Genomic DNA, 144,179 nt, shown 5'->3' on the forward strand with positions numbered 1-144,179 from the left:
ATTATTATGATACAATATTTTTGAGGATCTGTCTTCTAAAAATGTTACGATGCTTGACGGGTAGAACTCGAAATCCGGAGAGAATCCATAAGAGTCAAAAAGCTGGATTGACCATTCTCATCCAATGTCAGAGCTAGCCAGTGTTCTCCAGGCATGTGTGAAGGATGTGTGTTCACAATAAAGTAGGCCGGCCCTGGGAATTTGTCAGCTAGCAGCGGCAGCTGGTCGCATGGCCACACACCGCAAAACGAATCTCCCAGCAGATGACGCATCAGGCTCTCAATTTCATGATTATTCATGCCTGATTAGATTAATAATAATCCACCAGCACACGCCTCTTTGAATCAATCTCTAAAATAGAATCATAAAAAGCGTAGATGATCAGCGTGGTGGTATGAGGCAACGGGTTTCTGAAGCGCATTTCCAATCTTAAATTCCCACTGGAAACTGGAGATAGAGCATCTGTGTCCTCACCCGGGTTAAGATTAAATGTGAATAGAGAGTATCCTTGATTAAATTCCTGACGTGTTATACTCAGTGGAAGATCTTTTAGATGTCGTCCTTTAGCTGTAAACAAGTTGTAATACTCTCTCACTGAATGACCTTGGTTAAAATTTGGCTGGAAGGCTTTAGCAGGAATTTGTCTGCCATCCTTACACAAAGCTAAATATTCCATATCAAAATGATTAAAGTCAAACGGATTGAGATTGCGTGTTCCTGTAAAAGCGTCATGATCCAGTAACGCAATCACCACATACTTGGGAAAGACGCCTAAGAAAAGATTCTCTTGGTTGCATACCCTTGAATTTTCAGGGATGGAATATGTTTTTACATTCACACGTGAAAGTGGATACAGAGCATTTGCTTTCATTAAAGCTGAAGCGTGCCCCAGTCGTACAGCTGGAGAGACAGTAACTTTTTTGATAAAAAGAGATGCTCCTAATATCCTGAGTTTGTAAGTGGAGTCTCTTGCGGCCATGAGACAAAAGGCATCGTTGGCTCTTGTAAGTTTAATTTTAAGGTCAACAGAGTTTAAAAGAAGTCTCTCGCAGAAAAATATGTCTGCATGCAGGGGGCCTAGGAGATGTACCTCCCTGGAATTTGCCGTAAAGCCTGCTCTGCTGTTAAGACCTTGGTTAGGGCCGTTAGTTGTAACAATAGAGTTCAGAGCACCTGCAGTGTCTTTATAAAAAGACCAGAGCTAAACTGGGTTTTTAAAGAATCCTCAGAAAAGTTTAACAATGTCTCAATCATGGCTCTATATGGATGTGTAGCGCTGGATTGTGAAATCATTCGATCTCCGAGAGTGACGTCACACTGACTGAAGATGGTGTTTAACGGGTAGTTGATGAGCCCTACAGGTGCATCATCTGGCAGGTTTGTTCCATTCTCGTTAGTAATTTTCACTCTGAGATGCAACAGCGTATCGGTGAGATCCAGATACTTTTCTCCGTCTCCCGGAATGAAAAACTCGATCGGCCCTCCATCAGTGATTGCTGATAAAGGCTGGATCTCGGTGTAAATTTTATCTTCGATCGATAGCTGTGTCATCGGGGCAGAAAATAAGTCCAACTCTGCCAGCGTGCACTCTGATGATTTGTTATGTAAAAGAGCCATTATTTAAATATATCAAAACTTGCGGATGACTTCCTTCCTCTTCGTTTGTCAGCTGCGACTGATCTCCTTTTTCGCGTTTGTCGTTGTTTTTTAACCGTCCTTAAACGATCACCAGGGGGTCTTGTTCTGGGTCTTTTGGATAAAACCATAATTCCTGAACCTTCTTGACCGTCGGTGTGTGTAGAACCACTCATTTTACTCACGGCTCTACCGATGACATCCGAAGCGATATTTGATGCAGCCGTTTTAAGATGGGGTTTTGCAATTGCAAATCCTTTTTTAACCAGAGGGGATACGAAGCGGAATAATTTTGAAAAGAATGATCCAATTCCGCATCCGTACATGACCGGGGCCCCATAAAACCCTGGCAGATTACCGCCTGATTGACTTACATAGTAATTTACAAAGCGATTTGGATCACGTCTCAGACTTAGCTGTGCCATGTTCTCTCTTGCCTGCTTGATGCAGTGTTGAATGACCAGCGTAATATGAATGATAACCAATCAATCTTAGAGGTTATATACATATCTCTGGAATAGTTTATACAAATAAAATTTATCTCAGGCTACGTTGTGATATCACCGGTCTGAAGTGTAGTCTTATGACGGTCTTTCCATAGACGAAATTTACAGGAACGTTTTGGTCCGATTTAATTTCTATATTGATATTTTCAATATGTCTTCTGGAGACTAGAAGGTAGTGGGCGGGGTTAAACGTCTGAGTAATCATATCACTGAATGTGCCTTGTACTTTGACGGTCCGCAGTAAAGGTGCAAAAGTGTCGCCTACTATTTGAGGGCTGACCACGTCGCTGTAACAGTATAGGTGATAGAAACCAGCCTTTATATCTGCCGGAAAAGGAGCCAGTTTTGGTTCAAAAACATGAATCCATTCCCCTGGTTTCACGCCCATCATATAAGCTAGAGTGTTGAAGAAGCGTATTTCATACGGACTGTTTGCTTGAAATGCAAATCTCTTTTGAACTTTGCTGAATTGAATGCGTAAACCCGATTTCAATTTCTTGAAAAACATTTCCATCTCTGTCTCGAGTTGAATAACGCTGTTATAGTAGCCACTTCTGATCCTTTGCGTATTGATCTCCACATCACCAACCTTCCTCCATTCAAAGTAGGCATCATAATCCGGTAAATTATGCCATGTATGAGGATATGAAATCTCGGCTAATGCAACCATCCATTGGCCTTCTAAATCAATATGTTGAGCTAAATTTACACGGAAACTTGAACTGGTATTATTTTTAAACACTTCCATGCTAGCATTAGATGGAAGAGTAACGTAAAAGCCATCATCCTCTACCTGACGGTTCATGATGCTGTGTCAACTGTGAGGTTTAGTGCAAACCTTTTTTATACGTTTCGAAGTTCATCAAACTTGATCCAACTGTTGAATTTCTCAGGCCAGTTTTTCCAGCTTACAAAAACCTGTTTGACTCCCTTGACCGTGCGTCGTTTTAATATTTTTTCCACTTGATACATCTTGTCGTTAAATAATTTTACTTTTTGAAGTTCCTCAGCGTAAAAGGAACCCTCGATAGGTTCTCCATCCAAATCTTTGAGTTTGTATACAGGAGGAGAACGGGGTATCCGGTCATACACTGTAAACACTTCATCCGTAAAACTCTGTTCGTATTTTTTGTCAAACACTCCACGGACCTTGGATATTCTGACAAGATCCCCTTGTTTAAACGTTGTCACTGAGTCCTTGCAATATCTGTTGGACTTGACATCATACAGATTCTGAAACACTTGAAAGGCATTTTCTGGGGTCACTTCCATAGGGCTCATTTTAATGCTGGAGTGGTAGGAATGGTTGTAGCTTCTAGCTAGGTTTTGCAGTACATCGACGTACCGCCGGGTATTGTTAGCTGTAAAATATCTCCACATCCTTGTTTTTAATGTGCGGTTAAATCTCTCGACCACTGAAGCTTTTGCTTCACTCGCTGTGGCAAAATGTTCAATACCTTGTTTCTCCATTAAAACCTTAAATTTCTTGTTAAAAAATTCTTTACCGGCATCAGTCTGAAGTTTTTTGGGGATCTAACTTTCTGTAAAAACTGATTCAAATGCCTTTACCACCTCAGCGGCTGTTTTCCTCTTCAAAACTCGTACATACGCCTTTTTTGAAAAGATGTCAATGACCGTTAATAAATAATTATAACCATCATTTTCCATGGCCAGAGCTTGCATGTCACAGAGATCAGCCTGGAACTGCCTCAATGGTCTGGTGACAAAAACTCTGTTTCTCGGGAACTTTATTCTTGCAGGTTTATGTAGAGTATAGGTATCTTCTCCTGATAAAAAATCTTTAACTTTTTCAACCGCAACCTTCTTTCCCGTTTCATCTTGCATAACCCTCCTCAGCCTATCTACACCCCCCAAACTTCCCGGATTTGAAGGGCTATAATATACTTTCTTCATCAGCCGTCTTCCTGCCATCTCTGCCTTATGCTCACTCTGCCGATTACTTGTTAAATAATGAGAAAAAACACACAGGAGGGTAGATTTATCCTTATTTTTTTATTTATTTTTGTATTTAATATAAACAAAAAACAACCAGAAAACAAAATCAGATAAAATGCAGATGAATTCAAACACTACTAGCTTTTAAACAACACTTTTGGGAAAGGTTACTATGTTCCTACTTTAATTGTATTTAATAGTAAAAAGAAAAAAGAAGAAAAATCATATAATGCAGATTAACTAAAGTACTGGAATACTAAAAAAAAAAAAAAATGATACAACAAGTCATCAAACATGTGAGATCAGTTTGTCAGTCCATAGCACTCTGAAACAGAGTTAAGTTGTTTGAGATGTTTCTCATCTACCATGCGATCATAAACGTGCGCTATTGCACTGTGGATGCCTTGTACCAATTTCAGTTCATATAAAACCGTCTTGGCAATCGTCTTCACTCTGAAGTCATCCGCTTGTATGCTTCGAAGTACCAGAAGATTCTGAATAGCAGGAATGAGTTTGGGGGTTACGAGTCGTCGTACGATGCGTTGAAAGTTGACGTGGTAATAATCCTCCCCCAGTACCTCCAGGCAATGGTGTTGACGCTGGCTTGGGTGGTTCGTTATACATCCATAGCAGGTTTCTCTGAGATAGTTCAAAGAGGTTATGTTGAATAAATGAAGTATCGCTGTTTTCACCGTATTGATGAGGGTGGTTGAGAACCAACCGTCAATTTCGTCCTCCTGGTTACTCTCATCCTCTGCTGAAGGCTGAGGGTCCTCCATCGGTCCCAGGGTTTGTGTAGGGGCTTCGGTAGAGGGTGAGTAGCCGGTGGCTACCTCCTCCTCCACGACCACCTTCATGTCTTCAGGCAGGACATTCGCGTCTACAGACTCAGCCATGAATAGCGGTGATGGTGAGCAGAGGTCTGGAGAAAGCGGTAGATATTTCATGTTGTATCCTGTAGGTGATGCAGGACTGAAGTGGTTCTCTGAGAATGAGGATGTTGAGGTGGATGGTGAGAAGAGGTCAGGGGAAGGCGGATGATATGGTCCAATGTTGAAGCTTTCATCGTGCTCAGGAGAGAAGTGGATCTCTGCTCGGTGGTTGTAGAGATCCCTGTATGGTGTCGGTCCACTCATTCTCATGATACGATTCTCAGTGTCTGTGAGCTTGCAGTTATCCCCCCGTATATATATCATAGGAAGGGGCGTGTCCTCAGAAGAGGGTTCGTTCTAAACGTAAAACAGGAAACGTCAGCGTTTTTTTCACTGACATGACATCGATCCAACTTCGTGACTTTTGGAAAAGGTCGGAAAGACGATGTCCAATTTCACTCATCTTCTCTGCCCAAGCTTCAAACGGCAGAGCCAGCATTGTCTTGAATACGCCGCAGTCTTGATTGAAAGCCTCCAACACAAACAGATCTGAGGGACTCGTCCGGTTGTTCCTGCGTCTGCTTGCCCGAAAAGACCAGCGGCCATTTGCTGTGGTTTTTGACCCCCACACTGCGCTAAAGAGAGGTTCTCTCTCAGCTATTTCAACATCGGATGGTATATGAAACATTCTCGCCCGTTTTACAGGTCGAGGAGACAGTTCATTTTCTTCTTCTTCTTCTTCCTCCCTCTCCTGCCTTGAGACTGTTTCAGGGCTATCATTAAGGTGCGGGATTGCAAGCTTTAACACAGGCCAGTCGCTGTGGGTGAGTGTACACAGAGCCAGTGATCCATTAAATACCTCATCTTGATCCAATTGATACAGGCAAAGCTCTCCTATTTCATACATGAAAATATAACCCCAGCTGCCAACCAGGCCATATGGCTCCAAAGACCATTCTTCCTGCAGAGTGTCGAACGGGGGTCTTTGTACCCTGCAGATGTAGTATGTTGATTTCTTAGGAGCATTCAATTCACGGGATGAATACTGGTAGACGGTCACTGGGGTTTCGCACAGAACTGACATACCTCTTGGCCGAACCGAGGTCTGATTTTCAACCATGGTTGTTGAAGTTGATGTTGGATCCTCATCATCGGTAGAGTATGTCAAGACGGGAATTCCGATAGGTATCTCCGTTGAGGAAGTATATGATGCAGTTGCTTGTTCATCATCAATAGGTATCTCCGTTGAGGAAGTATATGATGCAGTTGCTTGTTCATCATCATCATCTTGGCACGCGTTGCGTTTCTCCTCCGCTTGACGATAAACTCTCTTAACTCTAGCCTTTGTTGAATGGGTGTTCTTTTTTTCCAACGAATGCTGCATGTAAAGTGCAGAGTTTTATCTCTGTATTTAAAGTAAACACTAAGGCACACCCTATTGTTTTCATTGGGTTATTCAAGGTTTAACGATGCTTACAAACACACCCCCTCTATTTTTAATTGGTGCTGATGCCAAACAGTTTCCGATAATACCATATTTGTCTTGTTCTATTTATAACAAACACACCCCTGTGTTTTAATTGACTCATTTAAGGTATTGCTCCTAATGACGACAACCAATCAGCAACCACGGTTACGCCCCCTTGGACACACCACCTGCTTGACCACGTGACCTCCTGCCCACATGGCAACCACATGGCGCCCACATGGCGCCCACCGGAAATCCCGCCCTCACCGGAAGTCCCACCCACCTGTCAAAAAGTTTGATGAAAGGGTGTACTTAAATTCTCTGATACACTCACCACACAAATGGATGCTTCGTGTATAATGGACATAAGCCACTGATGCATTTTCTGAAAAGGCACAAGGAGAGCCAAAAATACATACTGACCTGTGTGGGAACTAATAACCAGACAGTTCTCTTGATTTAAATATCTCTAAAAATACACCTATACCTTTTCTGTTGTACAGCCAATTATACGTTACCAGCGGATAATGGTTGTAACAAACATTTTTAATGGGAGCTGGCTTGAAACAAGTTTAAATTTGCTACAGTGTAGTGTGAATGATACATCCAGCTAATGGCAAGATGCACATTTCATGAGGCAAGATGAGATTTAAGCATTATTTTGCGTAAAAACTAAGAATTCTCATTTTTTCCCCACAAAGAATGATTTCACAAATAATAAATTGTGTTTTAAACAATCTAATCCACATAGAATAATTCAGTCTAGTTTAACTGGCCCATAGATTGAAGTTCTTACATAGTGCCTTGCAAAAAAATTACCACTCCGTGAACCCTTTCATATTTTGTAACATAATCACAAACCCGTGTATTTTATTTGGATTTCATTTGACAGAACAATGCAAAGTAGGGCATATTTGTGAACTGAAAGGTAAGTGATACATAGTTTCTGCCTCCTTTAGTCTAATACCCCTAAAAAGTCCCTTGCAACCAACTGCCACCAGAATTTAATCTTATCAGGAAAGTATAAATCCAACTGTTCCATGATGGCCAGCATCATGAAGACTGAGGAACACAGTCGGCAGGTCCACTGTTCCATCCATCATCTAAAATAGAAAAAACATGGCATATATAGAACCAAATGCATTATGTATTGTATGAAACAGAGGCATCTGAGGCCATTTTTAGGCTGGCTTAAACTGACTGGTTGGGCAAGGGAAGCAATAATCACAGAAGTAGCCAAGAGGCCCAGGGAAACTTTGGACCTCAGCTCAGGTTGTAAAAGTCAGAACATGGCCTTTCTGGAAGTGGCCTACTGGCAAAAGGTTATTTTTTTTAAATAGTCACAAGTGACTATCTTAAAAAGTTTTCAAATAATATTCTGCATATTTTTTCTGTGCTTCATCCATGGGAGTCTATAAAGTTCCAACCTACAGCAAATACAATGTGAGTTTTGAGAGGACGGCCCTGGCAGGTTAAACGCAATCCAGCAATTGGAAGCAACACAGGAGCACCATATTCACACTTTAACTGAAATGAATCAGTCAGCACAAGAAGCTGAGAGGACAATTAACACTATAATTTTAAATATTACGTCAGGTTCATTTTTAAGGCATTACATGCAAGATTGAAAAATACATTAAATCAATAAAACTATCATGTGAATAGCCAGAATGAGATAGACTCATGCATAATTGGTCACAAATCCAGGAGGAGCTGACTGGATCAGTTGGGAACAGGATTAAAGGAACAATATCTTTAGAAGTTACACTGTAGGAGAGCATTAGCAATAAACACAGTTATATAAACCTATTATTATATAAAGGCTGCTACCAAATGGACAAGCATTAAGTAATTGTGTTCCTTCTCTTTACATAGTGCTGGCGCTTTACTTTTTGGAGGAGGCCTGTCACTTTATTTCAGTGGCTACATGTGATGTGACACTCTAACCACACATGCACATGCATTACTGTGTTAAAATCTCTATGTGCTGGTGTGTGTGTTCAAGCTCAAGCTCTTTTCTATGTGTCTGCATATACCACCGATTATATTATACAGAGGCATCTGAGGCCATTTCTTAGGCTGAGTGTAGAGGTACGGCCTTGTTTCTATGCATGTGTGGGAATGGCCTCATCCGTATTCTCCAGGCGGTGGCACTGGAATCACTCAGCTCACTGACTTCATGTAGCATCATAAAACCTCTGCAGCCAGCATTGTCCTTCACTAAATTGCTCCCATTACAACTCTTGGCAAGGGGCAACTGATCAAGAATATTAACTGTGTACCTATGGTTGGAAGAGGGTTGTTTGCAGCCTCTCAAAAATGTTGGCGCCATAAGGTGAAGAAACGGTGCATGACGTGTTCCTTATCCCTCTCTGCTAAATCACAGAAAGAGCTTTGTAAAATCTTCCACAGATGAAACACAGAGCATGAGCATTTTTCTACCTTTCCAACTTTTAGACTATGCACGTACTGTATGCTAAACTGTTTCATAATACTGCAGCTATATTACAAAACCTACAGTGATGTGCAAGTCTGAAAAAGATGCAAACCATAAATGCCATGTGGAATGTTTAGATGATCAGAAATGTCATAAATCACTAAACTCAACTCTTGATCCCTGTTGTGGGTTTACTGTCAGTGATTTTATGCCAGCTGCACCATAGATAACCAGTGAGCCAAGTGAGTCGTGTTTTGAGCAACCAGTGTGTAAAATTCTCAGCCTCTTTTCACTTGCTGACCTGAATTACAAGCTCATTCTTTTGATGATCTAAAAAATCTGGCTTTTCTGTTACAATATAATTGTTTTTTATTCTTATTAAAGATGTTCAGAGTAAAGGCGAGACTGTATTGGTTGCTGCAGGTGCACTGCTTAATGCAAAGGGGTTTGATGAAAGTATATGAACCAAGAGACCACATTTTTTCCAGGTTTTCCCACATGCAATAGACTTGAGACAAACTGAAATATGTTACAACCCAAATTATCAAGAAGTAATATCGTAAAAAAAAGAGTACACATGCTATCTTTAGCCTAGCACTTCAGTTAACTACTAACCATAAAAATATTGTCCGCAGGAGAAAAATATATGTTTATTGGAAACTGCAGTTGTATGTGCCAAATTAACTTTAGAAAAAAAAGTCATATATATGCACTTTTCAGGTGACATGCAGTCGGATAGTTATTGCGGTTTTCCTGACCTTACTGAGCCAAAGAAAAAACAGTGTATCTGCAGAAACTATGGTTTACATAAAATATCCGCTGCAGCATCTACAGCCTAAAGCAGGGCACAATCATAATAATAATGCAGACCATGGATATCTGAGGAAACTAATCACCATTTTACTTTATTTATGCACTTTAAAGCTGCTTAGGTTTCAAGCAATTACATGGCATTGATTTTATTCACCTGCTGTTGAAAATGGCCTTGTGAAAAGCATAATCTTCACTGAATTGGTATAGGTGACAAAAAAACTTGATTAGACAATTATTATTAGAAAGCCATGTACATTCCAGTTGAATTTTATCACAAGTCATGTAACGGTAAACATTTCAAAAGATATGCTCTGGTCAGAAGAAGGCAAAACTGAAATTTATGGCTTACATGCAAAATGCTTTCTGTTGGAAAAAGATGACACATCATCCCCGCAATGATACATGATGATGGCAGCATCATGCTATGGGGATGCTTTCCTTCAGGAGGAACAGGGAAGCTGTTCAGAGTTGATGGACAGATGGAATAAAACTTGTTAGAAGCTACAAAATACTTAAGCAATAAAGACTTTCAGGTTTTAAAATGGCCTAGTCAAGGTACAAACTTGAATCTAACTGAGAGACTGTGACAAGACTTGGAGATTGCTCTTTATAGTTGTTCTGCACACAGTCTGACTGAGCTTGAGCTATTTTGACACAACGTCAGTTCCTAGATGTGCAAATTGTGCAGAGCACTGCTTCACTTTTATTTTTGCTTCACTCACACTTTGCACTTAAATTCCACTAAATAAACATTGTTGTTTGTGGTTGCAACATGACGAAACGTGTAAAACAAAAATGCATAATTTTGCATGTACTGTACTGTGCACTGTACCTTCATTCTCTCAGTCCTTCAAATTCATGCAGCTGCTCCCACCCTTTCTTCCTTTGTCTTCTTAGATGGGATCCTCCTTGTGCTTCATATAGCATGGATCTCTTGTTGCTGTACCCACCCACCAAGTCTAACAGTGATTGATGCTGCAGAAGACGCACTTTCCAACCGACCGTGCACACATTCATGACTTCATGGGGATGAGGGTATGCTGACCTTCAAATGCTCCTGTATCTCAATCTGCACCACCACCTCCCACCCTTCTTGTTTTTGTCTCAGTATGTTTTGACCAATATCCGATTAACACGGGCAAGTACTTCGAAGGCCACCTGGGAAAAAACCAGGCTATGTTGTGGGGAAGTGGGTGAGGGGCAATAGGTTGCCCTGCAAGCACTGTTAATTTGCTGCTATGGTGCTTGGCAGAAAGGGGAGGAACAAAGTATGGATTGATGTGGAGGTGGGAGGGGATTTTATAAAGTAGTAAACAACACATCAAACAGAGTGACTTAGTGGGATGTGATGGTTGGATGAAACGATGAGGAGATGGTGAGGAGCTCTGCACTGAGGAGGAACAGAGGGAGCAGATGGCTTAGAAAAAAGCAGCTGACATGAGGGTGACAAAGGAACAGAAAACTAAATCGCTGCATCCAGCTGCTGTCTTCTCTTGGAGAGAAACAATCTGTTATCTTTTTTATGTTTTTAAGTACTTTTTTTCTCTTTTAATCATCCTCCCATCAGTTTAAATAGCCGGACAGCACTCTTTGTGGTACTTCTCCAAACACTTTGAGATGCCACTAATTATTTTTCCCTCCACTCTTTTGTTATTAACTAATCATGTTGCCCATCAGTTTTTCATCTTGCCTCTCCCTCCTCCTCCTCCTTCAGCAATATTTGTCTCGAACCCCTTCTATGCTCCCCCAAGGCAGTGATTTGTAGATCTGTCATGCTCCTGCAGCTGGATCCTCTGTCTGTCTCCCTTAGAGAGGGAGGAGAAGAAGACAGAGATAGGCAGGGAGAGTGGGCATGAGAGCACGTAATGGTCTGGCTCTGAATAATTACACATCCCCTCTGTCCATATGCTGTCATCTTTTAGGGAGTGTGAAATGTAGGCCGCCATACTAAAAATATTACAGACCACTGACAAGGTTTGCTCTTACTTTTTGTCTGTATGACTTCCCCATTTTTAAAATTTTCAAGTGTTCATATGTTTAAAAGCACTGCTGTCACAGTTTTGGATTTCACTGTGCAAATATAACCATTACCACGTTGTGGGTTTGATGCCTTGCAAAGTATTCATACGACTTGAATTTTTTAATATTTTGTCATGTTACAACCAGAAAACTGACTGTATCTTTTCGTTCGTTCGTCGTCTTCCGCTTATCCAGGACCGGGTCGCGGGGGCAGCAGACTCAGCAGAGACGCCCAGACGTCCCTCTCTCCAGACACCTCCTCCAGCTCCTCCAGGGGGAGCCCAAGGCGTTCCCAGGCCAGCCGAGAGACATAGTCCCTCCAGCGTGTCCTGGGCCGTCCCCTGGGCCTCCTCCCGGTGGGACGTGCCTGGAACACCTCCCGAGGAAGGCGTCCAGGAGGCATCCGGTATAGATGCCCGAGCCACCTCAACTGGCTCCTCTCGATGTGGAGGAGCAGCGGCTCTACTCCGAGCTCCTCCCGGATGGCCGAGCTCCTCACCCTATCTCTAAGGGAGTGCCCGGCCACCCTACGGAGGAAGCTCATTTCAGCCGCTTGTATCCGTGATCTCGTTCTTTCCGCAAAAAGAAGAGACGAAATCCACTGGTCCCCAAACCAGACCCCCTCCGGCCCTTGGCTGCGTCTAGAAATCCTGTCCATAAAAGTTATGAACAGGACCGGCGACAAAGGGCAGCCCTGCCGGAGTCCAACATGCACTGGGAACAGGTCTGACTTAGTGCCGGCAATGCGGACCAAACTCCTGCTCCGCTCGTACAGGGACCGGATGGCCCCTAATAAAGGGCCCCCGATTCCATACTCCTGGAGCACCCCCCACAGGGCATCACGAGGGACACAGTCGAATGCCTTCTCCAGGTCCACAAAACACATGTGAACCGGTTGGGCAAACTCCCATGAACCCTCGAGCACCCTGTAGAGGGTATAGAGCTGGTCCAGTGTTCCACGGCTGGGACGAATACCACACTGTTCCTCCTGAAGCCGAGGTTCGACTATCGGTCGGACTCTCCTCTCCAATACCCTGGCGTAGGCCTTACCAGGGAGGCTGTATCTTTTATTTAATAAATTAACAGAGAATAATGCATATATCTGAAGTGTACAGAAAATAAAATAAGATTTACAATTTGTTTGTTTTACAAATAAAAATCTTAAAAGTCACCTTGATGGAAAAGTGGGAACAAGAATAAATCTGCTTTTGGGGGACACAGCAAACGTCTGCAATAAGGTGCTCTGGTCAGATGAAACTTGAATGAACTTTTTCTTTGCAGTAAAACATGGTGATGGCAGCATCATGCTGTGGGCATTTGTTATAGCAGGGAGAGGTAAGCTGATCAGACAAGACTAACTGCTATTAACAATAAAAGCTAATAATTTCACTTCATAATGTGTTTTCAAAAACTGGAAGATAATTTTTTGTACTGGGATTTGGAAGAAAATATCTATAAATGAATTTATTTGCACAGTTGGCAGCAATGTTGCCTTGCAGCAAGAAGGTCCTGGGTTCATGCAACTTGCATGCATGGGTTCTCACAGTCCAAAAACATGACTGTTAGGTTAATTGACCTCTTTCTAAATTGGCCTTAGGCATGGTTAGAAAATCTTATGCATTGTTGTTTATCCTGTGTGTCTCTGTGTTGCTCTGTGATGGACTGTCGACAGTCCAGGGTGTACCCCGCCTCTCACCCATAGACTAGTGGCGATAGGCACCAGCTCCCACGCAACCCTATACGGAAGAAACAGGTATAGAAAATGGATGGATAGTTGAAGTATATTTTAATCCAGTTGTATTAGTATTTTTCAATATAAAGTGCCTTGCAAAAAATGTCACACCTTGAACACACACACACAAGCTGGTGTGACCATGGTGGGGAAATACTGGAAAGCAAAGAACGTGGTGAGGAAAATATGAATTAATTGTAATCAATGTCATGTTAAACACTCAATAATATTGTTATTTCATGTTTTTTTTATATAATGCAACCCTTGCCTTTACACATGAATATACTTTGAACTAGTGGTTCTTAAACTTAGACAGTGACATCACAAACAAGTAACATACCTGGTCAGAACACAGTGAAAACCACATCAGTGATACCAGTATAAAAACATACAGAACCAAAGGGTCTGAAAAGAAACACACACCCTAATAAAATCCATTCCTTTAAAACACCAGGATACATGAACCCATGATGATGTACTATAGCAAATAAATTCATTTATAGATAGATAAAATAAGATAAAAAGTATTATGTATAATTTAAGTTCATTGCATATTAACATCTGAAGACCTTGTTTCACACCCTATATCTGTATTTTAGTTCTGAACCCTGTTTTTTCCATTTGACACTTGAGATTATGGCAATAATCACAGCTTTTTCATGCCTGTGGCAGACGGCTCCATTTATCAGGCAAAAGAGTCAGGTACAAAAGGACCAAAACTAATAGGGACACAAAATGGGGTGAAATGACCATGTATTCTAGGATTGCATGATATATTTTATACGTAGTATAAATGCAGTTCTACAGTCCTAATTGGATGGATGGATGGATGGATGGATGGATGGATGGATGGAATGAACAGTGACCTAATACCACCCAAGTCAAATTAATCAGTATTGCGACCTCTTGTTTCCCATTTCTACTAGGCACTCTTGAAAATAGGAAAGACAAGACAGAATATCATTTAACTAAGGCAGGTCTTCTACTAACCTTTAAAGGTCAAGAAATGAATGCAGCAAAACAGGTACCTCATAAACAGGCCAACGTTTACAGTCAGTGCACTGGTACAAAAAATGTAACTTTGACAAACAAGCGAGGATGAGGGCACATGGGTTCGCCAGCACACACAGATGGTAAGGCAGGAAAAACAACCTCAAAGCTTGCAGGCAACTGCAGCAAAAAAAAAAAAAAAACACAACAAAAACTGCAAATTTGGGTGAATAAAATCTTATTAACTAGTATTAGACAATATCTACATGCCAACTCATTCATGTTGTCTGCTACCATTACAACTGTAAATTTGTTGATTTTGCAAAAATGTTACATTGACTTCAACTTGAATTGTGTTCTTTGCTCAAAGGTGTGGATTTTCTCACCTTAAAATTAAGGAATTTGTGGTTCATGCTTACTGTGTAGTACAGATCCATGATGCTGTGGGCCTGTTTCTCATTTTAAAGGCCTGGGGAACCTTGTTCCATTGCATGGCACTATTGTGAACACTTTGAAACAGAACATTTTAAATAAAAATGTATTGGGTTCTGGCAGAATATTGAGGGATACATGGAAATGCTTCACAGGACAAAGAATTGAAGATTTCTGAATGCCATCTGAGTCCCAAGACTTAAATCCTATAGAAAACCTGTAGATAAATTGTAAAAGTGTAATTTATATTTATTTATCTACCTCACATTTATTCATTCAAAGACATTTCATGACGAAAGGAGAAGTGTAATAAAAAACCCTTGCGATGACAGTTGTCCAGCTTAGTCCCACAGTAAATTTCATTGATGCACACCTGAGAAAAACCTCTAGATCAAGGACATTTAAATTACAAACGAAGGAACACGCTTTGCGAATGACACACACTGACCATTGCTGACACTGTTTAAGGCTTCCTTTACTTTTAGTCATCAAGGTCTGTGTACATTTTGTCTATTTACTCTCATTACAATAACTCCTCTGTTATGCAGACAGTTTCTCAGCAAGGTTAAGTGATTGGACAAAAAAAAAAGATCAATGGCTCTTCATTACCTTATGTAAAAACCATTCAGTTTTTTTGTGGAAAGACAGCAGCATCATCCACAGCTTCCTAAACAACTACATGTCCAAAAAGCAGTGTCGTGACTGTACAAACCAAATTTGGGTTTTTGATATTTCCAGCATGGGATCCAGTGTATTACTGATAGAGATGGAGTGAGTAAAGTGTACCACCTCTGGGTGTTATAAAATGCACTCACATAGTCTGGGCTAAGCTCAAACAAACACTAACTGATCTAAAGATCACCACGGTGCAAAAAATACTTTGTATTCCAAACAGAGGAGGCTGGTCAGGGCATCAGTGTGCGCTCACACATAACACGTTGGTGTTGCAAAATAGGGCAGCTATAATCCCCTCAGACCTTCACACTTTACCTTCATTAGTGAGCCGTGTTAGTGGTGGACCAGCTCCAACATTCTGCCTCACCCCTGTCACACAACACAGAAGAGCAACAAAGGTGAACCTGCTCTGAAACTGTGAAATAGGCTTGATATAGGTTGCTTATAACAGGGCTATAAAAATTTCATGGAGTCATTTACCTATGAAATCCCCAAAGCAAACTCTGGGAATTGATTATTTATTCATATCACATCACCAAACACTGTTGGGTTTTCACTGACATTCACTGGTGCCCATATTGCGCGTAATGCTTAAATGCATATAATGCTTCATTCATTATATAAGTAATTCATTATATGAGTCAGTTATATAATGAATGAAGACAGAGGACAAAGACCAAAAAATAAAGGAAAACCTCAAGGTGTCATAAACTTGGTTTATAAGCAGCAAAAGAGACGTGTACACAACCAAGGGTTCTCAAACCTTAAGCTCAAAGGCTCATTTTGTGGGTTATTTTAGATTAGGTCAAAGATTTTGAAATAGCCAGTTATGAGCAAATCCCTTTGAATAAATTTGCATAAAAATTACAACCAAAATAAATTACACTTTTACCTACAAGTATTTGTTTTGCGACCCTAAGCTGCTCTAATTTTCTTACAGTAAAGCAAAATGAGTGGACTAATCTTATAAAACCTTAGTCTTCATCAACTTTTATTACTTTTTATGGCTGACTGTGAAGGGTACACTAATAAATGGATTAGATTATTGTTTGATCAAATCTTAATGACCAAATCCTAGGATATACCACATAAATATAAGCCCAGTTTTAGGATTTGATCAACCTTTTCTGCATCCCAAAAACTAATAGAGCCTTAAAAGTAAGGTGTTGACTGGGTCAAGACTGACTTGTAGTCAGTGGCAGTTCATGAATGAATGGCACCCTGGGAAAGCCCTTCCTTCAGCCACCTCATTAACCAATTAAAATAAGAAAAATGGCATTCTGTGTTGGGATAAAATGCCTCATAGTCCCACATGAAGCTAGTCACCCAATTCTCATCAGCAAGCGGTAACATCTACTTAACACTCAGGGAAGCCAGCTCCCCATTGACTGCTCATTCATAAAAGCAATAGAAAACTTTTTCAGAGCACAACTGACAGGTAAGAAAGGGTGGCTATGGCACCCTGGGCAACTGCTCATATGGCCCATATCAAAAATCACCACTGCTTGTAGTGAATTGCTGATGTAGATCAGAGTCTGGACAGACACAGCAGTTATTGTAAATTTAAGCAGAGGGGGATAAAAAAAGGATGATTGAGAACATCTGCTTTTGCACACACATATAGGATTATTCAATTAATTTTGAGATTATTTGATTAGAGCATTTAATTACTGGAATATTTGGAAGGTGCAGCAAGGCACAGGCTTACATGAGATTCTCAGTACGATACCTCAGATTAAAATATAAGCATCACATTAATACAATATTTACAGAAAGGTTCCAAAACAATGTTAACCAGCATTTAATTACATTTATTTTACCAGCAGAAATAACTGCTGATGCAAAAAAAAAGATAAAACATCAATCTTTGGATGATTTCCAGGATTTAAAAGGATGTTGCCTTAAACAAAGCAAAAACAAACACTTGCTTAATTTAATAGTACTTTTTGTGGAGCATATTATACTTGATTCATAGAGTAGCACATAGGAAGCAAATTTATAAGCTGGTTAATTAGTCAGTCTATCTGCTCCGATAGCCAGTCTGTAGACAACAGCTGAAGAGAAGCTTTTTAAATTTAGTTTTAGGTCAACTGTGCCTTAATAGGTGTGGTGTTTGGTATTCCTTTAGTTTCAACATCTCGACCATTGTTGCAACAGGAAATATCTCCAACATTCAAATTTGTAATAGTTGAATGCAAACAAAAAGTCTAATAGCCATCTTTCACATTTCTTTTATACTGACAGGCAGTGCTCAGCAACAAGTAGGGGAGGGACGGCCCTGCATTACAGTGTGCTCTGTACAGCAGGAGTTTTAGGCATCTCATTACAACGAGTTTACTAGTTAAACTAAAAATTGTATTAAATTGTTTTGAAATCTTGCCATACCAAGCAGCTCCTGGCTATTATATGAATTATTTCAGACTAGTTTAACATTACAATTCAGATCTAAATGTAACAACATATTTCCCCCTATATTCCTTCCCCATTGTTTATTCTGGTTTCTTCCTAATACTGCTGTTGCTTCAAGCTGACAGCAAATAATAGATAGCTTTTTTGGAGATCCAGATAAATGGTATGTGTCTTTGTAATGATTTATAATTTCACACATGCAAAATATAATGTGCCATTCCTTGGATGCTACCACTGTGTGTCTTCTGCACTGACAAACACAAGCTGCTTAATAGAGCTCACACACGTAGTTAAGTACGTCAGCGGTTTTACCATGGTTGACATTTCTCTTAGTCTGCAGCCGGCACATGTAAGCTGTCCAGTGACATTTGACACACTGACTGCTGGGTTGGAGAGAGACACGGACAAAACAAAAACAGCCCACACTGAGCGAGAATAGAGAGCTTTTATTAGCATGTGTGTTTAAATGCAGACATCCTAATTCTGGTTAGAATGCTCTCCAGCCTGCAAACCCACCTCATTTTCCTCCCCTCTTCTACCTCTTTGCATGCAGCCTCATTCCCCGATCCCATCTTGTTTCCAACCTCATCGTCACCCTATTGCCTCCATCTGTCACACACATATGCTTTGTGCACTCTCAGACACACATCTGAAATATTTTGGTTCTTCCCTGCTCCAATTTTTCCTTTTTCCCTCTTATGTTTTTCATCCACACCTCCATCTCCTCCACCTCCACCCCTCCCTTTATCCTGTCCAGCTACACTTCGAGATGGTGAAGGATTGAGACAGAACTCTGAAAGACACCGTGTGACTGATGATGTGGTTTAGCAGAAAGCATGTTCCTCTCCTCTCTTTCCCTCTTGTTTCTTCTCCTCCTTTGTTTTCGCCCACCTCCCTCGGGTATCGGCTCATGCACAGTGTCCAAGGCTGGCCTCTGTTTGATCCCCCACCATAATGCATTGTGATGGCTGTGTTAACACTCAGTCTGATCTCAGAGGAGTTCTCTCCATGCAACAAGCTGGGATCAATTGAGCTGCATCACCAGGGAAATGTTCTCTCAATTGGTCCATTCATTCTGTCTGATAAGCTATTTCTCTTACTATTTATGATGTGCTTTCTTTTCTCTACCTGTGATCTTTGACACCTTTTAACAGCTTTTTAACTTTTTAACTAATGTTGCATTTATTTTCACTTTTTACATTACTTTTTTAATCTATGTAATTTATGTAATTCAAATTTTACATGCTTAGAATTATGATTTTGTGTTAGGAAGCTAATATTTCATTTTTGAACTTAGTATTTCATGGATAGCAGTGTTTACTGTCTGAATTTATTTTTCTTTTGTTTTAGTTTAGTTTATTGCAATGAAAGTCAGGAATAACTGCAATTGAATATGATCCATAATAATAATAATAATAATAATTGTTATTATTATTATAGATCTTTGCGTCAACAGTAAAACTCGGCTTCAATTAAACATTTTCTATCACAACACAATAATTCATTTACTACTTTTCAGGTGTACCAAATAGGGAACAAGCAAAGGATCTTTTTTTTGTGCATGAATATTTAAAGCTGGCATGTCCAAAGTGCAGCCTGGGTGGTGTTTGCGGCCCTTGGAGTGATTTTGCATGGCTCAGTGCCACAATTTCAAAAATGGGACAAATCTGAGCTGCCAGCACAGGGGTTTGATAAAGATCGACACTTTTCAAGAACGTTTTTAGAGTGAAATCTTTACTCATGCGAGGCCTTTCAATAAAGATGTAGACCAATTATTATCTTTATTCAAATGTATAATGTTAGGTACAATAAGATAAGATAAGATAAAATAAGATAAGATAAGATAAGATAAGATAAGATAAGATAAGATAAGATAAGATAAGAAAGTGTTGGTCTTTCGTTAAGCAGGTTGTTTGCTTTCATGTGACATCCAGCGACTTATTGTTAATAACAATTACTTTCAAACTGAAGATTTCGGTTTTTGCACACCACTGGTTTAAAGAATTCATAGTTTTTGCAGCGTTACCAACTTCAAGGTTTAATAGACACATTTTTGTAATTCATATTAAACTTTTGTATTTTGTTGAGATTGCTGAAGAACTTTTGTTTGTAATTCAAGCCTTTCTGTTTCCCTGGGGTTTAACGATTCAAAATGGGAAAGACAGGAGAAAACCCCTTTCAAATAGGGCAAATGGGTGTCCAGCACCTGGAACTGGGACTAACAAGGCTTGATGAGTAGTCGAGTGTATTGTGCAACCACACATACTGAGGACAAGGGTCAGTGAGGTAAAAACTGCAACACAGAGTGGCTTTTGGGGTGACCAAGTCTCCTTAGCAACCATTTATTTGAAATAGTTTGAATACATCGTCCTTACCAAGGGTGCCAGTAACTGTGGATGATACATTATAGTTGTTATATAGTGTAAGTACCATTTTTATAAAATATAGGCTACAGTTGTGTACGTAGATGATTGAGTGCTGGATCTTTACTATAAAGATCTAAAAGCTGCAGCAGAGGAAGTGAAAAATGACTGTTGGTGTGTTGGTTTGAAGAGTTTTTACCTAATCCTCACAAACAAATGCTGCAGTTAATGTCTGAACGTATGTTTGTGACACTGACAGAGAGCAAGAGAGAGGGAATATCTCCACTTCTGCAGGTGGTGGATAAGTAATATCTGTCACGGCATCCTGGCTTTGCTTTATGGCTTCGCTTTTTTATAATGTGTCACCTTGTCTGGCTTGCACAGATGTACATGTGTGCTGTGAAGCTTCGTTTCTGCTGGGTCCACTGATTGATGGAAACATCGTCGCATCTGTTGCACAACTAAACCCAGAGAGGTGATCCTGCTTCACAGAGACAAAGAGGAGTCGATGCAAAAAGCAGCAAAGATGAGGAAAAAACTGGTTTTAATGTTTCTCAGATATTCAGTAAAGCAATGATTTAAAGCATTTTTATGATTTTTTTATTATAAAAGTGCTTTTTTTAGGTATTCATAAATATAGCTTCCAAAATGACTTCCAACCCAACAATTAGTTTTGATTCAGTCATCATTTTAGATTGCGCATGCTACCATCATCAATATAAAATCCCTAAAAACCTACTGCTCTCCGTGTGCTATGAAGCAGCAGCAGTTACTGTAGAGACAGGTGGATTCTGGGAGGAATAAAGCTAGAAATACAAAAATCTAAACTGCCTTTTCAGAGCCACTATATCTGTTCAGGAAGGGTAATATACCATTTATTTTAAAATGCATGCTGATGTAGAATAAAAAAATATGATTTATATTTTTAATTATATAATTGAGATTACAGATCAACAGTTGTTTCTAGTCAGTAGTTTAGAAGGTATAATTTAGTTCACCAGCTGATGTGAGCACATGTGTCAACATCAAACAGGGTTCATTTGGATCACAATTCATCTACTTTTAATATATAAAGAGCTGTGATTCAGATGTTTTTTTTAAAGTGGGGTTCTGTTGTAAGGGTTTGAGCAGTAAATAGAGTACCTTGGATTTTCTCACATCACAGCTAAAAGCCAATCCATTCTAGCTCTGGCAGTGTTTAGGGTTGTTTCAGAATGGGAACCTCCACCACAGTAACAAGTGTTTTGCAACCTCTAGCAGATTTTCTTCCAGGATTGTATTCATCCTGTATTCATCTTCCCTCTGACCAGCTTCCCTGTCCCTGTCCCTGTCCCTGCTGAAGGAATTGAATATAAATATGTGCAACACTAAACTGAATTGTTGTGTAAAACATTAAAATGAGCATTTTTTTAATTGCAAATATTTTACATTGTTTTATGGAAAATTTAGCTAAATCATTTGCTCTTTATTACATTTTGATGTTTTCTTACATTTTACAGTTTTATGCAGTTGTAATATGATTTAAAATGTTTATTTTAATAGTAAACAGTAATAGTAAAATGTTTATTTTTCTAATAACATATATGTATGTTATTAAAAAATATGCATCAGTATATAAAAGGCATTAGTTGATGGATTTCTAATTTGTTTTAGAAATAAAAGTCTGAAAACTGTGGTGTACAATTCTGACCTGATTCTTTGTCTCTGTGAAGAAAAGCATCCCCACAGCATGGTGCTGCTAACACTATGTTTCACTATGGGAATGGTGTGTAAAATAAAATGACAAAATCATATATGCTTTTCTTTCCACTTTACAAATATTCACTACATTGTGTTGGTCTATTATATAAAATCTCAATATAATACATTGAAGTTAGAGGTTGTAATGTAATGAAATGTAAAACATTGCAAGTAGTATGAGTATTGTTCCTAACCTGGTATTCCCATTGTTAGTTCATTATGTTCAAGATGTTCCGCTGGTCTAATTCTGGTAAAATAAAAACTTTCTTTAAAGACTTGACCTGATGTAAAATAGAGGGTAAATATGACATTACCTGAAGCCCTTGATTTGTGCATCGCCTCTGGTTCTGCGCTGCCTGCTGTAGATGTGTTTCCTGCTCTATATTTTTTGTAGAAAGGCTGAATAACTGAATGGACTCAGTGATCATGTTTGATTTCAGCTTTTATGTTACTGTGGGAATCCATCTTGCAGTATTAATAGCCAAGACCTAATGCAGACTCATTCAGACAGCCATCTTACCATTGTTACCTGCCCACAGGTATACAATGAATCACAAAGCATTTCCCTGAGACTTTTTATGGTACGAATTTGATCCGACAGAACTGCGGCTGCCGTTATGTGTGTCTCCTCTGCTGGTCAGCGATACTGAAACAAACCGTGCAATTAGTCACTTGTTGGATTTGGTTGGTCATCTTCTCTCTATATGTCTGTCTGCATGTCACCCCACTCCGGTTGTTGTCATGCGGATGTGAAGTGACAATGGTCTGTGTGTGCACTGAAAGCAGACTGCTGGTCGGTGCTCTCTGAACCCCTTGGCCGTCACAAAGCCCATCAGCTGTCATAACAGACCTGACTCCCCCTCTGAGGATCAGCATGGTTGAGTGTGATTAGGTTAAACATGCTCTCAAACTTTGACTTGATGCGATGTGGCACAGTGCGTTTGTGTTAGTGTGTGTGTGTGTGTTGCACCTTAAGGAGAGAATATTAGTCATTCAAGTGTGTTGTCATTTTTACGTGCACTTCTCATGTGTGCCATGAAGACTTTGTGTTCTCTGAAGGTGTGTGTTGCTCTCTCTGTTTTCTCTTTCCTCTGTGTGTCCCAGACGTCCCCTGCTGCTTTCTAAGAGCTCAGGCTTTTTGTTGTGAGGAGGATTTTAATCAGATACGTTACACCATTGTTTTGCTTTGCTTGGACCTACGCTCACTCACACACAGCTGGCTCTGCCACTGTGTCTTTAGTGATAACTGCATCAATTTAAGCTCTCTGTGGGAGCAACCTTTAGAGACAGGAGCCATTTTTATCAAAGCTTATCCTTCCCTATTATGTGTTATTTGCATAGTCCTGTTAATATGATTCAGTCATATTACAATATGTCTCACATATTAATTCTCCACATACTTTTTTTTTCACTTAAAATGCGCCACAGTTATAAAACCGCGACAAAGGGTGTGCAGTTAGGTCTAAAACGTCCTCTCATCTAATGCCAACAGAAGTGGTATTCTAAATGTTTCAAAAATAAAAACCTGAAAACTTTACATTTGCATTCATCCCTTAAGTCAATACATTGTAGAACCACCTTTCTTTGAGGTATGTCTCTACCAGTTTTACTCTGAAAGTTTTGCCCATTCTTCTTGCAAATTGTCTCAAGTTCATTCAGAATTGACAGAGAGTGTTTGAGAGACTTGCCATTGATTCTCATTTGGATTTCTGTTGAGGCTTTTATTCAGTCTCATCTGACCTGATCATCTTGCTTGGTTTGTATAGATTTTAAAAACAATGTATCAGTTTCCTTCCAATTCACATTTTATATGAAGTTTGTGGCTGTCACATTACAAAACGTGAAAGACTTATTTTGAAATGAAAGCTTTTGAAAGGCACTGCATTATTTTGAAACATTGAGACTGAGTCTGTGGAAGGTGGTTGGCTGATTATGGAGGATTTCCCTGTTTGACAGTAAACACAGCAGAGCACATGTATGGACTCTTTCTGAAAGGCAGAGCAAGCAAATTGATCCCTGTGATAACACATGATCTGTCTGAAAGAATCAAAGTAAAAAAAACATACCAGAAAACTATTATTCCACAAACCTCTGCTATCTCCATATCTCCACAGTGCTGCATATGCTCTTTTGGAGCATATGCAGAACTGTGAAATTATGTCTTGATTCATCTTGCATTTGTTTATAATTCTTGTCCTGCGATGGACTGGCGACCCAGGGTGTACCCTGCCTCTCGCCCGTAGACTGCTGGAGACAGGCACCAGCTTCCCTACAACCCACTGTGGAACAAGCGGTGTAGAAAATGGCTGACTAAATGAATTGCTTATAATTTGCTTAAATGTGCCAGAATTAACTGTAATCTTTTAAATAAGTCTTCAATATCAATATTTCATCAAGTTTATTGAACGGTCCAAGTTTTACAAAACACCTCTGAATAAGTTTTAGTTCAGTACCAGAAAATTTACAAAGGGATGTTCTTTTATCTGTTAAGCCTCTTAACTCTGACCCATGAATCAGTCATACATAAAACTCAAAAATTAATTTTGCTACCAGCATGATTCTGCATACGCACAAGTTGATCCTATTTTTTAAATGAAGCTCCTTGAAAAACACACAAACACACAGTAAGCCCGATGTAAATCAGAATTTTTACACCAAGGAGGTGATTTTCCACAGCATTGTTAGTTGAAACCCTGACATATAGTAGATAGTGGTTACATTTTCTCTGTGAACATGATGAAATTTGTGCTTAGCCCAATTGTTTTGAAAGTAATTTTTACAGCTACTGTGTAATTAGGATTCCATAAATCGTTTTATATGTATTTAAGAAATAAATGTTGCTTTTGTTTTAACTAATCACTCCCCAGGCCCTTTTGGTGGATTTAATTTGAGTTGTTGCCATTATATTGAATGTACCATGTATATTGGGATGAAGAGTGTGAAATCTACAGTTCGCTACTTCAGAGAATCAGAGGTGGGGTTTTTTTATTTCTTTTTACATACTAAGTGATTGCCTGACTGTTTTGGACATTGAAGTTTAATGCTCAGTCTATTTGTAAACATAATTGTTAGCTGCATTAATCAGAAAATAGGTCCAACTTCCCTACATCCTGTGGTGAATTAATCTTCATTAGTGCAGATAGAGTCCCTACATAGGTTTGTATGAGATTAAGTAATTTGTGATTCATGGGTGTTAGGTTATCAGAATCAGAATCAGAATCAGAATCAGAAAAGCTTTATTGCCAAGTACGTTTTTGGACATACAAGGAATTTGTTTTGGCGTAGTCGGTGCAATACAGTACAAATTAAACAGTACAAACATATCTACAATATAATATAAATATAAGTGCACAGTTTTAAGTGAGTGAGAGTAAATGTAGAGCAGTATAAGATGCAAGAGCAATACAACAGTGCAGGTGATCATTGTGCAAGTAAAGCAGTGCAAGTAAGCAGGAGTCCAAGCTGAGCGTTAATGTAACGCATAGAGTTACAGGTTACAGGTGTCCTGTCAGCAAAAAAAGGGGGGGTGTGGGGGAAAGGGAGAGTGTCAGGGTGGTTTCCGGGCTTTGTTAACCAGGCTGGTGGCAGATGGGAAAAAACTGTTCTTGTGGCGTGAGGTTTTGGTCCGGATGGACCGCAGCCTCCTGCCAGAGGGGAGAGTCTCAAAGAGTCTGTGACCGGGGTGGGAGGGATCAGCCAGAATCTTCCCTGCCCGCTTCAGGGTCCTGGAGGTGTACAGTTCCTGGAGCGACAGTAGACTGCAGCCAATCACCTTCTCAGCAGACCGAATGACACGCTGCAGCCTGCCCTTATCCTTGGCTGTAGCAGCGGCGTACCAGATGGTGATGGAGGAGGTGAGGATGGACTCAATGATGGCTGTGTAGAAGTGCACCATCATAGTCTTTGGCAGGTTGAATTTCTTCAGCTGCCGCAGGAAGAACATCCTCTGCTGGGCTTTCTTGATGAGGGAGCTGATGTTTGGCTCCCACTTGAGATCCTGGGAGATGATGGTTCCCAGGAAGCGGAAAGATTCCACAGTGTCAATTGTGGAGTCACAGAGGGTGATGGGGGCAGGTGGGGCTGGGTTCTGCCTGAAGTTCACAACCATCTCCACTGTCTTTAGAGCGTTGAGCTCAAGGTTGTTCTGGCTGCACCAGTCCAACAGATGGTCCACTTCCCATCTGTACGCGGACTCGTCACCATCAGAGATGAGTCCGATCAGGGTGGTGTCGTCCGCAAACTTCAGAAGCTTGACAGACTGGTGACTGGAGGTGCAGCTGTTGGTGTACAGGGAGAAGAGCAGAGGAGAGAGAACACAGCCTTGGGGGGAACCGGTGCTGATGGTCAGGGAGTCAGAGACGTGCTTCCCCAGCCTCACGCGCTGCTTCCTGTCAGACAGGAAGTCAGTGATCCACCTGCAGGTGGAGTCGGGCACACTCAGCTGGGAGAGCTTCTCCTGGAGCAGAGCTGGGACGATGGTGTTGAAGGCAGAGCTGAAATCCACAAACAGGATCCTGGCATAGGTTCCTGTGGAGTCCAGGTGCCGGAGGATGAAGTGAAGGGCTAGGTTGACTGCATCATCTACAGACCTGTTGGCTCTGTAGGCAAACTGCAGGGGGTCCAGGAGGGGGTCGGTGATGGTTTTCATTTCTTTTTGTTTTCATCATTTCCATGTTGTTCATTATGTTCTTTACTTTAGCCATATTAGGTATTCCTTAGTTCTTAATTCATACTTTATTTTCATTGTACTTTTAGTATTTATTGTGTTACATCTCTATTTATTTCTTCCCTTGATTGATCATTTGTTTGTGTCCAAGCTGAGCTCTATTCATGTTATTCATTAGTTTATTTCCCTCAGTCTCTTTGTGCTCCTCCTTCAGCAACTTAATGATGTAGAATTTACTTAAAGTCATGTATCTTCATATTCTTTTGAAATGCAAGAAAGATACTCAATGTGAGGGTGCACATTTCACCTTTTAAAGAATAAGTGAGAAGTTAACTGTTTGCTGATTGTAAAAAACAAAAAAATATTTAGAAGCTGATGAATTTTTTTTAATCATACTGTAAAAATATAATAGAATTATTGAATTATTGAAAATAAAATAAAATTGACTTCCTTCAAAGTCAGAAGTTTACTATGCCTTTTAATAAGGTCTGCAAAGCCAAGATGTTGATGTCATGGCCTTTCAAGCTTCTAATTGGTTAATATGCAACGTTTGATTTATTCACACTCACACATTTGAATGTATTTAAAAGCAACAGCTCAGAGAAACTGCTTTCTTGTGTGACAACATAAAAATGCAACAAACTCCACCACAATGATGAAGAGAATTATGGACCTTCACATGTCTTGGTTTACCCGCATTCATCAGTTAAAACAGTTACATGAATGGTAAAACACCAAGGGAATGTCCAGCCATTATACTGTTCAGGAAGGAGAAGGTTTTTGTGTCCCAGACATGAACGTGTTTTGGTGTTAAATGTATGAAGATGCTGGCCAAGGCAGGTAAGACAATTTCATTATTCACAGTCAAACGACTCCTGTACCAACGTGGGCTCAAAAGCTCCTCAGTGAGTACACTTCTAGCAATCATTCATAGAATATAATGTCTTGCTAACTTATTTTCTGTGTCTGTTACCATGCTGGCAGTCAACTCCAGTGCTACCTTTTGTTATGATTCTGGCACATCTGCTCTACCCTGTCTCCCTGGCTGCAATCAGCAGATTAGATGCACATGGTGGCTGCTGCAGTGTAGTGTAATCTGTGGAATGCCAAGCACCTGTGTCTTCCCTGATTTATACTGACTCTGACAAGCAGAAGGTGCCAGATTTTTGAAAGCCATCGTGTGAGTAGATATCCAGCGTTCCTTCCTGTCTGATCATTGTTCTTGACCTTGCCTTGCCTTTTGGATTTATGCCTCTGCCTGCTCCCTGTCGGACTATTTGGATTTTGGTTGTCGACCTTGTTTCCTGCATCTGGTTTATGCCTCTGCCTGCCCCTTGCCCCTTGCCCCTTGCCTGACGCCTCTTGTTCCGATCGTTGACCCTGTTTCTCTCCTTGGATTATTGAGCCAGCCTAGCCCTCGGATTATTCAGCCTGGAGTCACTTCTTACCTGTGCTGTGGAAATCACCGCCTGCCGCCCACTGAGGTTTCCCCTCTGGGTTTCAAGTTCCACTCAAGACAAAAGCAGGTTAGTGACTTTTCTGATCCCTGCAAAATCTGGAGAGACAACAAGTCACTAATCCCTCTTTCTGCCTCAGTGATTCCTGGAAGCTGTGAGGAGTGTTACCTGTGTGACGTTTTCCTGTGGCTGAATAAACCTTTTAAACTTTCAGTACTGTGTCTGGCTGAATCTTGGGTCCGCCTTTTTCTGATTTATAGCAGAAAAATCTGGCCAAAAATGGACCCATCGCCAGCACAACAGTGGCGTACCCACGTTGATGAGACCCTTTCCTGGTTGGGTTCCGGCATGGAGGAAATAATTTCCACATTACGTTCTGGCAATCTTGTCTTCGAGCCGCCACCGTCACAAAGAAACCACGCCCAAGTAACATGGACAACCTCCCCTGAACATCTCCGCCTGAGATGTTCAGGGGAGACTCAGACCAATGTCAAGCTTTTCTAACTCAGTGTGAAATTCATTTTGAGCTTCAGCCGTCATCCTTTCCTACTGAACATTCCAAGATGGCGTTTGTTATATCTCTGCTGGCAGGAAAGGCAAGACATTGGGGGAACTGCTGAATGGCATAACAGGTCTGCATCTTGTAATCTTTATGAAACTTTTTCCAAGGAACTCATTCGAGTTTTTGACCCGGTCATTCCAAGTCGTGAGGCCGCAAGAGGATTATTGTCCCTCAAACAGGGTGATCAGCCTGTCTCGACCTATATAATTGACTTTCATTTGTTGGCTGCAGAGAGCCGTTGGAATGACGCAGCACAAATGGATGCATTCATGAAAGGATTAAATGAAGACATCAAGGATGAGCTAGCGACCCGTGACTATCCTTCTTCCCTGAAACAACTCGAGGATTTGGCTGCTCGCATTGATATTCGGCTGGCAGAGACAAAGAAGGAGAAGCGCCATGAGAAGGGTTGCTCATCATTAACTCAGGTTTCTGCACACCGGTATGAGAGAAGGAGTCGGTCACCTCTCACTGAGGAAAATGATAATTGTGAGCCCATGCAATTAGGCAGAACCAAGATTACCCCTGAGGAGAAAGATCGTCAGAGAAGATTCAAGCTCTGTTTTCATTGTGGAGAGAAGGGACATTTTGCACTCAGGTGTCCACTAAAAGGACAGGCTCAGCAGAGGAAGGGAGGTCTCTACTGAGCCGAAGTCAACTATCTGCCTCCTCCTTCTTGTTTCCGGCCCATTTTCAAACCTCTTCTTTGTCTCTCCAGGGGGCCATGTTTATTGATTCAGGAGCAGATACTGAATTCATGGACGAAACATTTGCAAATAAGAATGGCATAAAACTTATTCCGTCAGCTGACACAAGAAACGTGCTAGCTTTGGATGGTCACAGCATGAACAATTCACATCTCAGGACGGAGGAGATTACCTTAACAGTTGGAGGTAATCATCAAGAAAAAGTAACTTTTATGATCATTAATTCACCTGAACTTCCTGTAGTCCTAGGAGCCTCCTGGTTGCAGAAACACAACCCTCACATCGACTGGAAGAAAAAATAAGTTTTGGGTTGGTCTGAGTCATGTTCCGCTGACTGTCTTTTGTCTGCTGCTACGGAGGTCAGTGTGGAGAATGAGGTTGAGGAGACCTATCCGGATTTATCCAAGTTACCGCAAGAATACCATGATTTAAAGGAGGTTTTTAATAAAATCAAGGCCACAGCTCTGCCACCCCATAGACTTTATGATTGTGCTATTGATTTGCTTCCTGGCACATCACCCCCTAAAGGCAGAACCTATTCATTGTCTGGTCCAGAGCACAGGGCCATGAAGAGTTATGTTGATGAGGCATTGAAGGCAGGGCACATTCAACCCTCTTCCTCTCCTGCAGGTGCTGGTTTCTTTTTTGTTGGGAAGAAGGATGGTTCATTGAGACCATGCATTGATTATAGAGGCCTTAATGAGATAACAGTTAAAAATAGATATCCCTTACCACTCATGAACACAGCTTTTGATCAGATCCAGGGAGCCAAGATATTTTCTAAGCTGGATCTAAGGAATGCATATCATCTGGTCCGAATCAGAGAAGGAGATGAGTGGAAAACGGCTTTCAACACGCCTACGGGCCATTATGAATACAAGGTCATGCCATTTCGACTTACTAACGCTCCTGCAGTTTTTCAGTCATTGGTCAATGACGTCCTAAGAGACGTGGTGGGTCAATTCGTATTTGTTTATCTTGATGACATACTGATTTATTCTCAAGATCTGGAAACCCACAGAAAACATGTCAGAGCTGTTCTCCTGCGTCTTCTCCAAAACCAGTTGTTCGTCAAGGCAGAGAAATGTGAGTTCCACATAACTACCACTTCCTTTTTGGGGTTCATCATTTCCCCAGATCAAGTGCTTGTCGACCCCTCCAAAGTTAAGGCCGTATTGGAATGGCCTGTTCCAACTGATCGCAAGCAGCTTCAAAGATTTCTGGGCTTCGCTAACTTCTATAGGAGGTTTATTAGAAATTACAGCCTGGTTGCTACTCCCCTAAACGCTCTTACCTCTTCCAAGGTGAAATTTGTGTGGAATAAGGATGCAGAGAAGGCCTTCAATAGGTTAAAGGAACTTTTCACGTCAGCTCCAGTGTTACGGTCTCCTGACCCAGAGAGAGTTTATTGTGGAGGTGGATGCCTCAAGTACTGGGGTCGTAGCTGTATTAAGCCAAAGAGGTGAGGATGATCATGTTCACCCATGTGCCTTCTTTTCTAGGACTCTGTCACAGGCTGAGCGGAATTACGACGTGGGAGACAGAGAGTTATTGGCTGTCAAGTTGGCATTGACAGAGTGGAGACATTGGCTGGAGGGGACTAAGGAGCCGTTTATGGTGTGGACTGACCATAAGAACTTGGAGTACCTGAAATCAGCAAAATGGCTAAACCCCAGACAGGCTAGATGGGCTCTGTTTTTCGGTCGTTTTAATTTCTCCCTATCTTACAGGCCAGGGAGTAAAAATGGCAAACCTGACGCCCTATCCCGGATTCAAGAGCCTGAAGAATCTCAGTCTGCGGTTGAAGAGGAGTTTATCCTTTCTGAAACCGTCAGGTTGTCTGTGTCCCGAGTGGAGGTGGAAAGGGAGGTCCAGGAAGCCATTAGGGATCTGCCTATCCCACCATCATGTCCACCTGACCGCTGTTTTGTCCCTGAACGCCTTATGCCTAAGGTACTGGAGTCTTGTCATTGCTCTCGTTTAGCTTGTCATTCAGGAATCAGCAGAACCATTCAGACAGTTCGACCTCAGTTTTGGTGGCCTTCGCTGGTCAAGGATGTCAAAGACTTTGTTGCTGCATGCACTCAATGTTGTCGTGCCAAGCCTTCTCGTCGCCCCCTTGCGGGGTTGCACCCTTTGCCACTTCCCCCTCGCCCATGGTCACATATTGCGATGGATTTTGTGACAGGTCTACCGGTTTCTATTGGTCACTCTGTACTACTAACATAATTGACAGATTTTAAAAATGGTTCATCTGGTGCCGTTGGAGAAGCTTCCATCTGCTGAGGAGATGGGTGAGATACTGACCCGAGAAGTTTTCAGGCTCCATGGAATTCCAAATGACATTGTTTCTGATAGAGGACCCCAATTTGTGTCATGTTTCTGGAAGGAGTTTTGTTCTTTGTTGGGAATTTCTGTTAGTCTTTCCTCAGGGTTTCATCCTCAGTCTGATGGCCAAACCGAGAGAGCCAACCAAGAAGCTGAAACCAAACTTCGTATCTTATGTGAGTCTGACCCGACCAAGTGGTCACAAAATTTGCCCTGGGTTGAATACGCCATGAACTCTATGCAATCAAGTGCCACTGGTATGTCCCATTTTCATGTTGCGTTTGGTTTCCAGCCACCCATGTTTTCAGTTCAGGAGAGAGAAGCTAATGTTCCGTCCGCCTAAGCGGCTGCCCTAAGATGCCAAAGAATATGGAGAAATGCCAGGAGGTCGATGATCAGAATGTCACTGGTTCAGTCAAGAACGGCCAACTGGAGACGGATCCCTGCCCCTAAGTACCAGGTGGGGCAGAAAGTTTGGCTCTCCGCCAAGGACCTCCCATTAAGGGTAGAATCCCGGAAATTGGCACCCCGATTTGTTGGACCTTTCCCAATCTCCAAGATCATCAACCCTGTCGCTGTACGACTGAGATTACCCAACTCCATGAGGATTCACCCCACGCTCCACGTTTCTCAGGTCAAGCCCTTCGTGGAGCCCCGACTTGGGGCTTGCAATCTGTGGAATGCCAAGCACCTGTGTCTTCCCTGATATATACAGACTCTGACAAGCAGACGGTGCCAGATTTTTGAAAGGCATCGTGTGAGTAGATGTCCAGCGTTCCTTCCTGTCTGATCATTGTTCTTGACCTTGCCTTGCCTTTTGGATTTATGCCTCTGCCTGCTCCCTGTCGGACTATTTGGATTTTGGTTGTCGACCTTGTTTCCTGCATCTGGTTTATGCCTCTGCTTGCCCCTTGCCTGACGCCTCTTGTTCCGATCGTTGACCCTGTTTCTGTCCTTGAATTATTGAGCCAGCCTAGCCCTCGGATTATTCAGCCTGGAGTCACTTCTTACCTGTGCTGTGCAGATCACTGCCTGCCGCCCACTGAGGTTTCCCCTCTGGGATTCAGGTTCCACTCAAGACAAAAGCAAGTTAGTGGCTTTTCTGATCCCTGCAAAATCTGGAGAGACTACAAGTCACTAATCCCTCTTTCTGCCTCGGTGATTCCTGGAAGCAGTGAGGAGTGTTACCTGTGTGACGTTTTCCTGTGGCTGAATAAACCTTTTAAACTTTCAGTACTGTGTCTGGCTGAATCTTGGGTCCGCCTTTTTCTGATTCATAGCACCTTTAACCTATTGCATTAATCAGGAAATCATTGAGTCCTCCCTGAGAGGGGTTACACCTCACTATACCAGAGTAACAGAACTGAAATGTTGCCGGATCCCTCATAGTCAATCCATAACAGTAAAACTATCAGCGGGCCTGCAGCAGTTAGGGCTAATCCTTATTATTTAATATATAACCACACATGGCACCTAGTCAGAGTTTTGACAGTGGCTCAAATACTTCAACTGACACATAATAAAATTTTCTCATTGAGGTGTCTCATTCCTCATTGTTTTTTATATAATAGGTTCATCTGTTTTTAAACAAGAATTGCAAAGCACCTTTTAAACTTTATATATGTTACTTATTTCCATAATAAACCCATGGAATAGAATGCTGATCTTATATTTTTCTGATGAAAACATAGATATGAGAGCAAATTAATGCACATTACCATTTTGAATCAGACCTTGTTCATGCCTCAGCTCACCTTCTAAAATAGGTTTTATGTTCAAATTAGTAAAAATGTGTCTATGTATAATAGTTGTCTCCCCTGATGCCTGCAGGGAGAAAGGGGCAGTCAAGCCCCCCTTAACGTCTCACAACATTTTAAGCACAGCAAACAGAGCAGACAGGCTACACGCTCCTGTTTTTCTCCACTCCGCAGTAGTTCATGAATCATCTGCTTCCACTACACACAATGCGAGAGATGCTGATGCTACTGCTTTGTGTGCGAGCTTGTGTAACTGGGGTGTCATGACTGCTTGGTGGTTGAAGCCACAAAGTGGGGTCTGGTGTCCTTCAAATGACTGAGAGAAAATCTGCCGTACGGCACCGTATCAATGCACAAACCCACACACAAATACACACACTGACACAAACAAGCCTCTTCACTCCGTGTGTAAATGTTGATGTGCTTGGACATTCTATGAGGCCCTTTTTGTGTTATATAGATGTCCTCTGGAGGGGCCTGAGAGTATTAGCTTCACTTTATGCACAGGAGAGAGCAGAGATTTGTGTACTTCACAGCCCCATCCAGTCTTTGTATCGACATCAAAGGTACCCTAGAGTTCCTATCCTTCTGACTCTGTGGATAGTGCCACCAGGAAGCTGCCAGTATGCGAGTATGTATGATCTGCCGACAGGATGGTTAAAAAGCTTCTCAAGCCATCACTTGTGCAATTTGAGGGCATTTTTGCATCTGATAATCTGACATTCATACCCACCCATTTCACACCCTGGTTGGGAATGGGTTTCTCTTTTGCCTTTTTTATGACAGTTGTATGCCACATTAAGCCATGACACAAGAGTGTAATACTATGAGTCCTAACATAGCAACATTTATAGATAACAATAATGAATGTTTATCCTTAAATGTGATAGAGTCCCCTATAAACAGAGATTTCTGTGTCCTTACCTGTGGCTGCTGCCATCTTTTGCCTTTTTAGTTAGTGACGCATGAAGAACTTCAGTTTCTGGGATAAATATTTAAAAAATGTTTTACCTCAGATAAAGGCTCTTTTACTACAGTTTTAAGCTTCTTCTTCATCACCTCTATTGTACAACTCAAAGAATACCATGCAACAGTGCTAATTACAAAACTGAGATAAACACAATCTCTGTGGCTCTCATATCTCATATCTCACATTTTGATTTTAACATAGCTTAAAGCACATCTGGATGTAAGTAAAGCTTTACAGTGGGCATACAAAAGTGAAGTAAAACACCTTGTGAAGATGCTGGCTATAGCTGAGTGTCATCATCCATGGTGAAAAGAGCCCTGTACTGACAGAGGCTAAAATTGAATCTTTATATTTTGATGAAAAAAGGGGGAAGCTTGCCAGCCTGAGAACATCATCCCAACTGTGCAACAAAGAAGTGCCACCGTCCTGCTGTGTGTGGTACACTATACAAAATAGATGGCATCATGAGGAAAGAAGATTGTGTGGAAATATTGAAGCAACGTCTCAGCCCATCATCCAGGTAATTAAGGAACACATACAAATGGGTCTTCAAAGTGGACAATACTCATCTTAATTCAGTTTTACCCTTATTGACAGTATGTTCAGCTGTGACCTGGCTACAACATGGCGACAGCTGAGAAATTGTTTTTTCCCCACCATCATCTAGAAGAAGCCCTAATGTGGTGTTTGTTTTTTTAAATTTAAAAATAGACCAGCTACTGCCTATCAAGAATCCACCTAACACAAGTATGATGCAGGAATGGTGCACAGCATATTAATCATATGTAAACTTTTACTATTGCTTAAATCTAATCAGAAAATATTTGCTGTGCACATGAATTAGTTAAAAGTAATGTTTGTCTCTTGTGTTTAGATATCAGCAGTAGGAAAAACTTAGGATTTTCTCATAACACATTTTTAGAGTGCTTAATTATTTAAAATATGTTGAACATAAGTGTGTTATGTAAAAAAAAAACAGCTACAAATCTCTTCTGAGATCTTCTGATGTAGAGTAAACGCAACAACATTGGAGGAAGTACTTTATAGACCAACATTATACATACCTTTCTTTACTCTTCCTCCCTCTGCCAAAGTGTTGTTTACATTATGATATGAACAAACACTTTCAATCAAACAATTCCAGCTTTGCTGTCAAACTCTATGTTGTTTTTCAGTCTCATTTTAATTACAGGGGTTGGACAATGAAACTGAAACACCTGTCATTTTAGTGTGGGAGGTTTCATGGCTAAATTGGACCAGCCTGGTAGCCAGTCTTCATTGATTGCACATTGCACCAGTAAGAGCAGAGTGTGAAGGTTCAATTAGCAGGGTAAGAGCACAGTTTTGCTCAAAATATGGAAATGCACACAAAATTATAGGTGACATACCAGAGTTCAAAAGAGGACAAATTGTTGGTGCACGTCTTGCTGGCGCATCTGTGACCAAGACAGCAAGTCTTTGTGATGTATCAAGAGCCACGGTATCCAGGGTAATGTCTTCATACCACCAAGAAGGACGAACCACATCCAACAGGATTAACCGTGGACGCAACAGGAAGCTGTCTGAAAGGGATGTTCGGGTGCTAACCCGGATTGTACCCAAAAAACATAAAACCACGGCTGCCCAAATCACGGCAGAATTAAATGTGCACCTCAACTCTCCTGTTTCCACCAGAACTGTCCGTCGGGAGCTCCACAGGGTCAATATACACGGCCGGGCTGCTATAGCCAAACCTTTGGTCACTCATGCCAATGCCAAACGTCGGTTTCAATGGTGCAAGGAGCGCAAATCTTGGGCTGTGGACAATGTGAAACATGTATTGTTGTCTGATGAGTCTACCTTTACTGTTTTCCCTACATCTGGGAGAGTTACAGTGTGGAGAAGCCCCAAAGAAGCGTACCACCCAGACTGTTGCATGACCAGAGTGAACCATGGGAGTGGATCAGTGATGGTTTGGGCTGCCATATCATGGAATTCCCTTGGCCCAATACTTGTGCTAGATGGGCGCGTCACTGCCAAGGACTACCGAACCATTCTTGAGGACCATGTTGTTGGAAGTATGATTATTGATTAAGTAATCTTGATCAATAATTATAATTAAAAATCATAATTTGACAAAATCAACTTCTTAACCAAAATCCTCATTTATGAATCGAGACAAGAGATGCTTCTGGTGTTGTAATTGTGGCTCAACGCCTTTGACAATTACAACTGTTAAATACTCCATAATAATTAATAACTATTGCCGGAGATGTCACTGTTTAATCGACCGTTTCTGCCGAAACGTGTGGAACTTTAACCTTATCTTGACTGACGAATCACTTTTGCACACAATGAACACAAAACGCCTTCTGTTACCATCTATGTGAATATTTATTAATCTTCACCTACTCAACATGCAAAGTTCTACATAACAAGGGTAACACATCTAACTAAGCAAAAATAAAGCAAACAGCAGTGGGTGTGTATTGAATCAACCAGCAGTTATGGCAAAAAAAAGAAAGAAGGAATGAGAATATGAAAAAGGGGTGTGGTAGCGAGTGGAGATGGGGTGCAGCTCCACTGTAACTCAGTGATGTCCAATCATAAAACCCCCAACTCCTTAGCACACAAAGAGTTATAAAACTTTTGGCGGCAAGCTAGCGAGCAGTGAGATTGAAGAAAAAGGAAAATGGGGAATTTCCCCATGAGGTTATTCTAACAGTCAAGTCTTACAGCGCACTTGCGTTGACTCTCAGATGGTAAAACACGCCCAGAGCTAGGAGTGCAGCGGCTTCAGACATCAACACAGTACATCAAAGTCTCAATAAATAAGGTTACATGCACATATCATTCAGAACACATTAGATTCTGACTGCACTAAAAATCTCCTCTACCCTGCCCGGCTATTCCTAATAAAGAAATAAAAGATTAAAATAAAGGATGGGTTTTACTTGGTGAAGTTTCCTTCTGAGGCAGCGAGTGAGAGGAAAAAAAAAGGGGGGTGAAGCGTTGCTGCGCGTCCGCAGTTAAACTCCAAGAAAGCGGTCAGTCCTCGTCCTTTGGCCTTCTTGGCGAAAAGGAAAAATATGATCTGACCATCAAAGTCGACTTGGGATGAAACACGGTGGCGGTTCGTTTCCTCGAACTCCGTGTTTTTAGTTACATGTTAAACTCACGCCTTCGATCGGCAAAGTAAAATTTCTGGCCTTCTTAGTCCAGAAACCTCAGTTATGAATTGTTCGTTGGCCAACGAGAGAGAATAAATTAAACCCACTCAGGACTCTTCTCCAGGTGATGCTTCAGATGTTGGTGATTGGGTCACGATCTCCAGCTGAAGGCGGGGTGTTCAAAACGGAGGCCTTCCTATATAGCGTCTTGTGACGTCAGACTTGGGACGCCCTGTCATATCAGTCACAATGCTCGACGCGATATGTAGGAGCAGACTGTCCTGGATACAAAATGGCCGATGCCATTGGAGAGGCACAGTGTTGTCCAACAACGTGCAGATAGTCCAATATTCAGCAAACAAGTGGTCCAACAGTCCCCCCTAGGTTCAAAGGGTGAGATGAATCGCAGTCTTTGAAGCTACTGGGACCAGTCTGTCCTTTGCTGAACAATCAGTGATCCATGACGAAGCAGAACAAACAAAACTGTCTATGTGTTCCTCAAAACCTATGACTGGGCAGAGTAGAGGTTAGCCTGGGCAGGACTAAACTCTGACTAACTCATACCTTTCTATGTTGTTCAATGAGAAAATAAAGGACAATACATTCATATCATCATTACATTCCTTGGTCATCAGCTTTGGAAACCTTGAGACAAAATGAAACAGCAATAAAAGATACTGTACATATATATGTATATATATAAAAAGAAAACAAAATCATGGTTCGTAGCTTATTCGTCCAACTTCTATTAGGCACTGGAACCTGGCTGTGTCATTGGCAAAGGTGGTGCTATGAACCGTGGGGGAATGAATGTGAGGGAATCAATCCTGGCCTGTAAACGCTTAACCTGCCGGTTTGCGGTGTATAATCTAAAAAAAAAACCCGAATGTTTAAAACAGGTTTAGGCATAAACCATTAGCTCTTCCGAATGATGATAATAATGATGATAATAAATGAAATCCACTCAGGAATCTTCTCCAGGTGATGCTTCAGATGTTGGTGATCGGGTCACGATCTCCAGCTGAAGGCGGGGTGTTCAAAACGGAGGCCTTCCTATATAGCGTCTTGTGACGTCAGACTTGGGACGCCCCGTCATATCAGTCGCAATGCTCGACGGGATATGTAGGAGCGGACTGTCCTGGATACAAAATGGCCGATGCCATTGGAGAGGCACAGTGATGTCCAACAACGTGCAGATAGTCCAATATTCAGCAAACAAGTGGTCCAACAATGTGCATCCAATGGTTCAAACATTGTATCCTGAAGGCGGTGCCGTGTATCAGGATGACAATGCACCAATACACACAGCAAGACTAGTGAAAGATTGGGTTGATGAACATGAATATGAAGTTGAACATCTCCCATGGCTTGCAGTCACCAGATCTAAATATTATTGAGCCACTTTGGGGTGTTTTGGAGGAGCGAGTCAAGAAACATTTTCCTCCACCAGTATCACGTAGTGACCTGGCCACTATCCTGGAAGAAGAATGGCTTAAAATCCCTCTGACCACTGTGCAGGACTTGTACAGGTCCTTCTCAAACAATTAGCATATTGTGATAAAGTTCATTATTTTCCATAATGTCATGATGAAAATTTAACATTCATATATTTTAGATTCATTGCACACTAACTGAAATATTTCAGGTCTTTTATTGTCTTAATACAGATGATTTTGGCATACAGCTCATGAAAACCCAAAATTCCTATCTCACAAAATTAGCATATTATTAAAAGGGTCTCTAAACGAGCTATGAACCTAATCATCTGAATCAACGAGTTAACTCTAAACACCTGCAAAAGATTCCTGAGGCCTTTAAAACTCCCAGCCTGGTTTATCACTCAAAACCCCAATCATGGGTAAGACTGCCGACCTGACTGCTGTCCAGAAGGCCACTATTGACACCCTCAAGCAAGAGGGTAAGACACAGAAAGAAATTTCTGAACAAATAGGCTGTTCCCAGAGTGCTGTATCAAGGCACCTCAGTGGGAAGTCTGTGGGAAAGAAAATTTGTGGCAGAAAACGCTGCACAACGAGAAGAGGTGACCGGACCCTGAGGAAGATTGCGGAGAAGGGCCGATTCCAAACCTTGGGGGACCTGCGGAAGCAGTGAACTGAGTCTGGAGTAGAAACATCCAGAGCCACCGTGCACAGGCGTGTGCAGGAAATGGGCTACAGGTGCCGCATTCCCCAGACCTGGGCTACAGAGAAGCAGCACTGGACTGTTGCTCAGTGGTCCAAAGTACTTTTTTCGGATGAAAGCAAATTTTGCATGTCATTCGGAAATCAAAGTGCCAGAGTCTGGAGGAAAACTGGGGAGAAGGAAATGCCAAAATGCCAGAAGTCCAGTGTCAAGTACCCACAGTCAGTGATGGTCTGGGGTGCCGTGTCAGCTGCTGGTGTTGGTCCACTGTGTTTTATCAAGGGCAGGGTCAATGCAGCTAGCTATCAGGAGATTTTGGAGCACTTCATGCTTCCATCTGCTGAAAAGCTTTATGGAGATGAAGATTTCGTTTTTCAGCACGACCTGGCACCTGCTCACAGTGCCAAAACCACTGGTAAATGGTTTACTGACCATGGTATCACTGTGCTCAATTGGCCTGCAAACTCTCCTGACCTGAACCCCATAGAGAATCTGTGGGATATTGTGAAGAGAACGTTGAGAGACTCAAGACCCAACACTCTGGATGAGCTAAAGGCCGCTATCGAAGCATCCTGGGCCTCCATAAGACCTCAGCAGTGCCACAGGTTGATTGCCTCCATGCCACGCCGCATTGAAGCAGTCATTTCTGCAAAAGGATTCCCGACCAAGTATTGAGTGCATAACTGTACATGATTATTTGAAGGTTGACGTTGTTTGTATTAAAAACACTTTTCTTTTATTGGTCGGATGAAATATGCTAATTTTGTGAGATAGGAATTTTGGGTTTTCATGAGCTGTATGCCAAAATCATCCGTATTAAGACAATAAAAGACCTGAAATATTTCAGTTAGTGTGCAATGAATCTAAAATATATGAATGTTAAATTTTCATCATTACATTATAGAAAATAATGAACTTTATCACAATATGCTAATGTTTTGAGAAGGACCTGTATGAATGAGAGAAAGCAGAGGAGGACAATGCGAAGATGAGATTAGAGATCAAGGAATGAAGTTATTGGGCCATTGAATCATTAGCTAGATTTATACTGAACATATGCTTAGCAGTAAGAGAGAGTATCCTAATCCACTGAATTTATGGTATGGGAAGACCAGAAAAAATGTTTAACACAGATGAAACCAGATATTTACATACACTGTACACTATTTTTCTCACTGTCGGACGTAAAATCAGACTAAACTTCCTGTTTCAGGTCAGTAAGGATTATCAAAATTATTTATATTTGCTTAATGCCATAATAATGAAAGAGAGATTGTTTAACATACTTTTATTTTACTTTCTTCAAAGTCAAATACTTATAAACACTAAGTTGACCATGCCTTTAAACAGTTTGGGAAACCTATAATGATTTCGAGGCTTTAATATTTTGGAAAGAACTTAAAAGGTGTATGTGAGCATGGTGGCCTAAAAACCAGGCCCAGTTATACCAGTTCTGTTAGGAGGAATGGGCCCAAATTCCAGCAAACTATTGTGAGAAGCTTGTGAAAGGGAACACAAAAGTCATAGACTTTGAAAGGCAATTCTCCCAAATACTACAGAATGTATGTTAGCTTCTAAATTTAAAGTGAGAGAAAAAACGTAAAATCTATATCTCACTCTCCCCATCTTGGCATTTAGCAAATAGCTTAATAACTGGTAACTTCAACTGATCTATAATGGTAACTAGTCCCATTATAGATCAGTTAATGTCTGTTATTTAATGTCAGACAGTTAGAAAAACAAAATGTAACTTGGTCTCAACTACAGTATATATAACTCAGAAAAGAACTTCATTATGTATGAGTTAAACTGTGTTGCAAAAAAGAAGAAGCTTTGAAATTTGTGGAAATCTTAAGGTCAAAGCAAAGACCCTAAAAGCCAGTGGAAGGGGTATGAAAGAACACATCAATGATTGCTTTCAAATCACTGTCAGAGAAAGAAATATTAAAACACAGAGATGACATTGCTCATACAGTAAATCAGAGCTGAAATAAAGCTGAACAGAAATAAGCAAAATACTTTTACACCTTTTTCAATCACACTTTTTTCTTCCACTCAACTTTACATTAATATGCTTGGATAACGCATTATGTGAACAGCCAGTTACTTTACCTATGATTTTGGAGCTTAGACTCATTCTGTAAGATAATTTTGGATTTTCATTGGCTCTACGCCATTATCATTGCCATTACTTTAAATGCTTGAAATATGAGGGTTATATTTCAAGCATTTAAAGTGTGATGAATCTATGTAATTTATGATTTTTACTTTTTGAGCTTCTTCAGTTTTTTTCTATTTATTTATCTAACAAGAGATGACGTAAACTAATAAACAAATAAAAAAACTTAAATGTAAATGTAGCTGGGTCACAGATCAGTTTTCATCAGAGATCCCTGTGACTACTGAATTAATGAAATAAATCATTTTTTTAAGGATATCATAATTTATTCAGATGTACGTGTATTTAACTCAGAAAATATTTTTATTATGAATGAGTATGTAGCTTTTCATAAAAAGAAAAGGGAGGAAAAGCCATCTAACGTAGCCGCTTTCATATTCAAACAATAAGACATGTTTTCAAATCTCATCATAAGGTCAAAAGAAAGATTGTAAAACCCAGAGCGAGAAAGTAAGAAAAACAACACAAGGAATTGCAATAACTAGAAATTGGAAGTAGGAGTCTAACCAAGATAGGAGAGTGAGATATTAAAACTTGGAGATGAATGGGAATGGCATTGCCCATAAGACAAATTAGGGTTGATAAAGAGCCAAGCAGGAATATGCAAAAGACCTGCACTAGATGGTTTACCTTGAACATGAGCTGCGGTAAGCGCTTACTGTATTTTATCTGTTACTTCTGCATTACAATAAGGCACTAATTTCTGATAACATTTTGGCAGAGCACTGTAAACAAATGCTAAGATCATATTTCTAGCATACTATCCTCCAGATTAAACTCGTATAAGAATTACAAAATGTATGTTAAACTGTAGGCAAATAACATCTGTCATCTAGCAGCTTAATTCTCTGAACAAAAAAATTATATAAAACTATAAAGAAAAAACATTTCCATGATGTCCAGGAAAATAAAACATGGGTTCCTAACTTTTTAAAAATAAACACCTGCTGTCCATGGCATGTATTCAGGGGCAATTTTTCTAGCCAATCTCCCGGAAAGGGAAGACTTGTGGAGTGCATGATAGTTGTCATGTTGACAGATTTTACCACCTGAGCTGTAGATCTGTTGCCCCTCCAAAGTTAACATTGACCTCTTGGCTACTTCTCTGATTATTGTTCTCCTTGCCTGATCTGTGAGTTAATGCTACTATTCAACAGACCCTGAATAACACAAATTGGATTCATGAGGGTCCTTGGAATTTAGCAAATTTTCTGGTCCAATTTGTGAAGCCCTAAGATTCAGTCACCACACAGGTATGAAAGCTAAAGGTAAATTGTGAGATTTGGCTTGATTCACATGTCAGGATTCACATGTCGGGAATTAAGTAATATTTACAAAAATATTTTAAGGCTACTGCACAAACGTTACAAATAGGTTAGTAATCTGTTGACAATAGGCCGAATGCATCACAGAATCAGATACAATACATTTGAATTCGTTACTATTTTTTACAATTTGTGGGATATTCCATCATGATATAATAAAAAGGCCCATCACTGTGCTTGAGGATAAGTTCCAACATAGATGTTCAAGGTAGAGCAGCTACAGTACTGGTACTGGAACTGGAAAATCAACACTAGCTGCTGATAGCTAGAAGAAGACTATTTCCTCGAAGAGGAAGGAGAAGAGCCCCCCCAGTGGTGGGTTAGACCGCGGCTGACACCAGGTAGAAGGCTACATGGTCAATACAACAGACTGAAGCAGGAGCGGAGGCTGAGAATGCCTTTGTCTTGTGGTCAAGACACTGCTTTACGAATCCCAGAGTTAGTTAAGAAAACATTGGTTATGACACCTAAGAATGAACTACAGATTTGTTAAGTATCAACAGAGTTTTTGGATTCAGGAGTTCACAGTCAAGTGTAGAATAAAAACAGAGATAACCTTAAACTGAGCTGGAGATTTGCAGTCAGTTATACATAGTAGCACAACAGTAACTGGATTATGGTACATTTACACGCCTTCATTCTTTATATGAGCATATGGGCAGTTGCCCAGGGCGACTATTGCTATTGCTTTTGAACATGTGCGGTCAAAGAGAGGTTGCACTCACGGGTCTTGAGTAAGTCTCCCCTGCCTGTTGCTGAGAATAAGGAGATTAGGTTACGTGCATCATTTAATGTATTTTAATTGGCTGGTGGGGTGGCAAAAGACAGGATCACCCAGGGATCAGTTCATGCAAGAACTATGCTGTATGCTGTAATGTTTTTATTGTAACTGTAATGAAGGCACTAACATTAATGTTTCCCTAAAATGTCTCTTTCCTGTTTAACTACCACGTTTTCTTTTCTGTCTCTGGTGCATTATTGACGAGCTCAGTGTGGATATAATTGGCATTGGCCCCTGGTGGCACTGTAATAACAGTCCATGCAAATCAGGGATGCAGAGATGTAAACAAATACTCTCTCTGACACAGATGCTTGTACACATATACCTCCAACCTATGGTACATCATTTTTCTTGACACTTGTTCTGCAGGCTCCCATGGTGCTCATTCTCTTGTTTTGATTTCACTGCTATTCATCCTTTCACTATCCCCTTTGCCCCAGTTTTTCTGCCCATTTCCTGCATTTCTTCCTCTGTTTCCTTGTATCATTTCTTCTCGTTATGCTCTCTCATAGGTTTAGCATCACAAAGCCCTCTGAGTTATAATCATGTTCACCTTTCAAGCTTCAAAGCATGTTTGCAACATTAAAGACCATTTCTCTAAAAAACAAACTTCACCCTAACATCGGAGCATCCCTGCAGACTGAGAAGTAAAGTCTACTTATTTTTAAGTAGATCTTCTGGTCAGAGGTGTACCCAAGATAAGGTCACATTAAATTACAAATTTAAATTCATTTTATTAAATTTAAACACTTAAGTGAAAAACTTGCTTAAAACATTAACTTTTTTCCATTATTTGTATGTCACTGGAGCTGTCCATAGTACTGTACGTAGTCTCAAGTTTACAGTACGCCAGTGTTGATAATAAAGAAAAAACCGTTTCTAAAATAACTTTAAAAGGAAAATTAGTTCAATATTTCATATATTAAAAAAACTATTAAAAATTGCTTAGTCAAAAAAAGAATACTGTGGCAGTAGTGTTGTATACTATATATATATATATTAACTGGGATTAACATCTGGGCTCATTGAGAGCCATTTAAGAATAGCCATTTTCCTCACCCATTCCCTAGTACTTTTAGCTGTATGTCTGAGGTCATTATCTTCTTGAAGGACTAATGGCCTGCAAGTGACACTAAGCCGTCTGAATGGGAGCAGTATGTTTCGCTTCAGGGTGCCTTGGTAGTCTTAAGACTTTATGGTGCCTTGCACAGATGTAAGGTCCCTCAAGCCAGGTGTAGCACAGCCCCAAAACAAAACTTCAGTGTAGTCCCCTCTATATTTAATTGCAGGCCTAGTGGTCTTTTCTTTGAAACTAAACAGTGAGATGATGTGGCTGGCTAAAAAGCTCCAGTTTTGTCTCATCAGTCCAGAGGATAGTCTCCCGGAAGCTTTGGGGCTTGTCAAGATGCATTTTTGGCAAACTCTGGTCAGGTTTTTTTATGCTTTTCTGTCAAGAGTGCAGGACTCCTAACTCTTCTTCAGTGCTGCCCGGTAAGGCCCTAACAATGAAGGGTGATGTGATCAAACAATCACCCACCTTTACCTTAAATTTAAATGGTTTCATATCAGCCCATGTATGTTGGGATTTTGAAACAAATGCATGTTATACAGGTCTAAATGGGAAAAATGATATAAATTATGTAGAATATCAAGTCCTGTCATGTCTTTGAAATATATGTATCACATCTGAAGGACTCCTGGGTTTGTGTACTTCATATGTACTGGGAACTCACAGTGTTTAACAGCATCAGGGTGGGGTACATTTTACATGTCTATCTTGCTGTATTTATTTTTCTTCTACTGTATATTTAAATACCAGTCAAAATGACTGGTATTTACCTAAGGTGGTGTATCTTCCAGCACCATTGAAACATGATGCAGATACCAGGTAGTCTAATGGAAGCATTAACGATCATCTTGAATGGTTCTGGATGGTTTTCTACCATCCACATGATCTACCTAATCAGCCTGGGGTTATATTTCTGGATACAGTTTCAAAACCATTATAATATTCCAATAAAATTTGGCAGCAGTTGTCACAGGAACATGACCCTACTCGCAGATGTAGCCTTTACCTTTAACAAGGATATCTATAGTCTTCCTCCTGAGATCCTCTGAGAGCTTTCACCTTTGCTTTCTCTGTTCCACATTTAATGTGGTGCACACAGCGATACCAATCTACCCAGTTGTGTGTTTGTTCTCTTTAGGTAGGCTGAATGGCATATCATATTTTTTTCAAATAAAATATAAATCACTTTTTTTAACAATATTTTTTCTTTATTTATTCCCATCCTGAAGGCCTACAGGTATACACTGGATAATTGCATTCAGTGAATTACATTTTCAGATACAGGAGGGGTGTTTGCTCGCAGAGTAATGTAACTGTCCTCAAGGCTGCGCTCCACACCATAACAGTGTAGAAAGAGCAGCCAACCAGCTGTCCCTCTAGCAGCATGTTGTCTCTTCTATCTTTGGATCAATCATGTCTTCCTCAGCCTTTCCTGCAAGGGGTGTGACAATACATCCAGCTCACAGAAATGAGATGAGATTTTAACAACATTTGGAAGAAAACTAAGAATCTGAACTTCATTTGCACAAATACAGTTTTCACCAATCAGACTGTGTTTTAAACAATCGGTTTATTTATTTGCTCAATCAGGAATAATCAGTAATCTAGTCCAGGGCTGACTAGTCCCCAGCAAGGCTGCCACAATCATGATGACAGTCATAAATGAGTTTGTGCAGCTGAGTTAAAACTCCCATTATCTGGGAAGTATGCCCAGACAAAAGCACTGCAACCCACTTTAGTCGAAAAGGCAAAAAGCAGAAGCATTGTTAGGAGTTATTTTGCCTCTAAGGCAGAAGGACAGGAAAAGCCAAAGGATGGTGGAGAATTCTTATGCTAGCTGTGCTACAAAATTGGCAAATCATCTTAATACCAAACATTCTGCTGTTTACAAGTAATTTAAAAAGGTCACCATTGTTTCCATTTCTATAACAGCTTAGTATTTAATATTCCTGATGGTTTAAGTCAATTTTATCTGTTTAACTATTAGAAACTTACAGGCAGCACTATTAATCTATAGTAAAGTAGTTAGCAGCAATGGATATAAACGATTAACATTAACGTCAGTGTTGTGATGTCAAATATGAACTGCACATTCCAACATTAATAACTAACAGAAAGGTATGAAGTAGATGCTACTTTTAGCGTCATTAGCAGCTAACGGTTAGTCCATCCTGGTATTCACAAAAGTCACTTAATGACAGCTGCTAGGCAGACTTGACTTGATGAGAAACATTGTGGCATTAGAATATCAGGGGGGTTTGTGTCATAAGATTTTGTTCCAACTTTTCCTTTCTTTGTATTTTATTTACTTTCGTTTTTACATGACACAATGCACACCATTATCTTTGTTTTCCTCTAGTTGTTCATTTCAAGACCCGGACAAGTTGCAAGTTTTGCAAGAAGAAAATAAAGCAGTTCTGTTCTATCAGCCCTGAGAGAAGAGACAGACTCTGTCTGAGTGATTGCAGGCCATTAGTCTCTTGGTTTTCTCATTTAATTGTTTGGACTGTTCTAAACCCGTCCAAACATCTAACCAGGCTTTCCGCTCTTTATGGGTTCCCCCTCTGCAACCCTCATTGTTCTATTAGTCTTTTATTCTTTGGTTCATTTCACTACAATACTATCTTGTCACCTCCTGTCTGTGTTTGGGTCCTCAACAACCACAAAACTTTTGTTAATTTATGCAAAAAAAAATTTTGAGGATTATCAAAATCTCATCAAGCACAACATTTTTGGATAAAGATTATTTTTTAATACTGGTTCCACATTATTTTTAATCTAGAAAGAAGACAGTGTGCAATATCTTCAGTCTGATTTGGCAAACAGATCTTATCCCATTTTGGTTTTAAAGTAGTTCAACACAGCTAGGCCTCCAAACACCAACTGCTTCTATTCTGCACATGCTCAGTTCATGAAAATAATTTTGTTGTCTTGTTGTTTAGGAGCAATTATTTGTGTAAAACTGCAGTCATTCTTACACTTGAATACCAGGTTACAACGATAATGGATTTGGTGCATGTAATATAATATGTATGCAACTTAGAAAAAAAGATTTTGTCTGTATAACTATAAGGAAAGCTGACAAGTTATTCGGGATCTTTGTTTGTGCTAAAGTTAATAAACAGTGGGAAAAAAATTGGAAATCCATCTGCTCAGCTTATTCAGGCAAATTTAAATGGTAATTTATTACAGTGCTTGCCCTCTGTTTTTGCTGAGTGATTTCTATCTACCCCTCAATCCTCTCCTCATGTTCTTTGTTCTCAACAATACCTGATCTACACAGAGACTTTCTATTTCACCGAAATAATTGTCGGATGAGACTTCGTCAACCCCATGTCTTTCCCTTTCCCGCCAGCCTCAGAATCATTTCTGTTTCTTAGCCCATCTCTTTCATGCTATTAAAATGTTCCTGTATTAAAAGTGAATCTCATTATAGTCAGAGAAATGGGCAAGTCAGATGGGACGATTTTTTTTTATTATGGAGAAAGGCACAAGAATATATCTTATTTCTTAATGAAACAATCTTTTTCCTGATCACATGCTATATTCTCAAAGTTCTTCATTAATTGGGTAACTTCAACCCAATGTAGCTGCAGTGCATCACCTCCTGTGTAAAATATACATAGGATTTAGACATAGAGTGATAAAATGACCACACCAGTCTTTTGTCAGGTTGTCCAGCATTTCTAATTTGCAACAGAATCCTTACAGGCAACATTTCATGGTTTTAGTTTTAATTATGTTGAGTTAACTTTGCTGTGAGAAATAAAAAAGATTTTTTTTTTCAATGCCATTCTATCTTAATGAAAAAATTGTATGATTTAATTTCATAGTCTGAAGTTTTGTATTTACCAATAGTCATCACATTATACAAAGTATTTCTGCCCTAGTCAAGTCTTTTGCTGCCTCTAACAGAATTACCAAGTATCTAGCTTCATCCACTTTTGCCAACTCTGACCAACTTACCTGTTCTCTCTGAAGAGGGTTATCCCTGCATCATTATGGACTTGTTTCAACGAGGCGGTGGTGTTTTAGGTGTGATTGGTATTATTAGTTTTCTGCCACACAGTGTTATGCATGTGTGCCAAAAATATAAATGTTGGTCTCATCAGGCCAGAGCACCTCCTTCCTTATATTTGCTGTGTCTCCTACACATCTTGTGACAAACTGCAAACAGGCTTTCTTTCAACAAGAACGTTTTTCCTTCCACTCTTCCATAATGACCAGATTTGTAGACATGAGTCAAAATTTTCATTTTGGCAGCTTCGTTGATTAATGCTTCACTTTCTTTGTGATTACACACATGTAGACTTTTTACTAAGAAGGCAACATCTGAAGGCAGGTGGTAGTAGTGGATTTTATTTAGGGATATCAGAATAATTGGGGCAAATGCATGCTACACTTTTCAGATTCTTGTTGCTTAAATATGCATCTCTATCCAAGCCTGTAGATAAACTTTGGGCTTTGGGGTCTAGGCTTTACGATCTCATTACTCCATGTCCATGCTGCTCAGCATGTCATGGAGGGATGGAATATCTCCACCCTCTGAACATGTCTTTCAGTACGCCAGAAAAAGAAGAGACAGTCTCTAACCTCAGGGAGCCCATGAATGGATGCTGAGGCGCCGAAAAGCAGCAGCAGCAGCAGAATAATGCAGGAAGTTTGCAGCTTAAAAAGACTGCCGAAAGTTGTGAGATGTGCTTGGCATGTTCTGTGGTGTATGTGGATAAATTTTAACTCTCTTTCTATTAGAAAAATAAGTTGAAGGCGCTATTTCTGCCACTAACTACAGGGGTTGGACAATGAAACTGAAACACCTGGTTTTAGACCACAATAATTTATTAGTATGGTGTAGGGCCTCCTTTTGCGGCCAATACAGCGTCAATTCGTCTTGGGAATGACATATACAAGTCCTGCACAGTGGTCAGAGGGATTTTAAGCCATTCTTCTTGCAGGATAGTTGCCAGGTCACTACGTGATACTGGTGGAGGAAAACGTTTCCTAACTCGCTCCTCCAAAACACCCCAAAGTGGCTCAATAATATTTAGATCTGGTGACTGTGCAGGCCATGGGAGATGTTCAACTTTACTTTCATGTTCATCAAACCAATCTTTCACCAGTCTTGCTGTGTGTATTGGTTCATTGTCATCCTGATACACGGCACCGCCTTCAGGATACAATGTTTGAACCATTGGATGCACATGGTCCTCAAGAATGGTTCGGTAGTCCTTGGCAGTGACGCACCCATCTAGCTCAAGTATTGGGCCAAGGGAATGCCATGATATGGCAGCCCAAACCATCACTGCTCCACCCTCAAGCTTCACTCTGGGCATGCAACAGTCTGGGTGGTACGCTTCTTTGGGGCTTCTCCACACCGTAACTCTCCCAGATGTGGGGAAAACAGTAAAGGTGGACTCATCAGAGAACAATACATGTTTCACATTGTCCACAGCCTAAGATTTGCGCTCCTTGCACCATTGAAACCGACGTTTGGCATTGGCATGAGTGACCAAAGGTTTGGCTATAGCAGCCCAGCCGTGTATATTGACCCTGTGGAGCTCCCGACGGACAGTTCTGGTGGAAACAGGAGAGTTGAGGTGCACATTTAATTCTGCCGTGATTTGGGCAGCCGTGGTTTTGTGTTTTCTGGTTAGCACCCGAACATCCCTTTCAGACAGCTTCCTCTTGCATCCACAGTTAATCCTGTTGGATGTGGTTCATCCTTCTTGGTGGTATGCTGACATTACCCTGGATACCGTGGCTCTTGATACATCACAAAGACTTGCTGTCTTGGTCACAGATGCGCCAGCAAGACGTGCACCAACAATTTGTCCTCTTTTGAACTCTGGTATGTCACCCATAATGTTGTGTGCATTTCAATATTTTGAGCAAAACTGTGCTCTTACCCTGCTAATTGAACCTTCACACTCTGCTCTTACTGGTGCAATGTGCAATCAATGAAGACTGGCTACCAGGCTGGTCCAATTTAGCCATGAAACCTCCCACACTAAAATGACAGGTGTTTCAGTTTCATTGTCCAACCCCTGTAAATGCACTCTGTTTTTTGTCCCATAGATGTTACAATGGGTTAAGAGCTTATCTGTTTAGCTGTGTTTCCCCCTAGATAAAGCCCCCAAGGAACTACAGCTGATGTTATTCTACTTTCAGATAACATTGAAAGTACTCCTGGGTCAATGCATCTGTTTTTTGTTTTTTTTTCTTTCTGGTCTGTCTTCTCAAACCGCCAGTCAGCTGTGGCACATGGCCGCTCACACTGAGCCAGGTTGTTTTAGTTAAAAGGGAGTTTTTCTTCCTACTGTCACCATTTGCGTGTTCAGGACGAGCGATTGCAGCAAAGTTTGTGACTTAATCCAATCAGACTTGATACAGTTGGCCAAATCAAACTGATTTGAGCCTGTCAGTATGTGATTGAATTTAACCAACACTTACAATTTCTCAATATAAACTGGATCTGTTTGTCTTGTAAAGTGCTTTAAAATAACTTTTTTGAGAATCAGAGCTTAATAAATGAACTGACATATAAAGCAGCAGCTCAGCTCAAGATCAGTGGCTGAACTTGTCCACAGGCCTTGCCTCATTTCTTGCAACGTAAAAGCAGAACAAGCCTCTGCCTGGTTCCATAACAAAATCTTAATTCTCGACATTCACCATATTTGTCACCATATAGATCACCATATTTAGACATTTTTCATACTTTTATGTCGTCCTTTGCAGCAGTACCACGCAGAATCCTCAGCATGCACAGACTGACAACTGGATTTTCAGCTGATTATCTCCTGCATATAGTTTGCATTAGTAATCCATCTTACGTAAAATGCTTGGTTTAGCTTTTTTCATTAGACTTCTCCTGGTGGTTTAGTGCATTCCCTTAACCTGTGGTATTAAAATTTCCATTGATGTTCAACACTTGAGTAATTTATTCTACATCATTCCGTTGTTTTATCACTGTAAAAAAACAACCCCAAGTCTTCTTCTTCAACACTCTCAATAAGTGACTTAAGTGGCCTGGCAGATTAAATGTGTTTAATTAAGAGGTGATTATGTGATGGCTAACACAGCAGGATCAGGATGTCTTCATCTTATCATTGCGGTTGTCATCAGCCAGTGCCCACTCCCCACCAGCAAACACACATGGCCTTGTTAATCCTTAATTATACCGGTTCTCTTCTCTTCACTTACTTCCTTCTCTTTTTATTTTCATTGTTCATAAAAATATGCTCAAATGTCCTCCAAGTGTCCCCCAAGCACACTCTTGCACAATCACCCACCATCAAGACCTCTTACAATACAAATGAAATACAAATGCATCTTAGTACATTAGAAAATCATTTAAAAAGTGAATTTATTCCAGTATTTCATTTCAAAGAGTAAAACTTAAATGTAACATACAGTAGATCCAATATATTTCCAGCATTTCTGTTTATTTCTCTGATTGTGGCTTACAGCTACTAAACATTTCTGTTTCTCAGAAAATGAGAAATAAATGATACAACAGAAAAAAATGTTTTTTAATACAGAAATATTGTTCAAGTGAATATTATGTCCATGGACTATAAATTATGTGCACTTCATACTTGTTTGGGGCTTCTCTTTCATGAAATACTGCAATATTGCAGCCATCTGAAAAAACAAAAACTGGAAAAAGCAACAGTCTGTCTTGTTAAATCATGATTAACTAGCCAGGCCTAATTACTGGCAGACCTGCAGCCTCAAGAATCGCTTAAAGGGAACCTGCCAGACAACATGAAGTAGGCTAAAATCATGGCCCAATCTAAAGAAACTTGAGAGCCGATCAGATGCAAAGTCATTAATATCTATCCATCTGGAAATGGTTATAAAACAGATCTAAAGCTATGGGATTCAAGTGAACCGGTTTCATTCCTTCAGCGGTTGGTGTGAGCACTCCAACAATACAAAACAATTCTGTCAATTATGCACTTTAGAGGTTTTTTCTAGTGCTCAAATGCATGTGCAGTACTGGTTGTGCACAGTGAAAACATGGCTGTGCACCACTGCGTGCTAAGTGCTAAACTAGATAACTGATAACTAAAATGAATAAATGTATTATATTTGTGGGATCTGGACAGCGTTTGATAAAATCTTTAAAAAATTAAATCTGTGCTGGATTATTCTGCACTGAAACGTTTAAAAAAACACTTTAGATTTAAGAAACTTTCATCTTTTTGTGCAAAGAAAGAAATGGAAAAATTGGAGCATTTTCAGTGCTTTTTGAGCATTGGAACCACCTTTAACTGGGTCAAGCAAAAAAAGCACACTATATCTCATTCAAATCTGGACTCAGATATTCTACATCGTTTCCTGACTTACAAAAACTCAGTTTGCGGTTATCTTTGTCTGATTTAAAACGTTTATTTGAGGATCTCAAACTTTTTAGTGTGACAATAAAAAGCAATATCTGTAATGAGGCAAATACTCTTTCATGGCACTGCAACTGCTTCCCGGTGTTTTCATTGAGGCAGGAATTTTGACCCTTAAAATGTAAAAAAATTTCTGATCAGTCAGGCAACAGTCACATTAAGCAAAACGAAAATATTATGGTTCTGTAGCCACACGTTTAGTAAATTAAAAAAAATGTAATATTTTGGGCAGTACACCAACACAGTCTGAAGTGAGGCTATAATCATACTGAATTTAAAAATTGGTTGTGTGTTTCAGTAATTCTGTTTTGTCTATTTGCATGTATTATCTAAAGCTGCAGAGTGTTTGGCTCTTAGGGCCACGGCAACATGTTCTTAAATGCTACTGACACAGAACATAAGAGAACAAAGCCAATGCCAAGAAAAACATAGAATGTGTGACAAAAGAGGTTAAAAGGACCAAAAGGAAGAATTTAAGAGAACGAAAGAAACAGACGAAATAAGAAAAAGGCAGAACAGAAACACTGTATGTGCAAGTTGAGTTTGTTAAGGTGGGAAATAAAGACTCGGATCATTTACATCTGAACCTGAGCAGCGCAAATAAGGCTTGTAACAGTGTCAGTACTGTACATGTGCTTTACACCAAACAAAAAGCATGTTTCTTGACATCAAACAGCTTCACAGCTGCCTCAGATGGCAAACCTTAACTGAAGACTGGTAGCATTTATCTGTCATGTTTTGATACAAGCCCAACTTTTAACAGAACACCCCCCCATCCACAAGCGAAATGCATAACTGTAAGGAAGCGGGGATGTTTGTCCTTTGAACATGCCTTCAGGCTCATTACAAACAAGCCCTTAGAAAATATGTCCACTAATTTAAGCCTCAATTCACATAAGGATTGAGAGGTTATATTGAGCATGTGTGTGTGTGTTTGTGTATGTTTGTGGTCAAAGCATCAAGAGGAAGAGGCAGACAGCTGGGTCACACAGTTATCCCACTGTGGGTCTGGAGCTGGAACAGCTAATTACATCTTAATTAAATATGACCTGCTTGTCCGCAGCTCTTCCTCAGCCACAGATGACGTGTGTCTGTGTGTGTCTGTGTGTGAATGAGGGGGCTGGAATGGAGAGGTGATGATTGTGTGTATAACATGAGTTGGTGTCAAGGGGAGCGTTTCCTAGAATTGTAAACACTTATGTGCATTCATGGTGTCCATGGTGATCAATCATGTAAATAAAAGGTGTCAAAAGGAATAAATGTTACTGTCCTGTGAGCCGGTTGTGGCTATGAGACTTTAAAGAGCACCAGTGACATGCAGTGTGCTATCAGAGTTTTCTGCATAAAAGCAAACAATATTATCAGATTAGTTCTATTTAATGTAGTTCTGCCATCTACAGTGTTGTTACTTTGTAACATGTTCTCCATTAGGTGGATTCATCAACCTTTACTTGCTTCCTAGCTTAGAAAGTCAATTTACTAGGAAATACACCGCAACCATGATCGATCATTGTTCTTTCTCTTTCATGCAGTTTCTTGTGAAAAGCAATTATATTAAGTCACATTACAACCACAAAGATCACTGTATTTTATGAGGATTTTATATCAAACACTAGCATGAAGTAGTGCATAAATATAACATGGAAGAAAAATATTACATTGTTTGAAATATTTTATACTTGAAAACCTGGAAAGTGTGTCATGCATTTTTATTAAGCTCCTTTTACTCTGCTACCCCTAAATTAAATCCAGTGCAGCCAATTACATTCATAAACCACCTAAAATGACAGATCGGACCAGGAGAGCATTGTGTTGTTATCATACCAAGCTTGTATATTCATGTGCAATAAAGATTTGGCTACTGTATTAATTAAGGATGTGTGTGGGACGAATAACATTTGCCCTCATGATCTTGCAAATGGCCTTAAAACTTGCTGAGGTACATGCTCATCAAAACCTGTCACAATAAATTAGAAAGGACTATGGTAAATCACCATGCAGGCAAAAATTAAAACATGAACCCTTAATGTTTTATATATGTATTTATTTGTTTGTTTATTTATGTTTTAGTGACAACAGCTGAATGAAAACTCATTGGGAAAAATAAACAGTTTTTCTACCTCAATCAACAAAGCGGGAAAAAAATCGTGGTAAATTTTTGACGTTTGTTTTCATAATACCTGTTCTGTCCACAAAAAGGGGGGCACAACCAGTTAGGTGAAAGTTTTGGGGTGTTTTTAGATGAGGAATTAGATCTTAAAACGCCATATATGGAGTCTGTCCTTTAAAAATGACCCTGCTTTTAAATTCACTGCGTTGGTTTTGGAAAAACAAAGGTCCGCATCCAAAGCAGGCTTCAGCGGAACTTGCACTCTCATTTTACTGCTACTTGTTTGATGTTTATAGTTGGTATATGTTAGATATAAGTCATTGTGATTGATAATTACAGGTAGCTGAATATAAGGACTCCGTCTTCTGTGTTTATTGTTATGGACAGAGTTAGATATATTGTGTGATGATTAAAGTTTTTTTCCTACTCTGTTGAAGAAACTGTTAAATTTTCCCAATAGGTTTTTATTCAACTGTTGTTGCTAAAATATAAATAAGCAAACAAATAAATACATACATATATAAATTATTAAAAGGTTCATATTAAAATTTCTGCCTGGTGATTTATCATACCCCTTTCTAATTTATTGCAACAAGTTATATTGCAGCACGCATGTACTGACAGCAAGTTTTAAAGCAATTTGTAAGTCAAATTGTTATTTGTCATGTGTTCAATAAACATCCTTGATCAATACTGTAGTCAATTCTATATCACACATGAATATATAAGCAAAGTATTACAAAAACAAACACTTAGAAAAATAAGCTTTTTTTTTTTTAGAAAAAAAAGTCTCACTTGCCTTTCAAGGTAAAACAAAAAACAATTAGAAATATTTTGATCTAGACTATGTTTACTTGCAGCTAACTTCTAAAGTCATGAGAAAAAGATAATTTGGTCGGACTTAGTCTATAAATAAAAATTTGTTTTACTTGCCCAGGGCTTCTGTAGAAATGCCAAAGACAGGAAAATGTGAAACAAGTTGATGAGAAAATAGACAGTCCAAAATATTGGGCATTCCTGTTAGAGTCTGCAAAAGATTTAAGACTGAAATCCATTTGAGAATTTGTGGCAAAACTTGAAAATTACTCTTCAGACAAAATCCAAATGCGACTGAGGTTGAGCTATTTTGCAAAACCCTAATAAAAGTTTACACTTTTTAGGTGACAAAATGTAAAAAAGTTTAAAATGATTGCAAGGCACTTGGGTTGCTAAATGAGAGGATCTATCAGGCTTAGCAACACACAGTTTGACTCAGTTATTAACTGCGGAGTCTTTTAAGTGAAAAACAAGGTCCTTTGGCTTTATTATTAGCATCAAATCCTAGAGATCCACATATATTGGATCATATCTCCAACTCTCTCAAAAAAATAACCACATGTAATATTGTTGTTTTTTTTTTGTTTAGTATGGTTCTCCATTTGAGCAATATAAACTATTTATGTTCAATATATCCTTGCTCATAATTATATGTATTACAGAGAAAGCTTCACAACAATATAATGCTTTTATAATTATGTGGTACTGTCAAAAGGTCTAGAGCAGTGGCTCTCAATAGGGAACCCGCGGGCCAGAGGCCTACTTATGTCCCCCAAGTAGTGATTCATTCACTGTATCCGCATATTCCATACCGTGGCGCTGCAGGATTGTATGCTTCACAATAACGGGAAGACCGCCACATGCCCGTATGTCAGCTACAGTCTGTCACAGTGTCACTCAGACATTACTGCGGCAGCGCCGGCAGCACCTTTTTACTTTCACTCTAATTAATTGATACTTCTTCAGCAGTAGGGGCCTAGATTGGAAGAAAATAACGTGTTTCAAATATACTGCTGCACAACGAAAAGTGGACAGTGAAAATCGGCAGTAGAAAGACAAATGGATAGAGCAATTGCATTCATTCTCCCTAGTACCAGCATAATACCATTGTGCTTTGCCAGGAGACCATAGCTATGATAAAGGTTTCCAATTTGAAACGGCATTATGAGACCAAGCAAAGGCATTTTGAAGAGACATTTCCTCAAAAGTCCACATTAAGAACTAAGATCGTCTTATCAAGCTGCAAGCAGGAGTCTTGTTACATCTATGACACATCAACAAATAGCAACAGAGTGCTCACTCTGAGTGGCATGGGATATAAATAGTTTTTCATTTCAGCATTTTTATACCTGAGATCTTGATATTTTTGTTCACCAAAGAATTCTGTGGAGGAGTCAATTATTTTTGTTAAACTGAAAAGGACTCAAAAAGTTATCTGTAGCCCTTTATAATTAGTATTTGAGTACCCCTGGTCTAGAGTGTGGGTTGAGGGTGATACAGCTATAACATTGACCAGGGGTTAGGGTGGCACAATGTATCGCAAATTTATTATTGCAGATTCACTGTATGCTATAGGCATATTGCAAACTGCAATAACTGTTAGCTAATAATTTAAGTACCATGCATTCAGACTCTCTATATCTTAGGTGTATTTGGTAGCACTTGTTTGATGCAGTATAAAAATGTTCTGAAAGGTAAAGAGGTTGTAAGCCTTTAGGTAGGGACCTAAAACTAACATGTTTCATTACCAAAACAGCAGCTGTCGCAACTTTTTCTCTAAAACCATGTTGTTAAGATGGAAATTTTGAATTGGACTTTTGCCAGTGGCTGTATAAGATACTCAATATTTGTGGTCTATGTTTGCTATGAACCTGAAACAAAAAAACATTAACAGTGTTCAAATATTGTTTTTACATTTAATGCAAATCATATCATTATCGGTATTTACCAACATTATTGCATATCTCATGTTTTTCTTATATCAAGCGTCTTAGTATGGGCCTTGCGGTTCAGCACACATGCATACTGATAAAATGCAGCACAGTTTTAAACCTGCAGTCATGCAGAACTAAAGTATGGAGCTCTATATTTGGCCACGCATCTTTTAAAAGACAGCAAATAAGTAACAGATCCCTAAAAAAGCATGGAGGAAAAACCAGAGTTCCCTACTATTCTTAAACTGTGCTCTTCAGAAACAATATGGTGCACATCATGGAAAAATGAGCAAAGGCTGAACTGACTGGTCTTCCTAAAAAGGACCTAAAAAGGAGACTATGTGCACATCAAGCAAACCTTAAATGGATTTACAACAGGAAGGTTTTTGGCCTGATGGATTCCCTTTCTCAGAAATGAGAAACATACTGGTTAATGTATTTATACCAAAAACATAAACAATACAAAATAAGTTGATTCCTTAATGCTATAGTTACGTCAACATTAGCATCTGTAGCATTTTTTTATAAGGTAGCATCAATAAGAAATAATTATTTGTGGCAACTTTAATATTAAAGTTTTATATTTTTACAGCCTTTAGAATGATGCACCAAAAAACATTTTAAGGAAGACCCAACATTAAGATCAAATAAAACACATCTGAGACAACAAATCTCCCAACTGCATTTATTTAAAGAACGTAAAACATACTAAAACAATTTTGTACTGGAAATTTCCATTAAACCTACCATTATTTGTAATTTAATTGAAAGTAACTCTTAAAATTGTGTTGTGCTAAATTGTTGAATAAACAAATAAAAGAAGGCCAGAGCTAATGAATTAACTGCTGACATACAGTGTAAAAGAGTCAAATGGGTTTAAAATTCCAAGTATTTAGAATACTTTTCAGCATAGATCGAAGTATTTTGATGTTATTGTATTGCCTTTATAAGCTCAGTTACTGTCCTAAAAATACAAAGAATCCCTACCATTGTTGGAGCGCATTGCTCTGGCGGTGATGCCGTTTGTTCCTATAGGATGATGAATTCCAGCTCCATCCACCACTCCTGCCTCCCCTGGTTGCTTCAGAAGCTCCGTCAGGGTCCTGAAAGATGGGACACATATAGGGCAAATTATCTTGGGAACCTTATTTCCCATTTGAGTAAATTCTCACCAAAAAGCACCAGAGAAAAAGGAAAGAAAGTGATTAAATTAACCTGGACTGCTTCAAAAACAGGGCGGATTGTGTTAGGTCATAGCAAGGTGATAAAACATAGAAAACATTTAAAATTTTGACACATTATGAAACTATAAAATTCAAACAGATTATTCACAATAATAAAAGAAAAAGAAAATGCACAGCATGGAGCAAAAGAAAGAAGAACAGAGGATGAAAAAGACTAGCTTTTGGTTGCTTGCCAGCAGGGAGTGCCAATCATTTACAGAAAATAAATATATATGTGGGACAACGTCTCCTCTTATCATCTTTAATTTTTTTGAAGCCTTTGAAGAAGTTCTGATGCTTTCTCAAAACTGGAACACAGGCAGGAAAAGGCCTGCCGGTTTAACTCTTCAGGAGCACTCAGTGCCAGCTGCTGTAAACTAGTACTAGGACTGCAAATCGTATTAGACAGACAACCGTGGGTTGATTTCACTCTAACTGAACAGAATAATTATTATTTTATAATCCAATGAACTGGTTGATCTTGCTGCATGAGTGCTGATTCCTTTAATAGTAACTTCAGATCCTCAAAAATGTTGAACACCTCAACCAATATGACGTGTAGACCAGAAAATTATCTGTTTTCTGTTAAGATTACCTTCTTTAAGCATATATGAGTATTTAGTTCTATACTTAGTTTTGTGCTTGGGTGGTAAACTAAAGATAGAATAAAGTAAAAATGGCATACAAGTGGCTGTTTCTAGCCTGCAGCATCATTGCTTATGAAATTAAAGTAAAATTTTCCCTAGCAGCTAAATGCTATCAATAAAGCAAGAACGAATAAACGCGGCTTTACTGAGTCATTTATATATATATGAAAAAAGAATACAATAAAAAACATATTAAACCCCCTTCAGTCTGTTGCTGTTGACAAGGAAATTATAGCAACATGCTCAGTAAAACAGCTGTGACCTGAGTGCTGCTATCAAGAGACCCATTAATATTTCTTCGCTGTTGATCTCACAGTTGAAATCTTCAGCAGGCTTTCTAAAATGCATTAGAGCTATTCTCTTTTGATTAGCCTTCTGTGAAATAGTTGTGTGTGCTTATTAGAGCGGTAAGCATTAAGACATTAGCACAGCACAATGTTTAAACCCAACTCTGTGCATGGTAAAAGTGGCACCACAAGAAGGTGTGGCATATGTAATTGTTGTGCTTTATACAGTTAAAACCAGATATTTACATAAACTTTATAAAAAAGCAACCCACACGTTACAGGACAAACTTCTACCATAGTAGCCCCATATATTAAGATTATTATGTCTTTAAACAAGCATCTGATAGATTAATTCACAATATCTGAGTTTAATGGGGGCACACTTGTAGATGTATTTTAAAGCAACACCTGAAACACACTTAGTTCTTGTGTGACATCATGGAAAAATTAAAGAAAATTTGTCAAGAAATCCGGAAAATGATTGTGGACCTCTACAGGTTCATCCTGGAGTACAATTTCTGGATACTCAAATACTGGAGACTGTATAAATATTTGGAGAGGTTTCCTCGGTCTGATGAAACTAAAAAGGGCAGAAATATGAAGGCCTTTGAACACCTTTCATACTATGAAGTACGGGGGTGGCAATGTCATGTTGTGTTGGTGTTTTATTATGGGAGGGACTGGTGTACTTCCTAAAATAGATGACATCATTTTGAAAGAACGTTATGCAGAAACATTGAAGCAACATCTCAACACATCAGCCAGAAAGTTTAAGCTCAGGTGCAAATGGGTCTTTTTTCTTTTTTTTTTCTTTTTTTTTAATTGTGTCCTGTCCGGCAGAGTATCGCTCAGAATTGTTGTCTGAGTGCCAAGAACTTGCCCAACAGATTTACTTTCACAAGCTGAGCATCACAGCTAATGCTTTAAAGCTCTGCTTGATATTTATAGAAGAAACTTTATTATAAACTTCTTTGGGAATATTTCAATTGTTACGGACACGGAGACTGAAATGAAAAGGAAAAATGAAGCTCAAAAAAGAGAGAGATGGGGAAAAAGGGGAGAAAAGGAGGAAAGAGTGGAGGAGAGAAAGAAGGATAAAGAGAATACAAGATTACACCCTGCTTGCTTATACACCTACAGCTGTTTTTTTTTTTTTTTTTTTTAACAAAATAGTACACGGTAATTCTGAATGTAAAATGTACTTAGTGAGAGGTGCAGCCCAAAATAGAACATCTGTGTATCTGTCAACACCTGAAGCTTAACACCTGTGAGTATGAGTGTGGATGCGCTTTGTATACAAGGTTTCTCCACAAAAATATGCAATAGCAAGTGTGAGGACCCACAGGCCTGCCCCATGGTTCCTGGACGGACACTGAGGACATCTGAGTCACAGACATCTAAAGGCCCCCCAAAGCACAAGAACCCCAGGAGAACCACTGCCGGGACTACCGCAACCCCCCCTGAGAAGAGCAGTGGAGAGTCCCAGGGGAACCACCCAGCAGCAACAGTGCAGAAGCCCCAGGGAGCCGCAGCGACGAGTCCACAGGCCCCGCCGGCAGACGTCCACGCCCGAGCAGATCCAGCCATGGACCCAAAGGCCCAAGACCCCGGCCCAAGACCCGGCCGCGGACACCAACAACCACAAGTACACCAGTGGGCAGAGACTCCAACCACCAGCAGGCGGTGTGGCGGGGAGGAACCACCCAGCCCCTCAGACCCCGAACCCCTGCCCCGTTACCCAGTCCGCCGCCCGAAGTAGCCACCAAGCCCAAGCGCTTGTGGCTGGGTGGAGTTTGGAGTGGGGCCGCAAGAATGCGGCCCCACTCCAAACAAAGGAGCAGACCAGCCAGCCCAGCGCAACCAAAATACGCCACACAAAGGAGGGCACATGACCAGCACGTCCAGCCACCCCCGAACCCATGGGGCAGAGCCAACAGAGCGCCCAGCCCCCGAAGCCCGGCACCAGACAGCAGCCACAACTAGGCAAGCAGGGCAACAACACACATCCCACTCCAACACCGAGGCCGCCACCAAACCGCACCCGACCCAAAACGGCAGGCCCACCCAAATGCAAGCTCCAGGCCCTTAGACAGGCAAACCGAGACCACCGGGCCAGCTGGGCAGTCAAGCATACCCCACGATGCACCACACCAATGGGTCTTTTAAATGGACACCGACCTAAGCAAACCACCAAATTAGTGAAGTGAAGTGGTTTAAAGAAAAGCCATTACAAAGTCAAGATATACAGGTCCTTCTCAAAAAATTAGCATATTGTGATAAAGTTCATTATTTTCCATAATGTCATGATGAAAATTTAACATTCATATATTTTAGATTCATTGCACACTAACTGAAATATTTCAGGTCTTTTATTGTCTTAATACGGATGATTTTGGCATACAGCTCATGAAAACCCAAAATTCCTATCTCACAAAATTAGCATATTTCATCCGACCAATAAAAGAAAAGTGTTTTTAATACAAAAAACGTCAACCTTCAAATAATCATGTACAGTTATGCACTCAATACTTGGTCGGGAATCCTTTGGCAGAAATGACTGCTTCAATGCGGCGTGGCATGGAGGCAATCAGCCTGTGGCACTGCTGAGGTCTTATGGAGGCCCAGGATGCTTCGAAAGTGGCCTTTAGCTCATCCAGAGTGTTGGGTCTTGAGTCTCTCAACGTTCTCCCCCATAGAGAATCCCACAGATTCTCTATGGGGTTCAGGTCAGGAGAGTTGGCAGGCCAATTGAGCACAGTGATACCATGGTCAGTAAACCATTTACCAGCGGTTTTGGCACTGTGAGCAGGTGCCAGGTCGTGCTGAAAAATGAAATCTTCATCTCCATAAAGCTTTTCAGCACATGGAAGCATGAAGTGCTCCAAAATCTCCTGATAGCTAGCTGCATTGACCCTGCCCTTGATAAAACACAGTGGACCAACACCAGCAGCTGACACGGCACCCCAGACCATCACTGACTGTGGGTACTTGACACTGGACTTCTGGCATTTTGGCATTTCCTTCTCCCCAGTCTTCCTCCAGACTCTGGCACCTTGATTTCCGAATGACATGCAGAATTTGCTTTCATCCGAAAAAAGTACTTTGGACCACTGAGCAACAGTCCAGTGCTGCTTCTCTGTAGCCCAGGTCTGGGGAATGCGGCACCTGTAGCCCATTTCCTGCACATGCCTGTGCACGGTGGCTCTGGATGTTTCTACTCCAGACTCAGTCCACTGCTTCCGCAGGTCCCCCAAGGTCTGGAATCGGCCCTTCTCCACAATCCTCCTCAGGGTCCGGTCACCTCTTCTCGTTTTGCAGCGTTTTCTGCCACACTTTTTCCTTCCCACAGACTTCCCACTGAGGTGCCTTGATACAGCACTCTGGGAACAGCCTATTCGTTCAGAAATTTCTTTCTGTGTCTTACCCTCTTGCTTGAGGGTGTCAATAGTGGCCTTCTGGACAGCAGTCAGGTCGGCAGTCTTACCCATGATTGGGGTTTTGAGTGATGAACCAGGCTGGGAGTTTTAGAGGCCTCAGGAATCTTTTGCAGGTGTTTAGAGTTAACTCGTTGATTCAGATTATTAGGTTCATAGCTCGTTTAGAGACCCTTTTAATGATATGCTAATTTTGTGAGATAGGAATTTTGGGTTTTCATGAGCTGTATGCCACAATCATCCGTATTAAGACAATAAAAGACCTGAAATATTTCAGTTAGTGTGCAATGAATCTAAAATATATGAATATTAAATTTTCATCATTACATTATGGAAAATAATGAACTTTATCACAATATGCTAATATTTTGAGAAGGACCTGTAGATCCCAAAAATATTTAGTAGGAAGAGCAGAATGGTTTTAATGTAAATTAAATGAAAATCATGGGCTTACAATTCAAATGTTTATTATTGGTTTTTTATTGTATTGACACATTGGTGATTTTAATACTTTCCAGTATTTGAGAGAAACAAACAAGTTTCAAACCTATTATAAAAAGAATCTAGATTGATTCCTTTATCTGCCTACTCAGCTTTTTCCGATTTTCCTCACTCTTCAACAGTATTTTCTTGTGTTTCTCTACCTCTCTGCAGGCATTTTTCATTCCGACAACCACTGCAATCTCCTGCTGTCAGTCAAAGCGATTTCTGAAGTCTGGAATAGAAGTGCTCATATGGTCATCATTATAGTAATGCAAGAAAACATAAGAAGATCAAAATAATACTGCAAACTGATTTGGATTTTAGTTCATTTGGGTCTTACTATATGTTTGGGAGAGAAATAAAAAAAGATGTTTGCAAGGTGCAGGAATATGGGATCATAATGAAGATTATGCAAACAATTAATAAAACTCAAAAGGTAAAAATGGAAATAAAAAAAAACTCCTGACAGGGTACGCACAAACAAATAAAAACATTTTGCATATACAAATTAATGCTGAAAACAAAGAAGTAAACAAAGTAGGAATCAACTCATGGATCCGATTGGAGCTTCAGTAATGTAAAAGACTGGACAATTAGGGAACTGATCCTGAACCATGTCTCATGTGGATGTTTTTTTGTGCTTGATATTAAATATCCTGTCGCCTCTGATATGTTTGTTACTGTGAGTAACTTTAGGTAAAATGTCTGTTTAAAGACAAAAGATTTAAAGATACATGTGCAGCACCAATTTTACATTTTGGCTCAGCTACAGTTTTGTCTCTGTGCGTCCAGTATGTTTGCAGAGATACTGCGAACATGAGTTAGCATATGGGAGAAAGTCAGACTGACTGACATTGTTAAAGTGCTATTTTGAATCTGCTACCATTCCCTGTGGTATTGTTTGCCCAAGTATCCCCACTAGAGTACTGCCAGCAATAACTCAATTCTATATTTTTATAGCCGAAAAACAAACATAACAGGTTTGTAAAATCTAATTTAAAATGTATTTCTTTTCCCTCCCTTGACATTCTGCTGAGAGTTAAACAGCAAATTAAGCAGCCATCAGCAGCTCCAGTTGACCTGCACAAGGACCAGAAGGACTCGGTATTTCAGCGGGAATAAAATGGTAGCATTGCTGGAAAACATGGAGCTGAACAAAATTGGTCTCGGATGAATTCACATCAGGGAGAACATTTATTGGAAATCAAAGCTCCACTGGGAAGGAAAGTTGAATTAATCAATTAATAAAATAAAAAATGATTGTCCAATTGTTGGATTACTAGGATACTGGCTTCTAGGGTACTGGCACACTGTGCAGTCCAAATACCCCCTAAATATGTCCATTACCTGAATAAAGTATCCCAAAAGACTGCCACACATACCATACATACAACCTGATTTGCTTTGTCAGAAACTCCAGAAGACTCAGGTGGAGGCCTCAACAATCTCCTGGATCAAAGACTACCTGACAAACAGACCACAGTTTGTGAGACTGAAGGGTTATGAGTCTAACCAGGTAGTCAGCAGCACAAGAGCACCACAGGGGACTGTACTCTCACCATTCCTTTTCACTCTGTACACCTCAGACTTCCAGTACAAGACAGACGCGTCATCTGCAGAAATACTCGGATGATTCTGCAGTTGTGGGGTGGATCAGAGATGGACAAGAAGCTGAGTACAGGAAGGTGGTGGATCGCTTTGTGGCATGGTGTGGAAACAATCATCTCATGTTGAACGTTACTAAAACAAAGGAGATGATTGTAGATTTTTAGAGAAACAGGAAAAAAACAATTTCTATCATGGGACAAGAAGTGGAGGTGGTGGAGGAGTATAAATACCTCAGTGTTCACCTGGACAACAGACTAGAGTGGAGATGCAACTGTGAAGCCATCTACAAGAAGGGACAGAGCAGACTGTACTTCTTGAGGAAGCTTAGGACCTTCGGTGTTTGCAGCAAGATGCTGCATATCTTCTATAATCTGTTGTGGAGAGTGTGATCTCTTCTGCAATCATCTGCTGGGGAAGCAGCACCAGAGCCAGGGACTTAAAAAAGGTCATCAAGCTGATAAAGAAGGTTGGCTCTGTTCTGGGGACTCCTCTGGAAGCTCTGGAGATCATTGTGGAAAGACGGATTCTTCATAAAATGAAGAACATTATGGAGAACCCTGAGCATCCTCTTCATGAGACTGTCCTACAACAACAGAGTGTCTTCAGTCAGAGGCTTCTTCAGATCTGCTGTAAGACGGAGCGCTACAGGAGATCCTTCCTGCCCACAGCCATCAACGGCTCTTTGAGGAAACCCTCATAATGAGCTACAACATTTAATTTCCCTTTGGGATTAATAAAGTATTTTTGAATTGAATTGAATTGAATACATGTGTTTCCTTTTGCTGACCAATGCATTTTCTCTTTCTCAGTTAGCATACACTTATATGCTAATGCTCAATAGAAATATTAATTCTTAAGGTTTTGAATTATGCTTTAACTTTAAAAGCAGTTAAAAGAAGCAAAAAAAAAAAAAAAAAATGCTACAACCTCGATTATGCAAAAACTGGTTAAACTATAAACTGTTTGGTACAACAAATGCCCATAAAATATGTCCCCAACCTGGATTCTGTATGCCACACCAACACATCAGATTAACTGTAGATGCATTTTCATTCGCTCCATTATCCAGTTTCTCCTTTCATTTGTGTTCCAATACTGTTTATTCATAAAGGAAATACAACATCTAAGGCCTATTTCTCTCTCATGTTCTTACTCCACCTCACATAGGTTACTTCAACTCTAACATTCTAGTCTTTGTCCTCCATGATTATTGCTGTATTATTCGACATATGTTGTTCTCTAAATTTTATATCTCCTTTAAATCATCTTCTTCTATGCTTCTCCTCTTATCTGTTTCATCTTTGCAACTGCGAGTCTGACTCATCGGCATGCTCTGGTTGTCTGCTCCATTTTTGATTTTATTGTTATGAAGCCTTTATCTCTTGCTTTGTTTTGTTACCTGATTCTTTGTTTTACGCAAATTTTTTCTTGTGACTTTGGGTGAAGGCGTAGGTTTTATAATCAAAGGTAAATCTATGTAGATGTTTTTTTTCCCTCTCAACCATCATCTCTGAGGACCTCATCATTCTCTCTGGTCTATCAGTTGAATTCAACTCCTTTGGCCTACTTTCTACTTCTTCCCAGTCTTTCTGCATTTTTCTCCCTCACTGAGAACAATAATAGCTGTCTTGATGTGATGAGGTAGAATATAGGGAGATCAAAACCCTATAAACGTGCAGGCTCAGACAATACAGTGCTATTTGAATTATTGGCAGATGCTACTTCAGTTATTGTTTCCTTCACAAAGTTTTTACCTTTTTGTTCCCTGAGGCAAATTCCCTTTTTATACCTTTACACCATTTTTGCATCAACTTGCGGGAAAGAATACAAGCTGACTAACCAAAATGCAGAAGTATGATGCAAAGCAGAGGAGATAAAATTGAAGTGCATGGTAAACCCTAGATAAGAAAGGCACTCGTCCAGTCTATATGGTGAGAAAAATTTATTTTAAGTTTCTTTTATGACAAGAGGGGTAACTGTAAATGCCAACATGCAGTACAAACATAGCACAGGTATTGACAATTTATTCAGGTACATATGACAGACATTTCTTCTGAATTGAGATTTTTCCAAATTTTACCCAAAAAGTGTTGGACCAGCCTTTTACCTTGTGACACGGTTATGAATAAACAGGATTTGGACAAATTCTGCTTAAAATACAGTAATGATTCATAATTTTAATATATAAAGAGCAAGTTTGTGCTCATCAGTTGCAATTTATAGAAGCAATGATGGGAAATGTAATCCTTGATTTCCAAATGTATGATATGTTCCAGGCAGTTTGGGCCACTAAATGCAGGGAGAAAGTTAACAGTACCAGAAAAAGGTGAGATTATTTTTTTTTGCATTCCCAACCAAGTCAGAACAAGTTCCCGGGACAATTCTGGTGTTGCTGCAGCAACTCATAATGTAAAAATGGTAAATGATGTAATATGATATGGTAATCCTTTATGTACCTTTCAATGGTGTCATAATTTTGGCCATTTCAGAATTAGTACAGACATTTACTTGATGACACTTCAATAATAAAAATAGTTTTAGCCAATAACGGATACGATTTTGCCAATAATTTAATAAGTTATTAACTTATTCCCTAATCTTTTAAAGAAAAAATTGAGGAATATTTTTTTTTTCCAGTTTGTAAGCAGTGTGCTCATCAAAAGCAGGTGTAATGAATGGCATAGTTAGCATATTCATTCATTCATTTATTCATTCATTCGAACCAAGTTTATAATTGATTGTTGTGAACAAATGTATTTTGATTTTTTGGATTGGCGATGATATCTAAATTCATAGTATAATTTCTGGATAAACATTTATTGACTTTGAAGTGCATTTAGTAGTTAGATCACTTAGTGAAATGTATGAGAGGTAAGGAAGAAAACAATGGAGATGTGACCTACATGTGTTAACAAAGGTATTATATTGTCATAAGATATGTAATAACCAGCTAATAAAGCAATACAACACTACATCATTGGCATAATTGTATGTTATTTGTTGAAAAACCGGGCTGCACGGTGGCACACTTGGTAGCACTGTTGCATTGCAGCAAGAATGTCCTGGGTTCGATTCCCGGCCGAGGGTCTTTTTGCATGGAGTTTGCATGTTCTCCCCGTGCATGCGTGGGTTCTCACCGGGTACTCCGGCTTCCTCCCACAGTCCAAAGACATGCCTGTTAGGTAAATTGATCACTCTAAATTGCCCTTAGATGTATGAATGAGTGTGTGCATGGTTGTTTGTGTGTTGCCCTGCGACGGACTGTCGACCTGTCCAGGGTGTACCCTGCCTCTCGCCCATAGACTGCTTGAAATAGGCTCCAGCTTCCCCGCGACCCACTATGGAATGAGCAGTAGAAAATGACTGACTGACTGACTGACTGACTTTGTTGAAAACCTCATTTCATTATTTGCAAGTGATCATTCAATCTTATACAGTAAAAAGATTAGCTTCTGAAAACTGTGTTAATATTTGACGCAGCATGAAACTTCTCCATGGTGAAACACGTAACATGTTTGATTAAACAATGTTTATCTGGCGATTCTTCGTCTAGTTTTCACATAGACCGAAAAAGCAAAGAAAGATAATATTATGAATATTATTATTACTTCTGTTGTGTTTTATTGCTAATGCTTCTCCATGTGACCTGGAAGACTAAGCTAATAAAATTTGAAAACCTGTAGCTATGTGCATTAATTGCACTGGAAAAACAAAAATTACCTTTGTTTTACTCAATAAACAAACTGTGTCAAATGAAATGTGTGTTCTGTCTGATAAAAAGTTAGGACATGCTATACCCTAATATAGTTAGGACCAAAATTATTCATACACCTGGCAGATATAAATTTAAAATTACTTTCATTCAAACAAGGAGGGCTACCAGGTTCAAATTGCAGATTCTTAGTCTTGGTTGCATAACTGATTTTTCAGCATGGTTTTCCATTGTCAGAGATGTTTTGATGCTAAAAACAAAGTGAAAAAAAAATGTTCGGGGTTAAAATAAAATGAAATAAAATGTTTGGGGTTGTTCTACAGAGACCCACTCATACACTCAAACAGATCCAGTTGCCTGGGTCTATAGCACTTTGAGGCTGAATCACTCTTCACTGTCACAGCAGGTTAGGTTACATTACAGGGGCCCACACGCCAAACATGGAGATGAAACCCTGCTGTCTGAATTACTGATACTGGATAATTGCATCGCAACACTGCTTTGCCACCTACAGCTGTTTTTACCAAATCAACGTACACAAAACATTAAAGCATGTATAGACATGCATACAAACATATCCATTGCTGTAGTTGTGCCTAGAGGGAGTTGAAGCGATGCCACAAAGGAGTGACTCACCCCTTTATTCTCATGGTTGTGAATTACATAGTAGATGTTTGTGCGTGGGTCCCAGGGGTTTTACAAAGAAAGCCCCTGCGGTGCTCGGAAAGTGAAATCTGAACCGAGCAAAGCTGGAGGGTGGACGCAACTTTCTGACCATTTGGCAGCTCCTTTCTCTCTGTTTCTATTAATAAATTTTTAATTAGACTATGAATCCCCCAAAACAATAAACATCATTGTCATCAAAAAGTGTTCTCTTCTTTCTCTCGAATTTTGCATAATGTGTTTTTATATGGAAAACGCTTCATGTGAAGTATGATTACAGTCCATAGGATTGCGTTCCCCTTCATGTAGGCTGCTGTGAACTGCATTTTCTTTCTTCAAAAACTGCTTGTTATGTAAATTAAGTTAAGGTTCATTGTTATTTCAAAGCTGCTGCCACTTAGACAGCAGTTTAAACTTTAATGCAAATTGAAAAGACTTTGAAACTAAGAAGAGAAGTCAGAAAGCAATTTTGCATTGTCTGTGTGTGTGTGTGTGTGTGTGTGTGTGTGTGTGTGCTCCCTTGCATCTCGTAGTTTTTGACTTTTATGAAACGACAGAAGTCAACACTTGAAGTCTCTTTTCATTAGTAAACAGCTTTGCAAAAAATAAAAAAATTTGCACTTTGTTCAAACAATGAATTTTTGTTAAAATCATAACGCCTCAAAGAATTGTTGAAATGTATCATTAAAGAATAATATAACCTTCATACCACTGAGGAGTGTATGTAAATTTATGTCTGGCACTCTCCACACACCGCAAACACACAGAGAATACATACACCGCTAAATGGGTTTTGTGATAACACATGTGACTTGGTAACACAGCCCCTCTGACTCAGAATGGTCCCCGGCATCTTGATCATCACGCCGTCACACCCACTGCTAGATAGTACGCCTATGCAGGCTTGCTGGAGGGCTTAAAACTGTCTCCCACCCTGCTATTCTCCTATTAGAGCTGACAGCTGCCAAATAATTTCCCTTGGCATCGCTGAGTGCCTGCGATGCCATGTCCTGTTTGTGGTCATGCAGTCTCTCATCAGCTCATACGAGTGTGTGTGTAGATTTGTACCACCTCACATTGAACGGAACTCATTTCTGAATGTATAACTATGTACATTGCAACAATGGATTGAAAATGCCCCTTTAGCCTAAATTGTTATCATTCAGGAGATAAATGACTGGGAAAGTTTTAGTTTTAAAATAATAATTTTAGTTAATAAAGAGGAATTCATTGTTAAAGTAGTATCAAATCTGAGTAGCACACGCTAAGACTAAGACTAAACTCAATTTATAGCCACCAATGCAAGGTGCATTGGTGGCTATAAATTGAGTTTAGTCTTAGTCAATAAGGGTCCAATGGTCTTGTGATATACAACAGTTTCAGGTAATTGTTCCTTAACATATAGATGTCAGCAGTGGTGATTCAAGAAGGCAACAACCAAAGATGCTGATATTTCTGTAGTGTTTTTAGGTTTTGAAATAAAATGTAACTGAATTAAGAAAATGTTTTCCATTGTCAATACTTTGAGCAAAAAAAAAAAAAAAAGGTTTAATGGATTTGGGTCCTTTTGGAATTCAAAAATTCAATTAGCAAAAAGGATCAGCTTGCAGACAGATGGACAATGTGCCCAGTGAACCAGCTAGCCGCAAAATGAATACACGTCTCATCCTTCTTCTGACTGATACCTTTGTACACAGAGATTCCAACCTCACAGCAATATATGCCTTTAGAAGACTGGATTTTGAAACTACATCAAAAGGTGCTTCATCAAAGTATTTCTTTAAGGTTAGTTATTCAAACCTTCCATCCATTCATTTTCTATACCCGCTTCTTCCATACTGGGTCGCTGGTGCCTATCTCCAGTGGTCTATGGGCGAGAGGAGGGGTACACCCTGGACAGATCATCAGCCCATTGCCGGACAACACAGAACAAAAAATCATGCACACACCTATTCACACATAAGGGCAATTTAGAGAGACCAATTAACCTAACACATGCACAGGGAGAACATGCCCACTTCATGCAGAAAGACCCCCGACTGGGAGTCAAACCCAAGACTTTCTCGCTGTATGGCAACAGTGCTAACAACTGTGCCACTGTGCAGCCATATTTAAGCCTTTTGTTTCCTACATTTTCTCCTCCAATAAGTTTGTTTTACACCTAAATTGAACAGGATAGACATCAAATTTATGTGGAAAAAGATGTGAAAATATTTGTTAAAGTCTCATATTTATAAATTTAAAAAACTGGAATTTTAGCGGTAGCCTCTGTACATTGGTTGTCCCGCCTGCTTACATTTAAAGTAAAATATATACATCCATAGGCAATGTTTTATGTCCCGGTCAGTTCCTATATTTTCTGTGTTTTTTTTAACAGAACATTTTATCACTACATATGTCTGTTTTAACCTAAACTCTTCATTTGACCCATTTCTAAAAATAATTAATGTGCTTTAAAAGGGTTTCTATCAAAGAACAAATTACATGGAGAGCTATGAATGCTTACTGATTTGGACTCCCTCAAAGCATGAAAATGTATAAAATAATGACAAGCTAAAAAGATATTTATAGTCAGCATCCTGGAAGCTGCATGAACCAGTTGCTGGCAGGATCTCAGGGTTCAGGCTGTAGTGTTGCAAAAGATGATGTCACAGAAAATACCATATGTCACACTCTGAGTCACTGCTTGCTCTCATTATTTTGGGTTATCGTTTCCATTTTTTTGTCTTTCTTGTTTTTCCACACACACACACACACACTTGCAGATTCACACTCCTCAAGGGATTTGTTCTCAAACATTCACCGGCGTGACGCACAAATAACACACGCATGAATACACCCACGCGCGCATACGTGCATGCTTACACACGTTTGTCAGCAGGATATCTGTCATACTGCAAAGCAGTTGACATCACTGGGAATCTTTAGGTGCTCGGTATGCAAAGATCTCAACATCATCCATCATGACATTGATTTAGATGCAATGATATGGATCAACTCTGTCAAATATCTAATACTGCTGAAATGGCTTGGGCCACTCATGGGAGTTTGTGGCATACATTTAATGCAGCCTTCTGTCAAACCGAGCATTTATCATTGATGTAGCTGCCTAAAATATTTTCTGTACTGCTCTTGGGGCAGCTGAAGTTATGACTTGTACTTGGGAAATTGCTATTTTGTACAGGACTACTGTTTCATTTTACCCAGATGGCTCAGCATCTCCACCATTCATCATTTCCATATAAAACAAAGACCCCCATGGTGCCTTTTGCGGATGCACACCCTTGACACCACTGCAGCATCTCTACTTATTGAATATTGTAAATATGTAATGTTCTGGGCAGCTCTGATGAATAGTCAGCACCACAACTTTCCAAAGTGTGCACAGTGACAGGCTGGAACAGATGTTGCGTAGTGGGGTAAGCATTTGTGGAGTTGGTGACCTTGCATCTCCACCTCAGGCACTGACACATGGCAACAGCAATGCAAGTTTGCTCAGGGTGATAAGGCACACAGCCTAGTAAGTACAGTTTGGATATATAGGCAAATCTTAGCATGGCTTATTATGAATAAACAATGTGTGAGCACAGAGATGTAGCAGGTGATGCCTTCTTGATGGGTGCTCTTTGTGTTTCTAAGGGGATGCGTGTTGTGGTTTACAAACATGAAAGATCTGTTCACATGCAAATAGCTTCATTACAAAGCAGATTTAGGTGTTTGATACCTGAATACAGATATTCTGGTGCTTAGTTTCGCTTCATGACACGTCACGCATGGTTCAGTGATCTCTGAAGTTTATTATTTTCCTGGTGGTTTTAGGAATATACAAATCCTGCAGCCGCTGTTATAGTTGGAAATTGCAAAGCAGGGTTAACAACCAGGATTCTTTTAGATATTAACCTTTAGTATGAGTACATCAACTTTAGGTGGAACCTTTCTGTTCCCAGTGGTTGGTTTTCAGTGGGCTACTGTAGAAACATCCTGATGGAAAATAGCAGGCTTAGTTCTAGATGACTTGTGCTGTCTGATAAAGTCTGAAACTCATATTTTATTTCAGTTCTTATTTTCACATGTGACTACAATAAAAAAAATAACAGTCATTGTAAAATTTTAGATGTATTTCTTTACATTTTGTCCTGTTAGAATTTAAAGCTTTAATGTATGTGATTTAGATTTTATGTGATAGATCGTTGTGCAGTGGAAGAAAAAGGATACATGTTTTTTAAAATATTTTTACAATTAAAAATAGAAAAAGTGTGGTATGCGTTTGTGTTAATGCATGTTTACTCGTAGTTGTTTCCTGCAGGTTGGCTCTCAGGCGTGTTCACCTCCTAGTTCTGCTGCTCAGCATCTGTCTTGGAGTACAGCAGTTGGCCATGCAAGTTCTTCACTGTAGCAAGCCTTTTCATTATCTTCTGTATCTCATTAAAGGTTATCCTTAAAAATATCTCCTCGAGCTAGAAAGGTCATCGCAGAGCATGTATAACATGTAGCAAGTATATATACATGTATATATATATATATATATATATATACATGTATATATACTTGCTAACTTCCGACTATGTGCTTTATTTTTTCTTCTATCTCCAAATACGAAATTAACCTTGTCTAACTATTTGAACTGTTTGGGTCACACACTTTACACACAAAACAACTCAGGGCTTTGTTTGACACAGCCTAATAAATTTGATGTAATGTAATACTACAGACAGCGCAACAAGAGTTAGTCAGTCAACCTGTGTTCACCACACCTTCACAAGTACAGAGGTTTTCCCCTCACACTGCGTTCAGTTCAAACCTTTACAACCTACATAAACATCTGAGCTTTTCACAGTATGTCGTTTATCACAAGATTAACACACAAACCCAGGCACAGACACCTGCAATGCAGTCAGTGTAAGGACATTCTGACAGTGTGCTTTAATACAATAATGGATATTAAACTGACAATGCCAGTTCTTGTTTCTCATTTGTCATAAAGTTAGAAACACATTGACACATGCACAGGCATGTGAGTACTGTACATTAAAAGTGATCTTGGCTTTGCTTTATTTATAGGAAGTGAGCGAGAAGCTGCTGGATGAGTCATATCTATCAGTCTGTTCAGACCCAATTTTAGTTCCAAAGTCACATCTAAGTCTCGTTGCCTTTCCTTGGAATTCCTCCCACCTTTCTCACTCTACCATTACAGAACACATATTCTTTCGGGGAAAATGTTTTGTTCAAAAGTTTTTAGTTTTTTGAAGTCTTCTGTTCTTGCTCTTTTTGTTAAAATGACCTCAGGAAGAACTTGAAGTGAGTTTTTTTTCAGTTTGTCCAAAAATATTCTTAGGTTTAATAATGAATCACTTGTGGTACTTCAATCATCCAAGGCATAGTTTAACAGAATTAAACAAATGTTAAAGATAGTCTTATTGGACAATAATCCAATTGCATTGGTGTGCATACATTTAAACTAATACTTTGTCAAAGCACCTTGAATTTCAGCATTTGATATTCTTTAACCTACCATATCTTAACTTTGTAATCTCTCCGATTGTGAAGATATGTCTTATCCCCAGCTCTCATGTGGTTCCAAAGTTTCAGGTCTGCTTTCTGGCTAGGTCATTCCCTTTCAGAAAATCTTTTTTTTTTGTTGATTTTAATATGCATAATAGATGTATTGATAATAGCTGAGGTCCGTTTCTGATCTTTAAAACTTCATTTCCATCAAAAGAAAGGTAACCCCAGAGACTGATGCTGCCACTGCCTTATTACACCATGGATGTGTTGTTCTTTAGGTGATGCACAGTGTTGTTTTTCTTCCAAATATACCTTATGTAACTATGGATTAAAAGTTAAGTTTCATGGGACCATAACAGAAACTCCCACAATATTTGGAAGATTTGAGTCATTCTGGGAAATTGTCTTTGAAAAAAAACGATCTTTGTTTCTTTTTCTACTCCTTAGACTAGACATAAGAATTACACCGGAGATGGTTGTCACACGTAGAACAAAACCAGTGCTTGTTGGCTATTCCTGCAGCTCTTTCAGTGTTCCTGTAAGGCTCTTGTCAGCCTACCAGACCAGTTTTAGTCTTTTCTTTTCATCAGTTTAGAGAAATGCCCAGTTTTTGTAATGTCCCTAACCCATATTTTCTCCAATTAATGGAAACCTCCTTCGCTATGCCACAGTGTTTTCATAATGCTGCTGATTTTTTTATGCTACTCCTGACTGATTTCTTTATACATTGAAATCATTCAGATTTTTAAACCTGTCTGCAAACCGTGGCTTTAGCTAAATTATGCAAATGAACAAATGTTAAGAAAATCCTTTGAGGATGGCTGACCTTTAAGGTTTTTTTTATTCAATATAGTTAATGACAGGTGTGAACTCAGGGAGACTGAATGCTGAAACTGAATCAAAAGGTGCTTTGACAAAATATTAGTTTAAGGGTGCTCACATATATGCAAACAGGTAATCCCAGCTTTTCCTCTAATACAATAGTTTTTTAATCACCTTGTACAGGGTGTATATCACATTATACATTACCCAATTAGTCTCTTCTTTTACATCACATAAACTTGTATTTTTAACACATAGGTCACTTTGTGTTAAGGTTAAATATTATTATGTGTGAAGCATTCATGTTTCGAGGGCATAGCTCTGGAGCAGATAAAGGTGGACTGTCTCTCTGGGTCAGGGGTTCAGTTAAAGTTTCCTTGTAGTATTATTCATGAGTGATGCCAGGATGGAGCACCAGATGAATAGAAGGATTGAGGTTTTGTCTCCAGCCTTCTGCTCTAGCCTTTTATTCTGAAGAAAGAGCTGAGCTGAAAGGTAAAGCTCTCAAGCCACCAGTCCATCCATGTTTCAACATGTAAAGTTATTAGGTATGGATCGTGAAAAGAAAATAAGACAAAATGCTTATGCAATAAATAAAAAAATCAATGATATGAGAAAGCCTTTTTCCCAAATTCATATTTTATAGAAACAAATTCTCACTTTGAAACATTTCTAAATCAGGTAGGAAATGATCTCATGTTAAAAATAATTTAAATCAAATCACAAGTGAGACAATTATTACCATCCACACTGTCAATGATACAGTCAGTCAGTCAGTAGTACACCCCATTCTGCCAAAAGGGTAGCACTCTTCCCCTATAAGACTTAACAAGGGTGGAGCATACGAAGAAGGGGATCTTTGACCATTCCTCCATAAACAATCTCTAGATCATCCAGAATCCTAGATCTTCTCCTACACTTTTCACTTCTGCTCACCCAACAGGTCTTTAAGACTAAGGTCTAGTAACTGAGAACTGGTAACATAAGAACAGAAAACACATTGAAAATAAGTACATCCCCATGGTATAGTAAAGGAAAGTAAAGAAAAGTTGGACTACAGACTAAAAATTAATGATGTTTCCATTAACAGCTTTAACTCCTCTGGAACCTCTGGAGATCATTGTGGAAACAGGGATTCTTCATAAAATGAAAAACATTATGGAGAACCCTGAGCATCCTCTTCATGAGACTGTCTTACAACAACAGAGTGTCTTCAGTCAGAGGCTTCTTCAGATCTGCTGTATGACGGAGCGCTACAGGAGATCCTTCCTGCCCACAGCCATCAGCATCTACAACAACTCTTTGAGGAAACCTTCATAATATGAGCTATAACAACATTTAACTTCCCTTTGGGATTAATAAAGTATTTTTGAATTGAATTGAATTTAATTGAATTAAATAGAACTGTCAAAGGTAACTCTAAACAAATAGGTTTTTAACCTTAATTTAAAAAAATTAATGAATTTTGCATTTTTTGCAGTTTTCTGGAAGTTTGTTCAAGAGAGACATAGTCACTCCAGCGTGTCCTGGGTCGTCCCCTGGGCCTCCTCCCGGTGGGACGTGCCTGGAACACCTCCCGAGGAAGGCGTCCAGGAGGCATCTGGTATAGATGCCCAAGCCATCTCAACTGGCTCCTCTCGATGTGGAGGAGCAGCGGCTCTACTCCGAGCCCCTCCCGGATGGCCGAGCTCCTCACCCTATCTCTAAGGGAGTGCCCGGCCACCCTACGGAGGAAGCTCATTTCAGCCGCTTGTATCCGGGATCTCGTTCTTTCGGTCATGACCCAAAGTTCATGGCCATAGGTGAGGGTAGGAACGTAGACCGACCGGTAAATTGAGAGCTTTGCTTTTCAGCTCAGCTCTCTCAGTGAAGAGAGATATATATGCTTCCAATAGGTCAAATTATCAGGCAGCATAGAATAAATGTTCACTGTTACGCTGATGACACTCAGCTTTACTTATCCATGAATCCTGATGAGCCCAACCAGTTAGATAGACTACAAGCATGTCTTGAAGACATAAAAACTTGGATGACTTTAAATTTTCTGCTTCTAAATTCAGACATGATAGAAGTTGTCATCTTTGGACTGGAATCTTTAAAAAAGAAACTGCTTAGTCAATCATTTAACCTGGATGGCATTAAATTGACCTCCGATAATAAAGTCAAAAACCTTGGTGTTATTTTTGACCAGGACATGTCATTTAAATCCCATATTAAACAGGTTTCTATGGTTTCCTTCTTTCATCTCCAGAACATTGCCAAAATTAGAAATATCCTATCCAGGAGTGACGCTGAAAAACTAGTCCATGCATTTATTACTTCAAGGCTGGACTATTGTAATTCGTTACTATCAGGATGTCCACAAAATGCAATTAAAAGCCTTCAGCTGATTCAAAATGCTGCAGCAAGAGTTCTGATGAAAATTAAAAAGAGAGATCATATTTCCCCTACTTTAGCTTTCCTTCATTGGCTCCCTGTTAAATCCAGAAGAGAATTTAAAATTATCCTCCTCACATATAAAGCCCTTAATGATTTAGCTCCATCATACATCAGAGATCTGATTGTTCCATACGTTCCTAACAGAGCAATTGGTTCTCAGACTGCAGGTTCACTGGTGGTTCCTAGAGTCTCTAGAAGTAGAATGGGAGGCAGATCCTTTAGTTATCAGGCTCCTCTCCTGTGGAACCAGCTCCCAGTTTTAGTCCTTGAGGCAGACACCCTGTCTACTTTTAAGGCTAGGCTTAAAACTTTCCTTTTTGATAAAGCTTATAGTTAGAGTAGCTTAGGTTATCCTGAGCTATCTTCCTTATTTTCTTACCTCCATCTTCTTCCCTCCCTGTTGGATGGAGTAAGGAGGAGTGAGGTTTAGCCTAAACCGGCTCAGTTATGGTTGAGGTGCAAACACACCCTCCATTTTTGCTACCTGTATGACCCCCTCTCTTTTCCAATGGTTATGGTCAATCTGACAGAGAGAGGTATCCCAATCGTTGTGGTTTTTAGTATAACAATGGCCATCAGTGGGCTCTAGATGGACAAACTGTCTACTTTTAAGGCTAGGCTTAAAACTTTCCTTTTTGATAAAGCTTATAGTTAGAGTAGCAGGTTATCCTGAGCTATCTCTGTAGTTATGCTGCTATAGGCTTAGGCTGCTTGAGGACATAATGACCACTTTCACCCTCTCCGTTACATTCTCACACTACTTTCTAATTCTGGATCATTTGCTGTTATTTCAGTTTTTAACTTTATGTTCTCCCTCTTTTCTCTTCCTAGAATGCCACCCTCCACCTTCTGGAGGGTGACATCGTCCAAGCTTCTGCTGGCAACAACTTAATGCTCACCCTCTACCGATGACCCACATGGCCCTGTCTTTCAGTGTTTAACCGTTTCTCTCTCCTAGACATGGCAATTGACTAGCTTTTACTATGACTAACTCTATGTGCTCTCTTTCAGACTCTAACCTTGAAAACTGCTTCTGTGTTCTCTTTGTGTCTCTGCTCTGTTCTCTCAAACCCACAGTCGGTCGTGGCAGATGGCTGCTCACACTGAGCCTGGTTCTGCTGGAGGTTTCTTCCTGTTAAAAGGGAGTTTTTTCTCTCCACTGTCGCTACATGCATGCTCAGTATGAGCGATTGCTGCAAAGTCAACGCCAGTGACTGTCCACTGTCTCTACATGCTCATCCAGGGGGAGGGAATAATGCAAGTCACTGACTGGATGCAATCTGCTGGGTTTCCTTAGACAGAAAAACGTTTTATCCAATTTGAATAAATAACTGAATCTGACTGCATTGTTCAATGGTTAGAATTAATTGGAATGTATGTACCTGGCCTTTGTGAAGTGCCTTGAGACGACATGTGTTGTGAATTGGTGCTATATAAATAAACTGAATTGAATTGAATAAAACAGCTGGCTTGATCTTCATAGAAACTTAATGTGCATATATTTTCTTTTGTGATTATTGTTAGGTAGTCATTTTTATCCCCTTTGTGTAGAATAGTGCTTGTTAGTTAGGTTAAGGTTTTTGCACCAGAATGGTGGTATATCAGAATTATATTGCTTCAATAAATCTTCATATATAAAATTAAGAGAAGCGTTTGTGTTTATTTCATGCAAGAGTGATTTATCCGTCAAAATAAGGTCGAAGTTCCCCCACCTTCGGTGAAGCGGTTGAATAAACAGTGACATATCAATTATTAATGATAAATAACTAATTGTAATTATTAAGAGCTTTGAGCCCGTTATCACAACACCAGAGGACATCTATGATTTCTATTCGTAAGTAATGAGACAGTATTGTAAGTATCAGACAGTATTGTAACTTATCAAGTTCTGAGATTAAAATGTAAAATGACCCGTCTTCCTCAGTAGACTGTAATAGGTTTACATTCTGCAGAAAAATTGTGTTGCTTAACTTGATATTATTTATATACTATCAAGATAAACAACACATTCATATATTCATATTTTGATCAAACATTTGCAGCAATCTTTTTTGCAATCTGCACAGCAATCAACATGCTCAACCTACAACATGGAGGAGGAGCAGCTCCCATTAAGGTATGAAATGGAAACCTGGATTTAAACTGCAGCTTGATGGGTTTGAGCCGACACCTCCTTATTGATTTATTTCATTTCGACATCCACACCCTACTTTATCTCATCACTTTATGTTTTTATCTTTACCTCCCTCTCTTAACTTGAGAGAAAACTATTTGGTTTGATAGAGCACTTTCTTGGCATTTTTTCTGATATTGAAGTGCTATTCTCAATAAGCAAATGCAGATAAAAGAAAAAGCAACGATAAAATGTTTGTTTGTGGGGGGATGTTTAGAATATTTTTTATAACTTTGTAATGCTGGGTAATTTCTTGTCATTTGTCCACCAGTAATGTGTCTTTCTTCTGCTTTATGAGTGGAAAACCTTGAAAGAATTTCCGCCACTTCACAATCATGCACTATTCTGTGTTGCTCAGCCAATCTGAGTAAAACAGTGGTTGTATGTGGTTGTTACATGACAAAATGAGTATTTGCAAGGCACTGCTTCTGTTCTTGTCTATTCTGTTCCTGTTTATTTAGGCTGAAATCCTTCTGACTTGAGAAATGATGTGTTTTTTAATGAAAAGAAAAAATATTTTGCTAAATTCCCACATAGAAAACAATCTTTCCAGCAGAAAGGGTGAAAAGATAGGGATAGAGATAGAGATGGGTATGGATTAACAGGGAATGGTATGAAAAATTTACTTGTTAAGTTCTTTCTTTTGATAAAATGTCAATTAACCAGTTTCTTTCAGGAGTTAATCCCACTTGCCTTTCCCGGGCTTTTTTGCTACTGTTAAACTCCTCTCTTTCTCTCTCTCGAGCGCTCTGTTTCTCCCCATCATGCCTCCTTGTTGTTTTCCTCTCTCGTCTGCATGTTTCTCTTTTTAATGGCTCTCTAACTCTGACAGCTATTACCCCATCCCTCTATTTCTCACACTGACTTTTTGTCCATCCCTCATTTCTCATCTTCCGTACTCTCTTTCCCATCTTTTGTGTTTTTTTTCTTCCTCTTACTCCCCTTGTCTCTGCAGCCTCCTGCCTGCCTTCCCCTCTCCCTGTCCCTCTCATCCTCTCTGTTATGTGTGCTGTTAAGCTGCGCTTAGCTTCACCTGTCAGCTCGGATCGGGGCTGTGGAGCAGCAACATGACAAACTGCCCTCTGATTCACTTACACATTAACACTATGGCATTAATTTTTATTTAATTTTAACATAAAATCTCCTTCGTCTGACTATCTGCAATGACATTCTGGATATCTGAAAATTAGTTCTGACTAATCACAACATTTTAACTATCCGGAATGGCAATTGAAGATATTTGCATTTGCATTGTGACTAGTAAGAACAACAATTCAAGATATCTTCACATTTGATGGATCAAAATGCCTTTCAAGATATCTCAAATGCACAGTTCTAAGTATCTCTAACTTAGTTTTACCTAGTCTGTACCTAGCTTTCAAGATATCTGCAATTTAATTTGCACTAGTCAAATCCAAGTTTCAGATATCTAAAAATACATTTAAGATATCTTGAATAATGAGGTATATTAAGATTATGACTAGTCAGAACAAAAAGTGAGATTCCTCAAATTTACTCAAAATTTACTGCACTAAATTATTTCACATTTAAATAATTATGTAATTAAACAATTACAAAATATTCTTATAAGTATTGATACATTTTTAATGTATGTATTTCCAGTTTTATTGAAATCATCCGACCATTGACTATACCGATGTATCAACATAGTAATTACCTATGTTATTTAAAATAAAATATCTGCACATCTGTCTTTTTTATGCAAAACAGACTTTTTTGTAAAATAAAAGTTCTCAGACATTAATCTGAAATTCACACATTAGGTATCATACATTTTTCTTAACAGTTTTGGAATTGTGTTCCCACACAAAAATGTATTTTCCCAAAGATTTAGTTTATTTGCCTCTTGGAGACAGTTCTGGGAATTGGGTAGAATGGTTACCATGGTTTCATAAAACATAAAACACACAAAGCTTTATAATTTATGTCTAAAGGACTAGCTGACTCAGGAGTTCAGAAAAACACTGGGCAATGTTAGTGTTATTCCTTTCTGTGTTGACATGCACAGCTTGTGGTTGGATCATTTGGCACATAATGAGTTTGCCTTGCCCTTAAAGTTACTAGCCTGTGGATAAAACTTGCTGCTTTTTATTTGCACATTGTAGTTTTCAATAATTAATGTTATGCGGTGCTGCAATTGGGTCTCTCCCACTCTGCTGTTGGTTTTAGGGAGAGAGCTGGGCCTCAGCTGAACGGGACTCATCACAGACAGGCTGACAGATAGCAGCAGAAAAAACACACTCTCTTTACAGCTCTTTCACTGTGAACAATACATATATGTGGATGTATAATATTAAATGCACAAATTACCAGATTTTATGATATTCAATGTTTCATATGTTCAAATCTGTGATTTCCATACTACCTTCCTCAGTCAAATGGCACAAATAACAAGAAAAACAACTGTCTTCCAGAACCTCACAGTAGATATATACATAATACTGTCTTAAAGTCTCAATCAGGAAACAGAAGGAAAGTCTTAGAGCTCAGTCCTTGGTGTATTCATTCACTAAATCCATGAGGGTTCAGGCAGTAAAAGTTTGGATTACAACGTTTTTTTAAAACTATAGTGCAATTAGGCCCATTGGTTAACAAAAAAAGACAATCTGACAGTGAGACATAACACCACACACTAACATTTCCTGCATGTACAGAACAGGCAGTAAGACATAGAAAGTGTTTGGTGACAGATAACAACAAACATTGAGCATCCAAGTTTAAGAAGAAAGAAAGGGAGATATTGGAAATGGGACCTGGTATGCTCTGCATTCTATAAACAAAAGCACAGCATTGCAGTGTGGTAGAAAAGAACATTTATCTTTCAGTCTGATGCTTACCAACATGTAACAGTGCAGTGTTCTGAGCGTGGCGCTCAGCTCTTTTTCCAACTGAGTTCTTAGATATTTTGGAAGACTGATGGGGCGGACTGCTTTTTTTAAGCATTCTCTACTGCCAAGGATGGAAGAAAAGATTGTAAAGCCAAAGACAAGTTTGGTTAACAAAACATAGGCATGGTGGTTAAAGATAGACTTGTCTGTTACAATATGCCATAAAAAGTCCATTCAGGATTCACTGCGCTGTTCTTGAACAAACCTATGTTAACAAGATAGTGATCCAAATGTTTTTTTTTTTTCTGGATCAAATGTCCTCCAGGTATAGTTTTAAGAGGGCATGAAAAATGGATGGATGATTGTGCATCTTTCACAAAAGGTGTCCCTTGGAACAAAACTAGATTATAAAACTTTAGCCAGAAGAGGTTGATTTTGTGTCTTAAGAACCATTTTTGTGTAGATTTTTCCCAATGTTTTTGGCTATAAAAGACCAAATGACGAACTATTTTCTTTCAAAGGACACCAGATACTTTTTCAGTATTCAATATTAGGATCCCAGGATGCCATACTTTTTAGGGCCAGAGAGAAAAAGAGAAAGATGTCCACTGCATTAACATAACACTAAGCATAAGGTGCTTTTTCACATATTACTCCTTTGCTTTTATCCAAACTGAAGAGATTGCGGCAGAAAAGCTATGTCTTGGGATGCATTGACACCAGCCGTGTTAAAGCAAACTCTAGCTTGCTCGGAAAGCTTGGGGTGTTTGGAGAGGTTTGAATGTGCATTAAAACTCTGGCGTGGATCAAAGAAGAAACTCAGCGTAAAAACATGTTTCTATTGTCCCCCTTTTCCACTGGCTTGTTTTAGCCTGCGCGGCTCCGCTCCACTCGGTTTCACACAACTCGGTACGATAACTGTTGTGTTTCCACTGACCCGCCGACGGCGGAAGATATGGTGGCTGGAGTCCCGCCTCCAGCTCTGAGGACAGAGCACTGTACTGCTATTGACCTTACTGTGTTACATTAATTCACATTAAAGTGATCTGCACGAAATGATAAAAAATAAATAGAAAATAAAAACATAAATAAACTAAATACTAATAACATTTGTGCAAAATGCATGGTGGTGCAGTTGGTAGCACTGTTGCCTTGCAGCAAGAAGGTCCTGGGTTTGATTCCTGGCTGGGGGTCTTTCTGCATGGAGTTTGCATGTTCTCCCCGTGCATGTGTGGGTTCTCACCAGGTACTCTGGCTTCCTCCCACAGTCCAAAGACATGCCAGTTAGGTTAATTGGTCACTCTAAATTGCCCTTAGGTGTATGAATGAGTGTGTGCATGGTTGTATGTGTGTTGCCCTGTGATGGACTGGCAACCTGTCCAGGGTGTACCCTGCCTCTTGCCCATAGACTGCTGGAGATAGGCACCAGCTTCCCTGTGACCCACTATGGAATAAGCGGTAGAAAATGACTGACTGACTAATAACGTTTGTATTAATATATACACAAGAATGTCTTACATTTTCTTATGTCTAAAATCATCCACTAGGATAATTATCTGGACCACAGCCAAGCCAGAACTTAAAATAAGTTAATAATAATAAAATAAGGCTCAGGGGTTCTGATGTGAGGGGGAGTAGCAGAAGCAGAGAGGAGAGACGCTGCTGTCTAGGTGGTGAAGCTCCAAAGTTTGCCTGAAGAAGTTACAATTTTGGGCTCTATGAGGAAGTTTTTGTTTTATCCATGGCAATAACGAGGACAAGGACTTAAAAACGCAAAACCATGGACTTATGATCGTTGAAGTTATTTTTAGATTGGATATTGCATATTCTTGCTCCGCAGATTCAGCGGGCTCGTCCTCCCGTTTGGTCCGATGAAGGCAATCTGATTACGAGGCAGCTGCTCTCTGTCTGCTCCCTCCTCCTGCAGATGCTGGTTCGCTAAAGAACCGTCAAAATATTTGTGAACCAAACACCTTGTTTCATGGTGGTATTGTTTTGTGTGTTTTGGGAGAAACGTTTGTGCCTCTGAACAGCCAATTCTGTGTGTGATCAGTTGATGTTATTAAATACAGTGCTCTGCCTGCATGTAATTCAGAAAGCTGATTTGTCCTTTTTCTTTTCTGTCAGCCTTCAGGCATGGTTTATGGTAAATGGTAAAATTACATGTTTGACCTGCTCAGGCCACTGTGGTCCATAATATTATTGTAGTTGCTCTTGAGTTTTATTACCTTTTCCCTGCACTGTCTCAACAAAAAACTTCTCATTTCTCCTCCCCCATGGCCAATCAGTGAAAGGCAGTCTGGTCACGTCACATGTAGTCCCGACTCAGCCCCGGTCGTACCTGCTCAGGAGCAGGGACCAAAAAAGTAGGTACCGGTACGGAAAAAACTGTAATGGAAACGCTCGCATAGTGAGCCGAGTGGAGTCAAGAAGGGCGAAATCCAGTGGAAAAGGGGGATATGTGAACCAAAAGCAGGAAGTGAGCTATAAAGCAAGACATTGTGGGTAAAAGGATTGCAAAATTGCCAAGAGAAATGGCTCAAAGTCTTATGTGGAGGGAGAACGAGTTAAAAGCTGTGACAGAAATATGGGTAGACGAACGTGTATCACAGCTAAGGTTTTCAAATTAGCGGGAAAATGGGGGCTGTGGGATTCACACATGCAGTGAAGCAGTGCAAACTCTGCTAACAATAGATAAAGCATGTGTGACATGCTTAGAATAAGTGGCTGCTTGGTATAGAAGAACTACATGTCATTCTTGGCATTCCCCGCACCACCACGGGGTGAGCAGGCTAAATAGTATTTCATAGAGTTGAGGCTATGAACCAGGCTTCTTGTCCAACATCAGTGTCTGATCTCACACATAACACATAAAGTTCTCAAAGAAGGGTCTAAAATTTCCATAAAAATACACTTAAACAACATTATATCAAACCTTCTGGATGAGGAATGGGATGCCACTGAGGTTTATATATGTGTAAGAGCAGATGAGGGTTTCTTTAGGCAATATAATGTGTCAAGCACCGTGATGCAAAAATTGTCTTTTTGTTTGCCAATTCTTATTAAATAGCTAAACGTGCTGCAGCCTTCACATACAGCTATGTGATTATCTCTTCTTTTGATGTAATTACTCGCCTCCATCTCCTCCAGTGTTTTCAAGTGTTACCAGTTCATAAAGTAGAAACAGCATTTAAAAGTCTGTTTTAATTCTCAGCATAGCTTGCCCAAGAGCATGCAGTGTCAGGGATGTGTCAATGAGCTGTCTCCGATCATCAGAGTAATCGGTTTGATTAACCGGATACGTTGGGATCAAGTGGAATAAATGTTGGCATTTAAGGCAAGTTGGTGTGTTTAAAACAACATGACGGTACAATATGGTTGCAAACTCAGAGACATTGGGTGTTAATAATTGTTCTGAGGATTAGAATGTTACATTTCACCAACATGAGATTAGAAAGCACAAGTGGCAGACACGTTAAAGAGTTTATGAGGGATATATCAGGGGAGGAAAGGAGGGTGGCAGAGCAGGAAGGAGAGTGAAACAGGGATAAAGGGGATGAATTGAAAATGAGATGACAGGAGAGAGGAAGGACTGGATGGATAAGGTGTATTGCGTTTTGACCATCATGGCTGTCATGTAGAAATGAGACATCTCACTTCTCCTGTCATTTACAATTGGCTGTGTGTTACTTCACTGTCTCCTACGAGGAATGTTATATTGTTTTCGCCCCAGCTCAAGGGCACACCATCAGTCTTTTCCCCTCATCATTCTTGCTTATGCTTATTCAATCATCAACTTTTTTTTTCTTTCTTTCTTTCTTTCTTTTTTTCGCGTTGCATGCTGGGTGTTGGTGGTGATGGTGAGGCTGCACGTGGTGAGTCTGAGAGAGTGGAAGAGTTGTCTCTAACAGTTTTTCTGACCTTTTATTTTTTTTTTATGTGTTGTTTTTTTTTAATATCCTTTATTTTGTACTGATTCTAAGTCTCGGAGTTGTTGGATTTTTTTTAGCGCTTGTAGCGCTGTTTGTTTGCGGGGATGGCGTCTTTAGGGGCGCCGCCCCTCTCTTTAAGGAATTGGATTCGGATTCAACCTGACCCGTCAATCTCAGTTGAGACAGTTCTCCTGGCTGTAGGAGATATTGTCGGTCACATCAATTTAATTTATGCTTCAAGAATGAATAAGGGAGTAGTGGTTTTTTTGAAAGAAGAACGCTTTGTTACTCAGTTAATTGTTAGCGGGGTGACAATAGGCGGAGAATACCTGCTGGTGTCCCCGCTTGCAGTGCCCTCCACCCGGGTGGTTGTTTCGGGTGTGCCGCCCTTCATTCCGAATAACTTGCTGGAGAAAGAACTCCAACGTTTTGGAAAACTTGCTAGCGGTTTCAAAACTGTGGGTTTGGGATGTAAGGATGATAAACTAAAACATGTCCAATCTTTTAGGAGACAGGTGTTAATGTTTCTAGACTCTGCTTCACAAACGCTGGAAGTGTCTTTCAGAGTTAAATATAAGGAAGGATCTTATATGGTTTACACGAGCACCGGAAACATGAAATGTTTTGAGTGTGGGGATATCGGACATAAACGAGCCGCTTGCCCACACAAAAACCCGACAAGGCAGGTTGAGATAAATCCAAATGGAGAAGCGTCGCTGGCTGCTGGTCTTCCTCCGGCTGCGGAGGAGGGGGTGCCTCCCCCGTCAACTGTCTCTGAGGCTGGGGAGGGAAGCAGCGATCTGGATATACAGCCTGTTAAGAATGACCTTGAGAAAATTGGAATCGTTGTTCCAAAAGATTCCCTAATCTGTGGCAATTTTGATTTAGAAACAGATCCTACAGCTAACTCGAACCGTGGTGCTGCCGAGGCAGCAGTGCTGCCCGCAGGTGAGGGGGTAGCGGCCCAGCCTGCAGCTGAAGACGAACAGGTAGAAAATATGGAGTATGACAGTGATTCAAACAGCATTTCAATAGCAGATTCCCAAACATCCAGTGGTGATTTGTACACTTTGGATGAAATCAATGTTTTCCTTGATGAAACCTTTGGAAAACATGTTAAAGTTCTTGATTATTTTCCTGATGTGGAAAAATGTATCAAGAGCGCTCTCATGGTACAGAAAATAGTAGATTTTAAAATGTTAGATGAAAAGAAAAGGTTCCGGTTAAAAAAGCACATGACAAATGTCCGGAAACAGTATTTAGCAAACAAAGGAAAAGGTTCAAAACGGTTAAAAATATGTAAATGAGACTGATTATAATACACTGGGTGGTTTTATTTTTGCTGTTTCTGTCTGTTTTCCCTCTCCGTTTCTCCTGTATGAATAATATCAGGGTGGGATCATTAAACATCAATGGTGGGAGGGATCCACAGAAAAGGATGGTTAGTTTAGAGCTGATTTTTCAAAAGAAGCTTGATGTTGTGTTTTTACAAGAGACACATACAGATCATGAAAATGAGGTAGAGTGGGGTATGAGTTGGAAAGGGAAATATTTTTTGTCTCATGGGACCAGGTCATCCGCTGGTGTAGAAATTTTATTTTCACCAAGACTGGATGCTAACATAATTTCCTGTATTGAGTTAATCCCAGGCAGGGTCCTGGGGATTAAAGTAGAGATAGAAAGTTTCTCTTTTTTGCTTTATTAATGTTTATGCACCAAATCAAGGGGATAACAGGATGAAGACTTTTGAGAAAATATACAGTTTTTTGCAGCAGTCTAATCAAGATGAGTGTATTGTGATGGGTGGGGATTGTAACTGCACTATTCATTTTACAATAGATAGAACAGGAGAAGAACCTCATTTTCCATCATCCTCTAAATTAGCTCAGGTGATATCGGAGCTTAATTTGGTCGATGCTTGGAGGATTAAACATCCGCAAGCTAAACAATATACATGGGTAAAAATGAAAGAGTAGACAGTGAGTGGGGCCAGGTTGGACAGATTTTATATTTCAGAAATTCATAGAAATAGACTATCCAACTGCCTAATGTATCCAGTTGGTTTTTCTGACCATCATTTAGTTTGTATGGATTTCCTTTTTTCAACCACTACTAGATGCAGATCTTATTGGCATTTCAATATAAAATTACTTCTAGACAGTTTTTTTTGCCAAAGTTTTAGTAATTTTTGGCAGATATGGAAGGCAAGAAAATCAGGTTTTACATCCTTAACTGACTGGTGGGAGGTTGGAAAGGCTCAGATAAGAGTTTTTTGTCAACAATACACAAGCCATTCTACAATTAAAATTAAAAATGTGATTCAGAATTTAGAAATTGAAATAACACAGTCAGAAAATGATGTAGTTACAGAAATGGCTAATAATGAACAGCTTAAACATAAGAAAGATCAGTTAAGTTGTTTCTTGCATGAAAGAGCTAAAGGGGCTTTAGTTCGGTCAAGGTTTGCTACCGTTAAGGATATGGATGCCCCTACATCCTTCTTTTTTCATTTGGAGAGAAATGTCAGCCAGACAAAGCAGATGATGTGTCTTCGGCTTCCAGATGGAACTCTGACCACTGATCCCAACATCATGAAGGAGCATGCAGTGACTTTCTATAGTGACCTTTTTAGACAGCAGGCCTGTAACAGCAGCTGTGTGGATGCTCTACTGGATGGTCTTCCTCAACTTTCTGCTGCAGATCAGGCAATTCTGGATGCTGAAGTTTCATTGGAAGAACTGACTGCTGCTGTTGGACAAATGGCTCCTGGCAAGACTCCAGGTCTAGATGGTTTGCCTGCAGACTTTTATAAACATTTTTGGAGGCTGCTGGGAGAGGACTTGTGGGAGGTGCTCAAGGAGTGCACCTTGACGGGTATCTGGCCACCATCCTGCCGGAAAGCTGTTCTTTCCTTACTTCCAAAAAAAGGAGACTTGACTTTGTTGTGTGGATTATAAATTATTTTCTAAAGTGCTTTCGAATAGGTTGAAGGACATTCTTGAATTTATCATACACAGAGATCAGTCATGTTGCATACCTGACAGATCTATCATGGATAATCTTTTTCTTTTAAGAGATTTGTTTGACATTTGTAAACTTTATGAAATTGATGTTGGTATTATTTCTTTAGATCAGGAAAAAGCCTTTGATAGGGTTGATTATTGTTTTCTTTTTTCAACATTAAGAGCTTTTGGATTTGGTGATGGGTTTATTTCTATGTTGGGTTTATTGTATAATGAAGTGTTTTGTGTTATTAAAGTTGGGGGAGGATTAAGCTGTCCAGTTAAAGTTCAGAGAGGTATTAGACAAGGATGTCCCATATCGGGACAGTTGTATTCTATTGCAGTTGAACCTCTTTTACGCCAACTGCGCTCTACTCTAACTGGTGTAATTCTCCCAGGTTTGTCAAATTATACAAGTTTAGTGGTTTCTGCTTATGCTGATGATATAAACATTTTTATAAAAAATCAGAATGATGTAATGGGTCTTCAACATTGTTTGGAACTTTATGAAAAAGCTTCTTCAGCTAAAGTGAACTGGGAAAAAAGCTCTGCCTTAAAAATTGGTCCATGGACTAATAATAATCTCCCTAAATTACCAGGTAATATTCATTGGGTTAACCAAGGTATAAAATTCTTGGGTGTTTTTTTGGGGACGGATACCTTTTTAGAAAAAAATTGGGAGGGTTTAATGGAGAGAGTGTGTGCCAGATTATCCAAATGGAAATGGCTGCTGCCTCAGCTGTCTTACAGGGGAAGGGTTTTGGTAGTTAATAACTTGGTTGCTTCGGCCCTCTGGCATAAACTGACAGTGTTAACACCACCATTATCTCTCATACAACATCTCCAAAGGACTCTAGTGGATTTTTTCTGGTCTGGACGACATTGGGTGAGAGCTGCAGCCCTGTACCTACCAGTAGAAGAGGGAGGACAAGGACTCATAGATATAACCTCACGGATCACGGCTTTCAGGCTTCAGACAGCGCAGAAACTGTTATATGGTGTTGGATTACCATGGCTGGATACTGCATGTCTTCTTCTGAGGAAAGCAGGACGTATTGGATATGATAAACATCTCTTTTTGCTACGACAAAGATCCTTGGACTTAACTGGTCTTACTCCTTTTTATCAATCGGTATTAAATGCTTGGCAGATTCTCACCTTTGAGAGGAAGACTGATGCAACGCCAGGGATGTGGGTTGTTGAAGAACCTCTGTTTGAAAATAATTTCATTTCGTCACAGCTGTTTTCTGTTTTTCTGTTACTTTAAGATCTAAGATGAGAGAAGCAGGCTGTGTGAAGCTGGGTCATCTGATGAAGTTGTCTGTGTCCAGTCTCACTGAGAGTCTTGATGTGCGATCTAACAGATTTGTGTTAAGACTGAAAGAGGAAACCTGCGCTTCTCTGCCAGACTCCATCAGAGGTTTTGTTGCTAATAGTACTTTATTTGACCAATGGGATGATGAGTATGTGTTTCCTTCCCTGATTGTCTCTCCTGCAGTGGACCAATGGCAGGATGAGCCAGGAAAACTGATGTCTCTACAGGATGCACCACTAGGTTGTTTTGAAGGCTTGGGGAAGAAAGTCTTGTACAATATCTGTGTGAAGGTTTTAAATTTACGGTTTCTGGCAGAGGTGAGGGTGTCAAAGTGGACTGAGTTTTTTGACACCAGCTCGACCCCAAGAGGCTGTTGGCGGTCCCTATACAAACCCCCTATTGAGAAACGGGTTGGTGACCTCCAATGGAGGATTGTGCATGGGGCCATAGCTACAAACAGGTATCTGGCACACCTTAATCCTGACATTAGTGTTGCCTGTCCTTATTGTTTGCAGGAGGAAACTTTGTATCATATTTTTGTTGAATGTTCAAGATTGAATCCTCTTTTTGTTCTCTTGAATCATTTGTTTGGTGGGTTTGGTGTACAATTTTCTAACTGTATTTTTATTTATGGTCCACGGTATTGTGCAAGAAAGAAAGCTATTTACATACTTTTAAATTTTATTTCTGGGATGGCAAAATTAGCAATATGGATATCAAGAAAGAACAAAATTAATGGACATCAAACGGAAGACGTTTGTGTTTTATTTAAGCGACTAGTAGTTGCTCGTGTTCGTGTGGAATTTAAATTTTTTAAGTTGACAAAGAACATAGCTGTCTTTGTAAATAAGTGGGGTATTAATGATGTTTTGTGTTCAGTGGATGATGCATCTTTAGTTGTTGCTTTTTGATTTTTTGATTTAGAATGTTTTTTGTTTTATGGATTATTATTTTGTGCTTTTTATTGATGGTTAGAGTGTGAAATAAAGTTATTTTTAAACTCAAACTCTTTCTTTCTTTCTTTCTCTCTCTCTCTCTCTCTCTCTCTCTCTCTCTCTCTCTCTGCTCTCAGTGGCTGGTTTTCTCTTGGCAAACATTTGTGTTGCGTCACACTGACATTGAAATGTTGATACAGCATCAGTATAATTGGAACAATATCGACTGTGTGCCAGCTGCCTAATATGACTGTGCATATGTACGTTTTGGCGTGTCTGCAGCAAAATTCACAATAATGGAGGCTTCGACCAGTCCTAACGCAAAAGACTTAATGATGCCATAGGTGTTGCTGTTCATCAGGCTGAAGAAAAAGTCCCCCATTTGATCATTGCTCTGTTAGTGTTTGTGAAATGCTTGTGATTGCACTTAATCAGAAATGAAAGGGTACAAAAAATGCTTTCATTTACGTTTCAGCTTATTTTGGAGCCTTTAAGCTTTATTTCTTAACTGTTGCTGCTGTTGTTGAATATGGGACATGTGTGCTTCAGATTGTAATTTATGTGAATATGAAGCTTGAAGGGCCATGGGAAGGGATGATGCTGCTGCCAGCGTGTTGCAGATGAGAACATTATACAGTTGTGATGTCAGTGACGTAAGCCTGGACCTGGTGCTTTCAACAGGCGTGTTACATAACTAGCATAACCAGGTTCTAGGGTTAAATTTTTGTTGTTTTGTTTTCTAATACTTTCTGTTAGGATTTTTATTGGAGTCTAGGTTAACGGTTAACCTCATGGTATATGTTAAGGTATTGTCTTCATGTACATACAGTATGGTATAACAGTATGTACTGGGCTTGGGTATGTGTCTTGACACACTGTTTGTGTTCCCTCACATTAACTGTACTGTCACATATTTGTTCAAATTTGATTCTGAATGAATCAAAGCCTTCTTACAATTGTAAAGCCTCCTTGCCATCGACCTAATCTTTAGCCCCCTCCATAAATTCTCTATCAGACTCTGGCATGGCCACTCCAAAGGTTAACCTAGTTAGATTAAACACATTGGTAAAACACTTTAAATCTAAATCTTCCAAACATATGAATAATTTTAGGCTCAACTATAAATAAGAGCAGACACTCACTTTGAGCTATTCTGGTTTGATTAAGGGTTATAATTAGTATTTGAAAAGAGCATTTCACAAGAAAAATTGGTCCAAATGAAGACCAAAACCAAAGGAAATGGAAATAGAGTGAAACAAAAATGCTCAGAAAACTGCTCAGAAATAGTACAATTGATTATAAATGAGATATGATCAGTTTTGTTTATTTGTATAAAATGAAAGAAGGAAGAGACAAAATGGCAAAATTTGGATATCAATTGGCAAAGGAAAGAGATGAACTGGAGTCCTTTGCAGGGTTTATTTTGGCACACTCACTGTAGTTCTCTTCCCACTAGGAGTCCCTAATAAAAAAAATAACACAACTCCACAGACGGAAAGGCAGCACAAGAACATTACACACAACATTACAAAACTACTTCTAGTCACTGCTGTTCTTCTGATACATACAGTATGTGTCTGTGAATCTGTACAAATGTAGCCAATACAATGATGATAGTATAAAGAAAATCTCAGGAAAAAATGGTGAGCAGGTTAAATTAATGTATAAAAAGAACAAGAATTAAAATGTGTCATTCAGCACAAATAATTTATATAATTGACATGGATTTGATTATTTAAAAAAATAGGCTGAGGCTGAGTGTTTTTTTCAGACTGGTGCAACAAATAATTAATATTTAGTAGTTCTAATTCCCATCTTATTTATAGTGGACTTAGTTTTTTTTAACACAGCCAATTCTGTGATAGGATTTTGGCTTAGAGTACTGAATTACAAAAAAATAACACCTAGAAAATTTGATTGTTTTTCCTTGACAGTGCACTGCGTTTTCTCATCTGCCTGTCTATGAACGTTTATGAGAAAAAGATGTATCACCATACTTTCCAAGTAAAGGCAAAAGTATTATTTAAATACAGGCCTTGGACTAAGTGTGCTGTCACAACAATTTTTAAGTGTTTCTAATGAGTTTAAGTGCACCTGTATAAGCAGTGCTTTGGGGTTAATAAATAACAGGGTCAATGCTTTTTCGAAGGTTTGGTTCATTTATACAATATATATATATATATATATAAGAAATTCAGCTGTGTGGTAGAGTAGAGAAGAAAGCCAAGTGGGAAAGGAATAAGATCGACACAACAGGAGGCCAACAGGGAATGCAACAAGCACAGGCGGGGAGAACATGAAAAGCAAACCAAACACAAAAAACATGATGGGTTGGAGATGAAAGAGGAAACCAAACTAAAGAAGTGAATTCTTCCCTTCTGTATGATCCTGTTCCCATTGGTTTCCCCTCACCTTTGTTCATCTGTCACTTTTTGTTTCGCCTCTCTTCGGAGACTATACCAAAACTATGTTCGGTCTTGGGAGTGGTTATAAGTATTTGCACCACTGAGAAGAGCAAATTTGATCGGCGCCTAAGTTTAAACTTTCTCGTTGTTTGGAGGTAACAGCTGGGAGGTGATTACGGTGCTTTATCAGACAGGAGATGCTGTGAACAAAATAACAGAAGGCAACAGATGCAAAAGCAGATTTTCGCTGACATGTGCTACAGGATGCCGTTTGAATCCATGCAAGGTAAAAATCCAGAATGAAACATCTTCGTGTAGCTGATACAAAATCTAATAAAATAAAATGAACATTAATTTAAAAATAGTAAATTTGCTCATGTTTTACTTTTTTAAAATGTGGGTGTTAATACCTTAGATTTATCATTTTTGCTCCAGATTATCATAATGTGAGAAGCTCATACCAGCCAATGCATTAGAAAAAAATCAAAATCATCAAAAGTTGAATTGAAAAACCTGGTTCAAAATCTGCTTTAGTCATATTTTCTCCTTCTTTCCAGAGGTGTTTCCCACTGATTTGTCCTGTTCAATTTTTATTTACTGATCTGGCTGATTTGTTTTTGTCTATTTTATTGATAGCGTCTTATTTCATGATATCGGGTGTACTTTGGCACAGTTGAAATTGAGGGTTCCCCTTCAATGGGCGTTCCAAGGATTAAATAATATGCACAGAAAACAAACAAGACCTCAAAGAAAACCCTAAATTGGTACCACTCACCTGTATCTACCAGCAGGAAAACCTGATGAGTACAGGTCCTTCTCAAAATATTAGCATATTGTGATAAAGTTCATTATTTTCCATAATGTCATGATGAAAATTTAACATTCATATATTTTAGATTCATTGCACACTAACTGAAATATTTCAGGTCTTTTATTGTCTTAATATGGATGATTTTGGCATACAGCTCATGAAAACCCAAAATTCCTATTTCACAAAATTAGCATATCATTAAAAGGGTCTCTAAACGAGCTATGAACCTAATCATCTGAATCAACGAGTTAACTCTAAACACCTGCAAAAGATTCCTGAGGCCTTTAAAACTCCCAGCCTGGTTCATCACTCAAAACCCCAATCATGGGTAAGACTGCCGACCTGACTGCTGTCCAGAAGGCCACTATTGACACCCTCAAGCAAGAGGGTAAGACACAGAAAGAAATTTCTGAACGAATAGGCTGTTCCCAGAGTGCTGTATCAAGGCACCTCAATGGGAAGTCTGTGGGAAGGAAAAAGTGTGGCAGAAAACGCTGCACAACGGGAAGAGGTGACCGGACCCTGAGGCAGATTGTGGAGAAGGGCCGATTCCAGACCTTGGGGGACCTGTGGAAGCAGTGGACTGAGTCTGGAGTAGAAACATCCAGAGCCACCGTGCACAGGCGTGTGCAGGAAATGGGCTACAGGTGCCGCATTCCCCAGGTCAAGCCACTTTTGAACCAGAAACAGCGGCAGAAGCGCCTGACCTGGGCTACAAAGAAGCAGCACTGGACTGTTGCTCAGTGGTCCAAAGTACTTTTTCGGATGAAAGCAAATTTTGCATGTCATTCGGAAATCAAGGTGCCAGAGTCTGGAGGAAGACTGGGGAGAAGGAAATGCCAAAATGCCAGAAGTCCAGTGTCAAGTACCCACAGTCAGTGATGGTCTGGGGTGCCGTGTCAGCTGCTGGTGTTGGTCCACTGTGTTTTATCAAGGGCAGGGTCAATGCAGCTAGCTATCAGGAGATTTTGGAGCACTTCATGCTTCCATCTGCTGAAAAGCTTTATGGAGATGAAGATTTCATTTTTCAGCATGACCTGGCACCTGCTCACAGTGTCAAAACCACTGGTAAATGGTTTACTGACCATGGTATCACTGTGCTCAATTGGCCTGCCAACTCTCCTGACCTGAACCCCATAGAGAATCTGTGGGATATTGTGAAGAGAACATTGAGAGACTCAAGACCCAACACTCTGGATGAGCTAAAGGCCGCTATCGAAGCATCCTGGGCCTCCATAAGACCTCAGCAGTGCCACAGGCTGATTGCCTCCATGCCACGCCGCATTGAAGCGGTCATTTCTGCAAAAGGATTCCCGACCAAGTATTGAGTGCATAACTGTACATGATTATTTGAAGGTTGACGTTTTTTGTATTAAAAACACTTTTCTTTTTTTGGTCGGATGAAATATGCTAATTTTGTGAGATAGGAATTTTGGGTTTTCATGAGCTGTATGCCAAAATCATCCGTATTAAGACAATAAAAGACCTGAAATATTTCAGTTAGTGTGCAATGAATCTAAAATATATGAATGTTAAATTTTCATCATGACATCATGGAAAATAATGAACTTTATCACAATATGCTAATATTTTGAGAAGGACCTGTACATCTGATTTTAGCCCCTACCCTTTGTAGCTTTAAAAGAATGGCCAAGCAAGCTTTAGGATTTTAGATGTTCAGGGTCAAGGTTATAATACAAGATACGATTCAGGCTAAAAGAAATTGTTTTATTTTATTTTTGTGACCTGATATATTTTATTTGTGCTTTCTACCCTTGAAAGAATATTGACAGATATTAAAAGATGACAAACAGAGACAGACAGATAGACAGATAGATAGATCGACAGACAGAGACAGACAGATAGACAGATAGATAGATCGACAGACAGGTGGACAGATGGACGGACTGACAGACAGATAGGAACAATCCTCGCTATTGGGCACTCCAACCAACAGCTACATGTAAACAGTTGATTTTCTGTCAAAAAGGCATGGAGCAAGCATCAGTGACTGGGACAAGACCATTAGCAGATTCAATGGAGTGAAAATGGAGCCCATGTTTTGGGCAACATGTTCCCAGAGTTCATGTAAATGCTACACGCACGTAAACAGCCAAATATACCAACCCATACAGAACCTCTGAAATGAACATAGTCAATAAAGTGCACGCACTCCGAAAGAAGTTAGCATAGTACACTGAATATAAATGGTAATATATTCTCTTAGTTTAACAAGGCATCCTAGAAAAGGCTCTCCTACAGAGCCTCCAAATTGCAAAGTCAAAAATTACACAGTTTGCTGTTAACAGCCCACAGCCAAAGCTCAAAAATAAACCTCTCATTATGGAGCAAAAACACTTTAACTGTGTGATGTCTAATCTGAGAACGTAAAGGGGAGTGAACCATTTTATGTACATATGTTAAACAGCATTTAAATTTGTTTTCTAATTTTATGAGCTTTATGAGTATTAGGTAAAATAGGATGAAAGTGACAAAACTTTACATTTTGGACGTGATTTTGGCTTTTTTAGCAAGGAGTTTAACGATAAGAACAGTGGTGAAATAATACACAATACAGTGAGCAATAAACATGCTTTAATTATTTATTTATGCAATACATTGTATTTTATGTTTTTCAGGTGAAGACGTTTCTTTGCACGGGCATCTTTCAAAACATACAATCAGTGTGTTTTTGTTTTGTGATGCATGCAGCCTAATTACCTCTATCAATATTGCAGCACAGCATGTAAGTTACCTGAGATACAACCATGAGGGACAAGGAGGCGTTGGTAGAACACTCACCAAACCACTAAACTCAAGTTCTTAGGACAGTGTTAACTGAGAGTAATTCAAATGGATTGTCAGATAATAATACATGGACACATTTTCAAATCAAGATAAAGTAATGTAAAGGGTACAAACTGTAAATTCTTGATATTGCCCTCCTGAATTTGCACTGTATTCTTATCTCTCCTGTTATTATTTTTTCCTCTATTGTCATATGCATCCAATCTGTGTATATCTTATAAAACTATTCTCCTTTTCCATATAGTTAACTTCTTTCAATGTTCCCAATACATTTGGAATTACTATAAAAAGTAGTGTAATGTTGTTGTTGTTCTTTTTTCCTAAAACCCCAACCATTTATCGTAAATTATTTCTGCTTGATTTGGCCATGTTTAATTCATGAGACCCCTTTAGAATCTATGGGAGAGGACAGAAAGATCCTGCCAAGAAATGAAAAGAGAAATAATTGGCAATCTGAAATGGTGGGTCTGAATGTAGAGAAGGAAAGAGGGTGGCTGTAGCTCATTTGGTACAGTATTCATGCTGCAATCAGAAGGTTGTGAGTTTAAATGTAGCTGCCCATTTTGGGCACCCCACGTTCCCTACCGATCAGTGTCTGAATGTGTTAGCATTGGAAGTGATGCTAAGTAAAAGTACTCTTAGCAGTAAAAAAACATCTGTCTGGCTTCTCTTCTAGTCTAAGCATATACTATGAAAAAATAAATGTATGTCTTATGCATTAACGAATGGATGATCTTACACAGGCTGATCACCAGGTGAGCCACAGATTTTTTGGGATATAAAAAAAATCCACCAGATAAACGCAGCATAATGTACAAGTAGTACAGCCAATTAAATTAAGTAAATTAGAATATGCTTTCTGATGAGGATAAAATTAAAATCACCTTTTGAAAATAACCTTTAAGCAGGTATTAAACACAAGTTTCAGTAGAATAAATGTTTTCTATTGGTCTGCTGTAATATTCAAATTTTAAATGTCGAGTTTTCATTAGCTGTATGCAGAAAATCATAAAAAATAACTGAAATAATGGTTTCAAAGCATCAGTCTGTGTGTAATTTATGTATATAATGTTCACTTAGTTAATTGATTTACTGAAATAAATGAACTTTTCAATAATATTCTAAATTATCAAATATGACTGCTCTACTAAAGATTTGAGACATGCGAGTCAAATATAACAGCAATAATCCAAATTATAACATTATTTAATCTTCCTGAGTTAGAGTTATAATAAAAAACCTTGGCCTTGTTTTGGACTGTAGAAAACCGGAGCATTCCATGAAAACCCACACACCCACAGGAGAATATTCCACGCTTCACAGAAAGTTAAGCTGACAACAGTGCAGGCCCAAACTTTGTTCATTTGGTTGGTCCTTGTTATGCTTAATAAAGTATTTTGAAAATGTATTCAGTAAGTTGCTTTCCAACTGATGAAAATCAAAGTATAAAAAATTTTCAGACTATAGTGTTCTAATACTGAAGAGGCCACTGCTCTGAGTGCATCACATGAAAGCCGAGCTCTGTGTGCTTGTTTAACTCTCCGTTGCAAACAGCTGTCACAGGTGATGATGGAAAGAACCTCTGCAGCTGAGCAATAAAGCAAGAAGAAAGCACTGCTGATGAAACACAATGCAGTAAAGAAATAAAACGGCTGACGGAAATTGTTGTTTAGTTCCCTGGAGGGACATTTAATTGCGTGTGCCCTTGAACACATTGCTTCTTAGTGAAATAATTAATGATAAGTGGTATTGGGCTTGTAATGTGATTGCGTATTACTAAAGATACTGTCTGAAGGTGTGTGCGTATAGGTTCTTATAGTGCATTTCAATTCAGTACATTCATTTAGGGTTTAAGTGGTTACCTGATCTGCCAAACTGAAAAAAACAGATAGGGTCCTTGAGCTACCTAAGATGGCTGCCTTGAATAAAGTCTGAACAACATCTAATCATTTTTTGGTGTTGTTTTACAAGACAACAGGGACACAGAACCCAAGCGTTTATGCATAGTACAGTGGCTACACAAGAAGAATGTAGGCACAGTCATCAGAATAAGACTTTACCATCAATTCGTCCAGCAGGAGAAATTTTGTCAAAGAGGCAGAAGCTTGTAGACATAACAGACTGGCACCCTACTGAGAAATTTAAAAGCTCTCTGGCACGAGCACAGTATGTATATTTCTCTACAGTAGAGAATGACAGTTGTTATAAAATACGAAATAAAAAAACCCAGTGAAATTAGACAGATGTATATTTTACTCCAGCTCGGATGAGTATTCTTACTTTGATGTAAATAGATGCATCACTTTTTTCAGAACAAATGTGTCCCTGAAACAGTTTATATTCACATGCTGTGACTTGGTGGTGTAAAAAAATCTATATATTTGCACCGAATAGAAGCAGCTGAAAGTCTCACACAACCAGTTTTAGTTGTACTTGTAAAGCTTAAACTACACAAGAAAAAACATGTCATTTAGCTCTGAAACGTCAGTTCAAGAAAGTTGAAATACTGATGAAATACACCAGACAGCAGCACCACCCATTCATTTTTCTCACGCACAGAGGAAAAAAATGTTTTCTGGGTAGCTGATTATCAAAAGTAAAGTAACACAAAAGGAATATTTTGCTAGAACTATTATTGACTTCTATTATGACAAGATCTGTCAGCTGATAGAGTAAGTTTTATACAGACAGGCGTTTTTCTCATTTTCTCACCAAAGAAACGGTTGTATTTGAAGGTCAGTCTGCTGGCTTTTGGCTGTGGCATAAATTGTCAAGCAGCCTATGACCCGTCCCTTAGCCTTGTGTTGTTACTTCCCTTAAAGCCAAGGTTCTGTAAAAGGCGTGTTTCATAATCATGTCACTAAATATCCCCAGCAAGTGGCTACACATCCGTTTGCCATCTTTTGTCAACTATACAATCTGTTTCTGAAATTCACCCCCAAGAGGCTGTGTGCCTGTAGAGGCCTAGTGGTAAATAATCAATCCAAATGTAGTAATCGTCCCAGTACAGTGCCACAAAAGGAAGTTGCTGGGTCAGAAAAAAAATTCTGAAAAACCATAAGGTGATTTAAGAAAAATCGTTGTCATATTCTGTTTTTCTTTCTCAAAGCCCCAGGGATGTTCCTGTACATAATTGATTATGAGCAAAACTGGAATTTAATGCAATGCATTTTGTTTGTTGCTGGATGAGTTATTATTGGATCGTATGTTTGCCTTTTTGGTGGTTTCCACACAAGAGATGGAACAGCCTAAAGCTGGAGAGCAAACCAAAAGCTTTGCTACATTGGATGTGGTAAACAAGAGAAAAAAATGCTTCACTGAAGTGTAGGTGTGCATAGTATGTGCAGTATATCATAGTATGTGCAGAAGTTCTAAAAGCACACAAAGCTAGACTTTGTTCCAGAAAGAGGAAAATCCTATCTATGTCATCATTTAGTGGAAAGTCATTTGAAGGTCACAAGTTTGGCCCCATGTTTGCCAAAACTTTCAACTATCTTGGATTACTTTCTCCTTTTGTCCCTCTGTCTCTCACTTTCTTATGCTCCAGCAGAGTCTCCACATCATTAAAGTGGTTAGCACTCATGTCATTATCTCCGTCTCCTTTATATCTCCCTTTCACACACACACACACACACACACACTTAGGCCGATATAAAATAAACAGCTGTGGTTGGCTGCTGGGTTGTAAAAGGAGCTGGTCCCATATGTCACTTCCTTTCAGCTCTCAGCCTCAGTCTTTCTCATAATGTGTTTATTTTTCATGTTTCTCCCATTTTGTGGTTAATAGTCTCTTAGTGACCCTTGTCCCATTTTTTAATTAAAAAAGAAATAAGGGCACGTTTGCAACAGTTTAGCCTATATCACTTTAAACTTGTATTTAAAGGGGTAAGGCCCCTTAGGCATATTATGTGGGAATATGATACCCTATGTGTATACATTTACACTAATTTCACATTTGTCATTGTTAAATGCTTTCAAGACAGAAATATCAGTTTGTAGTTTATTTCTAGTTTTTGTTTAAAGAAAATATTCTTGTTCATAATCGTACTCATTGTTTTCCGGTTTATCCGGGGGCCTGGGTCCTGGGGACAGCAGACTTAGTAGAGACGCCCGGACTTCCCTCTACCCAGACACCTCCTCCAGCTCCTCTGGGGAAAGCCCAAGGTGTTCCCAGGCCAGCGGAGAGACATAGCCCCTCCAGTGTGTCCTGGGCCGTTCCCTGGGCCTCCACCGGGTGGGACGTGTCTGGAACTCCTCCCAAGAGAGGCTTCCAGGATGCATCTGAAACAGATGGCGAGCCACCTCAACTGACTCCTCTTGATGTGGAGGAGCAGCGGCTCTACTCTGAGCTCCTCCCGATGGCCAAGCTCCTCACCCTATCTCTAAGGGAGTGCCCAGCGGAGGGAGCTGATATCAGCCTCTTGTACATATTTGTAGGATATACATCTAAGCGACATCCATGAGTAAGAATTATCTATAATTGTGGTTTTCTATTTTTTTTTTAACAAGAAAATCATAAAGGTATGGTGTACCTTTGTTTTTAACCCCATTTACTCTACTACCTCTAACTAAAATCCAGTGGAAACGTTGCACAATGTTAATCAGAGAAGTAATGAAGAGGCTGATAATAGCTATAGGGAAGCAAAAGAGATCTACAGCTCTTTTGGGAGAATCTGTTGACAGGTACATATATTTGTCAAGCCAACCACAAATCTGGTCTCTATGGAAGGGTTGTTAGAATAAAGGCATTGATAAAGTAAAGCCAATAGAAGTCTATTTGCAGTTGGCCATAAGCCATGTAAGGAAAACATCAAATGCGAAAGAAGGTCCTCCCATTTTCACCATCGCCAAAGAGAAAAGGAGTGCTGGCAAGGATGAAAAAGCTGGTCAAAGTTTATGGGAATATGGACTAAACTAAATACAGGGCAGTTCCAGAAGAAAACATGTTAGATGCTGCAAATAAATGGTAGACTGGGGTGGAGGTTCATCTTTCATCTGGGCATCAACACTTCAACACACGGCCAGGGCTACAATAAAATTACATAGATAAAAGCATATTCCTTTGCTAGAGATGTCTATTCAATGTTCAGAACTAAATCCAGCTATTCAGTGGCAAAACTTGAAAACTGATGTTTACTTACACTCTTCATTCAGTCAGTATGAGCTTGAGCATAATTTCCAAATAATTTACTGAAGTTTCAGTCTCTAGATGTGCAAAGATGGTAGGGACATAGCCCAAATGATTTGCGGACATTACACCAACCTGCATGGATAAGATATTAACGTTTTCTTCAACTTAATTATGCACAAATTTGTGTGGATCTATAATATTATATTCTAATGAATGTATTAAAGTTTGTGGTGAAAAGGCCACCTGGTAGGAATACTTTTGCACTCTCTCTAACAATCTCCAACCATTTTCTATACCTGCCACTTCCATACAGCATTGTGGGAGTGAACTCCAGTGCTCTACAGGTGAGAGGCAGGGTACACATTGGACAGGCCGCCAGTCCATTGCAGGCCAACACAGAGAGCCAAAGGACAAACCACCATGCATACACCCATTCACTCTTAAGGGCAATTATGAGAGACCAATTAACTATTACCTGGAGAGAACCCTTGAATGCACGGGGAGAACATGCAGAAAGACCCCTGGCTGGGAGTCACACTCAGGACCTTCTTACTGCGAAGTAACAGTGCTACTAAGTGTGGCACCGTGCAGCCCTACAACAATCTCCTGAGTAATAATTTTACAAAAAAAATCAGGTACTATAATGTACCAAAGTTTACGTCATGTTGATGGTGACTCGGTGAAGTTTTAACTGAAAAAGGTCCACACTCATCCAGTTGGCAACACCAGGAAGCTGAGATAAGATCAAGTATTGACTGAATTTTACAGAAGCCCCCATGTGCCAACTCTTAACACACTGTCAATTATGTGACCCAATCGCATCCCTTACTTTCCCTCTGCCTTTCTGTTTTCCTCTTTCAGGCTTTTGTCTCACTCTCAAACAAACAAACACGCTCTCCTGCTCTTTGTACTAGCCACTGGCTGCTTTCCAGTCCGATCAGCTCAATATTCCATCCTTTATAAAACCACCCTCACACTTCCCATTGCTCTCTGGAGCCCACACATTGCCACAGTCATTGTTGTGTCACAGCGATCAATCAGCCATCAATGTAAAACTGCACCACCAGTACAAAGGAATCACAGTAACCTGTGTGCCGTAATTCCCGAAACTCCTCCCTTACCATTAGTTCACGCCTATGCTGAAATCTTTATCATTTCGCTGAACTCTATTTAATCTGTTGTGGTCTCTCTCTGTGCTTGGGCTATCTATTTTTTGCTCACTATTATTGTATCGGCTTGGTACATTGATTGTTTTGACACATTTGCAGAAATACACCATTATCAATCTCCCAACTATGTGTTTGATAGTATCAAATTAAAATACTGAAAATCAGTACTTGTGTCATGCTTTTTAATTTCAGTAGCACCTGAATGCTTTCAGCATTTTGGCACCCAATAAAACAAATGGAGAGCATAAAATAACATTCTGCTTCTGAGACATTTGTCATTATTTTCTCAATGAGACTGCTAAAGTAGCTCCTTCTTCAGGTATGAAGGTAATTTTGTTGATGATGTTTGTTTAGATTATGGAATCATGTGTTTTTTTGGGATTGAGAATTTGTATGCACTTTCACAATCAGCTCTTTCTATTATTAGGGTGTACCATAACTTAAATAAAGGCAAATTCCAACCATGATCTATCAATCAAGTGAACCAAATAAAGCAAATGAAGAGTATAAGGGGATGATTTGATTGTTAGGGAGATACACATGATTGCATTTAAGGTAGGTAAGGGAGAGTGAGCCAGCGTAACTGTGTGCTCATATTTGCATAAATTGACTATGAAGAGACAAACAAAGAGTTGACTAACACCTTAGCTAAAGAAATGCCTTCACCTTGTTTCTAGTTGCTTTGCTAATGGCATTCTAATAAAACTGAACCAGAGGACTCTAACCAAATTCCTTTGCTGGCTGGTATAGAAATGATCTGCTAACATCAACAAACATCTATCTGCCCAATATTATCCATAATTTTATCATCCACCTATCCTTTTCTGTTCTTACCTTGAGTTTGTCATGTCTGTTTGACCTCCTTGGCTCTTCTCCAGTCCGAGTTTTGTGAAAATCCCCACCAGCACCATGATGGCCACCACCCCACAGATAATGTACACGATCATGTGGGTTCGATCCCGATCTGGTTCCTGATGGACCTCTGTGACAGGTACTCCTGGTTTCCCGGTGTTCGCCCATACAGGTGTATCATAGTTGGAACAGGAGGTCTGGTCTAAACTGTGGATTCTGAACTGGCAGCAGAAGCGGTAGAAGCAGGAACCGCAACAGAACAGGTAGATGCCTGCATTACAGTTAAATGGTGGGTCCCACTGGCCCATGACGTCATAGTACCCCCAGCAGCGGTTCCCACTGGTTGAATCTGTTTGTAACTGTGGATCTGGTGTTGGTATTGCCAATGCTGCCTCTGGTAAAACAGGAGATTCTGTGGTCTGGTTGTTGGAAGATGCCTGTGCTGAAACTTGACCTGATGGCCATGAGTTCAGTCCGCTCAGGGTAGTCAGGCCTAGTAACATGGCCAGTGAAAAATTTAACAAGAGTGAACACATCGAAGCGGCCATGATGGACATACTCCAATTTCTTGCAGTGTCTCAGTTCGGAAAAGTAACAGGTGATAGAAGATCAAAAAAGCTCCTGCAGTTTAAGAAACAACAAGAGACAATTAAACATATCTCTCTCTCTCTCTCTCTCTCTCTCTCTCTATATATATATATATATATATATATATATATATATATTTATTTATTATTATTATTATTTTTTTAATTAGACAGATTAGTATATTAAAACACAATTAACGAGATTTTTATTGTGTATGTTCAGGATGGGGTAACAAATCAGAGAGAAAATTCTAATTCAAAGAACTTTGTGCATTAAACTTAACAATTAATATAAGTGATTGGATTGTGATTGGAAATCAACCAATAAATCAGATTTCCAACTAGCAAATGCACCAGACCTAAACTCTACTGTGCTAACATCAACACTTTTTGGTATATGCATTGCTGCTGAGGGAAGAAAACTCAATCATCTTTCACATACCCCTTAGCCCTTGTACATTGTTGTTGCGGATTTGCTTCAAATTACTTCCGATCTAAATACAACTAAGGTAGCATATATATCTCACCAATGGCAATTGGTTAATATTCTACACATACAAGGGTTATATTGGAAGGACTTTGCCACCAACTACCAGTTTCAATTAGCCTCAGTTATCCCTAAATGTTACTAAGTTGCACATTAAATGCTTAATTATTAATCTATTGGATTTACTATTTTTAAATTAAAAATCCCAACTTAATTTGGCATCCCCCTGATGCCAAAACACAAATAGTTTATTTTATTTTTAATTTTATTTTAAGCAGACATTATTGCAGGAGTGAGAGGTAAAAGCCATCTCCTATTGTTTTCTTAAAGGACGGTATGTAGAGACGGCATAAGAGGATTGAAGTCAGCCTATTGCTGTGATGTTTCTGATCCAGGAAGAAAAGAAGTACTAGACCCATGTCTTCTGATCATGTATAGGTTAGCGGTTTACAGTTCAAAGGTGTTATGTAGCAGCTACAGACGGAAGATGGCCAGCAGGCTAAAGGCAAAAACACTTTGGGAGTGCTATGCCCATATTTTCTTACCAGTACCACACATTAGATGGGCCACGCTGAAATGCAGCAAGACAGATTGCTGGACATTACCCAGGGGTAGTTCTTTCAGCAGTGGTTATGCTAGAAAAAATAACAAACCTATAAAGTATTGCACAATACCATTGTGTTTCACAGTTGGGAATTTAAAATGAATGAAACACATTTTATGTGCGACTCTACTGAGTTCCACTCTATGCTTCTTTTGGTTCTGTGATATCGCCTTTCATTTTCGAAACTCACAGATGTGAAGGGTATCACCAGATTGATTGGTGAGAAATCAATGGCCAGAGGCAGCAAAGCTCTTTTTTATTATTATTAATATTATTTTTTGAGGATTTGTAGTGGAACTGTTTAGTCAAAGGTTACATTTAGCTACTACCAGTATCAGATGGGTGTCGGGAGATTCAGCTGAAGCAGAGACATGTAAGAAGCTATTTAAAAGAAGACTGTCTTTTCTATGATGGATTGCTGGCTGTTCAGTCAGGCTGCTACAACAGGCTGCTCGACCTTAGCCAGTGCTGGTTCTTTTTCCTCTTCACCATTTTGTACTTTTGCAATTTTGGTTCTTATGGGCACGACTCTTTCAGATGTGCAAAGAAACCATTCTTCACCTATTAACATTTTGTTTAACTGGAAAAGGGTACAATGGACCCATAGCTGACTTCAGCATCTACCAGAAAGGCTAAATGTATGACAGCAAATGTGTCTTGTTTCATTATTTTGAACTTTAAACATCTGGCTGTTATGGAGTCAAGTATAGGTCTGAATAGTCTTGGGAAAAGAGTTGTTTACAGTTACTAATTCTGTGATAATTGTGCTAATTGCTAGCATAAGATGCTAAAACTAGCCTAAAATATTAACTCCACTCCTGCTGTCTGTGTTTTAAAACAGCTAAACCCTTTTTTACAGCAACTGAGTTCTTTCACACAGTGTGACATCGCCTCTACTCTTAAAAGAAAAAGTTAAACTGTTTACAGCATGGAGACCAGTCAAAAAATATACTATTAATTTTATTCTTGAAGAGAAATTGGAATCAGCTAAAATAAGTATTTGCAGGTGAAACACTTTGCAAAAACTGGACATCAGAAACTGGCAACAAATGTTGAACAGCTGCAGTTTTAAGATTAAATGTATTGAGTTTGACTTGGTAGGAATCAATTGAGTTGAACTAGCCTGGGCTGTATGAATTTGACCTAACCACCAAGAGTTGGTGCTATGAAGACAAACTGAGCTGAATTCAATTTATTCATAGAAGATAAGTGTGCTTTATCACTGGTTTTGTCAGTTATATTATGCTATATTACAGATAAATTAATTAATGATTTCCTTGTAGACACAAATACACATTCACAGAAACACTATGAATTCATGACATTTTACTGTGTGTGTAGACATAATTATCAAAGTTAATAAAAAGTCAGCAGAAATCACCTTTTACAAAGCCATTCAAGTCTTCAGCAGACAGCAGAGGCAGTTGTAGACAAATCCAGACCCTTGGGGAGGAGGATCCAATTTAGGAGGGTGTATTACCTATGAATGAACTTGCCCCTGGCATTTTCAGCAATGAACATCCCCACAGAGTGGATGAATAATCCATGAAAAGGGAGATCTGTAGATTCCCAAAGGTGCTGGCAGACAAAGCAAATCAAAACTTGCATAAGCAAAGGTTCCAACATGGATGGTTTTTCATTCCAAATATAGACTCATATTCCCGAGTGGATAACACCTTAACACTGAAGTCAAATGGGTTTTGATGTCCAGAAAAACAAAAAAGTCCTCCACAGGTCTTAACTTGCATCTATCATCCTGCTACTGTCAATGTCACTGTTGAGAGGAAGCTTTTTAATTTTTGCAGTGGCCATGTTTTCGGCGCCACTGTAATCCACTTTGGTAAACGTTACTCCCCTCTCTGAAAAGTGTGGCTTTCAGTTGTTCAGCTGCTGACGTCTTTACTAACTAATTTGTTGCTTTCTATTTTCAGCCACAGACCCAACAGGTAACAACAGCTGTGAAATATCTTTACAGGATCACTTCAAGCTAGAATCCTTTGGTGATCACGGTCCAGAAGTGCACCTGGGGCTTGGTATCTCTCACTTGTGCACATCCATACTTCTACACGTACACATCCACAAACAGCTCCCTGATGACAGAACACTGTCAGTATCAGTCTGGAGCTTTTAAGTGGTATACACAGGGGTCCAATGGCTTTTTTCACTCGCCGTGCGCGGGGTTGCCGCAACTACTGTTGCTCCCCTGAGACCCCTGCTCTCCTTGGATCCAGGGGTCTAACAAACCCAGGACACCACTCTTGGCTTTCAGCCTGCTCAGTTCTGTCCTGCAAGTGCACAGGTGAAGAGAGAGGAGGAAGAGAGCAAGAAGGGCTCCTGTACTGAAGCTATTATTTTAATGTCTTGGATCTGCTCCATAAAAGAAAAGATTAATGGGTTAAAATGATTTGTCCATTTCGGAGTGGAACATGGCTTCTCCTTCTTCAGTGGTTTTGTTTTCCCTCCCTTTCTTTATTTATGGCTCAGTTTTTATTTTCATTACATGTTCTTATCCTAATCTCCCCCCAATCATCCTTCCTTTGGTGTTTTCACCTCTGTCCTTCTGTTCTTCGGCTTACCTCAACCTTTTCTCTCAGACCCAGTAGGAGTTTTTTGCCGCTGCTGAGGTAATATCAACGTGGGGTCAGGGAGCCCGCAGACTGCCCTCTGCACTTTCAGCTGAGCGCCTGCATGAGCCTCACTGGAACAAAGCTAGCCCAGCCCGCACAGACGACAGCGACCATTTGTGATGCGACAACGGCAGTGTGGCACCAAGGGCAGAACAAAAAAACATCCTGTTTTCAGAAGAAGCCCCTATGGAAATGCAGGACATAGGACAGCAAAAGCGCTTTTGTAATATTCTTGCATCGGTTACTCAATTTCCAGTTTTAAAATTGTTCTATTTGTTTCCTATCTCCCCCTACTGAGAAAAACAATTGAAAAAAATCAAAGGTTTAATATGCAACAGTTTTAAGCAAATGCTGCATATTATCTTCCAATTTTTTAAAGCTTTTTGATGTCAATTCAGTTGTTGTCCGGCTGCAGCTTCTTTGAAAACAGGCATAATTTGATATATATGTATAGGAATTTTATATATATATCATATGTATGTGTTTTCACTGGTGCTCTGCTTGTGGGATGCTCCAAACAGAAGTGTGAGGCGCTCACAGAAGCAATACGATGCCCTTTGTTTTTTCTTTATTCCATCCTCTCCCTTTGTTGTTGCCTCCTCTTCAGCATGTATTCCCTTAAATCCTCGGTCCGCTTGGATCATCTGTGTCCCGTCCGCCGGCAATGCTCGCACTCCTACTGCTGCTTCTACTGTTCTGTGGCAGGACTGGATGTTAGTATCTCACACAATCACTCTGTTTCTCTCCCTACTCCCTATTTTGAAGTCACTCCTCCCTCTCTGGCTCACTCCTGCCCTCCCTCATGGTGTCTTTCTTTTGCACTCACACACACATGCAAGTGCCTTTTGTGCATAAATGAGTGCAGCTCTGGCTTGTTGACTCTCCCTTTTACTCCTGCTGTCTCACTCATTATATGTCACAAACACTGCCTTTACCAAGTTTTTTTCTCCTTAGTTGTATGTGGGGTGGAAAAAGATACATTTGACTATAGCCAAATATTTTTTGTCAAAATGAAGTATTTTTTATGAAGTGCTTTCTAATTGCCAAGATAATAATATGGGTGAAGGACTTTAAGCGTAAAAACCCTATTTTATCAGTTTGAGACTCTTGGTTTGAAGTAAAAGAGGAAGTGTTTCTTTAGTTTTGAAATTTTATTAGAGAGTTGATGACTAAAAATGGCACGTCAGACTGTTACATAAGCATTGAAGAACTAACAAAATTAAACGTCCAACAGGAATTAACATTAGGTCATTCAATTTTCTTGATCTTCCTATAAGGGAGGTGCCCCAGGCTTCATCTGATTATTGCTCATGTCAGGAAGTGCACACGTATGCCTAAAAAACTGCATTTTTTTTTTTTTTTGTATGCACTGGTGGCCTTTATTTTCCCAGTATTATTTGACAGTAGATAGACAGGAAATGGGAATGAAGGGAGAGGGGAAGACATGCGGCAAATGTCGCCAGGTCCGGGACAGCCACGTCGAGGACTAAGGCCTCTGTATATGGTTCACACGCTTAACCCCCTACACCACCAGCCCTGTGCCCCATTTTTTTTTTTTCAGTAGAATTTATCTCCATATTTGAGAGAAATGGACATACATGCTAACATGTAAAACATGGTAAATAAAGAAAGGATATGCACATAAAGAAGTAAATGACTTGTTTATGGGAACAAAACACAGGTAGAAGGGATGAGATGGGCACTGGGTGGGCATGATATGGTGATGGGGTAAACTAACTCAGAGTTCAGAAAATATATGGATTACTTGTAAACACTTTAAGAATACTGCAGCAGGCTAAATGTTAGCAAACAATACAATCTGTCAGCTGCTCCTATCAGCATTTAACCAACGTGTTTATCACAGTTTTTGAAGGAACCTGGATTGGACTTTTCCATCTCTTGTTTAAAATCTAAACAGTTTTGGTTGGTCAAACCTGAATTGGAAAATTTCACTCTGAACAGAGATTCTTGAAAACACAGATTAAGATTTAAGCTTTTTTTTTTTTTTTCTCGTCTTGTTCGTGTGAACCCAATATTGTTGGAATTAAAGGAAAAAAGAAAAACAATATAGTGTGTATCAACAAGACCTGGTTAGATTCAGAAAGGAAGAAGTCCTGCAGTTGCCTTGTTTTGTTGCTGCATTATAAAGACAGCTTAAGATGGGAAATATCACCCAGCATTGAAAATGCCACTTTTGATCGACTAGTTTTACTAAAGTAAATGACAATTTAACAGTTTTTGAGCAATCTGTTGTGTGCCTTTGGCTTAAAATCTAAAATATTTATACTGATTAAATTTGAATGAGATAAATTACACTAAACAGATTTCTTTGACCAGGGACCAGTATCCTACATTTAAAAAAAAATAAAAATAGATTCTTAGCTTAACCAAAAATATTGTTACAATCTTGTCTTAACACTTCATTATGAACTTTGTGATAGAGTTAATTTAAAAAAACAGACCCATTATATGACCCAATATATGACTGGTAGCATCAAAATAAGTTCATAAAGGTGGTTCTTGAGTTCTGTGGTCAAATAATAAAGACTACTCAGGATGCTAGCTAACAGCACTCGGCTACGTAAGGATTGATACATGTTAAAGCCTTCACCACTTTTAAATTTTGCATTTGCCAGTATTTTGGCTACCGATAGAAAAAAGAAAAAGTGACAGAGGAGTAAAAGAAAATTTGTACGGCCTGTGAGAGTAACATGACAGGCTAATGCTTACTTGCTAACATGACTGAAGTTAGCATCTGCTTTGGAGCTTCTTGTCAGTGTTACACAAATAATAATGAGAACAAAATTACACAAGATTTTACAAATATTTTAGGATAAACTAAGTGTTGGACCACTTGTTGCTGAATATTAGACTACTTGCACAGACACCAGGCCTCCTGGTGCTTTCGGCCATTTTGTATCCAGGACATAGCGGCTGATATGACACGCCCCAAGTCTGACGTCACAGGGCGCTATATATGGAGGCCTCCATGTTGAAAACCCCGCCTTCAGCTGGAAATCTTGACACGGTTACCACGCAACTGAAGCATCTTCTGGAGAAGAAGAGATCCCACGTGGAGTCTTCATTTATTCTCTCTCGTTGGCCAACGAACAATTAATAACTGAGGTTTCTGGACTATGAAGGCCAGAAATTTCACTTTGCCGATTAAAGACGTGAGTTTAACATGTAACTAAAAACACGGAGTTCGAGGAACGAACCGCCACCGTGTTTTCATCCCAAGTCGACTTTGATGGTCAGATCATATTTTTCCTTTTCGTCAAGAAGGCCAAAGGACGGGGACTGACTGCTTTCCTGGAGTTGAGCTGCGGACGCGCACAACGCTTCAACCCCCCATCTTTCCCTCCCACTCGCTGACCCAGAAGGAAACTTCACCAAGTAAAACCCATCTTTTATTTTTATTTCTTTATTAGAAGACCTGGGCAGGGTCAGAGGTTGTAGAAGCGATCAGAATCGCTAGTTAGGATCTCGTGTTCTGAACGATATGTGCATGTAACCTTGTTATTGAAACTTTGATGTGTTATTTTGATATCTGGAGCCGCCGCGTTCCTAGCTCTGTGCGTGTTTTACCACGAGAGTCAACGCAGGTGTGGTAAGACTGGACTGTTAAAATCACCTCATGGTAAAATTCTCCATTTTCCTTTGTCTTCAACCTCACTGCTTGCTAGCTTGCCGCCAAAAGGTTTATAACTCTTTGTCTGCTCAGGAGTTGAGGGAAGTTTTATGATCAAGACATCACTGAATACAGTTGGAGTTGCGCCCCTGCCCACTCTCCACTCACTCCACACCTCTTTGCCATATTCTCAATTTTGCCATAAATGCTGGTTGATTCAACACCCACTACTGTGTTCTTTATGTTGCTTATTTAGATGTGTTACCCTTGTTATGTAAAATTTTGCATGTTGAGTAGGTGAAGATTAATAAATATTCACATAGATGAAGAGAGAGCGTTTTGTGGTCATTGTGTGCAAAAAGTGATTTGTCAGTCAAGTCTCCGGTAATAGTTATTAATTATTACTGAGTATTTAACGGTTGTAATTGTCAAAGGCGTTGAGCCGCAATTACAACACCACAAACATCTCTGGTCTCGATTCATAAATGAGGATTTTGGTTAAGAAGTTGATTTTGTCAAATTATGATTTTTAATTATAATTATTGATCAAGATTACTTAATCAATAATCATAACCCCCAACATAAGAATCTCGTCATTATTTGTGTAACACTGACAAGAAGCTCCAAAGCAGATGCTAACTTCAGTCATGTTAGCAAGTAAGCGTTAGCCTGTCACATTTTCAAAAAGAAATCCCCAAAAAACTAATGATTGCAGATTCTTTTAAACTTGTTGGGATTTGTAAAATCTTTACTCTTTATATAGGAGAAACATACCATTCTTCAAAAGAATGTATAAATGAACACAGAAGTTTGTTTGAAATTATTGTGCATTTCTAGGAATTTTGTAAGTGTGGGTGTTATGTCCCCTTTTAAGTCAAAATGTTTTCAGCCAGAGCCTAATTGGGCACTGGTTTAACCAGTCAGCAAGCACCACTCCCCTGTATGCTGAGTGGTCAGTTGGTGTATGTGTGTACTTATGATTGGCATATTTGATTTTTTTCATGGATTGTACTTTTTATTTACATATAACTTGTGTGATGATTTGTAATGACCCTAAAGAACGCCACAAGCCGAAATGAGTTGGTCTGTTAATAAAGTTTTTTCCAAGTACTTCAAGTGTTACTGCAGTTTTCACCTTACCAGTTCATTGACCCTCTTCAAGCACCTTGGAAGTTGGTGAAGTTGTGCCAGAAACGTTTTGGATTGGGGAGGCCTCTCCAGATGTCAATGTCGTTCCCCACGTAGGCGTTGAAGTCCCCCAGCAGAATAATGGAGTCCCCTCCTGGGGCACACAAGAAGGCCGGGTACTCTGCACTACCACTCGGCTCGTAGGCTGAAATGATAGTCAGAGACCTCTCCCCAACCCGAAGGCGCAGGGTTACGACCCTCTCATCCACTGGGGTAAACCCCAACACGAGACAGCTGAGCTGGGGGGCAACAAGCAAACCCACACCAGCCCGCCACCTCTCCCCGTGGGCCACTCCAGAGTAGAAGAGAGTCCAACCCCTCTCAAGGAGATGGGTTCCAAAGCCCACGCTGTGCGTGGAGGTGAGCCCGACTATTTCTAGTCGATATCTCTCGACCTCCCGCACAAGCTCAGGCTCCTTCCCCCCCAGCGAGGTGACATTCCACATCCCTAGAGCCAGCCTAAGCATCCGGGGATCGGGCCGCTGAAGTCTCCACCTTCGTCCGCCACCCAATCCTCTTTGCACCGGTCCCTCACGGTTCCCCTTGCAGGTGGTGGGCCCACTGGGGGATGGCCTCGCGTCTCTCGTTCGGGCTTGGCCCGGCCGGGTCCCGCGAGGAGCAACCCGGCCACCAGGCGCTCTCCGACGAGTCCCGACCCCTGGCCTGGCTCCAGGGTGGGACCCCGGCTCCGCCGTACTGGGCGACGTCACGTGCCTCGATATTTTGGTCCTCATGAGGGATTCTTGAACCACTCTTTGTCTGACCCATCACCTAGAGCCTGTTTGCCATGGGAGACCCTACCAGGGGTATTTAGGCCCCAGACAACATAGCCTCTGGGATCATTTGAGCACTCAAACCCCTCCACCACATTAAGGTGGCGGTTCAAGGAGGGGAGTACGACAGTTCATTGACCCTCTTCAAGCACCTTGGAAGTTGGTGAAGTTGTGCCAGAAACGTTTTGGATCTTTATTGTTTGTGAACAGGTTTTACACCCTGGTTTCCAAAAACATTGTAAAAAGAAAACATGAAACCAGTATCATGTATTACCTGTTAGCTGGCTGTTACACCCCTGCTGTTTATGTTTGATTGTAGATTCAATCCATGACCCATTTTTCCACAGCATCATATTCATCTCCATTTATTTTTGATTCATCCCACATTTCAGTCTTTTTGTTCCAGCACATTTCGATTTTCCTCTTTCTCCCTTAAATGTCACATCCCTTGCGTATGTGACTATCAGTTCGACATATAAGAACATCGGTGCTGACTGAGCGTCAGGTCAAAGTGAGGATGCATGCTCTTGCCTCCACGTGTGATTTGTGTTTGTTCCTCCGCTTAATGACTGTGCCAGTACCTCTGCACAACATTGCTTCTCTGCAAGCACGTCTGGAGCATGTGTGGCACTGCAGGCTATTAGGACTGATTTAGGGAAAAGGAGTGATAGATGGATGGAACAGAAGATGAGAGGCAAGGGAAAAAGCATAGAGGAGAAATGAAGGTAGGAAGCAGAGAGAGAGGAGGGGAGGAAAGAAGAAGACAGCGTCTGCCAAAGAGATGGGGAATGAGAGAAGGATTTGACAGAAAGAAGAAGAGGGAAACGGGAGAGGAATTATCACAAGGAAAAGGGGAGGATTAAGAAGCAGGATAACTATGGGAATAGGAGTCGCTTGAGGGATAGTAAAAGGGAGGTGGATAGGAAAGGAGTTCAGTCAGGTAGGGAGGAAGTCATCTCAAGGGAAAGTGACATAAAAATAAAGAAAAGAGTCATTCAGAGAAAAATGCAGCAGACTGATAGAAAATAGCTTACAGAAAAAATGGAGAATTACAATAAGGGTATGTTTAAAGAACACAAATAAAAAGATCTTGAAATATTTTAGCAAAAGAATTCTCTCCCATTTTCATTAGTTTTTGCCCAGTTTTCTTTGACATGCTCAAGAGAATTTTTGTTTTTCTTTCTCTGCAAGCCCCCAGCTCATTTCCCCTTGGTGTTTTTACTCAGTGCAAACCTCTCAGGCTTGATTTACTTAAAATCCTTTGCAAAGTACATCAGGAGTTATGTCAAGGATACATCTTCCCTGCTCACTTAAGATGGCACACAAACACGCATTGCCATGACTTCATGATAGAGTTAATGAATGAGCCACAAATCAGCTAATCCTCGCCCTCCCTCTTGCTTTTAAGTGTCCTCTGTGCATCTTGCCTAATTAACTGAAGGTCACAAGTTTATAAAAATAAATTACACAAGTTCTGAATGAAAGTCTGCTACCAGATTCTGCCATTTCTGAGAAGTGGGACATAAGTTTAGAATCTGTTGGCCAAAAAGCAAGATGTGGAGGAAAGAACATTGTGGTGGCCTCAGGGAAAAGATGGAGGGTAGAGAGAACAGATGGAATTGGAGATCTTGAATCAGTTCTCTCATTTGGTTTAATTGCACACCTTCGCCCTTACCTATTGTCTGAACCTTTTCAGTCACAAATGGGTATTTGCAGGTACTGCTATCACGGTATTTCACGGTTTTCAAAACTTCCAGTTTAAAAACCTCAATGATTTTCCATCACACCGTCCATATCCTTTAAAGTTGAGGTACCAGAGAAAGCGCTGTAGTCTTGGCATTTTCTCGGCTGTATCGAGCTAAGAGTAATGCAGCACTTCCCCTACCCCACCTGTTTCTGACCACTTCTAGGCAGATGGCTGAGAGAAAGAGGGCCACTACACTCCATGCACATATACATCACACATGCAGTGTGATGCATGCATTTTTAAACCTTAAAGCTCAGGAACACTGTCGGAGGTTGTATTGAACCAAATAATACAGTTCTGGAACAGAGTGGGAAGTCCATAGTCTACGATAGTCTCCGTTTTTTTATCCTGCTGATTAATAAAACATTTAGGGATGCTGTTTCTGTGAGTTCCTGCAAGTGATGAGGACAGCTCTGTATGCATGTTACTGGTAGGCGGTCTACACCTGCTATCCCATCAAAAATGTTCTACAGTATTTTTTCAGATTAATAGTGAGTGAGAGAGATGCAACAGTATTATGCCACTTAAAAAAAACTGACTGATATTTTGGTCATTTCCAAGACTATCCATCTAAATGAAGAGATCACAACCAGACCAAATGACTTTTATGTGGTGAGTTGCATGCAACCAACTCTGAGGTATTTATTTTAATCTAGTAATTATTTCAAATGTGTATATTTTGCCTGCTAGTTTAAAAAGGTATAATGAGAACTATCAGAGACTTACATTTGTCAGACTGCAGGGAGCGATCAGATTTCTTTGGGTCAAAAAATGGGGGAGCAGAAAAATACGTTTGTTCCTCTGCTTTTAAAAATGGGGCAGGTGCTGCTCCAGTTGCTAGCTCTGTTTACTTTAGTGTCGATTGTCCTCCTAGTTATTCCATGTTTGTGTGCTGTCATTAGTCTCTCCCGAGTTCCTTAGCCCTGCTGCCTACTCAGTTGATATTCATTGTGTTGGTGGTAATCACCTGGTTTCTTTGTGACAATCACGCCTCCAATGTATTCAAGCTCCTTGGTTTCTTTCTTGTGCTGCTGGGTTCTACTGCTGCTCTTGCACTGCTTCCTGTGTGTTTTCCTTTGTGTTCTCTTGAAGTTTACTGTTCATTTCCATTAAATCCTCGCCACCATGATCTTCCAGAGCTCCTGTCTGCATTTTGATCCCGTTCAAAAATGGTCGAATGTTGGCTTCGGAAAAGGATCAACACCACTACAGAGAGCAAATCACATGTGATTTTAGGGTTACTAAACAAAAAACCACCAAAATTACATTTTTAAAAGATCGATATTTATTAGTTCATGACGTCCCAGTCTTTCCATTCCCGACTGCATTCTTAGCCTATAGGAAAAAGATGCCTCTTAAAAATAATCAAATATTCAATTAATGATCTCTCACTGTTATAAAAGTGCAGAAAATGGAACAGATTTTCTAAAATTGTTATGATTCTGGCACGTCTGCTCTACCTTGTCTCCCTGGCTGCAATCAGCAAATTAGATGCACCTGGTGGCTGCTGCAGTGTAGTGCAATCTGTGGAATGCCAAGCACCTGTGTCTTCCCCGATATATACTGACTCTGACAAGCAGACAGTGCCAGATGGGAAAAGGATTGGTTGGAGGCAGGATCTTGGCGCGAAACTTCGATCTGAAAACGTTGGTCTACTAAGAACCCCACAGTGGTAGAAATTATTTACTTTTGGAAGTGGCAGTAAAAGGCATAAACTGGTATGTGAATGGTTCAGAATGGATACACAGGAGGATAATATGGACTTTGATGAATGGACGCCAGTAAGTAGAGGGAGAGGACGCGGAAGAGGTAAAGCAGAAGAAGGAAAAATGTTAGACAGCCAAAGGAATAAAAGAGAGTTGGAAGAAAACAGTTCTGAAGAAGAGAGAGTAGTTAGGAGGAAAATCGGAAGGGAAGAATGTAAAATAATATTAAAGATAAAAAATGAAGAAGAAAAAGAGAACCTGAGTCCTATTTCACTATCTAGAGAAATTAAAAAAAAGATAGGAGATGTTGAAATGGTGAAGGTCTTGAGAGATGGAAATATACTGGTGGTGTGTAAAACTGAAGAACAAAGAAGAAAGGCTTTACAAGTGGAAAACATTTGCAAGAAAACAGTGACAGAGAGGAAGATTATAGGAGAAGATAAAATCATTCGGGGGGTAATTTATGGCATTCCTATGGAGGAAGATATAGACAAGTTAAAAAAAAGCATTGTTGGTGCAAAGATAAAAAATCTCAAAAGACTGACAAAAAATGTAAATGGTGAAAGAGTAGGAAGCCTGTCAATTTTAATAGATTTTGAAGAAAAGGTGTTGCCACAAAATGTTAAAATAGGATATCTGAGTTTTTCTGTGAGGCCTTTCATTCCTCCACCACTAAGATGTTTTAAATGTCAGAGATATGGTCACATAGCAGCTGTCTGTAAAGGAAAACAAAGATGTCCAAAGTGTGGAGAAGATCACAGAATTGAAGATTGTGGGGAAGAAGTGCAGGAAAAATGTTGCAATTGTGGAGGGCAACATAGAGTTACATTCGGGGGATGTGAGGTAAGGAAGAAAGCAAAAGAAATCCAACAAATTAAAATGACTAAAAACATAAGCTATGCCGAAGCAGTCAAAAATGTACAGAAAGAAAGATCAAGGGATGAAGGTCAAATTAGGATTCAAGATTATCAACAAAGAAAAGTAGAATCAGAGGAAAATGTTACAATGTCTGTGGAAAAACTGATATTATTCATAGCTTATGTCATTAACTGCACTGAACAGGCTAAACACAAAACAGAAAAGATTAAAATAATAGTCAGAGGAGCAGAAAAGTTCTTAGGGTTTAAAGAAGGATCTTGGGAAAACATTAATAAAAAGTTGGAAACAGATGGAAGGCAAGGAGGAACCCCAGCTGATAGAAATATATGATAATATTACAGTGGAATGCAAGAAGTTTAATCGCTAATGGACAGGAATTTAAAGGGTATATAGATGGAATTGAAGAAAAACCAGAAATTATATGTATACAGGAGACGTGGTTAAAACCAAACCTAGATTTTGTGTTTAAAGGGTATAATAGTATCAGAAGGGATAGAATAGAAGGAAGTGGAGGAGGATGTGGAATATTTATAAAAGAAGGGATACAATATCAGATATTAGGAAAAGGCAAAGAGTTAGAATATATAGTAGTTGAAATTTACAATAAAAAGGAAAAGTGTAAAATAATAAATTTTTATAATCCATGTAAAATATTATCATTTGAGTTGATGGATGAATTAATGGGATACTTAGAAGGAAAAGTAATCTGGTGTGGAGATTTTAATGCTAACAGCACATTATGGGGAAAATGTAATGATAAAAATGGACAAGTTATTGAAGAAATAATGGAAATAAAAAATTTGGTATGTATAAATGATGGAAAAGGAACAAGAATTAATGTAAAAACAGGTACAGAATCTGTGATTGATTTAACAATAGTATCAAATTGTTTAGCCAATAACTGTGAGTGGGACATTGACAAAGATACAACAGTAGGCAGTGATCATTACCCCATTAAAATCATAACAGGAATATTAATAAATAACAGGAATACAGGATTATATAAAGATGGAACTTTAATAAGGCTGATTGGGAAAAATTTAAATATTTAAGTCAAAAGAAATTGGAAGAAATAGATGAGTCAATTGATATAAATAGTTTAAATATAAATATCTGTAAAAAAATATTACAGGCTGCAGAAGAATCAATAAAAAAAGGAGGAAGAAAGAACGATAAAAAAATTGTGCCATGGTGGACAAAAGAATGTAGTGAAGTAATAAAATTAAGAAATAAAGCATTTAAAATGTTAAAAAGTAACCCAATTTATCAGAATTTAATTGAGTACAAAAGAAAGCAGGCAAAGGTAAGAAAGATCATTAAACATACAAAAAGAGAATATTGGAGAAACTTTTGTAATACCGTAGGGAGAGAAACAAAAATTGATCAAATTTGGAAAACGATTAAAAGAATGAAGGGTATTAGAAAAGAATATGGATATCCTATATTAAAAATAGATAATATAACTATAACGGAAGATAAAGAAAAAGCAGAAATATTAGCTAAAACATTTAGTAAAATTCATAGTTCAAATAATATTAGTGAAGAGGGAAAGAAAGGTAGGGAAATCACAAAGATGAAATATAAAGAATTAATGCAAAATAATGTAGATACAAATAAATTAATAAATGAACCATTTACACAAGGAGAATTGAACTTTGTAACCAGGAAAACAAAAAATACATCACCTGGAAAAGATCAAATTTACTATACGATGATAGAACATCTTAATGACAAAGCAAAAGACAAAATATTAGAATTATACAATAAAGTCTGGGAGGAGGGAGAGCTGCCACAGAGCTGGAAGGAAGCAATAATTATTCCAATAGCTAAACCAGGAAAAGATAACACAAAACCAGAAAATTATAGACCAATCGCATTAACATCAAATATTTGTAAAATAATGGAAAAAATGATTAATAATAGATTAACATATTATTTAAATATTAATGGATATATATCTAGAAATCAAAATGGGTTTAGAAAAGGGAGAAGCACAAATGACTCTGCATTATGTTTAGAATATGAAATTAGGAGAGCACAAATAAACAAAGAAAATGTAGTAGCTGTATTTTTTGATATAGAAAAAGCATATGACATGATGTGGGTTGAAGGATTATTAATTAAATTAAATAAAATGGGTATTACTGGAAAAATGTTTAACTGGATTAAAGATTTTTTATCAAATAGAACAATACAAGTAAGAATTGGTCAAGAATTGTCAGATAAATATATAATAGATAATGGTACTCCTCAAGGAAGTATTATAAGTCCGTTATTGTTTTCTATAATGATAAATGATGTATTTAAAAATATTGGTAAGGACGTCGGTTGCTCACTATTTGCAGATGATGGAGCTATATGGAAAAGGGGTCGTAATATCAAATTTATTGAAAAGAAAATACAGGATGAGATTATTAGAATAGAACAATGGGCAAATCAATGGGGATTTAAATTCTCAGTGGAAAAAACAAAACTAATGGTGTTTACACAGAAAAGGAAAAGAGAAAATATCAAACTAAAATTATACAATCAAGTTTTAGAACAAGTAAAAAATATAAAATTTTTAGGTATATGGTTTGATGAAAAAATTATATGGAAAGTACATATAGAAAAAATCATAGATAAATGCAAAAGAATATTAAACATTATGAGATGTATGGCTGGTATTGATTGGGGAGCAGATCGAACATCATTAAAAAGAATTTATACAGGATTAATTAGATCAAATATTGATTATGGAAGTATAATTTATGGATCAGCAGCAAACACTCATCTTATAAAATTAGACAATATACAACATCAAGCTTTAAGAATTTGTACAGGAGCAATCAGAACCAGTCCAATAGCAGCACTTCAGGTAGAGATGGGAGAGATGCCATTAGATTTAAGAAGGAAACAGTTAGCAATAAATTACTGGATAAACTTACAAAGCAATAATCCGGATCATCCCACACGTGATATTTTAAAACCATGCTGGGAAAAAGAAAAAAAACAAGTTAAGAGTTTTGGTTGGATTATCAATAATATAGCAGAAAAATTTCAAATATATGAAAAAGAAATAAGTTTAATGTTGCCTTTGCCAGTAGTGCCACCGTGGCTATTACCAGAAGCAGTGGTGGATATGGCATTGATGGAAAAGAAAAAGGATCCAAAATGTAGATTAGATTCAAGTATAATACAAGAATATATAAACAATTACTATCATTATGTCCAGATTTACACAGACGCATCAAAAACAGATGAAAAAATAGGAGTAGCATTTGTAATACCAGAATTTAAAATAAAAGTAGGAAAAAGAATTACAGATGGATTATCAGTATATTCAGGAGAATTATTAGCAATATTGTTAGCAGTGCAGTGGGTGGAGGATATAAAACCATTAAAAACAATCATTTGTTCAGACTCAAGTTCAGCATTATTAAGTTTAAAACATAATCATTCAGAGGGTAGACCAGACATTTTGTTGGAAATAAAACTTACTTTATTTAGAATACAAAGAATGGGATTAATATTAGTGTTTTTATGGGTACCAGCACATGTAGGAGTTGGAGGGAATGAGAAGGCGGACAGGATAGCAAAGAAGGCAACACAAAACAACATTAGCTTTATAATAAATATTAGTAGGTCAGAGGCAAGAAATATAATTAAACAGAGAATCAGGAAAGAGTGGCAAAAAAGGTGGGATGAAGAAAAGAAAGGAAGATGGTTTTACAGAATCAACAAGATAGTAGGAGAAGTAAGAACAGGAAGAAGGAGTAGAAAAGAGGAAAGATTAATTACAAGATTAAGACTAGGACATACAGGACTTAATTCTACATTGTTCAAGATAAAGAAACATAATACAGGAAAATGTGATTATTGTGGAGAGGAGGAAACAATAGAACATGTAATATTGAAGTGTCAGAAATATGAACAAGAAAGAACAATTTTAAGGAGAGAATTTGTAGGTATTAAAGAAAATTTTATATTGAGAGATACTTTGCAAAGAAGTTTAGGTAGCAAACATATTCAAATTATAATTAGATTTTTCAAAAGCACTAAATTAATAAATAAAATTTGATTGTTGTAATAGTAAATAAGATTTAAAACCATGAAGAACCACACTCCATACCAGTTGGTGGCGGTAATGCACATCTTCAAGTTATTTGCCAACTGCCAAAAAACAACACAGAAGAAGAAGACAGTGCCAGATTTTTGAAAGCCATCGTGTGAGTAGATATCCAGCATTCCTTCCTGTCTGATCATTGTTCTTGACCTTGCCTTTTGGATTTATGCCTCTGCCTGCTCCCTGTCGGACTATTTGGATTTTGGTTGTCGACCTTGTTTTCTGCATCTGGTTTATGCCTCTGCCCGCCCCTTGTCTGACACCTCTTGTTCCGATCGTTGACCCTGTTTCTGTCCTTGGATTATTGAGCCAGCCTAGCCCTCGGATTATTCAGCCTGGAGTCACTTCTTACCTGTGCTGTGGAGATCACTGCCTGCCGCCCACAGAGGTTTCCCCTCTGGGTTTCAAGTTCCACTCAAGACAAAAGCAGGTTAGTGGCTTTTCTGATCCCTGCAAAATCTGGAGAGACTACAAGTCACTAATCCCTCTTTCTGCCTCAGTGATTCCTGGAAGTTGTGAGGAGTGTTACCTGTGTGACGTTTTCCTGTGGCTGAATAAACCTTTTAAACTTTCAGTACTGTGTCTGGCTGAATCTTGGGTCCGCCTTTTTCTGATTCATAGCACAAATTAAATTACAGGTCCTTCTCAAAATATTGGCATATTGTGATAGAGTTCATTATTTTCCATAATGTCATGATGAAAATTTAACATTCATATATTTTAGATTCATTGCACACTAACTGAAATATTTCAGGTCTTTTATTGTCTTAATACGGATGATTGTGGCATACAGCTCATGAAAACCCAAAATTCCTATCTCACAAAATTAGCATATTATTAAAAGGGTCTCTAAACGAGCTATGAACCTAATCATCTGAATCAACGAGTTAACTCTAAACACCTGCAAAAGATTCCTGAGGCCTTTAAAACTCCCAGCCTGGTTTATCACTCAAAACCCCAATCATGGGTAAGACTGCTGACCTGACTGCTGTCCAGAAGGCCACTATTGACACCCTCAAGCAAGAGGGTAAGACACAGAAAGAAATATCTGAACAAATAGGCTGTTCCCAGAGTGCTGTATCAAGGCACCTCAGTGGGAAGTCTGTGGGAAGGAAAAAGTGTGGCAGAAAACGCTGCACAACGAGAAGAGGTGACCGGACCCTGAGGAAGATTGCGGAGAAGGGCCGATTCCAGACCTTGGGGGACCTGCGGAAGCAGTGGACTGAGTCTGGAGTAGAAACATCCAGAGCCACCGTGCACAGGCGTGTGCAGGAAATGGGCTACAGGTGCCGCATTCCCCAGACCTGGGCTACAGAGAAGCAGCACTGGACTGTTGCTCAGTGGTCCAAAGTACTTTTTTCGGATGAAAGCAAATTCTGCATGTCATTCGGAAATCAAGGTGCCAGAGTCTGGAGGAAGACTGGGGAGAAGGAAATGCCAAAATGCCAGAAGTCCAGTGTCAAGTACCCACAGTCAGTGATGGTCTGGGGTGCCGTGTCAGCTGCTGGTGTTGGTCCACTGTGTTTTATCAAGGGCAGGGTCAATGCAGCTAGCTATCAGGAGATTTTGGAGCACTTCATGCTTCCATCTGCTGAAAAGCTTTATGGAGATGAAGATTTCGTTTTTCAGCACGACCTGGCACCTGCTCACAGTGCCAAAACCACTGGTAAATGGTTTACTGACCATGGTATCACTGTGCTCAATTGGCCTGCCAACTCTCCTGACCTGAACCCCATAGAGAATCTGTGGGATATTGTGAAGAGAACGTTGAGAGACTCAAGACCCAACACTCTGGATGAGCTAAAGGCCGCTATCGAAGCATCCTGGGCCTCCATAAGACCTCAGCAGTGCCACAGGTTGATTGCCTCCATGCCACGCCGCATTGAAGCAGTCATTTCTGCAAAAGGATTCCCGACCAAGTATTGAGTGTATAACTGTACATGATTATTTGAAGGTTGACGTTGTTTGTATTAAAAACACTTTTCTTTTATTGGTCGGATGAAATATGCTAATTTTGTGAGATAGGAATTTTGGGTTTTCATGAGCTGTATGCCAAAATCATTCGTATTAAGACAATAAAAGACCTGAAATATTTCAGTTAGTGTGCAATGAATCTAAAATATATGAATGTTAAATTTTCATCATGACATTATGGAAAATAATTAACTTTATCACAATATGCTAATATTTTGAGAAGGACCTGTATATCTTTCCATCCATTCTCCTTCCTTTAGCAATGGAGTTACAAAAGCAGCCAAATATACCAGTATACCAAATCGGAAGCCATTTCTTCAGGTCATCTTCCCAAACTTTAAAAAGTGACGCTATGATTACAGGTACGTTTAAAAAAATTTGAATATTGTCAAAACGTTCAATATTTTTTGTCGCTCATTTCAGAAAGCGAAACTCAGACACTGCCAGTCAAACGTTTGGACACACCTTTGGATTTTCTTATTCATTAGTACTTTATACATGGTAGATGCATACTGAAGACATCAAAACTATACGTAGCAAACAAACAGTTGTGAAATAACTCAAAACATATTTTTTTCAAAATTACCCGACTTTGCTTTGGTCACTGCTTTGCACACTCTTGGCATTCTCTTGATGAACTTCTTTAGGTTGAAGGAGTTTCCAGAAGTAGTAAAACAAATAAAGATTGTGATTGTGATTTTGATGATTATGGCTTACAGATAATGAAAATTTAATGTCTCAGAAATTTAGAATATTACATAACACCAATGTTATAGAATCATTTTTAATGTATAAATGTAATGTAATTACATAACATTTACACACTTTGCACAGATGTCCAGAAGACAATCATTGACACCCTGCACAAGGAGGGTAAGCCACAAAAGACCATTGTTAAAGAAGCTGGTTGTTCACAGAGCTCTGTATGTAGAAAATTGGGTGGAAGTCAAAAGTGTGGCAGAGAAATGTGCAACAGGGATAACTGCCGCCATGAGAGGGTTATCAAACAAAATCCATTCAAGAGTTTAGTGGAGCTTCACAAGGAGTGACTGAGGCTGGAGTCAGTGCTCCAAGAGCCGCTACACACAGACGAATCCTACGCATGTGTCCCTAATGTTGCATTTCTCACGTGAAGCCAAACCAGAACCAGAGACAACATCACAAGCATTTTATGAGAAAAACAACTGAACTCTTGCTCAATGTTACAAAGTCCTCTTTTCACAGGAAAGTGGCTTGTATTTTATTTGAAAATTAAGGTCCTATCTATCAAGAATGTCAGAGCCCTCCATGCTTTCTTCTGCTGACAAGCTTTATGGAGATACTGATTTGAATTTCCAGCAGGATTTGGTACCTGCACACAAGACCAAAGGTAGCAAATATTGAGGCATGGCATTACTGTGCTTGACTAACCATTAAACTTGCCTGACCTGAACCCCATAAAATATCTATGGAATATTGACAAGAAGAAGATGATAGACACCAGAACCAACAAAGCAGATAATGCAGTAATTCATGCAGAAGGAGCCCCAACCAATGTAGAGTGCATGGAATTGAATATACTCCTCAGAAGCCTGACATTTCTGCTTAAAATATTTTTAATAGTCAATATTTAATTTAAGATTTTCTTTTATCAATCTAATGTAATATTCAAATTTGGAGACACTGAATTTTGGGTTTTCATTATCTGAAAGCCACAATCATCACCATTATAAGAAATAGACGACTGAAATATTTCATCCTATATGTAAAGAATCTATATATCAGGAGTTTCACTTCCTGAAATGAGAAACAAAAATATTTAACTTTTTCACGATGTTCTGACCTTTTTAGATATACCTATATATTATCCAATTTAAAGTAAAAGTTGATTTTGCAATGTTTTCATCTGCATTTGCACTGAGTGAGACTGTTTGGATGTAAGAATTCTGTTTCAGAAATGGGAAACATATTTCACACAAAGCATTGGGTAATAGGAACAAGGTGGATAACAAATATCTAGAGCCGGAGTAAGAGCTCTACAAAGAATTGCATTACAAAACAGCTATTTCATTACTTTGTTTGATGGTGAAATTTAAAATGTGAGTGAGGTGATTTTACCTGTTTTGGTGACAGAAAACTAAAATTCTCATTTATAATTGTGGCATAAATTCACATTAACATTAAAAATCCAACAAAATTGGGAATGCCTTTTACAGCAAATGTTATGGTTGTGCATGTATCTGTTGCGATACATGTGAGATTAACAAAAACCATGCTATAAAATCTCATCACTGTCACCTTCCATCTTCAGTTCAACTTCAAACTGTACATTTTACTTTGTTATTTCTGTCTTCATCTCTAACCTCACGCACAGACTTCTGCTCCTGTCATTTATCGTAGATTTCTTCAAGTTAAACATAAATTGGTAGAAAAAGGATGTAGTTATATAAGGACAGACAAGACAAGATGAAGGTGTGCAGGGAAAAATAAGAAAATCAATTCTGATTGGAATGGAGATTGCAAACTAAATAAATACAGCTGCAGAAAAAGATTCTTCAATTTTTGTCAACTAAGTGAAACTTTCATAAGCTCAATCTTTATAAGCGGTCTTTATATGATTGCTATAAATGAGTACATTTCCTCTTCTCTCCTGTTCAGTGTGTTAGCATTCGCTGTATCTCTGTAAGAGGTCTACATCATTATTAACTGTCTGTTTCATCATGTTACAGCCTCACTCCCCTGCAAAGCCATTCACTGTGTGTATTTGTGTGTAAGAGTCAGGGATGGTAAGGCTGACTCACCAAGTCATTGATGAGATCTGCCCTCACTTGTGGCTTATAAACTGAAGCAGATTGGAGATGGACCCCCACTGTGAGTATGTGAGAGACACATGGCCAGAGCACTAAAGGGTTACTAAAGATAGGAAACTATTCACTTGACCCAGACTAAACTTTACTCCAGAGACCTGGTGATGTTGTACTATCTTTGATTGTATGTTAGTTGCGCCCCAAGTGTGTGCACAATTGCTAAAATTAATGTTTTTTCCTCTTTATTTAGAAAGCTGTATTATAGGCTTTAAAATGAGATATACTTGTAGCAGCTGCTTCCTGTCTACTTGTGTCATGTGTCCTGCTTTGCCTGTTGTGCTCAGGTAGCTACCAGTGTAGAAAAGAGCAGCACAGAAAGCATCTGAAACACTAGTCATTAAATTTTATAGCATTTGAAGAGAAGTGCTACTACTCTGGTGACACTATTGAATATCTGCCCTTTGTTTCAATGGCTAAGAAATACAATTTTGTCCAGGAAAACAATGGTCATGCATTGCCTTTTTATGTTTTTAAAATACATAATTAATTTATAGGCGAGGCTGACCATATCTATCGTGCATGTGCAACACTGCTACAGAAACAACACAGCTGTGGTTCAAATATTAAACAAGGCAAATCCCAAACCTTTGATCTCAATATCAGTGCACTATTATAAGTTGGAGTGCATCAAATGTGAGACACATACTTCCAAGGCATAACAGGACTTGATGCTCCATAAATTCCCCTTAATTTCCTTACATTTAGACCTATGTAACGTGTTTTTTAATACACCAAAATACAGGTTAAGTAGAGTTGCACAATTTATACCAGACTGCAGTGTGACATCTCTTTGGGAACGGAGCATAGACCTCAGTAGGTGCATGCGTGGGTTCTCTCCTGGTTGCCAGGCTTCCTCCCACAGTTCAAAAACATGACTGTTAGGTTAATTGGTCTCTCTAAATTGCCCTTTGGTGTGCATAGTTGTTTGTCCTGTGTGTCTCTGTGTTGCCCTGTGTTGGACTGGCGACCTGTCCAGGATGTACCTTGCCTCTCACCCATAGACTGCTGGAGATAAGCACCAGCTCCACAGAGACCCTGTACGGAAGAAGCAGGTATAGAAAATGGATGGATGGATGGATGGATCACTGCCACTATCAGTACAAATCTAACATACAAATAAGTTAAGTATTTAAAAGTAATTTTGTACCCTTTTGTTATTTCTTGGATCTCATTTGACAGTTTGGCTCCTGTTTGGTTGAATTACCAAATTTTGTTCCACCCAGATCTTTACATCCACTAACCAGAATGATTGCCATTTACATTTATAAATAAGTTAGTTTTGTTTTGCACAAAATAATGGATCATGAAAACATTAAAAGGTAGTTTAATTTAAAATTGTTTTATTAATTAATAGCTAATGGAGCACTTTACTTTTTATTGTTTATGACATTTAAGTTCCTGTTTTAATTCTTCTTTATTTTGAAAATACAATCAGAAGAAAAAAGTTGTAAACAGTAGTTCATTTTCTTCTTGAAACAACCAGAGAAAATTTTTAAAAATACAAATAATTGCTATAGGTACAGAACAATGAAACTGAAAAACAACAGTTTCTTTTTTTTTCTTTTTTTTTTTACAGCAGAATATTTGGTGTGTATAATTAAATGTTATGAATGTTTTAGCTCAGATTTTCTTTTGACCCCTTCACCTGCAGGACATCTAAAGGCTCAGATGTGGCCTGGGTGCTGTAAACCCTAATCTTAAATAATTTGGATCAGGATCAAACAATCCTAAATGAGACACTCCTGACTAACAATATTTAACGCAAACACATGCTGTACCAGTAGACCTTAGAGCTTATTACTGCTCTATAGGCAGTAATCAGCCTTTATACCAGGGTAGAGTGGGTTGAGCGAGAGGAAACAAAGAAGAAATTAAACCCTCGTTGATGCAGACACCAACTTGCTCTCAGTTGCTCTTTTACTCACTTCTTCTGCAAAACTTTAGTGACACAAAGCGGATTTGTAAAATCCAGTTTACTGCCGCTTCAGGACGTGTGCACGCACACACATGGGTCTAATGTTAAGCCTTCAATTTAACATGCCTAATAAGCTGCAAAGTGTAAGGTCAGGACCATAGCTCACATATGTTAGCACATAAAGTCTATTTTAATTATTCTCTTCCTCTGTTTAAATAAACTATGCATTCAACGCTCTGCATTTCTTAAGCTGGTGCATGTGTGCACCCTCATTTAGAATCACTGGGATTAGTGGATTAGCCTAGTTTAGGAAAGATGTTTTCATCTCAGAGGCTCCTAAACATGTGCATGACTCATATCTCATCCAGGGCTGTTGATGACATCAGCATACGTTTCACAGTAGCACCCCCGAAGCTGTTTATCCAAATCTACATTTATCATCACAATCTGAGAAACCAAGTCTAACCTACACAGTCGATTAACTACATGTCATAATGAGCCCTGGGACACCTTTAATCTTCCGTGAGGACAGGAACAAGCGGAAACCTGATGTTTTATGGCAGGTAAATACCTGATACGAACAGGATGGAAGTCTGGCTCAAGGGAAATGATCTTCATCTAATCTTTAATGCTGATGCTGAGATAGCAGTGTAGCAATCAGAGTTTCCCCTTCTTCAAAGAGAAAGTACTGAAAGCTCCTGGCAATGCCTGAGTTATATTAATTTTCTTTCATAGGAGGGATAGTCACATTTTAGGAATGTTTAATGAACTCTAAAATATTGAAAAATATGCCAAAATAATTCATGGATTCTTTCAAATATTTAAGTCTGAGGATTTTAATATGCATTATTCAATAAGAAAGTCCTGACTTTGCATGTCATTAGGAGATCAGGGCTACATACTTTGGTTTTATCAAATGTTCGTGAGTAGTGTTAGGTGAGGCATGTCTACTTCTCATTGTTGTCCAACAATCATGGGAAGCAAGGGCTTTTACAAGGGAGCTTCAACTATTCGAGTGTGATAAATTCAGCCACTCAAGTTTTCTCTAAGCTTTGTTTCCTCCAAAGGAAAAAAACATCAAGGAGAACAATCCAGCTTTTTCCCATTAATGCTTACCAATGTTTCTGTCTTTCATGCAGCTAATGGACCGCTGATGAGTATTCACTTTGCACAAACATTGTCAAAATAGTAATCTCATTCAAATTTCAAGGAAACTCCTTAAATGGTACATCAGGAGATGTAACTGCACCTGTCTCAAACTATCTGAATCAAAGTGAGAGCCTACTATGTGGGTAGAAGGCAAATAATCTTTTTCAGCTAAGAGAGGAAAATCTATTTTTGACAATATAAGATTTAAATTAAATGGGTTCATCTTGATCATGAAAAACTATTTTATTTTAGTGATTCGATTAAAAAACTGAAACGTACAAATTATATAGCTTCTTAATGAAGCTATATAATTATATATGCCACTTTGTATTTAATATACAAACCCTCCCTCTCGCAACTCCGGAACCTAATTAATTAGTTAGGAGATGATGGTTAATGTGTAATAACAAATAATATATATTATATCATACAGAGCAACTTCTCACCCAGATATATTTGTATACAAATAGTTTGGATCCAATCGGCCAGAAGCCGCAAGCGGGCACGAGGACTCCTCTCCGTAAAATGGAGGTGGACTGAGGACAACGTCTCAGGCTGGCCAGGCGTCCGTGTCCCCTCCTGCGGTTCCTCTGGCACGTTAGGTCTTGTTCGTGACGCTAAAATTGTAGTGGAATTTTCTTATCAAAGTGTGAGAGAAGTTGACTCACAACAAGAGAAAATCCGGACTTTGTCTTTATAAGTTTTATTCAAAGGCATTCAGCGTTTGAAGACCCTGTCACTGAGTTTAGTCAGTGAAGCAGAGCCACCGATCAAAATTTACACAGTATTTATACCAAACTTGACAGTGTTATCTCAACTTCAAAGAGTCTGTGTTTTATGGCCCTGGACCCTCCTTGGGTTCAGAGGTGACAAAGTTATCTAGGAACAGACCCATCTGCTCTTCCTGAGATATCAACCTAAATGATGGGTTTTAACCATTAAACTTCTGATAATGGCTTTACAGCTTCCTCCTCTAACACAGATGTTCTGAGGAGTGAGGTAACCTAAAGGTCATACACTTTGGAGCACTTTATAAAAGAATTTCCATTACACCACCTACCAGGAAATTGTAGAGCACTTCATTCATGCTTCTCTGACAAACTCAACGGATATGCTGGTCTCATTTTCCCACACTGCCAAAAGAACTGATACCTGCTTTAATGACTAAAGTCTCAATTCAATTCAATTCAATTCAAAAATACTTTATTAATCCCAAAGGGAAATTAAATGTTGTTGTAGCTCATTATGAAGGTTTCTTCAAAGAGCCGTTGTAGATGCTGATGACTGTGGGCAGGAAGGATCTCCTGTAGCGCTCCGTCTTACAGCAGATCTGAAGAAGCCTCTGACTGAAGACACTCTGTTGTTGTAGGACAGTCTCATGAAGAGGATGCTTAGGGTTCTCCATAATGTTCTTCATTTTATGAAGAATCCGTCTTTCCACAATGATCTCCAGAGGTTCCAGAGGAGTCCCCAGAACAGAGCCAGCCTTCTTTATCAGCTTGTTGAGCTTTTTTAAGTCCCTGGTTCTGATGCTGCTTCCCCAGCAGATGATGGTAGATCACACTACGACTTATAGAAGATATGCAGCATCTTGCTGCAAACACCAATGGACCCAAGCTTCCTCAAGAAGTACAGTCTGCTCTGTCCCTTCTTGTTGCATCTCCACTCTAGTCTGTTGTCCAGGTGAACACCCAGGTATTTATACTCCTCCACCACCTCCACCTCTTCTCCCATGATGGAAATAGTTTTTGACTTATTCCTGTTTCTCTTCAATTCAATTCAATTAAAAGATACTTTATTGATCCCCATGGGGAAATTAGAATTCCAGTACAACCCATCCAAACAGACATCATGACACAAGACAAGGGGGGGACGGGTCACCGAGGCTTTGCTGCCCACTCACAGGCGCTGCCCTTGCTAGATGAGAAAAGAGGCCACATTAGGAAAGTAGAGGGAAAAAATCATATTTCACACTTTATCCTTAGCAGGATACAGTTTGAGATTGCAAAAACCTCAGCACAAAGAAGCAACAAGTTTACAAAACATCATGCCGGGAACGGTGAAGGTGGTGTGAGGGGTGCATATGTTTATCTTGAGCATGCGTGTGTGTGCGAGTGAGTGTGTGCAAGTAAGTCCATGAAGCACTGTCCCAGAGGCCATTGTCCTTGATGGTACGTTGGAATGTTCATCAACCGGCCACAAAGTTCTGAGCAGGTCCACAGATGTCCTCAGGGAAGGGAGGGGGCAGAGGGAGCAGAGTGTCATGTTTACATAGCTTCCAGGAGAAGTTGAAGATAGCTAGCCATCAAGGCCGTGCAGGGGAGCCAGATTCAGAAAAACAACAATTATTTGGGTTAGGCTGACTCTTAATTTTCCGTCAGCCTTGAGAGTCTCGCTGGTGCTTCTCAAAAGCGAATCCAAACAGCCAAATTCCTGGTTTTTCGCCAGATCCGAGCAAACAACTTTCTCCAAGATTTATCCCATTTCACCCCTGAGTCCAGGAACCGCAACCTGCCTGCGATCCTGTGTAAGGATCACATCCAATCTGCGATTCAGCTCACGTAACATCTCAGTCTGAGTGCTGATCGCCCTGAAGATCCCATCATACATGCCAGGCAGCCTTACAATGGCCAGAACAGCTGCTGACACTCTCCGAATTTCTCGATATGCCAGGTAACCGCTGACTCCAAAAAGCAGAAATCCTGATATCAAACATCCAATTATATACACATCTTCCACATCCTCGACTGACATTATCGACAAACACACAATCCTCCATTTTTGCCAGAAGTCCATTGTGTATCCAGAGAAAAACGTCCAGTCCGGACAAGTTGGGCTCTCCTTCACCCTGTCTTCTCCTCGAGAAAATTTTATCAATTGCAATCTACAATCATCTCCTTTGTTTTAGTCACGTTCAAAATGAGATGATTTGTGTGTCTCACTGTGCCTGATTGGGCAGCAAACTGTTTTGACTTAAACCCCAAAGAAAATCTATGTTGAGGAAAATGAGGGAGCTTGAGGCAGCTGTCAAAGCAACCTGGGCTACAATTACACCACAGTACAACCACAGCCTGATCGCCTCCATGCCACGCCACATTGATGCATTAATTCATGCAAAAGGAGGCCAACCAAGTATTGAGTGCTTAAAATGACACTAGATGGAAATACATTTTTTTAGAGAAACCTAATTTTAAAATGACCTGACCTTACGTTACACGCATGTGAACCAGCCAAATAAGATTAAATGTATTACTTGTCTCTGTGATCCCACATCCAGACTGGATGATGCTTCACTACACATGAATTTCGCTACTCAAACATAAAGAAAAGCTAAAATGCTAACCCCTGGTAAAGACTGACCGTTTAAAACTGACATGCACCACAATACACCAGCACTCAGACATTTCAGTTTCACCCTGTGCAGCTTTGACCTCAAGGCTAAGATGGTCTTTGAACAAACACATATCAGGGTCCATTAATCTAGAAGTAAAGGAGGCATTTGACCATTTCTGTGTGATGGATCAAAAGCAGCCAAAAGCACCAGACTGTTGTTCCCAGACAGAAACCATGAAGACAGGCACAGACTTTGGAGTTAGTTGCAAAAAATTAAAGCTTTACATTTTGTTATCCTACAGTACCCCCATATTTATTGGCACCCATGGTAAAGATGTGTAAAAAAAAAATCTTTCCTTGCTGTCGCATAAATAGATGCTGCAACGATGAGCTTTGATTAGTTTTTTACTCTCCATTTCGTCTGTCTGGAGGATGGAAACATTTATGTAGGTCCTTGTCTGGCCTAATTTTTCAGGGATTTGTTTTAGGTTTGCAATTAGTGTTCCTCTCTAATCAATATAAAAAAAATGTAATAAGAATTGTTGGAATGCAACACATTTATCAGCAAGCACTGAGTAAACCCTGAACAGGTAGGCAGTCCGTCGTGGACCAACACAGAGATGCATAAGACAGACGACCGTTCATGCAAATGACAGTCATGTTTTTGGACTGTGGGAGGAAGCAGGAGTACCCAGTGAGAACCCACGCATGCATCAGGGAGAACATCAAAGCAAACAGCAAAGTCCATCCACAAACATGCATGACAAATGAAAAACAAGATAAAATTTAACAATTGCTTTGAACTAAACAGGACTTAGCCTGAAATATTCACTGTAATGTAGCTCTGACTATTGATCTGAGTGAGGCTCATGTTGTTATATACTGACCGTGCAATTCTCCATATTTAAAATTGTAGAATCTCTTGTATTTTTAAGCTGTCTCTGTAAGAAGCAATTAGGTGTAGAATTAAGCCTTTCGAACCACCCTACATCCTTTTAACTTGGTAACTGGTGCAGAAACACATCTGTCTGTTTTCCTCAAAAGAATAATAAAAGAGAAGGAAGTTCATCTGATTCTTTGTTAATAAATCTGAAACATTTCCACTAGTATTATTATTTTTAATCACAAATAAATTCCTTACAGATATCATTTTAAGGGTGTTTACATTAGCAATGATATTGTTGATGTTGTAATTGCTTCTGCATAAACCTTTAACACATTGTGACACTGTGCACCACTAAAGTATCTTAGTTTTTAATTCCCAAGTGAACTCCATTACTTTGTATCACAGTGCCTTGCAAAGGTATTCATTCATTCCATTGTAGCTCTGGTTAGATGTTTATGGGCATTTTCCTGCTAGAAGGTGCAGCCTGTAACAGGTTTTCTCCCAGGATGGCCATGTTTTTAGCAATATCCATCTTTCAAACAGGTTTAATAGCTTTCTTGTCCCTGTGAAACAAAGATATCCCCACAGCTTGATGCTGCCATTACCATGTTTAACTGTGGGGATGGTGTGCACAGTTTTACAGCCATGCCACATGCTGTGTTCCCTACATGGCTTGTAATAAACTGTCAACAGGACTTCTTAGGTCTTTATTCTAGCCACGTTTCCATAAAGGCTTACACTGCTGTCATTCTGTTAAATGATTCTCCCACCTAAGTTGTGGATCTCTGGAGTTCCTCCAAAAGTGCAAGGGTCTCCTGGCTTTTTAAACTTCTCCTCAACTTTATCCCTGGCCTGTTCCTTGGTTGTCATAATGCTTACTGTTCACTGATGTTCTTTATAAAACCTCTTTTAACATCTTAAGAGGCTTCCAAACATGTTAGGGGGTGTCAGAGTCCGTTCTTCATCCTGCCTGCTGTTAACCGTCTTCCACCACTAAGGGGCGCAGGAGCTGTGTCCTGAGTTTCTGACCGGTGCACATCGTTGCCTCATCAACTGGAGGACTATATGAGGGCGGCTCGCCAGCACTTCTACGCCTGAGTGTTTTGTAGTGATCACCTGGCCATTACTTTGTAATCTTGAACAGTTGTTCTGTGACTAAATACCTGTTCTGTTTCCCTTGATTCCTAGGCCTGTAACTGAGCTCCACGCTGGAGATTTTTCTTGGAACCCCCTGCAAAAGAATCTGGATTTTTCCTGGATCACTTTCTGCCTGGCAGCCGCCCTTGCTAACCCTCCAGTCTGATTGTGTGCGACACTCAAGGCCCACAACTGCAGTGATGAGAAAAAAATAAAGACCGCAGCATACACAGACAACAGCAGTCAAGGACGGAGATCTGGGAGAACCTACGTTGGAACGTCCAGGAGAAAGGGAATAGATGCATCATGGCAGACAGTGTGAGGAGAAATCTGGTGAGGAGCATAAGAGAAGCCTTCTTACCCTGTCTGCAGAGGAGCTGTATCAAGTCACCAAGTCACTGGAACCCACAACAGGTGTAAGCCAGCCCGATCTCAAGTCAGAGGATGAAGATGGGTGTTTTCAGTACATCAGTGCTGTCATGAACAGTGAAGTCCTGCGAGAGTCTGAAGATATGGGGATGTCACAACTGCTGGTACTTAAAGATGCTATAGATGAGCTGATTCAGGTCAAGGGTCACCGGTGGAACCTGAGATTGAGGACGTCCCATCCCCGGACACGCAGATTCGTAATACCAATGGAAGGAATAGCCAGGCTAATAAAGATTCATCTGATGACGAAAGGAATGATGACTCTCAGCCAGATAACCAGAATGTGGGTAACACAAATGATACAGAAATGCAGCAGTACTTACCTGTTATGAAGAATTAAGTAAAAGAATATCATAATACATACCTACAACTTCTACATCAGTTGTGCAGTCACCAATAAAGATCCAACCTAGACTGCTGGGCACCAATGCACCACAGAGAAACTCGGCTGAGAACACACGTGATAAGGTAGTATCCCTGAAAGATCTATCTTACCTTCACCGCAGAGAGTTTAAGATCCAAGGGGGTGCATATGTTTCGTACTGAAATTGTCAGGGCTGTTTTGAGAGTTATGAAACCAGGTAGTTTCAAAGATATGCTTATGAACAGAGATGAGCTAACAGTAGAGGAACTCAAAGGCTTCCTATACTCCCACCTGGGTGAACAGAACAATACCGAACTGTTCCAGGAACTAATCTGCACTAAACAAAGTGACAGCGAGACCCCGCAGCAGTTCCTGTACCGAGTTATAGGTCTCAAACAGAAGATTCTGCTGGCCTCAAAACGGGTGGACACAGACATTAAATATGCTTCCAGTACAGTACAAGAAGTGTTCTTACATACTGTATATCAGGGATTGAACCACAAATATACCGGAACTGAAGTTCTTGATGGCCAACTCCTCAGTTACCGATGAGACCATACTTAAACACCTGAAGAAAATAACAAGTGATGAAAGCGAAAGACAACAACGTCTGGGCTCAGTAGTCTGTTCCAAGGGAGCCAGTGTGCAGAATACTGCGGTTGAAGCAAATGCTGTTCAGAACCCAGTACACAAAGAAGATCTTTGCAAAAAGAAACATGCTGAGAAAAGCACAAGTATGATGCAACAACTAACAGAGAAGGTGGAAAAGTTAGCAGACATGGTCGAACTGATGAAACAATCACTACAAGCATCAGGGGAAGCAACAAGTCGAGGTGAGAAAAACAAGATAAATCGCCAGAAAGACAGACGGAATGCTGGCACAAAATGTTGGGAGGAGGACAGACCTACTTGCCCTCACTGTTTCCATTGTGGAGAAGAGGGACATCGAGCAGTGGGCTGTTTGAAGAAAGTAACGCATCAGGGAAACTGGAGCCGGTCGCTGCCGAGGGACAGACATTGGGAACCCTGGTGGCCCATGACCACAGGAAGCGGAGCAATGTGCAGACACTAACAAAGGACTTACCCGATACAAAAAGTGATCGCCTAGCCAAACTAATTGGGAAGAAAGCTCTCACCCAGTGTGACCTGAATGGACTAGCAGTGACCGCTTTGTTGGACACAGGAGCCCAAGTAAGTCTAATTGATAGAGAGTGGAAAGATAGACTCTTGCCGGACACCTCTGTCCAGCCGATTAGTGAGATCATGGCTGATGAGGAAGAGTTAAAAATCTATGCGGTGAATGGTGATAGTCTTACGTTTGAGGGTTGGGTAGCTATTACAGTCAACTTGTCGGGAAACAAGGATCCTAGGTTATCCATCAATGTACCTTTCCTTGTAAGTAGTTTCACTTTAGAGAGACCAGTGTTAGGCTTCAATGTACTTGAAGAAGTGATTCAAAGGCAACCTGAAAGACTTGTCCCAACATTAACCAGTCTGCTACACAATCCAATGTCAATCTCTAAGGAAAAGGCAGAGCTACTCGTGAACTTCATACAGACCGATAAACCCTTAGATCAGGATGAAAGACTCAGTTCCGGCCGGACTGACATTACTATCCCGGCAGGCCAAGTAGCTTGGGTTAAATGTGACATCTCACCTGATATGAACTTATCGGAGACCGTTTTCCTGTTTGAACCTGATGAAAGTAACAATTGGCTCTCTGAGTTGGACATTGAGGAGGGCTTTATAGAAGCACAAAACACTAAGAAACCGTATGTGTTACTGCCGGTTGGAAACAACACTAAACACACTGTGACTCTATATAGGAAAACAACACTAGGTAGCATTCACAGCATTAACAAAGTTATTAACATGGGCTTACCTGAGACATCAGAGCACCCGGTGACAATAAGCAATATCACTCCAACTTCTGCTGTTGTTCCACCATCATCGCCATGGCAACCCCCATCAATGTAAGTCATCTTACTAAAGAGCAACAAGAAAAAGTAAATAAAATGTTCTTTGAAGAGTCAGAAGCGTTTGCATGGGACAGCACAGACATTGGATGTACAGGTCCTTCTCAAAATATTAGCATATTGTGATAAAGTTCATTATTTTCCATAATGTCCTGATGAAAATGTAACATTCATATATTTTAGATTCATTGCACACTAACTGAAATATTTCAGGTCTTTTATTGTCTTAATATGGATGATTTTGGCATACAGCTCATGAAAACCCAAAATTCCTATCTCACAAAATTAGCATATTTCATCCGACCAATAAAAGAAAAGTGTTTTTAATACAAAAAACATCAACCTTCAAATAATCATGTACAGTTATGCACTGAATACTTGGTCGGGAATCCTTTGGCAGAAATGACTGCTTCAATGTGGCGTGGCATGGAGGCAATCAGCCTGTGGCACTGCTGAGGTCTTATGGAGGCCCAGGATGCTTCGATAGCGGCCTTTAGCTCATCCAGAGTGTTGGGTCTTGAGTCTCTCAACGTTCTCTTCACAATATCCCACACATTCTCTATGGGTTCAGGTCAGGAGAGTTGGCAGGCCAATTGAGCACAGTGATACCATGGTCAGTAAACCATTTACCAGTGGTTTTGGCACTGTGAGCAGGTGCCAAGTCGTGCTGAAAAATGAAATCTTCATCTCCATAAAGCTTTTCAGCAGATGGAAGCATGAAGTGCTCCAAAATCTCCTGATAGCTAGCTGCATTGACCCTGCCCTTGATAAAACACAGTGGACCAACACCAGCAGCTGACACGGCACCCCAGGCCATCACTGACTGTGGGTACTTGACACTGGACTTCTGGCATTTTGGCATTTCCTACTCCCCAGTCTTCCTCCAGACTCTGGCACCTTGATTTCCGAATGACATGCAGAATTTGCTTTCATCCAAAAAAAGTACTTTGGACCACTGAGCAACAGTCCAGTGCTGCTTCTCTGTAGCCCAGGTCAGGCGCTTCTGCTGCTGTTTCTGGTTCAAAAGTGGCTTGACCTGGGGAATGCGGCACCTGTAGCCCATTTCCTGCACACGCCTGTGCACGGTGGCTCTGGATCTTTCTACTCTAGACTCAGTCCACTGCTTCCGCAGGTCCCCCAAGGTCTGGAATCGGCCCTTCTCCACAATCTTCCTCAGGGTCCGTCACCTCTTCTCGTTGTGCAGCGTTTTCTGCCACACTTTTTCCTTCTCACAGACTTCCCACTGAGGTGCCTTGATACAGCACTCTGGGAACAGCCTATTTGTTCAGAAATTTCCTTCTGTGTCTTACCCTCTTGCTTGAGGGTGTCAATAGTGGTCTTCTGGACAGCAGTCAGGTCGGCAGTCTTACCCATGATTGGGGTTTTGAGTGATGAACCAGGGTGGGAGTTTTAAAGGCCTCAGGAATCTTTTGCAGGTGTTTAGAGTTAACTCGTTGATTCAGATGATTAGGTTCATAGCTCGTTTAGAGACCCTTTTAATGATATGTTAATTTTGTGAGATAGGAATTTTGGGTTTTCATGAGCTGTATGCCAAAATCATCCATATTAAGACAATAAAAGACCTGAAATATTTCAGTTAGTGTGCAATGAATCTAAAGTATATGAATGTTAAATTTTCATTATGACATTATGGAAAATAATGAACTTTATCACAATATGCTAATATTTTGAGAAGGACCTGTTTAGCGACTCTGCAATTGTCCATTAATTTGAAGGATGACCTGCCGGTTCAGAAAGCTTATTCATCGATACCAAAGCCATTATTCCAAGAAGTGAAAGACTACATACAAGAGCTGCTGTTAAAAGGGTGGGTAGTGAGGTCAAAGTCTTCATATGCCGCGCCAGTTGTATGTGTCCGTAAGAAAGATGGCAGTCTACGGCTCTGAATAGATTACAGGTTTCTCAACAAAAAAACTGTACCTGATCGACACCCATTGCCTCGGATACAGGACCTGACACACACACTGGGTGGCTACATGTAGTTTAGTATCCTGGATCAGGGGAAGGCTTACCACCAAGGGTTTGTTGCTGAGGGTTCCCGCCAGTTCACAGCCTTCATAACGCCCTGGGGCCTATACCACTCGTATATCCGTATTCCATTTGGACTAACAAACGCTCCTGCAGCGTTTCAAAGGAGCATGGAAGAGAGGCTGGGGCCTCTCAGAGACGAATGTTGTCTCCCCTATCTAGATGATATATTGTGTTACGCAAGGACTTTTGATGACCACATGGAGTGTCTCAGAAAAGTTATCCGTGCCTTACAGCAACATGGGGTAAAACTGAGACCAGAGAAGTGTGAGTTCTTTAAAAATGAAGTGAGGTATGTGGGGAAGATTGTATCAGCTGATGGGGTCAAAATAGACAAGTGCGACATAGAGGCTGTTAGGGTGCTGACCAGTAAGACACCGAAGACTGTTGGGGATGTGAGGAAACTGACAGGGTTCCTGGGGTACTACTGCTCGTACATCCAAGATTTATCTAGGATAGCCAGGCCAATCTATGAGTTGCTGCAGGCAAAGTCAGGCGAATCTCGGAGTTCAACTAGTAAGAGTAACATTAAGCGTCCACAGTTACATTCTAGAGAGACAGTTGTATGGACAGGCACCCACCAAGAAGCACTAGAACAACTAGTCACGCTCCTCACTAGTCCTCCCATGTTAGCATATCCTGATTTCAATCTGCCTTTTACACTATTCAATTCAATTCAATTCAATTCAGTTTTATTCATATAGCGCCAATTCACAACACATGGCACTTCACAACAGTCAGGTACATACATTCCAATTAATCCTAACAATTGAACAGTGCAGTCAGAGTTAGCTTTTTATTCAAATTGGATAAAACGTTTTTCTATCTAAGGAAACCCAGCAGATTGCATCCAGTCAGTGACTTGCAGCATTCCCTCCTCCCACGGATGCTTCAACCGAGGGACTGGGAGCCGTTCTTTACCAGTGGCAGGAGGGCATTTTACGAGTAATCGGATATGGTTCAAGGACTTTGACACAAGCTGAATGTAATTATCACTTACATAGTAGAAAATTAGAGTTTTTGGCGTTGAAATGGGCTGTATGTAAAAAATGTAAAATGTAAAAAAACGTTCGGAAAACCCCGTTTTTGTTGTGTATCCTGAAGGTGGAGATAAGAAAAAAACACGGACTTTGCATCGCAACCTTCTACTGTCAGTAAACGACTTACCTGTTGAACTGAATTGA

General features: G+C 39.6%; 1 protein-coding gene across 1 annotated transcript; it reads right to left on the reverse strand.

The window, feature by feature from the left end:
• Positions 1 to 58,327: 58,327 nt before the first annotated feature.
• LOC124864872 (protein shisa-9-like) lies at positions 58,328 to 107,202 on the reverse strand. Its single transcript, XM_047359833.1, has 3 exons — positions 106,586 to 107,202; positions 59,386 to 59,501; positions 58,328 to 58,335 (listed from the first exon to the last, which is right to left on the reverse strand). The coding sequence occupies exons 1-3, from the start codon at positions 107,158 to 107,160 to the stop codon at positions 58,328 to 58,330; spliced, it is 699 nt and encodes a 232-aa protein (XP_047215789.1). The 5' UTR covers positions 107,161 to 107,202.
• Positions 107,203 to 144,179: the final 36,977 nt, after the last annotated feature.

This window comes from Girardinichthys multiradiatus, chromosome Y, assembly GCF_021462225.1.
Source record: "Girardinichthys multiradiatus isolate DD_20200921_A chromosome Y, DD_fGirMul_XY1, whole genome shotgun sequence".
Lineage (NCBI taxonomy): Eukaryota > Metazoa > Chordata > Actinopteri > Cyprinodontiformes > Goodeidae > Girardinichthys > Girardinichthys multiradiatus.

Excerpts from the sequence above, each read along its gene's own strand:
- LOC124864872 (XM_047359833.1), bottom strand. The coding sequence starts at position 107,160 with ATGTCCATCATGGCCGCTTCGATGTGTTCACTCTTGTTAAATTTTTCA. Across the intron at positions 59,502-106,585 it reads ACAGACATGACAAACTCAAG|GACCCTGACGGAGCTTCTGA; the intron begins GTAAGAACAGAA and ends CCCATCTTTCAG.